We start from the raw sequence: 135,874 nt of genomic DNA, 5'->3' as shown, positions 1-135,874 counted from the left end.
TGCCAGGTCACACCAATGACCTCAGTAAATACCACCTGACCAGTCATGTTCCTGAGGCACTTTTAAAATAATTTAATTTAAATCTTTTAAAAAGCCATTCAAAAGATCATGGCAATAAATAATAATATTATTTATAAATATGATGTTACCGTAAGACATTGGGAAAGAGTAGAAAATTTTTTTCATATTAATAAATTTAAAAAACGATGTTACGGTCTGCCCCTGACTCCTCCCTTAGGGCCGTCTGTGTGTGTGTGTGTGTGTGTGTGTGTGTGTGTTTCAAGCTAGTCAGGTGCATGAATGTCTCTAAGTGTTCAGTGTTTAAATAAACATGTTGTGTTCACTCCTCTCTAATCCTGCCTCGCCCTCGCATCGTTACAAACTGTATGAACACAGTGTGCAGATTATACTCTGAACAACCGATATTCTAAATCAAATTAAAAATAGGCATCGATCCACCCAAGATATATAAATATCAAATATGTATTGAGTCAAATGTTGATTTCCTGATGTATCAGCTATAAATCTGAAGCAGCTTAGATCGTTATTCTGAATGTGCTAAAATAAGATTTGCCATGTGCGGAGCTGCTCAGCCACTGAACGCTCCTCGTGTGAGGACTTCCAGGTTCAAGGACTGTCTCCCAGGTCCACAGCTGTTCTACATTCTAGGTGACCGTGAGGCAAATTGTGGTGTTGGTTGGTGATTTCTGGGTCGTTGTCACACATGCCTGAGGAATATCAAGCCCAAAGACCCAATGTGAAATTTGTACACCAAAAATGTCAAATGTAAGATTTGAGGGAACATCTTTGAGGGATAGTCCTAGTGGATAATGTGTATCTCTGTTACATGTGATTTGCAGACTCTTTGTTAATTACGTTGTTGTGTGTATGCTGTTGAGTGCTTTGATTTGATTCAGTGTTTGTTCAGGCTGCTGGTCAGAGTTGTACACAGACACGGACATTGTGTTGAATATGAAACTAAAGGTCAGATTTGGTGTAGGTCTTTCTGGTACGATGGAGAACTGATGGGTGTGTGTGTGTGTGTGTGTGTGTGTGAGAGAGAGAGAGAGAGAGAGAGAGAGAGGCTTTACTGATGCTCACAGAAGAACATATTAATTTGTGTCTAACCTCAATTCATCCTTACATCACTATGTGTGTGAGTGTAACTGAACAGCAGGTTATGAAACGTTGGGGGTCATTTTGTTTTTTCCCTCCAGCAACAATGTAAAACCTTCCTCAGTCTAGCCATAGTTGTACACAATAACCCTTTAAGGGCCAAATATGGTCCTTGTAAATCCTCAGAAGGGTTTCGTGTATTCTATCACAGCTGCTATAGGTAAACCAAGATTACCTCAGAGAAAAGTGGGAGTTAGATATTGAGGACTGTGGTGTGAATGTGCTGAACTGCAGGGTTTGCCCTGTGCTTGGGTACAGAACACACACACACACACACACACACACACACACACACACACACACACACACACACACACACACACACACACACACACACACACACACAAAACACCTTCAAAGCAAATGGCAACCTTGTGAACAGAGCTTCACAGGCATTACGTTTACATGTTACAAACTGCCAAAGCACATAATACAAGAAAATGAAAGGGGGGGGGGGGGGGGTTGTATTGATTGTTTTCTTTATAAGTTAAAATTTTACATCTCTCTCTCTTTCTCGCTCTCTCTCTCTCTCTCCAGAATGCTTCTACTTCTTTCTGCTCTCTTTTCTTCTTCTTTTGACCTCTTTTTCTTATTTTTTTATTTTTCCTCTTTTTCTTTGTGTGTGGAGGGGGAGCAAGTAGGTGGTTCTGTGAAACATCTGTTTGCCTTAGGGTGGAGCTGTGTGTGTGTGTGTGTGTGTGTGTGTGCATTCTTGGGGGTGGGGTTGTGCATGTGTATTTGCAGGTGAGGTTGTGTATGCGTGTGCATTCGAGTGCTTGTGGCATAGTGTGTGTTCCAGATGAAACATTATCCCCTGGGCCTTCAGTATGTCTCATTTCTTCTCTGTGTTGTTCTGTTAGCCCTCTGCTAGCTGTCCTCTCACATATCAGAGACTGCTTATGCAGTTCTTTCCCAGGTGTGTGTGAGACTTATTGAGTGTCAGACAGAATGCCTCTTCTGAATGCTTCATTATCATTTAGAAGCATCTCGTTATTATGCAAATGAACATGCAAATGAGCACTGGTGAGAAGTAGTCTTATTGGACTGAAGACGCATGACCCACACCCTGCGAGACCCAGACGCAGTGCTGTGGAGGACCTGGTCTCCATGCCAACAGGTAGCCACATACTGAAGTATTCTGTGTTATATACACAACCAGTACCTGAAGATTCAGTTCCGTCCGTGTTTACAAGCACGAAAGATATGATCTGCATGTATGACAGCAAAAGAGTGAAACCAAAACACGTCTGATAGCCAATCAAGCTGCATGTCTGACACTTCCTGCACACGCACGCCCACACGCCCACATCTGTTCATTAATCCATATGAACTCATCCGTGTTTTTTATTCATATGTTTCCCATCTACGAGTGCAGACTCCCTTCTGTAATGTACAGCTGGCTCAACTGTGTGTGTGTGTATGTGTGTGTGTGTGTGTGTGTGTGGCATCTAAATGAATACGTCTCCCACATGGGAGAAGTTTCTCACTGCCAAGGCCTCTTGGTATAACAGCTAGATACTACATAAGAACCATCACACACACACAGACACACACACACACACACACACACACACACACACACACACAGAATTATGGCTGTGGGTACTTATTGTCCGGCTGTTAAGGGTCCCACCAAAGATCGTAAAACGTCAGCAGTGGGAGTAAAATCTGTGAGTGCAGAAACGCTCCACATGTCCATCGATCCGTCTTGCATCTGCGGGCTTGTGTGCCATGATGTACAGTATGACATGATGTACAGTATGACATGGATCCACCCCAAAACTGCGTGGGCATTTTGCCTTAAGATCAGAGAGGGAAAAGGTGTTTCCTGTTACGTGAACTCGTCCTAACCTTGTGTGAGGAAGGGCTTTGTATGTGTCTGGCAACCAGTCACTTCTATTTTTCTCTCTCACTTATAATGCATCAGCTCCAAAAAGCGTCCCGCCTCCTCCAGCCACCTGGGTGGAGCTGGTTTTGGCCACGCCCATAAATGGCTACACCACAGAAACAACAGACGAGCTAATCATTGCATTTAAGACAGGAGTTCACTCTCCTTCTCTCTCTCTCTCTCTCTCTCTCTCTCTCTCTCTCTCTCTCCTTCCTCCTTACTGGCTGGTAGGGCTGTGATCATCACATTAAAGAGTCAGGGATGACAAAGGCAAGCTCAAGGAACAGATGATGGGGGTAATGGGGAAAAAATTATAATCAGTGAAGTCTTTCTCAATGTTGGAGCATCGGTACTACGGAGAGCAGACAGGAAAAGAGGAATTTCCTGAACGCATGAATCAGGCAGAAGTGCTGAATCACCCTGAAACAAACGCTGAGTCATTAGTTTAATCGGATCAAAGGAGGGAAGTCATAAAATCTCAGCTAGAGGGAGCAATAAGTGGTGTAACTTTAGTTATGAGTCAGGGTCCTTGGTGCCAGACCACATCAATAACTCAGAAATCTCTCATTCTATCACTGTGTGTGTGTGTGTGTGTGTGGGGGGGGGGGGGGGGGTGTAAAGACAGGGAAAGGTGGATCATACATTTTCAGTGATTAGATGAGATAAAGCACAGACAGCCTACCTTTTTTGTGGAGTGTGTGTGTGTGCATGTGCACACACATGATTGTGTGGTCTCCTAATCACAGTCCTAGTAGGGCTGTAGGCTTTGACCCAGGTGTAGCTCACACAGAGGTGTGTTTTCTGCTCAGAAATGTAGCAGGACTATGTCACACTGAGCTCAAATCTCCTCCTTCATACCACAGCAGAAACAGCCCAGAATGAACCACGCCAAAAATAACACCAGTTACCCCAAAACTGTACCGGTCTCGGCTACTTTTATCTTCCAGTATGTGATATAATGGGAAAATAATGGGGAAACCTACTGGTATCAAATGCAGTGTGTAAAGGCTTTAAGATTGTCTTGAGGTCCTTTATGAGCTGTGCTTGTACCATTCACTCAGACAGCTGTCTCAGTTTTGAACACCATTTTGCTGTTATGCATTTGGTTACTGTAATACTGGCAAAATTACTGGTTGTGAGCTCAGGTCTAATCTGATTGTAAAGTGGCTGCATTTGTTAACCGTAAAAAAAAAAAAACCCTGTGTGTCAAGAATATTTAAAATATTTTTTCCTCCACTACATTCGCGTACAGCGCTCACATTGTGTTCATCCTATCACATACTAGAGACGGGTGAATTTCACCTTGGTGTATTACTGCACTGTATCGGTTTTCCTCTTGACCCTTTAGAAATAATGAATCTCACAAAGTTTCAAAACATCTACTTGTATATTAACAGCTATGGTCCTAATTTAATGTGCTTCACGTTTCATTTCTAATAGTGAAAATTGAAAAATAAATTAAATTAAAGAATTACATGATGAAAGTCTAAATACTAAGACCAAAACATATACTAAGTCTTTAAAATCTAAAGATTAAAATGTATATAAAAAATCTATATGAAAGTTTATAGGCATTTGAAATTCTCAGTAATAACTATGGCAGTAGTCAGAGACGTTTGTACTCTGTGTGATGACTTTCACTTATTGAAATCTGCCACCACTCTCTTCAGGGTGTGCGTCTCTCTGTCTGAAGGAGCTTTTGATGTTTTGATTCTCCCCCGCGTAAAGAACAGCCGGGAGAGAGCAGGCGTTCTCCATAGCTGAAGAAGCGGCTTAGATGTACCAATTACCATTGTATAGGAGGTTTCTCTCTCTCTCACTCTCTCTGTCGCTTTCTCTCCGTCTCTGTCTGCTTCATAGGTCTGGGGTAACCGTCAGTGTCAAAGAGAAGTGCACAGAAAGAAAGGGAGCACAGAAAGAGAGAGATACAGAGAGAGATGAGAGAGAGAGAGAGAGAGAGAGAGAGAGAGAGAGAGAGAGAGAGAGAGAGAGAGAGAGAGAGACGAGAGCACGCAGCTGCGGAATGGAATCTGATTTTGAAGGGATGAGGTGGTTCCTCTCCGGAAGATCGGTTTTGGGCCAGGGTTCAGAAGAACTCGGGGAAGATGCAGTTGATCTTGTCTGGAGTGGAGGCATCACCCGTTTGACACCAGCACACCCGCCACCTCGTGCGTGAGGCGTCCTGAGATTTGAGGTGATTTGTTAACTTGAAGCCAGAGCAGATCAAATCGTGACCTCAGAGCAGATTAGGGTTGTTAAAAGGGAATGATGAAGATGACACCGCGGTACACACACTCAAAGACATGTCAGCCAACCGGGAGAACACAGATATGGCACAAAGCCAATCAGACGCAGTTCTGACAGCCAATTGGTTAACAAGAGGAGATGGTGTTCTAGAATACCACTGGAGCTCGTTAGAGTAGCAGCAGGACCAATTACAGCCCGGAGCTTTTACACACACACACACACACACACACACACACTCATCTGACAGAACAAAGAGACCTCAACTACTGCTTAACAGGGCTGTCTAAAACTTTAACTCTAAGGCCGGATTTTAGCCTCCACTTTTGGCAAGATCTGTTCCTCTAGCCATCAGCTATGACCGGTTTCTCTGTGACTGTTGACTCATCTCCGAAACCACAGTTTGGCCTGTAAACTCTGAATATGCGTGAACTCTGTATTCCAGAGCTTTCATTACGATAAAAAAGATAATTCAGTTTAGAAATCTGTAGAATTTGCCCCCCGGCCGAGAAAGCATTCTGAACATTATACAACGCGGAGGAGAATCTGACTGATGGCTCACCTCAGCCAGGTGACAGGAGAGATTCTCACCCACGGTAACATGCCCACACTGAGTCTTACCTATGCAGAAAGTTCCAGAATGTCACCTCTGACATGCAGTAGCCTTAGGTGGGGAGAAACTAGTAGTAATAGCAGGAAGTCCTGACAGGAAATGTAGTTTGAATAGCCTACCTTTACCTTTTTAATGATGTTTTAATTATACAAGAGCTTCTATAGTCTATATTCTGTGTCTGGCATTAGTGTTTATCACACTAACCCATTTATAATGGTAGATATTTCCATGAATGGCAGTGTATGGATTTTCAGTCAAGGACAGCTCAAACATAGTCTGGGTGGCTAATCTAATCTCAAATTGGGCTTAGGTCTTACAGTTTTCCACCTACATTCCTGCCCTAATTGAAACATATAAACAGCTTTGCTGGATTTGACCCTTGTGAAATGCTGGCATTAACATGCGCGGCCCATGTAAACACATCAGGTTAGTGCACCACCGCCACCTGATTCTGGATAGTGTTTGTGCTGCTTGTGCGTATGTACGATCACTGGCGTATAGCAGCCCGTGTCACACACTGCTTGCTCACCCCCCAACACACCCAGAATACGCACCCACCAGCACTTCACTTTGTGGACGCGACTTCCCGGGCGGGGCTCGGCGGGGCCGTTGCCACGACAACGGCCTCCTGCTCCCCACGTGTGTGTAGAGATTAGTTTGTGTGAAGTCGGTAAATGGGCGACTTTTACTATACAGATGGGGCACGTAATCCTTTTGGCACTGGGACTGTAAAATGCTTTTTCATGGTTGATTTTGTGTGTGTGTGTGTGTGTGTGTGTGTGTGTGTGTGTGTGTGTGTGTGTAAAATATTTTTCAAGCTGGGTATGTGATTGCGTGTGACTGTCACAAAAACTTTCATGGCTCTGTGCACTCGCATGTATTTGTGTATGTGTGTGTGTGTGTGTGTGTGTGTGTGTGTGTGTGTGTGTGTGCATGCATTTGTAAGTCTGTGGACTACACTCTTTTGCATTTTCCCCACTAACACACCTGAGCGAGCTGATTACGTGACCCTCAAAGCCGTCGTAAGCTGAGTCAGGTGTGTGACAACTCAAGAACCACAAATCCTTGACGTGCATAGAGTTCCCAGAAACAGAGGTGAGATGTAGTGACTTAATTTCAGACACTGAACACTGAGTAAGCACTGAGGCTAGAGAATATTGAAGGGTCTGTTACCCTGTCATTTGGCTGGTTCTTCCTCCAGAGACCTCCTGGTCCATCAGAGAAAGAGAGACAGAGAGAGAGAGAAAGAGGGGTAGAGGTTGACGTCTGTTGGGTATAGTGTAATTAGAACCATTCTCAGGTCTTTAGTTTGCACCTGCACTTAGTAGTTTGGTGGTGAAGGGTAATGGTTTAAAATCTTCAGCCAGGGTTGTGCCCTCTCTCTCCAACACCCGTTTAATGACTCTTACTAACAACCTCACACACCCACACACACACACACACACACACACACACACACACACACACACACACACACACACACACACACACACACAAAACATTCAAACCCTATCCTATCATTTCCCAGGAACTATGTTTCAGATGCTAGCTTTGGCCACCGTGTCATTGGCTTTGACGTGGACTAAATCAGCGTTCTTAAGCTCGTCTTCAAGATCCACCAGATGGTTCATAATTTTTCTTGAACCCAACTCCCAGTACTGGGTACATCGCTGCTTCCTGGGATGGACCGTTCATAACGGCTCAGCTGAGAGACTCTGGTAGCTGGCTAAAGACGTCCATACAGGGCAACACTGGAGAATCTACAGAAGTTGATATTATTACATTTAAACATTTTAAACATCAAACTCCTGTACAGGCATGTCTCGAGGTTAGGGTAGCGTCTCTGGAGCTGTAGTGTCAAACATCAAAAACTGAATAAACAACCTAGGTGTGCTCTTTACCCTTCTGTTTCCTGAAGAGTCTGGGAAGGATAATGACACACTTTAGAGAAGAAAGCAGCATTTTACAGACACACTTTAACGGCTTGCTAAGACATCTGCTGGACTTCCCTGGGTGGAGACAAAATGTGCTTTTGTCAACTCAGTAGCTATTGTTTAGTTTGACAGTACATTAAAAAGTGAACTACTAGGGTTAAACATTATAATCGCAAACCTGATTGGCCCCACCCCCAGTCATTATTAGTACACCCAGACCACACTGCCTCACTGTCAGTGTTGGGTAAGTTACTTTAAAAAAGTAATTCGTTACAGTTACAAGTTACCTTGTTTAAAATGTAATTGTAGTGTAACTTTTCTGATTACTTTTGAAAAGTAATGTAACTAATTACTTTTGGATTACTTTAAGGTTTAAATGAGTATTGACCCATGATCAACATTTAATTTTTGAGAACTGACAGTGTGAACCTTAAAAGAGTACTAAGCTGAGAGGGAATTGTTGACAGGCAATCACAGGAGGTCCACAAGAGGAGATGCTTGCACCAGGCATGTAAGATTCTCAGACTCCTGTCATCGGGCCATACTCTTTTCTGCTCCTCCACCAGACTCTACCATTTTCAGTTTGCAGACTAACACAAGCAGGTTCAGAAACCACTTCTTTATCACAGCGGTCATCTTATTGAACTCTTCCCAAAGACCATTCTTTCCTTCCCCTCTATCCATACCTTACCATCCACACAACATCTGTACAGTGTTCCTCTTCAATTCACATCTGTATAGTCCTATCTACAGTGGTATAGGATAATCTGTATATTATCTAGGTATGCTGACGAACCAACGTTCGATGCGAAAAATTCTGGCTCAGTAATGTGTTCCAAACTACGTTGTACTTTTGTAAGGGTGTCATATAACATCACTCCTCACCGCCTAGCAGATGTATGTTTTTTCCTGAATAATACTGTGACTTTGTTAAGCACAACCCAGCCAATCATCAGGCACTATTTATAGTCAACTCTGAGGCGATTTCAGGTCGGGAGACCAGCGAGAAGATACTTTGTTGTTTTCAAGCGGTCTGTTTTCTTCATCAATGCTCCGGACACCATCAAAATATATGTGGACCTAAAAAATACAGCTTTTATCTCAATACTGACCAAATTTAATCGAAATCCGTGCAGGCGAAAGTATTTTACTAGACCGCGGAAAATAAGTAGTCATGATTGACATTGGTGTATCGAACGTCACGGTAGCTAGCAACTTTAGGCTAAAAGCGGCGTCTCGGTTTAACTCGTTCCCACAGTGTTTTCTTGAAATCGGTACTGATACCAGTGTTGTGTAGTTTAATCTCATTGTTTTCTGATATAACTTGTTGTTAAACACTAGAAGTCCCTGAAATTTCAACCACCCCCCTGAAGTCCCTAAAGAGGGTCCAAAGAACCTTAGTCCAAACTGACACCTCTGGTGGCTCCAATTAACATCCATTCATTTGCAAAAGTGCCCATTGCCTGAGGAATCAGCAGGGGGGAGAAGAGCTGAACTTGCCTCCAGTGTTATGTAAATGAGGCGTGTGTCAGGTATGGGTGGTTGCTGCTGAAAGCTTGCACCTCCTTGGCTGCCATATGAGACTGTGCAAGATCTCTTGCAAGAAGTCTCCTCATCTACAGAACCATATGTTTGAGATTTGATTTGTGAAAGGTTGAAATAATGTGAAATTGACACAAACATAATATTTGAATTATAATGGCATATAGGTGGCATATTGATTAGTCAAAATGGCTCTGATATTTTTAACCTTATTTTAAGTAGTTTTGTCTTTTGAAAAACTGCTAATAGGTAAAAATGTTTTTACATAAATGTATACAAAAAACCCTCAGCTACTTGAAATAGAATAATATTATTGAGCAATTTTAACTTATCAAGATCAAGATTTTGCAGTGTGTCTCTTCCAAATACAGCCATAACCAGCAAACAAAAATAGGAAATTTAGGAAATCTTACCAAAAGAGATATCACTACTACAGATTTTCACTACTCTCTGAAAACTAACAATGTGTTGTGTGTGACGTTTGTGACCCTAGGCTTGAAAATTGCTTCATATGGGCTTTTCAAACTTTTTTTTTGGCCCACCTCCACCCTTTCACCTTGGGAGGACAACTTTGTTTTCATGTAAGGATCAAAAGAAAACAATTCTGTATAATACAGTACAATAGTGATAAAAACAATTGGGGTTAGGTGAACCATACAGGACAGGAGACAAAAGAGGGGGGAGAGAAAGTAAAAAGGGAAAAGACAGAAGAGCAGAAAAAACAGCTCAAATGTTTCACCAACTGCTGCTACTAAATGAAGAGCAGAAAGTAAGACATACAGCACAAATGACTGATGTATGTGTGTGTGAGTGTGTGTGTTTATGTAAGTGCTACATAGGATAAATGTACAGAATGTACTTATTAGCAAGGCCCCAGAGGCCAGAGGCAGGCAGAGAAAGACCAGGGAACCCCACCCGCCCACGGCCCCTCCAGGATCATGTCCAAAGCTTGCTGTGTACTGGAAACCTTTGCTATCCTTGCTTCTCAGTCAACAGAGTAAGTGAAATGTGTGGTGACATGAATTTTCATCCACATGTAGGTGGCTACAGTCATCTTTCTCTTTATTATAAAACTGACACAGACTTTATTTGAACTATAATTCTAAAACATCTCAAGTCTGCCTCCTTTGTACTAATTTTGGATTTTTTTCTCACTGCAAAAGGTGACATGATTATTGGTCAAAATAGCTAAAGTTCAGATTTCTCTGAAAGGGTCTTTTCTTCTCCATCTTAGTCAATGGATCAACATAGCTCACACTATCACCCATCCCCCCATCTACCTAGAAGTGGCTGCATGACAAAGGATGGCCTCATGGCCTCATGATCCAAAATACCTCAGCACTGGCTTTTGGCAGGCTCAGGTAGAAATGTAGTAATGTTAGTAATGTTTTTCTTCTAAAAAGATAAGTGGGTTCAAAAAAACAATTTTTGAAAAAAATTACCAAATTAATTGTGTTGATCCACCTCAAAAAAGGTCATGCAAAAGTCTGTAAGCTGGTCCTGAGTGTGTCTGCCCATCCCCCAGCTGCATTGTTGTGCAGGGGACATGCATAAGGTGAGAGAGGCAGTCAGAGGGCCTGGCTGAGAGCAGCAGCTACAGAGGACATGATGTAAGTTTAGAAAAATACAATAAAGTTGAAATGTTCTCAACAGAGCACTCACATACAATTATCCACTCAGTCCGCCACTCCCTCATTTGGGGAGAAAGCTACACTATTGTGGCTATTCCCCACTTTAGACAATTTGGACAATTTTTAATCATGGAGGGGTCTGAAATTTTCGTCTTAGGTGCATGTCCTCACTGTATTGGAATATTTTATTGTCTGAGTGAAAGAGAAACAAAATGGGGTCACTAAAGTGGGAATAGCCACAATACTGTAGCTTTCTCCCCAAATGAGGGACTGGCAGACTGGGTAGATAGTTGTATGTGAATGCTCTGATGAGAACACTCATGAACAATTGTGCAAATGTGAGATGTGTCGACTGCTACAGATACACGTGTGGCAAATGTACCAGGGAGATACCCTGGCAGTGCCAGGCATGTTCTGACAGACTGCTGAAGTGCTAGTCACACAAGAAGGACATGCCACTCACACACACACACACACACACACACACACACACACACAAACACACACACAGCCCTGCACTGCAGCCTATTGTAAATATGTGTGGAATTGTTTTATTCCTTGTATTTTTTGTATAATTTTATGGCAATAATAAAAAGCATGGAACATAAAAAAGCATGGAAACATAACAGTTGTTCTTTTGTATGTTTCTCATGCTGAAATTTCAGTCCTCCTGACTTAGACACAATTGCTTCTGGTCATTACTCACATGTACCTGGCTATAAAATTTCTAATTTTCTATTTAAAATATAAAAAAATAATGTATTGTTTGTGCTTTGTTGCTCAGATAAAACTAAACTAAATACAATATATATAACCTTTATATTATAAAATACAATAAACTGAATAGAACTAACTAGAAACTAAATGGCTAAACTCAATGAAAAACAACATTTAGTTGTGAGCTGAAGCATGCCCCCTCCTGTGGTGCGCCAGTAATGGCCTTATTTACAGAACAAAAGTGCCTGCTTACAGCTGATAATAGGGTGTTAGCTAAAATCCTTCAGTTCTCTCGACCCTTCTCTGGGTTCCGATAGTAGAAGTGTTGAAAGACCCTTCTCTGGGACTTCTAGTGTTAAATGGTAATATAGTTAACATAACTTTGAATTAGATTATGATTATGATTAATTATTAATTATGATTCATTAGAATTAGATTATGTGAATTTCAGTCACACGACTTCTATTGTAATTAATGTATTATATTTTAATGTGATACATGATATTATAAATATCATAACTTTATCAATTCTCAACCAATTTTCAAAATCCAGGTATCATTTTAAAGGTCTATTTCAGCTCTGTCTAGATATGTGATTCTTTTTAAGCTTGGGGCTGTTTGAAAATTTTGTCATCATACCTATATTATCTGTATGATTCCATCTGTATTTATCACATGTGACGGGCGGGGGTGAGCAACCAAAAGGAAGCGATCACGCCAAGTCTCAGGGGAAAAGGATGGTTTAATAGAAAGTGTGCAAACCTAAAACCCGTGCAATATCTCCAAATTAAGGATATAATGACCAGCGGTCAACTGGTACAAAGACAAGACAAACGACCCTCAGGTGAGACGGATCACGGGCTCCGCCCACCTGAGGGACGCACATGACGTCACCAGACAACAACAACAGCCGCTGTGGACGGAGGCGGCCGGTAGGGGGCCGCCTCACCGTGACATCACATTTATTTATATCATATATTTTTATTTGCCCTGTGCATTGTACTGCCATAACTACATTACACACACATGCATTTCCCTAGGTAATTTATCTACTCTGCACATATCTATTAACCATCTTTACTTACACTAGCTGTAAATAACTACATTGTATCTCTAAATACTGCATTCTATACAATCTGCACGTGTTGCACTTGATTAGATACCAAACTGCATTTCATTACTTCATACAAATTTAATTCAAATGTATTGCTTGTCGGTAGGTCTAAGATAGGTCCAATGATACCAATTTGGTAGGCTAGGTCGTGTCATAGACATCGACAAACGTTTTACCAATACCAAACGTCATAAATATTAATTTGATACCATCTGTCATTGTCTATAATAGTCATGTATGATATCAACGAATACCTGTTTAGGACTTTAAACAGCTAATTTTGTTAGCCTGTAAATCAAGCTAGCATGCTAAAGGACGAACACATTCAAGTGAATGGTAGTAGTTAGCCCAGCAGGTAACTATGGAAACCACTGTGTGTGTGACGGTCAGCATACCCTGCTGTTAGCTCGCTTACAACCTCAATAGTGGTTGCCTTCTAGTGTTGCCACCTGTCCCGGTTTTCCCAGTTTTCCTTCTTTTTAATATTCGGTCCCGACAAAAAAATAATAATTTAATGTCCCGGTTTTCACTAAGTTAGTTCAAACGACTATTTAGACTGTTTCTGCACACTTTAAATCCGTCTGTTTTTCTCGCTGTGTCCATTTTACGTTCACCCCCCCCCCCCCCCCCCGTCAACAATTTACGTTTGCGTATGACAGTGTCCTTGTTTTTTGTCAGACCTAGGTGGCAACCCAAACCTTCTGATCGGAAATAAATCTCCAAACTCCGAAATTTACACAAAGTCTTGGCATAATCACAAATAGTTGCTGATGGTTGCACATGGTTCACATTTATTGACAACACGAAAACAAAACAAATGCTTCTTAAATGTCCAGTGAAGGCGTCTGTCAGTCCCACCAGGATTTCGCGGGCCTTTTTTGTGATTGTTGCGGGCTAAAATGTTTGATGTTGCGGGTGTTTTTCAAAAAAATTGCGATGGAAGTTGCGGTGTGTTTTTGCTTTTTTGTGAGTACATTACAATAGGGAGTAAATGTTGTATGGTTTCCTCTATTTAGTAGTCCATTTTAATTATCTATTTACCTATTTATTCAGGGTTGCCAACTTTTCAAGATTGCTTGAAGTGAGATTTGAACCTGGAGGGGGTGGCGAACATTAATTGTTGACGGGGGGGGCGGGGTTAGCGAACATAAGTTGTTACCGGGCAGCCTGTAAATTGGACACAAATTAAGTATTATATCGAGATCGATCGCCAGTGGTTGGCGCCAGAGCGAACTAGTAACTCATAGATATGGATCAGAGATAAATAAACTTTATCTCAGTTTAAAGTTTAAACTTATAAACTTTATCTCATACCCTCGCCACTTGCGTGCGCTGCAGTGACTTCGCGGGCTACCGTTGCATTGTGGGGAATGTAGTGTTTGTGCGTGCAAAACACCATCGGGCGGCTGTGGCCTGCGGGCCGGTTCTAATAGTAATTAAATATCATCCAGGGGGCCATAGATAATCAATTCGCGGGTCTGATCTGGACAGTTTATCCCCGCTTTCATGTAGTGTACCGGGATACTGCTTTTCCCGATCTTTTTGCCGTTATTTTCGTCGCTCATGCTGCTTTCAGTCTGCTCCTCTTGAACGTATATACGGAAGTAAGGCGGGAGTTTGTCGACGTCACATCAATACGACATCAGTGATTGGTCAAATTTGCGGGAAAGTTGCGGTGATTGGCTGAAGTTGCAACACCGCCCTGAATTCGCGGGGTTTGCTTGAAGTTGCGTTGAAGTTGCAAATCGCAACATCGCGACTTTCTGGAGGGTCTGGTCTGTCATTGCTGCTTGAGCTGAAACTGAACCGCGCGCTTGCTGTGTAGGAGGTGAGGTCTGTCTGTACTATTTTAAAATGGAGTGCGGTCTATTATGCTTTCATCCTCTTTCACCTTGATTGCAATAGAAAACATTACCAGTCTTATCTTTAACCTTTTATTAAAAGTAAATATAAATACAGAGCGCTCTGGAGAGAGTACACATAAAGCCTATCTACTCTACCCTGTAGCTTTGTGTGCAGGTCTCTACCTGAGACACCTTTCCTCCTGTACTATATAGAGTGGCCGGGGTGTAAGTCCTCCTCTCTCTTGGACATAGGAGTTGCACGTACATTCCATAGTTCAACCTACAGCTGTAATTTGATTAATACTTTAAGGCTAGTCAAATTATATAAGAATTATGATAAGCTGTTTTTATTAATACTGTAATGTAAATAAAATATGAAGGGATTTATATATAATTCTCAACAGGTCTATCGGCACTAGTATAAGATGGGGGTGGGGTCTGTCTGTACCATTTTAAAATGGGGGTGGGGTCTGTCTGTACTATTTTAAAATGGGGATGGGTCTGTCTGCACTAGTATAAGATGAGGTGGGGTCTGTCTGCACTAGTTTAAGATGGGGGTGGAGTCTGTCTGTACTAGTTTAAGATGAGGGTGGGTTATGTCTGCACTAGTTTAAGATGGGGGTGGGGTCTGTGTATACTAGTTTAAACTGGGGGTCGGGGTCTGTCTGTGCTAGGAATCTGTCTGTGCTAGGACAGGAGGTGGAGTCTGTCTGTGCTAGGACAGGAGGTGGAGTCTGTCTGTGCTAGGACAGACAGGAGGTGGAGTCTATCTGTGCTAGGACAGACAGGAGGTGGAGTCTATCTGTGCTAGGACAGGAGGCGGAGTTATATATAACAGTCCTGACAGCCCTCACTCACTGAGCCACCTGGTTGCTAAGCAACTGTGTCTCCAGTCTCCAGTGCCAAGGGCTCCCAATTCTTCTGTGAATCTGTAAGTGTGTGTGTGTATGTGTGTGTGTGTGTGTGTGTGTGTGTATGTGTGTGTGTGTGTGTGTGTGTCTGTGTGTGTGTGTGTGTGTAAGCAGACAGTGGGTGCATTATAGAAGATTTAGCAGTAGTGGCTGATGTCTTTGGCAGGTAGACAAGTGTAAATGAATTGCTGGTCATGCTGTGTGTGTGTGCATGTGTGTGTGTGTGATAGTAGGTAAGTGAGTTATTAAATAGCTGTTGGAAAGAGGACAGCCCTCACTGAACCTGCTGTGACATCATCAATTCATTACCTTTTCAGGGCACAAAAACAGGCACACACACACACACATCCACATCCCTGTTGCATATAAGTGAAGTCTTTGTTTATTTACCAGTGTCCAGACCTTAAGAAGAATGTAAGTGTATGTATTTCAATTGTCAGCTTGGTCTGTAAAATTCAATATTGGAAAAAATTGCTATTTATAACTTTAAAGTCAATGGTAAGCCTGCCTTTAATTTAGTCAAAACACACCACCTGCTGGAAATACATCTTCAGCTACTGCGAATACATTTTCATAACACTATTCAATATATAACACTTCACAATAGAATATTCATACACTATGTTGCCTAAAGAATTTGCTCACTCATACAAAGTATCAGCATCAGGTGTTCAAATCACTTCCATGGTAACAGGTGTATAAAATTGAGCACCTAGGCATGCAGAATGTTTTTACAAACATTTGTGAAAGAATGAGTCGCTCTCAGGAGCTCAGTGAATTCCAGTGTGGAACTGTGATAGGATGCCACCTGTGCAACAAATCCATTAGTGAAATTTCCTCGCTCCTAAATATTCCACAGTGAACTGTTAGCTGTATTATAAGAAAATGGAAGTGTTTGGGAATGACAGCAACTCAGCCATGAAGTGGTAGGACACGTAAACTGATGGAGCAGGTCAGTGGATGCTGAAGTCCATAGTGTGAAGAGGTCACTAACTTTCTGCAGAGTCACTACAGACATCCAAACTTCATGTGGCCTTCAGATCAGCTCAAGAACAGTGTGCAGAGAGCTTCATGGAATGAGTTTCTATGGTCGAGCAGCTGCATCCAAGCCATACATCACCAAGTGCAATGCAAAGCTTCAGATGCAGTGGTGTAAAGCACACCGCCACTGGACTCTAGAGCAGTGGAGATGCGTTCTCTGGAGTGACGAATCACGCTTCTCTGACGAATCTGGCAATCTGATGGACGAGTCTGGGTTTGGTGGTTGCCAGGAGAACGGTACTTGTCTGACTGCATAGTGCCAAGTGTAAAGTTTGGTGGAGGGGGGATTATGGTGTGGGGTTGTTTTTCAGGAGCTGGGCTTGACCCCTTAGTTCCAGTGAAAGGAACTCTGAATGCTTCAGTATACCAAGACATTTTGGATAATTCCATGTTCCTAACTTTGTGGGAACAGTTTGGAGCTGGCCCCTTCCTCTTCCAACATGACTCTACACCAATGCACAAAGCAAGATCCATAAAGACATGGATGGCAGAGTCTGGTGTGGATGAACTTGACTGGCCTGCACAGAGTCCTGACAGAACACCTTTAGGAGAGCAGACACTGAGAGCCAGGCCAACATCACTATGTGACCTCACAAATGCATTTCTGGAAGAATGGTCAAAAATCCCCGTAAACAAACTCCTAAACCTTGTGGACAGCCTTCCCAGAAGAGTTGAAGCTGTTCTAGCTGCAAAGGGTGGACCAACTTCATATTGAACCCTATGGATTAGGAATGGGATGTCACTTAAGCTCATATGTGAGTCAAAGAAGGTGAGCAAATATATAGTGTAGTTTGTAGATTCAATACATTTGTTTGTAGACTCAATACAACTGTGCCTCCACTGGTGAAATGTATTTCTATTGTTTTAGTGCAGGTGTTATTATGATAGTATGATAGTAATGATACACTCAAAAATGTATACATAAAAATGGAAACTTTAACAGAGTATATATAGTTTGATCCAGATTGATGCTGGAACCCTCTTGTACTCAAACCCTTATCTCAGGGGTGTCAAACTCATTTTCACCACGGGCCACATCTACCTACTCCTTAATGTTAAATACCTCTGAATTTATTACTTATTAAAGTTACAAATATTATATACTGTTATTATAACATAAATCCTTAAAATTGATTAGGTTATGAAACCCACATTACTATATCAATCAACGATCAAACTATCCAAGTGAATAAAGAAAGATTGATCAAATATATCACATTTACTTTGTTCAAAACTTGAAATATCAAACAACGCTACTTCTGAAAAAGGCTGATGTGCGGCGATTTCTTCAGCCAAAATTAAGCTATCTTTTACTGCCGCTTCGTTTGTGGTTGTGAACACATTCTGTTGTGATCGCACTTTGCTTTTTAATTCTTTGACAATTCGTCGTTTTTCTTGATGGCTAATTTGGGCATACTTAGCTCCGTGTTTGGTCGCAAAATGCCGACGTATATTGTACTCTTTGACAACCGCCACCGCTTCATACCCGTTTTTCTCTTGAAGCGCAAACATCGCTTTCCCAGTTTCCCATCTTTCTTGAAACACCTTCTATCTGCATCGATGTTTCTCTTCCTGGACATTTTGGAATAATTATTTGTATTTCTTAATTACACTTATTGGGAAAATCGCCTCGATATGGAAACACCTCAGTGTCGAGATGCCGTCACTTCGCGGGTTACATAATTGTGGGAAATGTAGTTTTTGCTCACTTTTACTTATTTTATTTTTTGACTATTTGGTTTTTTAAGCTCTCGCGGGCCACATAAAATGCTGCGGCGGGCCACATTTGGCCCGCGGGCCTTGAGTTTGACACATGTGCCTTATCTTATCCTTTTAACTGTCAGCTGCATGCCATAAACACACACACACACACACACGCACACATGTAATCTCTGCAGCCTCCAGTCAGCAATAATACAGTCAGCAACATTTTCTTCTGAGACTCAGAGGAGTTCTAGTGGACTTTGTGTCAGAGAGCCTGGATGTGTGTGTGTGTGTGTGTGCGTGTGTGTGTGTGTGTGTGTGTGTGTGTGCGTGTGCATGTGTGTGTGTGTGTGTTGAGCCGGCTGAAATCAGCCCCAACCAGGCAACATCATGAACAGTCCCAAAACCTCATTACCAATGTGGGAACACATTAGTTATGGGAGATGCTTCACATATCTTCCCCCCAGACTTCTGATGCCATAGAAGTCCATTTTGGTTTCTAATGGAGGACTAATCTTGAGTAAATGAAAGAAAAGACGACTTCTTTTAAATCTTAAATCTAAGAACAGATTGTTTATGATGAAACCGAATATGGATCACACTATTCAACCGTTTCACTGATTCTCTACATCTCCCTCACACACACACACACACGCTTGGCCCGCCCAGGCTGCCTGTCCTGGACTCAGCAAAGCCTGCAGCACCTGAAGCCTCTGGAGGAAACAGCAGTGATGACACGTGATGTCGCTTAGAACAGGAGGCAGATCATCCGCATTCAACCCCCCCATCCTGCGCCCAGATCCCCCAGTACCTGCACGCTAAAGAACTTTAACTGGAACCATAGGCTCTCCACAGCTCAAGCTCAAACAACACAGCCCTGCTGTGGGAGTGGCTCCACAGGGGAGCCGCCCACTTCACAAAACTCCACCTCCTTTTCACTCCCTCGGCCTCAATCACCAGCACTAACCTTCCACACCTGTTCCTCATCAAACACTCCCTTCCTAAGCCCACAGGTCCGTCCAGTCAGTGCTGTGCGTTCCTTGTGCCTTCCGGCCCTGCTGGACGTCTTCCGCCGCTCTACCATCGACTAGACAGAGTTGAGGTGACTTTGTGAGTTTGAGAGCACGTTATGGTCCTTGTTCTCCTTTAATCTATCATGGAAACGGACATTAAAGAGAACATGGCCCCATCCTCTGTGTCCACTGCTCGTGTCTCCCCGTTGCAATAATAAAGGGTGAGATCTGTTCCAGAAGGTTCTCCGAGTGGTCCTTTTCACTTCACATGTCCTTGTCTTGCTGGGACTCCTCTGGTGTTTTACCCTAACATCTGGATTTGGGGTGTTTGAGTTCTGGGTTCAGGTCCAGGCACTGAGCTTGACACACTGCTGAACTCTAGAGCACCGTTAGAAGCCACTATCTCGAGCTGGTCGTTTGGAGATTTAAAGTGGTGGTATCAGTATCTTGCTTGATAAGCTGGCAAAATAAAGTTTTGAGCGTTTGGCCTTGTTCACAGGCACAGAGAGAAGAACAGATTGGACCACCAAAACAAAGATTGTGTGTGTGTGTGTGTGTGTGTGTGTGTGTGTGTGTGAAACAGTATGTGTGTGTTGCATGAAAAGCCAGACCAATGTGAATTCCACAGAGTTAAAGATCAAACATCATACACAACTCAAAAGTCCATGATCAAAGCAATGGAGGACAGCCAACCTATAAATCCCCAGCCCTCAGATCACCTGCACGAAGCCTGTTAGTTCTGCTTACAAAAACATAAAGCACCTCTCCTGTTCTCTCTCTCCCTCTCTCTCTTTCTCTCTCTTTCTTCAGCCTGGAGTTCTTTTCAGCTGCCACTGTCTACTTTGAGAGCAGACATATACAGCAGAACGGGGAGTCCAAAGACATTAAAGCTCATCTCTTGTGCTCTCATTCTCTCTCCCCCCCCTCTCTCTCTCTCTCTAGCTATCTCTCTCTTGCTCTCAGAACCACTTCCTGAATATTTCTCATGTCTAAATCTACACATACACTCCATCACAGTAGCCTACCTGGATATTTTCTTAATTTATGTCTTAAAGATGTGAATCACAAGCACTTAAAGATACAAGGCAGTATGTGGCACGACCGTGCATGTTTGTGTGAGAGATCTTATGTACCAGGCTCTAAAATGTGCCATCAGTGTGTAAATAAAAGACTGTGTGTGTGTGTGTGTGTGTGTGTGTGTGTGTGTGTGTGTGTGTGTGTGTGTGTCTCGGCCGTACTGGTAGATCTAGGTCAGATGAGAAGTGAGCTGTATAAAGGTGGGTGTGTATAAGAGTGCAGATGATCCCACCCTAATCTGGAGGCTTTACAAAGCATTTAGAAGAAGCTCACAGAGATATGGATTTAACAGGTAGAGAGCAGCTCTCTCTCTCATATACACACACAACTGCCACCGTCTCTCTCTCTCACATACACACACAACTGCCACCGTCTCTCTCTCTCACATACACACACAACTGCCCCCCGTCTCTCTCTCACATACACACACAACTGCCCCCGTCTCTCTCTCTCATATACACACACAACTGCCCCCTGTCTCTCTCTCTCTCATATACACACACAACTGCCCCCCGTCTCTCTCTCTCATATACACACACAACTGCCCCCGTCTCTCTCTCTCATATACACACACAACTGCCCCCTGTCTCTCTCTCTCACATACACACACAACTGCCCCCCGTCTCTCTCTCTCATATACACACACAACTGCCCCTGTCTCTCTCTCTCATATGCACACACAACTGCCCCCCGTCTCTCTCTCTCATATACACACACAACTGCCCCTGTCTCTCTCTCTCATATGCACACACAACTGCCCGCCGTCTCTCTCTCTCATAAACACACACAACTGCCCCCCGTCTCTCTCTCTCATAAACACACACAACTGCCCCCCATCTCTCTCTCTCATAAACACACACAACTGCCCCCCGTCTCTCTCTCTCATAAACACACACAACTGCCCGCCGTCTCTCTCTCTCATAAACACACACAACTGCCCCCCGTCTCTCTCTCTCATAAACACACACAACTGCCCCCTCTCTCTCTCTCTCTCATAAACACACACAACTGCCCCCTGTCTCTCTCTCTCATAAACACACACAACTGCCCCGTCTCTCTCTCTCTCATATACACACACAACTGCCCTGTCTCTCTCATATACACACACAACTGCCCCCTGTCTCTCTCTCTCATAAACACACACAACTGCCCCCTGTCTCTCTCTCTCTCATATGCACACACAACTGCCCCCCGTCTCTCTCTCTCTCACATACACACTCAACTGCCCCGTGTCTCTCTCTCTCACATACACACTCAACTGCCCCCTGTCTCTCTCTCTCACATACACACTCAACTGCCCCCCCCCGTACAGTCCATGATCAAAGAACAGCCAACTCCATACATCCAGCATGCACACACACACACACACACACACACACACACACACACACACACACACACACACACCTCACACATACACACACACACACACACACACACACACGCACACACACACACACACACACACACACACACACACACACACACACACACACACACACACACACACACACACTTGCCTCCAACAGCAGAGATATTACTCTAAATCATTGTAACAACCAGACAGTATATTTTTTGTATATTTTTTGTATATTTTTGTCAATGAACAAAATGCAAAGTGAATGACCAAAAGAGAAATCTAAATCAAGACTATATTTGATTGACCACCTTCACCTTCAAAACAGCCTCAGTTATTTTAGGTAAACTTGCACAAAGGGATTTTGTAGGATTACAGACAGGTGTCTCATTACCAATTATACCAAATAGGTAATAACGTTGATTTCCATTAGATTGCAACACAGTCATTAACTGAGCTGTATAGGAAACTAAAATCTGGGGGAGGAACAAGCAAACTCTGCACCATACACGAGGTCATGGATGAGGTAGTTTCATGTCACAGGTAATATACAATGCAACAATGTACACAGCAACATGATCCAAGTTCAGCAAGTTCAAAGCGTTTCAAAGCAGACTGGGTTTCAAGATGTGCTGTACATGCTCTTTTGAAGCAACACAAAGGAACAGGTAATGGTGAGGACTGTAGATGCCGCAATGGGCTAGAGCACATATGTCAAAGTCAAGGCCCGCGGGCCGGATCTTGTCATAGAGAATTGATTATCTATGGTCCCCTGCATGATATTTAATTACTATTAGAACCGGCCCGCAGGCCACAGCCGCTCGTTGGTGTTTTGCATGCACAAACACTACATTCCCCACAATGCAACGGTAGCCCGCGAAGTCACTGCAGCGCGCACAAGCGGCGAGGGTCCATGCGGCGAAAATGACGTAATCGCAGTGGCTCCACCCATGCGCGAGGGCCTCACGCGGTGTCGATTTGCGAGCTCGTGCACCTCTCGAATTTTGTAACTGCGCGCGCGCCGCGCCTCAGCACAATGAACAAAGTCATGTTTGCAGGGTTCATACACCTTTAAAAGGTGGAATTAAAGCATTTGTACGTCACTTTAAAGGTCCAGTTCAATATTTCCCAGCACGATAAACTTAAATAAGTTAAACATTTATACATATACTCGAAATTATTCGCTTTTAATCACATTGTTTAATGGTTGTTTATTTTCAAAACGCCCAATCTGAACGTCTTCACGTTCTTCATGTTTCGTCCTGGAATTACAAGAGGCTCGTATTTGTTAACGTAAAGAGAACTGTTCAGTCAGACAGATATTTGTTGTGAAACGAAGTAGTTACAATTTCAAGCATTTAAAGTAACCTATTCAAACCTGAAACACAAAGCAACATTAAAATTCGTCATAAATGTTCATTAAAAGGCTTAGAATTCGCTTCAGATGCCGTTTACTGATTGTGATTCCCCGCTGTGCAAGGGAAGCTACAATGTCCTCATGACGCATAAGCAAATAAGACCTAATAAACGTATCTCTGTTCATTGTGGCATAAATCTAAACAATCAAAGTATATACAGTTTCAGGGAACTGTTACTGTCTCTCTCCTTGTATCTGCAATGTATGCGCTTAGGCCAGTAGGGTTTGCAAATGAATGAATGAAAACGTGAGTACGATTAAAACAAAACGTGCGCACGAATTGTTAATCGTGCGCACGAATTACTAAATCGTAAGCACGAGTTTAATTAAAACATGCGCACGATTAAAACAAAACGTGCGCTCGAATGGTAAAACGTTCCCACGTTTAATTTTTATTTTTTACCCATGTCCCCTCCTGGGCTCCGTAAAAAAGGATGGTTAAAAAAGAATTTCATTTGTTTTATGTGGTTGGAAAATAACTAACTACAAAGGATATTTTGAGAAAAAAAAACATGTCAAATGTTACATTTATGTTAATGTTACATTACATTGAGAAATGAAGATTAAAACTAAGCTATAGCTGTAGGAATAGATAGGAATTTGGGTTGTCTTAGCTGTATGCAATAATATAATTATTGCGCGTAGGCTAGGTTTGTTTGCTGATTTAAAAGCTGGAACTGGATTGCTGGATTGCATCCTTGGATTCTCTCCGGACGGAGATGGCGAGCCAATACCCAGAGCAGCCCTGAACATCCATTGAGGAGCATCACTCTTCTCATCTGCCTGAACATCCGCGCGGTAACGACACAAGACACTGAAGGAAAAAAGAACTGAACTTGAGAGACGAACCAATATTTTGACTTGACTAACGACAGACACTGAAACATTGAGCTCAATAGGACTGGGGTTTGATTTTTATATGCCGGCTTATTCATTGTTCTTGTTAAGCTGTGTTTCCTTATATTTTGATTGTCTTCAAAATAATAACTGTCTTTTGCTCAGTACCTGCCTCCAGCCAATTCATTCCGCACTCACTCCTGCCGAGCCTAGTTACTGGTCTAAAACATTGAGTTACTCTGCACTAATTATCAAGTCAGGGGTTCCAAACGCATTGCTTTAACGGATGAGCAGAACGTACTGCATTGAAATCTAGTGTATACTGCTTAAGTATGCCATTTAAGTTGGGCCATATACCAGAGTAGGAACCCGGAGAGTGATAAAGAGAAAGTATAATGGAGACAGCTCTATGATTGGATGGTTGTGGCAGTATAATGGAGAGAACAGCTCTATGATTGGATGGTTGTGGCAGTATAATGGAGACAGCTCTATGATTGGATGGTTGTGGCAGTATAATGGAGACAGCTCTATGATTGGATGGTTGTGGCAGTATAATGGAGAGAACAGCTCTATGATTGGATGGTTGTGGCAGTATAATGGAGAGAACAGCTCTATGATTGGATGGTTTTGGCAGTATAATGGAGAGAACAGCTCTATGATTGGATGGTGTTGGCAGTATAATGGAGAGAACAGCTCTATGATTGGATGGTTGTGGCAGTATAATGGAGAGAACAGCTCTATGATTGGATGGTTGTGGCAGTATAATGGAGAGAACAGCTCTATGATTGGATGGTTGTGGCAGTATAATGGAGAGAACAGCTCTATGATTGGATGGTTTTGGCAGTATCATGAAGAGAACAGCTCTATGATTGGATGGTTGTGGCAGTATAATGGAGAGAACAGCTCTATGATTGGATGGTTGTGGCAGTATAATGGAGAGAACAGCTCTATGATTGGATGGTTGTGGCAGTATAATGGAGAGAACAGCTCTATGATTGGATGGTTGTGGCAGTATAATGGAGAGAACAGCTCTATGATTGGATGGTGTTGGCAGTATAATGGCGACAGCTCTATGATTGGATGGTTGTGGCAGTATAATGGAGAGAACAGCTCTATGATTGGATGGTGTTGGCAGTATAATGGCGACAGCTCTATGATTGGATGGTTGTGGCAGTATAATGGAGAGAACAGCTCTATGATTGGATGGTGTTGGCAGTATAATGGCGACAGCTCTATGATTGGATGGTTGTGGCAGTATAATGGAGAGAACAGCTCTATGATTGGATGGTGTTGGCAGTATAATGGCGACAGCTCTATGATTGGATGGTTGTGGCAGTATAATGGAGAGAACAGCTCTATGATTGGATGGTGTTGGCAGTATCATGGAGAGAACAGCTCTATGATTGGATGGTTTTGGCAGTATAATGGAGAGAACAGCTCTATGATTGGATGGCGTTGGCAGTATAATGGAGAGAACAGCTCTATGATTGGATGGTTGTGGCAGTATAATGGAGAGAACAGCTCTATGATTGGATGGTGTTGGCAGTATAATGGAGAGAACAGCTCTATGATTGGATGGTGTTGGCAGTATAATGGAGAGAACAGCTCTATGATTGGATGGCGTTGGCAGTATAATGGAGAGAACAGCTCTATGATTGGATGGTTGTGGCAGTATCATGAAGAGAACAGCTCTATGATTGGATGGTTGTGGCAGTATAATGGAGAGAACAGCTCTATGATTGGATGGTTGTGGCAGTATAATGGAGAGAACAGCTCTATGATTGGATGGTTGTGGCAGTATCATGAAGAGAACAGCATGAGAACACCTGTTCCTATGACTTGACCAGACCTTGAAACCTCCCTATCTGGACCTGAGACTACTTTCAGTGGGGTCATTCCTGAACCTTTGCGAGGTGCCCCCACCAGGAACTCCACTGCAGATTATGCCTCTAGAAGCATCCCGACTGTTCCTGAACTTTTATGTGGGTTTCACCCAAAAACAATGTCCTTGCTCCTTGCCCCTGTTCCTGATTGTGTGTTGGTTTCCCGTGTCTGTGGTGTCTCCTTACCTGTACCAGTTCCTGTAGCCCTTGAAATTTATAAACATTTACATTTACATTTATGGCATTTAGCAGACGCTCTTATCCAGAGCGACTTACAAAGTACTTTGCATCTGATCACAGAATTCATCCTAGATAATAGTACAGATAGGCCAGAATTCAAGATACCCTTGAGTCAGACTAGTACTAAACTACAGGAATCAACGTCATTACCTAGTGTTTTATACAAATACAATGGTCAGTCAACACAAAATAGCTTTTTTTAACATAATAACAAATAAATTCAAAATGTTCAATGTAAATGTTTTAAATTAAATAAACTGCAAATATAAATGTATTAAAATGCAAATGAAAATATATAGCTGTTATAGTACAACTTCATTTGAAATTTTCTGGTCTTTAAGATGGCCAACGTTTTGTTTTAGCAAAAATAAAGTTGCATGCTTTTGATGATGGGCCAGTGTCTTGGATCAGGGTGTGCCACATTTGGACAAGGGTGTGGCACTATGGACATTCCTTGGGACATTTAATGCACAATGTTGTGTAACTCTTCAAAACTTACATGTACATGCTCAGTATTTTTTATTTTGTCCAACAAGACTCTATTGAATCAGAGATGATATAATAAAAAGTATTAGAAGCTCTCAAATGTAATCAAAATTATGGAAATATAAGCCTGAAGGTGAATCAATATGTTGGCCCAACTGTCTACTTCAGTTTGAGCCCTGAGTGATCATTTTCCTGTATGTACACCTTGAGATAACTAGTGTTAAAGTTAGGGTTGCCACCTAGGTCTGACAAAAATCAAGGACACTGTCATACTGACACAGGGTGGCGAGTGTAATCTTGTCGACGGGGGGGCGGGGGGTGACTGTAAGTTGTTGAGCGGGGGGGTGGCGAACGTAAAATGTTACCGAAGGGGTTTAAGATGGACACAGCGAGAAAAAATAACAGATTTATATAATATTTAGTTTGAATTCTCTTAGTATGAATTCTTACAAACACAAACAAGTCCTTCATAGACCTTCGTAGTCATTGTTTATGCTAACTTCTGGTTCAAAAATGTACCCAAACAACTCTACATAAACTTCAGCCAATGTAAGCCTTTTCTTTTCTATGATGTCCAAAAGTATACACAATCAAAATATCAACTAACAAAATAATACACGACTGCTTCAGTTTAGCCAAACTAAGAGAGCTTAGCTCATCTTAGCTTAGCCTAGCTTATGTTAGCATGTTTACAATCCAGTTGACTTGCAGTATTGCACAGGTCTTTCTCAAAGACAATCACCAATCACGGCAAGTGAGGTGTTAATCTTTTCAGCTTTGAGTGAACTATTGCTTAGAACAGCTATCAATCACATTGAAGGCGTCAGCTTGTTGCTTTTGGGACATATCAGGACATATGAGAATATGAGGTACAGAACAAAACTCTGGTTTCTTCATAAACATATAGCAAAATCAACTCTTTTGTCATTAGTACAAGTTCTGACATCTGCATAATATTTTTTTAAACCACTTCAAAAGTAAAACGGGTATTTTGGATAAGCTAAGCACATACATGAAACCCAGAAGCAGGACACAAGCTGAAGCAACTGAGACCAGTTCATGCAGCAGTGTCATGCCCTCAAAGACTAGCCCAATATCTTCAGGTGACTCCTGCAGTCATACCCTCCACCGCCAAATGACACACTGCAGTGGTGAGCTGCTCCAGGTCCCACTGAGCAGCATCTGCTCTAGACACCTACATAAGGGTACATGACCCATACAAAGTATCCCTGGAATTATATTTTGATGTCATGCCAAAAGGGATCAGACAATATGTATTTGATACATGTTCAGAAGTACAACAGGTCCAGGGATGTTCATTTAGTGTACATCAACAACGCAACATGAAGTTTCTCCTTGTCTCCTCCTCTTCCAGCGATGGTAACTAGGTAGCTAATAAGATGTTGCTACTTTTACAGTTACGGCTGAACAACATTTATTGTCTGCAGGTGCGCTCCTGGGCTAGAAATGCACCATGGCAATAATGGTCACATATTTTTTTTTATTCACACATTTTTTTTTTTTTGGCATTTTTGGTTTTTTTGCACCGTATTTTACGACATCCTGAGGTATAATGGCGTATTTTACGACATCCTGAGGTATAATGGCGTATTTTACGGCATAAAAACCTCCAAGTCACAGCTCTTTTGGCAGTTGTACGAATAAGTTTAGTTTGAGAATAATTTTGACTACTCTGGCTTTCCATACATGTCTGAATAAAGCCACATATCTGTTCATGTTCCTCTTTCCTGCTTTCTTTTCCTCTCCTTCTTTCTCTGATCTGTCTGAGGTCTACTCAAACATGCACCAAAGGCTGTGTGTGTGTGTGTGTGTGTGTGTGTGTGTGTGTGTGTGTGTGTAATTATTCTGGGTTACTAGGCTGCTGGTTGTGTTTTCAGAGCAGCTTTTGATCACACACACACAGATATCAAGGGATATCTTGAATGGGAGAAAAAAAAATTTCATTTACACAGAAAGTTAAATTCTGTACTGTGCATTTACTGATGACCTATTAATAGAAGTGCAGAGGTTTATTTGTGAGGGAATACCTAACACTCTGCTAGAAGGCTTCACAGCCACGAAACCGTTTATCTGGTAAGCCAAACAATCCCCTCCCACAACACACACGGTCTCCAGTGGCATATCAGAGATTACATGTGTTCACACAAGCACGCGTGTGTATGTACACAAACATGCATGCACACACATGCATACTAGCAGAGTCTCTGACCTGCCTCATTCTGGCCATCATGTAATTATAAGCAGAATCAGGTCTGCTACAACAGGAAATGCATATAGTGAATTCATAAGGATCTAGGGCAGGCACACACTGTTGGAATTGCCAAGGTAACACCCGAGACACCATAACTGGCTTTGAACGTCCCAACGGGGGACACCAGCAGCAACCCAGTAACAGATTCCTGCAAGAAGGAAATGTGTTTGTTTAATTTGTTAGCCAGCTCTGACATTGCAATGCATGGACCAGGAGATAGGGGGCATCCTTGCTGTCCACCTTGCACCTTGCAACCTTGCTGTTCCGATAAGACTGAGGTGCTGATTCTTGGGCCCAAAGCTGCTAGAAGCAATTGGACAAATATTCCCCTTACCCTAGATGGTTTTTCAGTAACACCTAAATCTACCGCAAAAAGCTAAGGTGTCACTATTGATTCGGATCTTTCATTTGACACACATATATGCAATGTCACTAAGGCTGCCTTTTTCCATTTATGTAATATCGCCAAGCTGAGACACTTACTTTCATTAGCTGATGCAGAGAAGCTAGTCCATGCTTTTGTCTCGTCAAGATTGGACTACTGTATTAGTCTTCTAATTGTATGCTCTAAACAGTCCATAAAGAAGCTACAACTTGTACAAAATGCTGCAGCTAGAGTTCTAACTAAGGCTAGAAAATTCAATCATATTAGTCCCACTCTCGCCGCATTACACTGGCTTCCGATTAACATCGCATTGAATTTAAAATTCTTGTTAACCTATAAGGCGTTAAATGGTCTTGCCCCACAATACCTGATTGAACTCATTGTGTACTACAACCCATCTCGCCCTTTGCACTCCCAAAATGCAGGATTTCTCCTAGTTCCAAAAATCTGTAAGATTACAGCTGGAGGCAGAGCTTTCTTCTTTAAAGCTCCTCAATTATGGAATAGCCTTCCAGCTCCAATCCGAGATTCTGACACTGTTTCAATCTTTAAATCTAGACTTAAGACTCACCTATTTAATCAAGCCTTCAGCTAATATTCCTTGTAAGGTGTGGGGCTCGGGGGCCACCAGACGTTGAGCTTTCTGGTAATCTGAGATGTTGATGCTGTCATCCAGCTGTGTCATGGCATCACTCTAGTTGTGACAATGACTTGGGTGTAAAGCAATGTCTCAGTGAGCCCTCATGACTGTGGTCACCTCTGAACCCCTCCGTTTAGTTATGCTGCTATAGATTAGCCTGCCGGAGCCACATGCTTTAAACATACATAGGTCACTGGCACGTGAGCTATGTATGTTTAAATCAATGGCTGTTTAAATTTACATTTACGGCATTTAGCAGACGCTCTTATCCAGAGCGACTTACAAATTGATGTCCACACACTCAACCTGTATTGTCTATCTTTTTGCAGGCTTCTACCTAAGATTATTGCATGCAAGCACCTACAAGCACCTGGGAGCTGGTCTGGCGGTGGATGTACTGATGCCGGGGTTGGATGTGTCATTGCCACAAGAGGACGTGCTGATGCTACTACCTGAGGCCCAACATCTACACCGAAGGGACTGGGAACTAGAACCATAACCATAACTGTAGAACCACCTTTTGTCCACAAATACGGACTTGTGCTAACAGGCTGCCCAATGGAGGATGGGTTCCCTTTTGTGTCTTGGTCCTTGCTCATTAGGGATCTGGAGCCATACGATTGTAAAGCTGCTTTGTGACATGTGTTGTATAAACCGCTATATAAATAAATTGGACTTTGACTTTGACTCCACACAAAAGGCAATGTGAGCATCAAAGTACCCCGTGCACCCAGTCTTCACAATGACCTCAAACTCCAGCGTACGTTCATAGCAGCCGTATCTGTTGTACCTGAGGACATCGTTCTGGACGAGCATTAAACTCTCAGATGAGCGATGATGACGAAGTGCTCCCAGCCATGGCCTCATTTCTTGGAGAAAACGGGACCTGTGGTCCTTAGGGACATTTTGAACACATGTAATTGTTAGTAATTGTCTAGCGCTTCAGACTGAAGAAACGCTTGCGCTCGTCTGCTTGGCTGTTACATGCACCTTTTACGCTCTCGCTAACTCACGTACACTCTGTGAGACTTTTGTTCATTTACCTGGAATTAATAGTAAGCACAAGTTACTGAATCGTTACAGAATCAATTAAAACTAGCAACAGTGGTAGCGTAATTGTGGGTGTGGTGTGTGTGTGTATGTGTGAGTGTGCAGTGTCTTTCTTAATTAGTTTTCAGTGCATTCTATAACTTTGAATGCACTAGAAGATAATGTGTGAATTCATCCTTCAGACACGGATGCACACACATGCATATCCGAACACACATGCACACATGGAGAGAGGGAGAGAGATAAAGAAAAGAGATATGGTAGAAAGAAAGAGAGAACAGAAAAGGGGTCTGGAAGAGGATTAAAGCAGTGAGAGACGTGGGTGGGGGGTATGGTAAAGGTGTGATAGAAAACAGATGTCCTCTCTCTCTCTCTTCTACAGAATGAGGATGGTGAGATGGAGGGAAACAGAGGACTGGTACATCATTTAGAGGTTCTGCGTACCCCCACCTAAAGAGCTTTTGCATGCCTCTGGATCTTCACCAAATATGGGCACAATGGCCCCGGGCACTGGAGGACATGTAAACTTTGGTTATTCTCTGAACTGGCACGGAGAGGCAACTCAGGGAAGCTGACTGTTGTAGCTTTTCCTAGTTTGAAAACCTCTTATGTCTACATCGAAATGTAGTTTGAATGCTGGACGTTTTCATGTGATATCTCTGTATACTTCGTTTAGCCGTAAAGAGAGAGAAACAGATACTTGAGATTTGAGTTAGAAGTTGTATTCAATAAAGAGAAAAAGCAGACTCAGGAGTTTGAGAGCAGCCACTGCCTCCTTCATCTCTTCATCCTGCTACCACAGGCAAACACCCCACCCCACACACCCTGGAGTGTGTAACTTGAGTTACACTTTAGCACTTTAGTCACAAAGCAGCTCTACATACTGTATGTCAGAGTCCAAGGTGAAGGTGACAAGGAAACCTTGATGAAACCAAGATCCAAAAAGGGAAGACCAGTCCTCCTCTGGTTGACAACAGACACCATGATAGCAACAATAGAAACAATAACTGGTAAAAAATAAAATGAGAAACACAATAAGTGTTGTCTGTCCTAGTCTGGGTTCATGTGAACCAGAACCAGAATCTGTCCAGGTTGATTAAAAAGATGGAGATGGAGAGGGTTGGCTACTGTAGGGGACATCAGGACATGGTGGGAGGTGCCACAGCAGAGGGTGGGTATGAGGGTGTAGTGGGAGGAGCCACAGCAGGGGTGGGGGGGGTGAGCATTAGGGCATGGTGGGAGGAGCCACAGTGGAGGGTGGGCATGAGGGTGTAATGGGAGGAGTCACAGCGGAGTGTGGGGGGTGAGCATCAGGGCATGATGGGAGGAGCCACAGTAGTGACAATATCACAGTGCACCAGTTCACCATAACTCAATGCTTTTACAACAGGCATGCAGACTGTTGTAAAAAGAATGAGTCGCTCTCAGGAGCTCAGTGAATTCCAGCGTGGAACTGTGATAGGATGCCACCTGTGCAACAAATCCAGTTGTGAAATTTCCTCGCTCCTAAATATTCCACAGTGAACTGTTAGCTGTATTATAAGAAAATGGAAGTATTTGGGAATGACAGCAACTCAGCCATAAAGTCATAGGACACATAAACTGACAGAGTTGGGTCAGTGGATGCTGAAGCGCATAGTGTGAAGAGGTCACCGACTACAGATCACTACAGACATCCAAACTTCATGTGGTCTTCAGATTAACTCAAGAACAGTGCGCAGAGAGCTTCATGGAATGGGTTTCTATGGTTGAGCAGCTGCTTCTAATATTCATATATCACTAAGTGCAATGAACAGCGTCAGATGCAGTGGTGTAAAGCACACCGCCACTGGACTCTAGAGCAGTGGACATGCGTTTTCTGGAGTGATGAATCTCACTTCTCCATCTGGCAATCTGATGGACGAGTCTGGGTTTGACGGTTGCCAGGAGAACGGTACTTGTCTGACTACATTGTGCCAAGTGTAAAGTTTGGTGGAGGGGGGATTATGGTGTGGGGTTGTTTTTCAGAATGGGCTTGGCCTCTTAGTTCCAGTGAAAGGAACTCTGAATGCTTCAGCATACCAAGACATTTTGGACAATTCAATGCTCCCAACTTTGTGGGAACAGTTTGGAGCTGGCCCCTTCCTCTTCCAACATGACTCTACACCAATGCACAAAGCAAGATCCATAAAGACATGGATGGCAGAGTCTGGTGTGGATGAACTTGACTGGCCTGCACAGAGTCCTGACCTCAACCCGACAGAACACCTTTGGGATGAATTCGAGTGGAGACTGAGAGTCTGGCCTTCTCATCCAACATCAATATGTGACCTCATAAATGCAATTCTGGAAGAATGGTAAAAAATAAACACATAAACCCCATAAACACAAACTAAACTTTGTGGACAGCCTTCCCAGAAGTCGTGAAGTTACTCTAGCTGCAAAGGATGGACTAACATCATATTGACCCCTATGGATTAGGAATAGGATGTCAATTAAGCTCATATGTGAGTCAAAGAAGGTGAGTGAATACTTTTGGTAGTATAGTGTATTAGTTGAAATACCTGACTATACAAATTGGTTTTCAGCCTAGCCATAAATATTGAGTCAGATTCTTGAACACAGACAAGGAGGTTGTCCCATGTCATGGGAGTTTTATAGGAAAAGGCTCATTAATTTGCCTTATTCGAGGTATTAATAAAGACTCTTTTTTATCTAAGCAGGCATGGCAGGTCATAATAGTGAATATTGTGCACCAGGCATTCACTAAGATACTGTGCTTTGTAGATCACTTTAAATATGAATTTTAACTGTAAAATAATACTGATTAGCTTGCAGTTTTCTCATTATGTCTGCATGGTGCCTAGAGTTGTGAATCTTGTGCTCAGAAAATGCAGAATCTGGTGAACGAATACCTAAATTGGTGAGTGAATCCCTAATTCACCCATTCTGTAAAGGCAAATGCATATAACTATCTCACAAGAGATGAGAGAATAGCAGGTCAATGGGAAATTACAGTAGATTTCTTCTCAGAAAGTCGCCATTTTGCATTATTGTATTTCGGTCAACTAGCACCTTTTCAGAAATATAATCTAGTATACTCAAGTACCCTCAAAGACATGTAATGTTTCATCTATTATTACGCTGTGGTAGAAGGGTTTTGGGGGTGTTACATCACAGGGCGGGAATGGGTGCAGCATGGGGAGAGTGCAGCAGGAGCTCCCTCGTGTGGTCATATTGCAAACTGCAAATCCGCAAATGCGTGCGTGGGCGGGCTCTGTGTGCATATTAACTAATAACAATGCGCCCGCAGGGAAGACGTCTAAATGTGTTGGGTATTAAATTATCTTTGATATCTGCAGGGGTCTGGCCTTATCTCCTATCATTTACTACAGGGTGTCACACACAGACAAGCTCACACACTAAATATTAACAAAATCATTTAATTAACACATGCAATCACTCAGTCCTGTGAACTGTTCATTATGATGACGTGCAGTAATGTTCTTTTCAGGGTAGTAATCAATGTTTACTGCACATTAAGATGGAAAGTTCTTGGACTTTGTTAAATTTCATCCAGGGGACAGAGCTCTACAATTTTTGTTTTTAGTTTTGTCTATAGTCTTGATATTTTATCATCAGAAGGCCACATTATATTATTATTATTATCATCATCATTATTAGGGTTCACACACGTAGTGTGGGAAACCTATTGTAATTATTATTTTTGTTGTTGTTGTTATATTTACATTATATATACATTACTCTCTTCTGATTGGCGCTGTGTAAGACGGCTGCCTCTCCAGTAGCTCCTACTTTTAGAATCATTTTTGTTTATTTTTTTGCACTTTTCTACCCTTTTGTTCTTCTTACGAAGACGAAGTGTGTTTCTACAAATATATCCTATGGCTATTTGTAAGTCTAAGATGCAACCAGGAGACAGTTCACTCACTTATTTGAGAGAAGATATACATGGATCAATAAAGATCGATCAATCGATCTATCTATCTATCTATCTATCTATCTATCTATCTATCTATCTATCTATCTATCTATCTATCTATCTATCTATCTATCTATCTATCATGATATCATGATAAACCATCATATCTAGTCATGTTGTCAGTGCAACTATAAGTCACAGTCATTGTAGACTGTATATTCTGATGGAAACTAGCTAAGCTTTTGATTTCAAGAATGCTGCACATTCTGTGGTATATCAAATACATGGTACACACATACACACAAAACTACAGACGGAACACAGTTACACATGACTGTATGTGGGAGACTGATATCAAGAAATTGGACTGGAATCAAATTTGTACAGCATTGTTTGACGGTATTGTTCGCACTGCAATTTGTTGACAAAAACACTGACTGAAATTCAGAAAAGACAGACAACTGACTGGAAAAACTGTAAAATTAGAAACTTATTCTACACATTCAAAACAACCTGAGCACATACAGCCTCCTCTTGCTGTGTGAAAATTGAACCTCTGCTACCACTATGAGCTAGTCTTGATATCCTATATGGTATAAGAATGCAAAAATGCAAAAAAAAAAGAATAACATGTCAGAAAGTATGTCAATGTGCAGCATTACAGCAGAGAGCACATTTCGGATTTACAGTACATACATGTTTTCTCTATGAAATGTTTGAACGATTGAAGACACAGTTGATCTTCCAATATTCGGCTGCACCCAGCAACCAGCTTCAGCCATTGTGAGACCATGACTTACATGTAAAACGTGGTCCACAATTGTTGCCCTTACTGTATTTCACTGTTTTGTCCCCTCAGCCTTACACCACACAGTCTTACCCATCTACACCACACAGTCTTACCCATCTACACCATATAGTCTTACCCCTCTACACAGTCTTACCCCTCTACACCAGTCTTACTTCTCCTATTGACTGTTCACCCTATACATGGCCTTGTCTTTCCATTATGAGACTTTGTGATACTGCCGTGTTTAGCGTCTATAAATGTTTGCCAATTACAGTAAAGGTTCATGAGACGCACCTCTGACCTGTGGTTGAGACCATTGGTTGATCTAAGCCTTCATCAATTCCCTTTCTTACTGTAAATGAATGTTCACTTGCAAACAATTTAATCAAATTAGGATAAATTACCAAAATGTAACAAAAAAAATTAACTAAATAAATGTAAAATGATGCCGTAGAGATTATGACAACATGTTCAGCACTTTTGCGTATAATGACCTAGGCGATGACCTAAAGACTAAATGTTTGGGAGGGTAAGACAATTCAACAGCCAATCCATACAACACATTTTGATAAACATGACATAAGCAACACATAATGTAAAAAACAACAGACAACTGCCCATGTCCATTTGCAATATGTACAAAAGCATTTGGAAAATGTTAAACACAAGGGGAAATTCAATTATGATTGTGCACAAGTGACAAGGAGATGTGGAGACTGAATGAACTGTTTTGAGAATTTCAATTCTGATCTGAGAAATGAACCAAACCGACTGAGAAAAACTGTAAAACTAACTGCTTATGATCGCTTTATCTTACACATGCTTGTGCTGAAATCGACTTGGCTGGCACATGTGAATTCTGTGAAGCTCCAGAGCTCCATCTAGTGGTAAGATGTGTGCTGCACATCAATAAGCTAAAAGGATTCTGCTGACTCTCTTAAAACTGTAAATATCATGATTTGCAACAGAGTGCATAACTGCTGATGTAAAGTGGGAATTGCCAGTTGGTTGTGAGAAACTTGGTGGATAAGACTTCTTAGTGAATCCAGTTAATAGCCAACACAGATATTACCGTAATTGTACTTATATGGCATAAATACACTATATTGCCAAAAGTATTCTCTCAACTTCCTTGACTCAAGTCAAGTCAAATTTATTTATATAGCATTTTTTACAACACATGTCACAAAGCAGCTTTCAAACGTATGGGTCCAGATCCCTAATGAGCAAGCCAGAGTTGACAGTGGCAAGGAAAAACTCCCTATGATGGTGGGGATTAAGAAGAAACATTGGGAGAACCAAGACTCAAAAGGGAACCCATCCTCCATTGGGCGGCCTGTTAGCAGAAGTCCGTATTTAGTCTAAATGTAGTTCTATAGTTATAGTTGTAATTCCAGGCCAAGTAGTCACAGTCTCTTCAGTGTATATGGTGAGCCTCAGGTAGGAATTGGCATCAGCACGTCCTCTTGTGGCAATGGCACATCCAACCCTGGCATCAGCAAATCCACTGGCAAGCCAGACCATCTCCCAGGTGCTTGTTTGGAATCCTCTTAGGTAGAAGTATGCAAAAAAGATGTAATATACATGTGTGTATACGAACATCATTGAGTATGTGAACATCAATTTTAAACCACCATTGATTTAAACATACATAGCTCATGTGCCAGTGATCAGCATGTGGCTCCAGCAGGCTAATCTATAGCAGCATAACTAAAGGGAGCCTAAATGGAAAAAGGCAGCCTTAATGACGTTGCATATATGTGTGTCAAATGAAAGATCCAAATCAATAGTGACACCTAAGCTTTTTGTGGTAGATTTAGGTGAAAAGCCATCTAAGGTAAGAGGAATATCAGACCAATTGTTTCTTGCAGCTTTGGGTCCAAGAATCAGCACCTCTTATCGGAATTTAATAGAAGAAAATTAGATGCCATCTAGTTTTTTATGTCCTGGACACAGTTCTCAATTTTGAGAGTAGTATTGAAAGTTGATATATACAACTGAGTGTCATCTGCATAGCAATGGAGGCTAGAGAATAAGGGAATAAAAGATGAGAATAATAATGATTATAATGATTATTCTCATAATAATGAGAATAATATGGGGCCCAGTGCAGATCCTTGTGGGATACCATATTTTACATTTGAATGCTCTGAGCATTTGTTTTTTACTAGTACAAATTGATAACGATCTGTTAGGTAGGACCTGAACCAGGAGAGTGCTTGACCTCTTATGCCAATGAGTGCCTCCAGCCTATTAAGTAGAATATTACGATCAATGGTGTCAAAAGCAGCACTGAGGTCTGGCACAGGAGTGGCCGCCCTGCGGCTTGCGAGCCGCATGCGGCTCTTCACCTGGTTTCATGCGGCTCCCCAGCCGGTCCACACTCTCACCTGCACTAACGGTCTGTGCCGTGGCCCGGTTACCTCATCAGCTCTGAGGGCGACACACTGCTACATCTTCGTAGTGCGCGGTGTGTTTATAAGCACGGACGTAGTTTTGGGGGGGGACGGGGGGGACATGTCCCCCCCACTTTTTCAAAAGCCGGTTTTGGTCCCCCCCAGTTTTTACAGTTAAAACCAAATATTTAAGTAGCGACGAAGTCATGTCCCCCCCACTTTTTAACGGTTAAAAAAACAATATCCAAATAGCGACAAATCTAGCACTAGGATCATGCAGCTCCGAGCTCCCCCCCCCCCCCCCCCCCCGCCGCTCAACAGTTCGCCACCCCAGGTTGTGTCCCCCCCACTTATGAAATCAAAACTACGTCCATGTTTATAAGCCTAGCGAGCCACTAATTTAAAACCGCATAGTGCATTTAAAACCGGCATAGTGGAAAACGGGAGACTAGCGGCATGAAGTATCTGTGCTATTGTGATTGTGCTTTGAGTCTCGTTGGTGAGACACTTCTGTCACACGTTTGGAATAAACCACATACGAGGTGCAGCAAAGGCACCGCACATGACTGAAGGAGCTTCAAAACTACTGACACCGTCTGTTCTCTTCCTAAACAGGGTATCTGCACATTTTTAAATCTCAAATTCAATGACTTAAGACCTTTTTAATACCTCTCACAAGAAAAAATAATACTATTACTGAGGATGTAGGTGTGTTCCACATCGATGACGGGGGGGGCGAACGAGAATTGTTGACGGGGGGAGAAGCCTCTCGCTGCAGCCTGCAGGAAGGCGGAGTTGGACATCCAACCCCGCCCACATCCAACTTCACCCTCTTCTCAAGTCCGAAGCCACGCCCATGTTACGTTCGAAACTCTGACTGTTTTTGCTCCCAGTAAACAGAACTGCAATAACTATTTACGTGTGTTTTATAAGTGTTTTAAGTGCATTTTAAGTGCATTTTCAAGTACTTTAGCCTAAATTCCAGTACTTTTCAAATCTGAAACACAATACAACATTAAAATTTGTCAGGTAAATTTTCCTTCCCCTGTGTTTGAGGGGTGTTTCTTTATACTACCACATATCGTTTCAGGAGGACACTGCAAAGAATGTGACGCGCACGAGGTGTGCGGAGTCGCGCACTACGGTCACTCACGAAAGTATAACTAGCTTTATAGGGGAGACACGGAAAGGCATCGCTAAAAAGGAGAGCTCTTATGTGATTTAGGAATGTGGATCTTGTGTTTAAAAATGTCTTTTATAGAATTATTTGTTCAATTAATTGGTTCCACGCAGACAGATATCTTCATAACTTATAATTAGTAGGCTTGAAAGTTACCGGATCGAGGCAGACAGTTCCCGGAACGCACCCTTCAAAATGAAAGAGTTCCCGGATCCTGTTCCGGCAGGATCCGGCTCAAATTAAGCCCTGATTACACCCCTTCTCCATTACCAACATTACCAACATACTCCTTCTCTATCACCAACATTATCAGTAAACAGTAAACATTACCATTTTAATTGTGTACTTATAGTAGCAGAGTTGCCAACTCTCACGCATTGAGCATGAGACACACGCATTTGACCGTCTTCACACGCTCTCACACCACACATCCGATTTGTCACGCCGAAAAAAATGTAGTTTATTTACCTCTGATCTACATCTATGATTCAATGAGTTACTAGTTCGGTCTGGCGCCAACCACCGGCGATCGATCTATCGCGATATAATACTTTATTTGTGTCCATTTTACATCCCCCTGTCAACATTTTACGTTCGCCACCCAATAAATAAAAATAATGAATAACATACGTGGAACGATACACAAAGTAAACGAGGTATGTGTAAATTAAGCGCAACTACGTGTCTCTTGAACACTTGTAAGTTATTATGCATATTTTCAAGTACCACACAGTTATTCTCAAATGAAGAAGTAGTGGGTTGGCGCACGACAGCGCATTAGAGGGTGGAGTTTGATGTGGGCGGGGTTGGATGTCCAACTCCGCCTTCCTGCAGGCTGCAGCGAGACATACTTGGACGGGGGGGGTTGGCGAACGAAATTTGTTGACTAGCACTAGGACCCTGGAGCGGTTATTTTCTGCATGGTCCTAGCGCTAGATTCGGCAAAGTTCACATCGCGCCAGAACAACTGAACAACACACACTTATAATAATTTAATGCCTCCCCTCATAAAATTCCAGACATTTTAAGACATTTTTAGGCCTTGAATATGGAAAACTAAATTTAAGACATTTTAAGACTTTTTAAGGACCCGCGGGTACCCTGCTAAAGGTGAGCGCAGGTCAGCGTCGTTGTAACGAGTGTTGATAATGGAGTTTATCCACTTTTTACCTAGAAAACAATAGTTGCGTACATAACAGAGCTCGCAGTGTGCTCCAAACGTGACAACGTCCTGAAGCATATTACACCTTATGTGTATACCCCCCCCAAAAAAAAAAAAATCACTCCAAGTGATCTTGGCAACCCTGGTCATGTTCAAGCGTGCCCATGTATGATGTGGCTCTTTGCCGTAACACAGTAAAAAAAGTGGCTCCTTGGTCTCTGACGGGTTGGCCACCCCTGGTCTAGCAGTATGAAAAAATAAATGTGTCCTTTATCAGAGGATATTAAGAGATCATTCAGTATTTTAGTAAGTGCCGTTTCAGTGCTGTGGTGGTGTCTAAATCCAGACTGAAATAACTCCAAGACATGTTCTGTCTGTAAGAAGGAAGAGAGTTGTGAAGAAACTACTTTCTCTAAAATTTTGGATATGAATGACAGATTAGAAATTGGCCTATAGTTGGACAGTCCCTGGGGGTTAAGACCAGGTTTTTTATTTAGCGGCTTGATGACTGCAAGTTTTAATGAACTGGGAATGTAGCCCAGGCTCAGAGAATAGTTTATTATAATAAGCAAAGGTTCTACATTGCTATGCAGTAATTCTTTAATTAGATGGGTTGGTACCAGTGTTAATTTCTTTGACGAATAATTTTTGTCATAGTTTTCGTCAACGAACCTTTTTTTCATGATGAAAACGAGACGATAATAAAAACTATACGAAGGGATAAAAACTATGACATAGGCCTACTATCATTTTCGGATTCTTTTTTTAATGAACGTTATCGTTTTTCACCACATCGTGGATCAGCCCTCAATTCTCTCCAGATTTTTATACATCACTCTTCGATTTTTTGCTAGTGGAAGTTTTTTTTATAGTGTAGGAGATGCGGAACCTGTCAGCAAAGCTATGTATGTTGGTCTGTCTGAAAAGTATGTCTGGCATTAAATTGACTGGTGCCCAGTTTTGTGGTGTTTCCTGGGCATAAGCCAGTTATGGACATCAAAGAGGAATTCCACAGCATCGTTGGTTTGTCTTTAATTCACACGGACAATAAAGAAATTAAGCAAAGGAGAAGCAATATATAACGAACTTCATTCCATTTACCTTTTAAGGATTTGCTAGAGTGATTGGCTGCATTGATGAAATCCACATATGCTACCTATTCCAGCACCATTAGAACATGAAGGCGATTACATAAACAGAAAATCCATCGATAGCATTATTGTACAGATACTAACCTTTATCTTTAATGGTAACAAAAATAACGTAGCTACTGTAACTGACCGCTCTCCCCATCAAGATCATGTGATGCTTCCCACCTCATCATAAATGTTGAAGCCAGATGGCCAGGATCCGTGCATTACTCCACACTGTAAAACAAATTTGAACAGGTTAGGCCTGCGGTAGTTTTGCTAGTTGTTCACATGCAGTGTAATAGTTAAATCATGCAAACCCTAGTGTAATTCTGATATGCCCACAGACGAGGAACCTTACATGCATGTGGGTGACAACAGAGATGGTGGAGTTGTCAGAGACTCCATCTGCAATCACTGCTTTCCACATTAAATCATGCACCACCACCCACCCCACCATCCACCCTGTAACCTTTTTAATATACATTACAGTCAAATTCACTGTTATGTTTCATTATTTCATTTTTCCTGTAAATAAATATATTTTATAATATATTTTAAGAATAAGATATAGTTATGTACAGCTGTCACGGTGACAGCTCCGAACCCTTCCCTGTGGGCGTCATGACGTCGTCTGCGTGCTGTTATGTCCATGTTTGTACTTCCGTGGGTGTGGGTTGTTTGTGAGCGTGTTCGTTTGTTACACCTGTGCCTTGTCTCGAGGTCACGTGGGTCTGTGTAACTCACCTATTTAATGTGCGTTCGCGCAGTGTCGTGTGCTCGTCTTTGTCTAAAGTTCATGCCTGTGCAAACATCGCGTCAGCGTGCTTGCACCGTATGTGCTGAGCTTTGTGTGTTTGTGTTTTGATTAAACGTTTAATGTCCACTGCAAGACGCGTGTCGTGCCTCCTGCTTCCTCCAGCACCACAGCGTCACAGAAAGACGAGCCTCTATAGATGCCCGGATACGCCAAGCGTGCAAAGGGGAAGAAAAACCGACATCGCCACGGTACTTCCCCAGTGCGGCGGCGCGATGTCCCCGTCACCGAGCAGACCATGGAGCAGGACCCGTTCTGCGCGTACATGCTCCGCGCGGCGCGGGACGCGGAGGATGCAGAGACGGCGGAACACTTCCGCCAGACCGCGGTACGCGTGTGGAGGGAGAGAAAGAACCCCGCGTCCGTGGAACTGCCACCCCGTGCAACGGGCAGCTGCGAAAGAGAGGAAGACAGCGCACTTCTCCCGGTCTTCCCCGAGGAGGAGGAGACCGGTGAGCCATTTCTGGTGGGTGCGGGCGCCTTGTCCCTCACCCCTCCCGAGGATGAGTTCGGGGAAACGGACTCTCCAGGCGAGGAGGAGGACGAGACCTACCCCCCGTCGGAGTGTTCAGAAGCCACCCTGGACTACGGCAAGGCGGAGGAAGACGACGAGACATACCCCCCATCGGTGTGTTCCGAGTCTACTCTAGACTACGGGGAGGGTGATGAGGACACCAGCTCTCTTCCCTCCAGCCACACATTCTCCGCAGAGCGACACGAAGCGGAGGTCGACGTCAGTCCTCCCCCTTCCGTATTCTCGGCTCCTACCGTATACTACGGAGAGGGGGAGGACGCCAGCCGCTCTCCGTCTGTGTGTTCATCACCCTTCGGGAGTGAGGACGAGAGCGAGGGGGTGGAGAGCGTCTCGGGACGTTCGGGGAGCACTGTGCACCTCAAGAAGGAGGTTCCCCGGTCATCCTCAGCGGCAAGCAGCATGGCCTGGTCCCGCTGCCCGACCACGGAGGAATCCATGTCGCTGGGTCGGAGCGTCTCCGAGAGCGAGGAGGAGATGGAGACGTCAGGGGGCGAGGCGAAGGCATCTCCAAGAGAGCAGGGGGGTCCTGGTGTAGCCAGCGCTCCAAGGTGGGTGCGTCACGTGCCCTTGGAGCCGCCGTGGACACGGAGTCGGAACCCGAGGACCGGAGGGACTCCGCAGCCTGTACCGACTGCGGCGTCTGCGCATCCAAGAGGGACTCCGCCGCCTGTTCCGCCTGCCGCGCCCGCCCAGCCTGCTTTCCCTGGAGGGATAGCGCCACCGTGTGCGCTTTGGCAGGCAGCCGGAGCGATGCCATGGCTGCCTGTCCCTATATGTTTGTCTATTCCCCTGTGTCTCCCTAATTTCCTTTTCCCGTTCGTTCCTCTTGTGTTTCATGTGCCAGTGTGTGTGTTTGTCAGCGTGCCATTGTTTAATGTTTTCTCCCCTGTCTTCCCAGGGAGGGTGTGCTAGAGCTGTTCGCGGCGGTTCCCGCCGTCGGGGGTGACGGCTCTCGGGGCTCGTGATCCCGGCGGCTCCGGACCTGCCCGTCGGTATTGGTTCGGGGCTTCCCAGCTGCGCGGGACGCTCCAGGAGTAGCGAGCCCCTGGCGGAGGGTTCTGTCACGGTGAGAGCTCCGGACCCTTCCCTGTGGGCGTGTCATGACGTCGTCTGCATGCTGTTATGTCCATGTTTGTACTTCCGTGGGTGTGGGTTGTTTGTGAGCGTGTTCGTTTGTTACACCTGTGCCTTGTCTCGAGGTCACGTGGGTCTGTGTAACTCACCTATTTAATGTGCGTTCGCGCAGTGTCGTGTGCTCGTCTTTGTCTAAAGTTCATGCCTGTGCAAACATCGCGTCAGCGTGCTTGCACCGTATGTGCTGAGCTTTGTGTGTTTGTGTTTTGATTAAACGTTTAATGTCCACTGCAAGACGCGTGTCGTGCCTCCTGCTTCCTCCAGCACCACAGCGTCACAACAGCCATACCACTTTGTACAATATTCCTATACTTCATTTTTATCTGATGCCATGTGTGTTTCTCACCACTCAGATTAGACCTGGAATTAGTAAGTGTTCAAAAAAATATATTTAAAAACTCAATACAGTATTATAAAGGTGGAGAAAAAATTAATATAATCGCACCCTTCTGCTACATATAAAAATATCATTTTCACTCACGCATTAACTCTGTTGGCAATTTTTTGACATGCTGACTGCCTTTCTCTAGCAGCTACCGCAGTATTACATTTACATTTAATAATATCTAAATGTTCTGCATACGCAGTCATTAATACTTCAAGCTACAGTGGTGTGAAATACGATGTTCGGCTGATTTTCGCGTTTAAGTCCATGATAAATCCTATTTATCTGCGTTCCATTAAGAATGCCTTTCATAGTTACGCGTGAACGCGCTTCTGTCTGGGTCAACCTACTCAGAGTTGAGCGACCCTGATTACTTTAACTCCGATCCGCCATTTTGGAACCGAAAACTCTGAGTATGTCAGATCGGGGTAAGACCACTCCGAGTTCAGGGTTAAGTTTAGAGTTTGTTAACCCCGCTTCTTGGAATACCCCCCAGACGGCTGTCAAGGTGCATTGGCATGTTCACAGGCTCTGAGATAGCACTACTAATTTTTCCCTAATTTTATATCAATCTTTTATGAAAGAATTTCATAAAATTGTTACTGCTACACTCTAGTGGGATTACTGAATTGATATGTTCATGACTCCTCATGAGGCTGGAAACAGTTTTAAATAGGAGTCCTGAATTGTTTTTATGTTTTTAAGTCCAATAAGTATGAGGATTTTGACATATGAAGGGCATCCTTATATTCAATAAGGCTGCTTTTCCATGATAGTCTATGCACTTCTAACTTTGAATTTTGCCATTTACACTCCAGGATCTGCGTGGCTCGTTTGAGACTACGCATGTGCTTATTGTACCATGGCACAATTTTTCTCTCCGTGGCTCTCTTATATCGTAGTGGTGCAACCTTGTCTAAAGCTGTACGAAGGGAAGTCTCAACATGCTCGGTGAAACGCTCTAGTCCTTCCAGAGCTACAGGTGGATCAATGTTTGTCAGACCCGGTAAAATATCAGTGAGCGCGGCTATGGTATTGGGTGTTATATGTCATTTAATTTGGTAGCGGGGCGGCAGATGAATACCGTTAGTCAAACACAATTTCTGTGGTCAGAAATGGTCTCACGCTGAGGGAGAATTGCTAAACTGGATATGTTAATACCAAATGATAAGACCAATTCTAAAGTATGACTACAATTATGCGTAGGACCCACCACATTCTGAGTGATACCCATTGAATCAAGAATTGCTTGAAAATGTATGCTAAAAGAGTCACATTGATTTTCGAAATGGATGTTAAAATCACCAACTATAATCCCCTTATCGGCTGATAGCACTACATGAGACAGGAAGTCTGAAAACTCCTGTAAGAACTCAGAGTATGAACCAGGGGGGTGGTAAATAGTAATTAACATAAACGACTGCGACGCTTTGTTGGTTGTTAAATTTGATATATTTGATACAGTGAGGATGAGATGTTCAAAAGAATTAAACTTGAAGCCGAATTTTTGAGAAATGCCTATATCGGAGTCATATATTGTGGCGACACCACCTCCTTGACCATTTGGAAGGGGGTTATGAACATATCTGTAGCCAGAGGGAGAAGCTTCGTTTAGGGCCATATAGTCGTCTAGTTGGGTCCAGGTTTCCGTCAAGCAAAGCATGCATAGATTATGAACGGTAATCATTTCATTAACAAGCAATGCTTTAGATCAGTGGTTTTCAACCTGTGGGCCGCAGACATACTGCAAGGGGGCCATAGGCCAAAATTCTTTTTTTTCTCCAATAAATAGATACTTCCAGAAAACGCGTTTAGTTTGAGTGCATTGTTTGGTTTGGCTAGTGGATTAACTAGCTAGTTAGTTAGCTACTTCAATCTGAGTGAAACTGTTGTCTTCTGTACACATCATGGATAAATGGTTAAAAACAGGGTCTTTGACAGCAAAAGACCCTGAAGCTGGACCATCTACAAGTGAAGCAGCCACTGTATCTCTTACTGAGAGAACCGAGAAAAGCAAGCATGAATCGAAAAGAAGAAAATACAGTAGTGAGTACCTAGCACTAGCCTTCACATGCACAGGAACAGAAAACGAGCCACTACCACTACTGTGCGTTGTGTGTTCGGAGGTCTTGGCAAATGAAGCGTTGAAGCCAACCAAGTTACAGCGACATTTGGAGACTAAACACAGCGAGTATGCATCTAAACCTGTGGAATTTTTTGAGAACAAACTTAAATAATACCAAAGCAGGAAAAAGACCCTTGAATTGGCTTGCTCTGGAACCGATAATGCTAAAGCTGTTGAGGCTTCCTACAGTGTTGCGCAGCTTATAGCAAAGTCTGGAAAGCCACATACGATTGGGGAAAGTTTGATTTTACCTGCTGCGAAAGAGATGGTTAGCGTGATGTTGGGAGAAAAACCCTGCAAGCAATTGAATCTCATATCACTTTCTGAGAACACAGTTGCAGCGGTGATAGTGGGAAAAATTCCTGAGCCTGAACTTTTTATGAGCGGGGGAGGAAATGGTACCATATTTAGAATATTTAATAATTAATCTTTAAATTAATTAAGAATAAATATGTCAGGTAATCATTATCGTGAAATAAAAAAACAAATTTCTATTAATATTCTGAGAAAATGCTGTAACCTAAAGATTGTTAACACAATTAGACACAATATGTTAAAAACAGGCATGATTAATTATTTATTCATTACTGTTAGTAAATTATAGGATACCAGACAACTCAAAGAAATTATGCAAATAAAGTTTAAAAGAATTACAAGTATTATGATTATAGTTAGTTTTAATATATAAAATATTTAATAAATATTTTGTGTTGGATTATTAGGACATACATTTTGTGCTTTTGTTCATGTATTACACCTTACGCCATAAGGCGGCCAAGATGAACCAGATCGTCTGACCACCTGTACCGGCTCAAAAAAAAAAACACTTTCTTATATTTCTGATAAAATTTTAACTTAATCAGAATAAAGATAAAATACTGAATTTATCCTCTGAAGCTCTTCCAATGTCTGAAATACAGGCGGTCCCCGGGTTACGATGTTGATCCGTCGTAAATCGATTTTTGGTGTAAATCGGAACATACGTACATACTGTACGTAAATAACGTACTATACGCAGTTATCCTATCCTAAAGCTAGCCTTTTGGCAAATACCTTTATCCATAGCTGCGTTTAACTAATCCTGACGCCGCGCACACCAAACACCAAGTTCCGTTTACGACGCAGAACCACTTGGGTCCAAACGAGGCTTTATACAGTAAATGGGAGATGTGTAGTAACCACGAAAAATCGTAACTCGGGAACCTCGTAACCCCTGGACCGCCTGTATGATGTTTATGCATTAATGTCTTCGACACGACCAATCAAGTTGAAAACATTAACTGACCAAAACAAACTGGACTTAAGGCTGGAGGGAGGTAGCTTTTTTAAGTAAAGTCCGAAAATCAGAAGGCGGAATGACCCGCAAGTCAATCAAATGACACCGCCGTCATCCATCCAGCACTGATGATCCAGTGAGAGGATCATATTTCAGCCTCAAAACAGACAGCACGCGCATGTGTGTGGTTTATTATTATGATTTGACGGATTTTTCCGTCAATATTTTTAATATAAAATATATATAAAATGTGTTTTTTTCTCGCGGACATGTCGGTACGCCGGAATTCCGGCGTGGCGCCTGAAAACTATCAGGCCTGCAGTTGAATGGCGAATAAATGAAATGCCACCAATACAGTCTCAGTTCTTCCAGGCATGGCGTTCACATACCAGACAACGTGCAAGGCCTTCGTGTCCCCGGACAGGAAGTGAATGCACCACGGTGTGCTCCCGTTTATCGCCCCCCTTTGGCGCCAAGCCTCACCTACAGTGGGCGTGATGGTATTGCACTGAAGGTCCACTTACGACCATGCCACATTAACAACAATGACTGAATAAAGGACATAAAACAATGGACAGCAACTCACTTTTTTCTTCTAAATTCCAATGAAACAGAGGTTCTACTGCATGAACCCAATGCTGCAAAAAGCATGGTCTGATCTCACAGTGTCCAACTCATTTCACATCATAACCCACGTGGTCGACTGTACTCTCCACATATAATTATTACAATTACAGCTATTTGTAAATCTTTGTCCTATGAAGCCTCTTACTTATCAAACAGCCTTACAGCATCAATTTGAGGCTCAGTTACAAACCCAATTATTCAATCTAGGCTTAAGACTTATTTACACAACTCTCATTTAGCCTTTTGTATGTAAAATACAGAGCCTGGAGGCCCAAGTCGTAGAGTGTTCAAGAAAACTGAGATGTTGATATTGTCTGCCAGTCACTATAAGGGTTCACTCAATTTTGTGATGATGATGAATATTTGTTTGGAATGACATACGATTGCTCTCACCCCCAGTCCGTCCATTTTTGGTAATACTGTCATTTTAAAAAACCATGTTCGAGCTACATGGTAATTGCAAGCTCATGTACTGTATTTGAACTGTTCATGTGGTTTTCACCTTACAATCCCAAACACCCTGGAGTAGATGAGAAAATACACAAGTAAGATTTGACTGATATTAGCTGGGATGCCCCATGGAGGATGGATTCCTTCTTGAGACTTGGTCCTCCCAAGGTTTCTTCCTAAATCCTGGGATATTTTCCTTGCCACTGTTGCCTCTGGCTTGCTCATTAAGCCCATGGACCCATATATTTACAACGCTACTTTATGATATGTTATGATAAGTATAAGATCAGACTCAGTATCATCAGATAGGGGGCAGTCATGCTCTGGTGGTTAGGGAACCGGTCTTGTGACCAGAGTGTCCTGGGTTGGTTTCCCAGGCCTGAGGTCATGACTGAGGTGCCCTTTAGCAAGGCACGTAACCCCAACTGCTCCAGAGCGGCGGGCTAGGGCTACCAACCGCTCTGGGCACGTGTTCAACAAAGCCCCCTAGTAATACTTTGTGTGTGTGTGTGTGTGTGTGTTCTAAGTGCACAGATGGTTAAATGGGGAGGACAAATTTCGATTGACGTGAAAATCACAATTGACAAAAATATGACACACATATTCATAATTAAAGCTCTCAGAGCAATCTGCGATTCATCTACGTATAATGCCATGCTGTGCCCCCCAGCACTGCTGCTCAGACCATTCTGAATACATACCATTGAACATGATTAATTTGCTTTGAAGTCTTTTATTATATGACATTAGTACATATTGTACAGTCACATGATGCATGACAATTGCATTGTTACGTTTTTGATTACACACTAGATCGAGCAACAGAGGAAGTATTGTTTAGAAATTTTACATCATATGATGTCAATTTTAGCAATTATACAGAATTTTGATCCTCTTGACATCAATGGTGGAGAGTTCCTCTCTCTGCCCTATCACCACTGAAGCATCAGGAATAGGAGTGATGGTGTACTGGCCGTTAACAGAGAAAGCAGTTCTTCCATAGTGCATCACGGAGGTGTAGTCATATGGTGTGTTGAGGTTGTTGGTGTTCGCCTTGTTAAAATTGTACTGCATTGATGGGTCAATGTTTTCCCAGTTGATCCTGACATACTTGTCACGGTCGCTCCTGGTATGCTCATGGTAGAAACCGAGCGCATGGTTCAACTCATGCTCAACGATACCATGGTACACACATCCGCTTGTGCTGAGAGAGATTACCTGAGAACCACCTGTTTTGCCAATAGCAGAGTAGCACCTGAAAGACAGAGAGAAGACTGTCGTGGTCACAGACATCAAGCAATTGGCAATGTGTACAAAATAGGAATAACAGAAGTAAAATAATTCAAATAGTTCCCTGCTCTCACCCATTTAGGTTCTGAATGCTGATGTAATCAGGTTCAACCGTTCTGCGAACAAAGCGAATGCAGGTTTTGCTGTGGAAGGATGCCATGGCACTGGTAATTACATTCAGGTCAGAAGAAGCTGAAAAAGAACCAAGCAAAAACATTAAGAAATAACATCAACATCAATGTAAAACCTGAACCTGAATCTGGAGGTTTTACTTACAGAAATCATTGCTCACGACATAAGGGACCTGCACTACTCCAGTTGAAGACTTCTGCCAAAAGCATTTGTTACTCGGGCAGACCAGAGCATTCCTGGTTCTTGGCAAATGTATGTCTCCCTCCACCAACTCTTCACTAGATCCTTCATACAATCATGGAACAAAAAGAAATTTGGGTTGCAAAAACCAAACAGGAACTTCAAACAAAATGTTAATATAAAAAGATAACAACCAGCAACTTGTCTGACCATTGTTGATGGTGATAATGCGTGAAATGATGTCCACATGCTGAGGTTCTGTGAGAGGGACAGCCTGGTAGAGACCCAGCAGCAGGGCTAGAATGTAGAGAGAGGCTCTGGGCTCCATGTTGCTTCAGTGTGAGGAGATGATCTGGATGCTTCTACACTCTGAATACTGTCCATCCTGGCCTTTTATACACATGGACACTTATATGACCACAATCCCATGAACAAACAAACACAGGTGTGACAGTTTGGGACTAATGTTAGGCATTAGTGTCCACTGTCTAAAGTATATCACCAAAGGGAGGACACTTGGAACTTCCCCATTAGTAAAATATCTCAATGAATTGCAGTCTGCGGCTGAGTTTGTTTGGCTAATCTCCACTAATGGATGATCTGTAGAGTTTGTTTATCACTGTGCATTGGACTGTTTTTGTTGTCATTTCAGTTTAATCACTATTGTAGGATCTGTTGGAAAGGATAGTTCAAGAATTGTGTCATAGAAGCAGTCAAGCTTTTCATGTTGGAGATTTTAAGAAAAACTATTGCAACTTAAAAATTTGCTGACATTTTTTGTCTTCACTTCAGGTACATATATAATGTTAATTAGGGGTGGGACGCGATTAAAAAAATTAATCGAATTAATTAGAAGCTTTGTAATTAATTAATCAAAATTAATTGCATTTTAATCGCATTTCAGTATTTAACATGAGAAATATTAATTTATGTTTGAATGATGAATGAATCAATGAACATAATCATAAACTTCAACATCTTGTTTATTTTTCCACCAGTCTACTACACAGACCAATATATGTGTAGTGTGCAGAAAACAGTTCAGAACATTGGAAATTCTGACCAAAAATGTTTTGCTCAGGATATTGGAAGAATTGAATAAATCAGAAGATGTTTTTTAATACCATTTTAGATGGTATATTTTTCTTTAATTTCCCAGGCCTCTGCCACAGGCATCTTCATAGTGCCTATAAGTGGTCTTCTGCATGCTCAAAGCAAATGACTGGATCTTCATCATCTATAGATTCATCATCTATAATATGAGCTGTCACACCAAGATCATTCTTGTTGCTAACAGAGGTCCAGTGATCCCCAGTCACAGCCACATTTGTGGCACTCTTCACAATAACCTGTTTTAATTCTTTCCTCATCATACAGCTGCTGGATTTTCTTCGACATTGTCTTTCTGGGGTGAGTTTCCCAAAACGTTCTTAGCGCTAAGTACTTCGTAACCTCGTTCTTACGTACGAGGTTAAGAAGTACTTGGCGCTAAGAACGTTTCGGGAAACTCACCCCTGGACGGTAGTTCGTAACTTGCATCAGTTGACGCAATTCGCAGCGCTTCTTGTAAGCATTTATCTTCGACCACAGGGAGCGGACAACACAAATAATGTGCGTCATGTATAAACGCGTGCGGAGTCGCGCGCTACGGCCACTCGCGAAAGTTTAATCCAGACTTAATGGTCCAATGAAGGTATTTTAAAAACCAGGACATTTCCTCACTTAAGAAAAAAAACCCGGGACGCCCGAGACAGGATGTGAATTACGGACGTTTGGTCACCCTATCGTACTAGGAATACATTTAGCAGCTAAGTTATCATTACTGACCTGCGCGTTAAGCTGGGCGTACACTGTGCGATTTTTGGCCCATTTTCAGCCAATTTTTCACTCGTTTCGGCTCAATCGCGTGTCGTGCATCGTATAGTTCACACAGGTAAACGAGGAGCGATTCACACCTCACGACCAACTCCCGATCAGAAATCGCAGCGTCGCAAGAACATCAAACATGTTTGAAATTCAAATCGCTCCTCGTGAGAGTATCGCACTGTTGAAGCAGCTCCACGAGCCGACTCTCCCTGCGACTTAGTCGTACAGTTTGAGCTGGAGCTGAGTACACGATTTAAAATATCGCACAGTGTATGCCCAGCTTTAGCCGCAACATGTTTTGCGCTGAGGTGGTAATGAAGGGTGGAAGTGCTCCTGTGATAAGCGAACTCCTTCCTACATAAAGTGTAAATAACACTATTTTTGTTTGTACTTCCATCTGGAAGTTTCATATTTTTTAATTTCCCATCCACAGGCGTAGCCTCTTCAGTCATCTCCATCATGATCTTATTGTGTGTCCATAATCTGTATGCCCGGAACTCGCGTACTGAGAAACATTCCATGGTGCAAAAGTGTCTCGTGCGTTAAATGCGTTAAAATGCGTAAATTTTTTTAGTGCGTTAACTTTCCTGTAATTAATTAATCGAAATTAACGCGTTAAAGTCCCACCACTAGTTATAATCTGTTTCAAAAAGCAAAATCAATTTCTGTCCATTTTTTCTTAGAATGATTTGTTGATAAGTAATGGTTCAAAATAAAAAGTAGGCATTTCCCTGGCTTGTCCAAGGATGCTACAAACATCCATATTTGCAAAATATGAAATTAAATCCAAAAGTATAAAATGCATATGTAGTGGCGATTTCTGTCTAACGCCAATGAGGATGGTGGTAAGTTGTTCCCGACACGCAGTCAAGTAAGCACTCACAGACAGAGAAATAAAAATAGGATAGGCATAGACAGACAGATATGTATAAAAATGCAAACATGTCAGGTAAGTATACCACTAATTTATGTGTATTATAAGTTACCATCAACATGATGTACAATTCACAAATATGGCTCCAACACACTGGCCCCTAATTGTCACTGTTACTGCAGGACAATTCTAAACCATAATGAAAGGGAGCCATACGTACTCAATAAAGGCTATACAATACAGGTGTTCCAAAACCTAATACACAATACATTAGCCCATACACAAAGGTAACCATAAAAAACCAAGAAACACCAAATGAAATGCTAGTCTTACATTTTGTTTCCATTCGGGTCCCCCCCCTTTTTTGTTTTTTATTTCAGTAAAGTTAAAAAAGGTAACTGATCAAGTCCAAGTCCAATGTACATGTAGCGCCACCTGTGAAAGTCCGTAGGTGTAAGTGTATGGGCTGGTGTGAGAGCACGCACAGGAATATTTAGATTTGTCAGTACTGCAAGTGTGCAATCAGAGCCTCTCTGAAGGTGCTTCATCACCTTCGAGAAGAAAGCAAAGCTTACTGATGGGTCTCTGCAGCACGTTGGTCTTTGTTTGCACCAATACGCTTCGCACAAGACCTTTGGCGCCAGGCAGGGTCTTAACCACCCTACCCAGGGGCCAAGAATTCCTAGGTGCTGCTGGGTCTACCAGCACCACAATGTCATTGATTTTGAAATTCATTTCAGTGTGGAGCCACTTCTGTCGTTCTTGCAGTAGTGGAAGGTATTCCATAGTCCACCTTTACCAGAACTGATCTGCCAGGTATTGGACATATTTCCACCATTTCCTGCTGTACACATCATTTTTACTAAAGAGACCAGGAGGTGGCAACGGTTCACTCTTCAACTGCAGTAGGTGGTTTGGTGTCAAGGGTGTGAGATCATTTGGGTCACTAGAGGTTGTAGTAAGCGGTCGGTCATTGAGAATGCATTCAGTCTCACAAAAGGCTGTTTGCAGCATTTCGTCGTCCAGTGTTTGTTATCGTACAATCGAGAGAAGTGTCTTCTTAACCAGGCGGATAAGTCTTTCCCATGCTCCTCCGAAATGAGCTGCATATGGTGGATTGAACAGCCACTTGACATGGTTTTTTAGCAGGAATTCCTGAATCTTTTCTTTATCCAGCTGATTCCGTGCCATTTCCAGTTCCTTCTGTGCAGAGGTGAAGTTGATGCCACAGTCTGTTCTGATGGTAAGCACCTGACCTCTCCGACACAGGAACCGCCGGACTGCATTCATGCAAGCACTGGTATCCAGACTCCATGCTACTTCTAGATGGATTGCCCGGCTTACCAGACAGGTGAAGAATACTCCCCAGCGCTTTACCCGTGAGCGACCACTCTTGGCCTCCACCGGACCAAAGAAGTCAATACCAACATGGGAAAATGGTGGCAAGTTGGGAGTAATCCGATCCTGTGGCAATTCCACCATTTTCTGCATTCCAGGTCTGGCCTGCATCCGTCTGCAAAACACACAAGATCTAACAATGTGTCTAGCACAAGAGTTAGCCGAAGGGAGCCAGAATTTTTGTCTAAGTTTTGATAGCATGTGATTTCTTCCTGAATGTCCATTTTGCTGATGAATATCCCTAAGGATCAACTTGGATATATGTGATGACTTGGGGAGTATGATTGGATTCTTTGTGTTTACAGATATCGGTGCTTTACCTATCCGTCCTCCAACCCTCATGATGCCATTGTCAATGAATGGATCCAGTCTGAATACAAGGCTATCAGATTTCACTGGTTTGTTCATTTTCATCAATTTCAATTCTGCATCCAGGTGGCAGTGCTGTTCATAACAAATTATTGCCTTTTCTGCTTCATCCAAATCATCCACAGTTAAGCATTTTTGCTCTTGCTCACCTTGGCATGTGGATGTCACTTTGTCTCTGTCCTTTCGACTTCGATGCAGAAGGATGCGTTTGAGCTTCAGCAACCAGGCAACAGCTCTAAGTAGTTTCCTCCAAGAGGAGAAGTACTGAATCAGGGATGAAGTTGCATTAATCTCCATCTTCACACAATTCACAGTAATGGCATGTTTTACCTCTACAGCACAGCTGGGTATGTAGCTCAGATCTTCTGGCATATCAGGCCAATCTGATTCCCCTCTTTTAAGCAAGGGAGGACCGTGGAGCCATCTGTTGGATGCCAAGAGTGGTTCAATATAGAGTCCACGTGAGGCATCATCTGCCGGATTGTCCTTCGAGCAGACATACCTCCACTGGTGTGCTTGCGAGAGGCTGTGGATTATTGCAATGCGGTTAGCAACATAGGTGCGGAACCTTTTGGTTTCGTTGTGAATGTATTTAAGCACAGTTGTAGCAAGGACCTCACAGCTGTTACTTACCCACTTGTTTAGGGTAAATCCTCCTTGGGCGCATGCTTCCCTAAGGTTGTGCGTAAGCTGGATAGCCTCCATCACAGATGCCACAGATCGAAGGCAGTCATCTACATAAAAACTATGTTTGATGGTGTCAAGAGTTGTTGCACTAAACTGCTCTGAGTTGTCAACTGCTGTTTTTTTTCAGGGCATAATTGGCGATGCTTGGAGATGACACAGCACCGAAAAGATGAACCTTCATCCTGTACGCTTCCAATGGCTTGCTTGTATCCCCCTGTGGCCACCAGAGGAATCGGAGGAAGTCACAGTGATGTTCATGAACACGTACTTGACAGTACATTGCCTCGATGTCGGCCATTACAGCAATCCTTTCTTCTCTAAATCTCAGAAGAACACCCAGCAGTGGATTCGCCAGGTCCGCACCCTGGAGAAGTTCTGTGTTCAGTGATTTGCCCTTATAAGATGCAGAGCAGTCGAATACAACTCTCAACTTGCCATTCTGCTTGTGGTAGACTGCGTGATGAGGTATATACCAGACCATTCCATCATTCCTTTGCAGCTGGCATGTAGGCACCTTTTCTGCATAGCCCTTGCTGAGCACATCTTCCATAAATGTGGTGTACTCACTAGCGAAAGCAGAATCTTTCTTAAATTTTCTAGCTAGACCCACTGTACGTTGTACTGCCATCTGCTGGTTGTCTGGCATATGTACAGCTTCATTGCGAAAAGGTAAAGATAAATGATAGCGACCATTTCTAAGCACGACTGACCTTGTCGTCACATCCATGAATTTTTTATCCTCAACGGACATCTCGGTTTCCTCTTCACATTCCTTTTCAGGGAAATCATGTTTGTATTGTCTAATAAGCGTCTCTCTTATGTTCTCCAATGTGATTCGGTTAACTGTTGCGGGTCCCTTGTCACCTCTTTCCATAGAGGCGCAGGAATTGAGTGGACCATTGACCACCCATCCAAGTAATGTCCTGACTGCATATGGTCCATCATTTTGGCTATTTAAAACATCCCATGGTTCCATCGCCTTCGGTACGTCCATGCCGATCAGTAGCTCTATATCAGCATCAATGCTGTCCAGGGTTATGCCACTGAGGTACGGCCATCTTTTGATGTCGTTTGCTGTAACCAAATGGTCCTTTGACACTGGGATTTTGGCTTGTGTGTATACAATGGGTAACTGAAGGAACACACTGCCATCAATGTTGCCAACTTTAAGACCTTTGAGCTCATAGCATCTTACCATTTGCTCCTGTCCCATCGTTTTCAGGGCCACCTCAGTCCTGCGTCCGCTGACGTTAAGCTGGTGCATGAGCTTGTCAGAGCAGAAAGTTGCTGAGCTGCCCGGGTCAAGGAATGCGTAGGTCATTATGGATCTGGAGCTTTTGGGTGACTCAATGATGACTGGCACAATGGCCAATGCACAGTGACTGGCCCCTGTAACATGACTAGCTGAGATGAGTGCGCTATTAACAGGCGCCTGAGTTTTGACAGTATACTCACAGGTAATGTTCAGTAAGGTATGATGTTTATGCTTGCACAGCTCACAAATGGCCCTATTGAGGCAGTTCCTGCTAAGATGTCCTTTTTTAGACACCCAAAACAGTAGCCATTTCTCTTCAGATATTCTACTTTCTCTTCATGTGCCTGTGATTTGAAATTTTCACAGTCAGTGATGTCGTGCCTATCTGAACAGCAACTGCATGTCATTGACGCTGGAACGTGCTTGTTGGTTTGCTGCGTCTTAGCTGTTTGTGCTGTTAACTGAGGGTTAGACAAGGTGACAGAGGTCATGAAGCTGCTTCCACTCTTTTGAGACTTTGCACTAGGCTTGGCTCTAGAGATGGGCTTGCTGATTGGGTTATCTCTGATGTCACCAAACACTGGATGGAGTAAGATGGTAGACTGGCATTCTATGAACTCCACAAGATGAACGAACTTAATCCGTGTGTTGTTTTGTTGGGATTTTTCATACACTGTGGTTCGCCAGCGTTCACAGAGTTTGTAGGGTAATTTGGAGATGAGCAGTTTAAGATTAGATGTTACATTCAGTTCATCCAAATGGTCCAGATTTTGCATGGCAGTAACACATTCTCTTAAATATAGTACATATTCAAGGAGAGCCTTTCCATCATCAACTTTCAGTGTTGCCCAATTAAAAGCCTTGTCTAAGTATGCATTTGCAATTTTCGTTTCATTTCCAAAATGAGTATCAAGAGCTCTTTTGCCTTGGCATAACCTTGGAGGGCATCCATATGCATGCACCTTTTGACGATATTCTTTGCTGGGCCATCAGTGAACTGCTCTAAAAAGTACAATCTGTCTTAATAATCAACAGTATTTTTTTCAATAGAATGCTCAAAGGCAAGCATAAACGGCTGGAATGACAAGGGATTACCACTAAAAGTAGGCACTTCTCTTTTTAGTAAAATGGAAAGATTTAGCTGTCTCACCATTATTTCTGTAAGGTCTCTCTGCCTGTTCAGCTCTGTGTCGGTGGCTGGAGTGGTGTTGATTCCGCCACATCGTTGCTGCTGGTTTGTGGTGGATGGCGCGATACCCCTGGAGCTGCTTTTTAGATGTCGCACTGCTCGCTGGAGTGGTGTTTTAGGAACAGCCGCCACAGGTGCAAAGTCGAGGGGAGAGAGGACAGGCTTACTCGACTCCTCCATACGGGAATCATAATACTCATTCATAGCGTTACCTGAAGTGCTGGCAGTGCTTTACTCCATGCCTCCAGAGCAGCCTTCTCGGCCAGTGCCATCTTCGCTGCAGACGAGGCCCTCGAAGACCTAGAAGTCCTGGAAACGTTAGAAACGCTGTCCTGTGGCTGTATGGTTGACTGCAGTTTGCTTTTTCAAGGAAATCCTCAATGTCCCGCAATTTTCCATTGAACCAGTCCGTGTCACTTTCGGTTTCATCCTCCAACAGTAATGATTGCACTTTGCCGTGTGATGTTTTAAACGACTGAATACTTAGCAACAGTGCCGTCACCTTTCCTTCAACTTGTTCCATTTCTCCGTTTTGAACCAACAAAGTCCGAATTTCATTGATTTGGTTCGTGCAGACACTTAACTTGCCACGGCGGGAGGCAATCTTGATCTTTACTAACTCAGCCGGGTCTTGTACCATCTCGCATTCCGACATTGTGATTTAAACGCAGTCCACAATCACTACAGTCTTTCAACTTTTAAAGTCCTTCGAGTATCGGTTTTCACACACCCTGCTTGCTTGCTTTCCTTCCTAATTTATGCTTCCATTTCATCCTTTTTTGCACATCCACAGGAAAACATCCAACGTATCCGAAGCAGGGTGAAGTAATCCAAGATATTTCAGAGCAATCCTTCTTACCGTCGGGTTAGAAAGTTTTCAGACTTTGTAGTGGCGATTTCTGTCTAACGCCAATGAGGATGGTGGTAAGGTGTTCCCGACACGCAGTCAAGTAAGGACTCACAGACAGAGAAATAAAAATAGGTAAATTTAATTCCTCAGTCCGGTTTTCTTTCTCTGTCTGTGAGTGCTTACTTGACTGCGTGTCAGGAACAACTTACCACCATCCTCATTGGCTGCATGCATAAGATTTTGAAGCACTTGTAAAAGTTTGTGATAAAGGCAGAGACCACATGAATCTCATGCAACAAACTGGTGCCTTGAGCAGAAGGCCAAAGAGCCAGCTCTCATGATGAGAACTTAGAGCACCCATTAAACCTTCTGGAGTGGCAGTCTCCATCACATCACCCTCTCCATCAGAGAGTGATGATCTCCACTGATGCTACCAGAACATTCCCCTGCACTTTACACTTTCCGTCTGTCCCACATCTCCACCTTACATCCAGGACCACATCCATGCACCTCAATAGGGTTTTTTTAATGGGTTTTGAACCATCCTGTCACAGTAGGGATGGGTTCTTAACCATGGAAACAGTCCCGTTGGTATCAAAGTACCATCCCACTTCTGACGAAATTTGTACCAAAGGCTGACGGCAGCAACCATAGATTGTCTTGGACCCAGGTCCTACTCTCAGCAAACACGTGCGTCACCACCAGACCAAAGAGTGACAAAAACCTCAGGGTGCAGACTATCTGGATTTGTAATCTTACTTGCCTCTGTGATCATGCTGCCCTGTTACAATTGTCAATTTATCTTTGTATGGAATGAATACTCTGAGCTGCCAGTTGTTAAATATGGTGTCCCACAAGGGTCAATACCATGCCCCATGTAATTCTCATTAGACTACTGTCAGGCACATTTATTTGCAAACATGATATGTGTTTCCATTGTGTAACGTATTGAACAGGCAGAGAGGGATCCAAATGCGGAAGAACACCGCTTTTATTGAAATGAGACGCTGGTACAAACAAAGGCAGGTGAATCACGAGTACTAGGATCAGTAGTAACAGCGTTTTCTTGGCGTGGTCAGGACGGTCCAGGGTCATACCGGGGGAGCAGAAGTCAGGAGGTACAGAGGGATTAGGCAGGAGACAAGGTCGGGGACGTAAGCGAGGGTCAGGACACAGGAGAGCAGACAGGATATAGAAAGGCTTGGTACGCGGCATGAGTCGGCAATACTTCGCAACTGAGATGTGCTGGTGAAGTGCTTAAGTAAGGCTGAAGGGGGCGTGGTAATGAGGGGCAGGTGAGGTTGATTAAGAAAGATCAGGTGGCATTCCTGACACATTGTTACGTCAATGATACTCAGTTGTATATATCTTCAAATCCTGATTATGCCTGTAATATTAACAACAATGACTGAATAAAGGACATAAACAATGGACAGCAACTCACTGTTTTCTTCTAAATTCCAATGAAACAGAGGTTCTACTGCATGAACCCAATGATGCAAAAAGCATGGTTTGGTCTCACAGTGTCCTCATTTCACATCATAACCCACGTGGTCGACTGTACTCTCCACATGGAGGGTTTTCATTAGACCATATAATTATTACAATTACAGCTATTTGTAAATCTTTGTCCTAGGAAGACTCTTACTCATCAAACAACCTTACAGCATCAATTTGAGGCTCAGTTACCAGCCCAATTTTTCAATCTAGGATTAAGACTTATTTACACTGCTCTTATTTAGCCTTTTATGAGTAAAATACAGAGCCTGGAGGCCCAAGTCGTAGTGTGTTCAAGAAAACTGAGATGTTGCCCTTGAGCAAGGCACGTAACCCCAACTGCTCCCTGGGCGGCGGGCTAGGGCTGCCCACCACTCTGGGCACGTGTGCAACAAAGCCTACTAGTAATCCCTTGTGTGTGTGTGTTCTAAGTGCACAGATGGGAAAATGCAGAGGACAAATTTCGATTGGGGTGAAAATCACATTTGACAAAAATATGGCACACATACTCATAATTAAAGCTCTCAGAGCAAAATGCGATTCATCCACGTATAATGCCATGCTGTGCCCCCCAGCACTGCTGCTCAGACCATTCTGAATACATACCATTGAACATGATTAATTTGCTTTGAAGTCTTTTATTATATGACATTAGTACATATTGTACAGTCACATGATGCATGACAATTGCATTGTTACATTTTTTATTACACACTACGTCGAGCAACAGAGGAAGTATTGTTTAGAAATTTTACATCATATGATGTCAATTTTAGCAATTATACAGAATTTTGATCCTCTTGACATCAATGGTGGAGAGTTCCTCTCTCTGTCCTATCACCACTGAAGCATCAGGAATAGGAGTGATGGTGTACTGGCCGTTAACAGAGAAAGCAGTTCTTCCATAGTGCATCACGGAGGTGTAGTCATATGGTGTGTTGAGGTTGTTGGTGTTCTCCTTGTTAAAATTGGACTGCATTGATGGGTCAATGTTTTGCCAGTTGATCCTGACATACTTGTCACGGTCGCTCCTGGTATGCTCATGGTAGAAACCGAGCGCGTGGTTCAACTCATGCTCAACGATACCATGGTACACACATCCGTCTTTGCTGAGAGAGATCACCTGAGAACCACCTGTTCTGCCAATAGAAGAGTAGCACCTGAAAGGCAGGGAGAAGGCTGTCCTGATCACAGACATCAAGCAATTGGCAATGTGTACAAAACAGGAATAACAGAAGTAAAATAATTCAAATAGTTTCCTGCTCTCACCCATTTAGATTCTGAATGCTGATGTAATCAGGTTCAAACGTTCTGCGAACAAAGCGAATGCAGGTTTTGCTGTGGAAGGATGCCATGGCACTGGTAATTACATTCAGGTCAGAAGAAGCTGAAAAAGAACCAAGCAAAAACATTAAGAAATAACATCAACATCAATGTAAAACCTGAACCTGAATCTGGAGGTTTTACTTACAGAAATCATTGCTCACGACATAAGGGACCTGCACTACTCCAGTTGAAGACTTTTGCCAAAAGCAGTTGTTACTCCGGCAGACCAGAGCATTCCTGGTACTTGGCACAAGTATGTCTCCCTCCACCAACTGTTCACTAGATCCTTCATGCAATCATGGACAAAAAAGGGATTTGGGTTGCAAAAACCAAATAACAGGAACTTCAAATGAAATGTTTTAGCATTGGCGTAGTAAAATGTTTAGTATTTATCAAATGTGTTTATACATCTTAAGAGAAAGCATGTTAAAATAAAAAGAAAACAACCAGCAACTTGTCTGACCATTGTTGATGGTGATAATGCGTGAAATGATGTCCACATGCTGAGGTTCTGTGAGAGGGAGAGCCTGGTAGAGACCCAGCAGCAGGGCTAGAATGTAGAGAGAGGCTCTGGGCTCCATGTTGCTTCAGTGTGAGGAGATGATCTGGATGCTTCTACACTCTAGCTCAATGTCTGAATACTGTCCATCCTGGCCTTTTATACACATGGACACTTATATGACCACAATCCCATGAACAAACAAACACAGGTGTGACAGTGTGGGACTAATGTTAGGCATTAGTGTCCACTGTCTAATGTATATCACCAAAGGGAGGACACTTGGAACTTCCCCATTAGTCAAATATCTCAATGAATTGCAGTGTGCGGCTGAGTTTGTTTGGCTAATCTCCACTAATGGATGATCTGTAGAGTTTGGTTATCACTGTGCATTAGACTGTTTTTGTTGTCATTTCAGTTTAATCACTATTGTAGGATCTGTTGGAAAGGATAGTTCAAGAATTGTGTCATAGAAGCAGTCGAACAGTCAAGCTTTTCATGTTGGAGATTTTAAGAAAAACTATTGCAACTGAAAATTTTGCTGACATTTTTTGTCTTCACTTCAGGTACACATATGTTATAATCTGTTTCAGAAAGCAAAATCAATTTCTGTCCATTTTTCTTTGAATGATTTGTTGATAAGTAATGGTTCAAAATCAAAAAGGAGTCATTTCCCTGGCTTGTCCAAAGATGCTACAAACATCCATATTTGCAAAATATGGAATTAAATCCAAAATCAAACTAAAATGCATAAGATTTTGAAGCGCTTGTAAAAGGTAGTGACAAAGGCAAAGACCACATGAATCTAACGCAACAAAACTGGTGCCTTGACCACAAAGCCAAAGAGCCAGCTCTCATGATGAGAACTTATAGCACCCATTAAACCTTCTGGAGTGGCAGTCTCCATCACATCACCCTCTCCATCAGAGAGTGATGATCTCCACTGATGCTACCAGAACGTTCCCCTGCACTTCACACTTTCCGTCTGTCCCACACCTCCACCTTACATCCAGGACCACATCCATGCACCTCAATAGGGTTTTTCAATGGATTTTGAACCATCCTGTCAAAGTAGGGATGGGTTCTTAACCATGGAAACAGTCCTGTTGGTATCAGAGTACCATCCCACTTCTGACAAAATTTGTACCAAAGGCTGAGGGCAGCAACCATATATGGTCTTGGACCCAAGTCCTACTCTCAGCAAACACGTGCGTCACCACCAGACCAAAGAGTGACAAAAACCTCAGGGTGCAGCCTGTCTGGATTTGTAATCTTACTTGCCTCTGTGATCATGCTGCCCTGTTACAATTGTCAATTTATCTTTGTATGGAATGAATACTCTGAGCTGCTAGTTGTAAAATATGGTGTCCCACAAGGGTCAATACCATGCCCCATGTAATTCTCATTAGACTACTGTCAGGCACATTTATTTGCAAACATGATATGTGTTTCTATTGTTACGTCGATGATACTCAGTTGTATATATCTTCAAATCCTGATTATGCCTGTAATATTAACAACAATGAGTGAATAAAGGACATAAACTGTCAGGAATGGCAATCACGCCCGTGACCGCCAGAGGGCGCCATCACCCGAATATTGATCTGCACACCTGAACCTGATCGGCTACTCATACACGCCCTACTTAAGGACTCTGCTCACACAGACCAGTGCGAAGTATTGCCTCCCCGTGTAGCATTACCAAGCCGTATTTACTATCCTGTCTGCATTCCTGGTTACCGATCCTAGCTCTGCCCTCTTGTCTTACGCCTGTTTGCCTAGCCCTTCTGTACCTCTGCCTGCTGCTATTGGACTGTCCTGGTTTTTTGACTCTCTGCCTGGTTTTTTGACTCTCCTTTTTGCCTTGCCCTTTTTGTACTGTTGCCTGCCTTCCTTACGGGGTCTGCTCAGTCCTTGTGTTTGATTAAAACTCCTGTTATTCCACCTGCGTATGGATCCCTCACTACCTTCGGGTACACCACCGTTACAGAATACTTCGCCGCCACCGGATCCAGCAGGACTGCCAGCGCTCCAAGCCGCGGTGATGAACCAGGGACGCATGCTGGGAAGCCACGAACAGCTACTCAACCAACTGGTATCCGCAGTTGATGGCTTGTCTCGCACGCTACAAGGTCTCTCCCTTACTACTGCCCAGTCAGCTGCGCCTCAGCCCTCGCCACCGCCTGTTCCCTCACCACCTGTTTCAGTCCCCAGTCTGGGGCACTCCGCCCCTGTGCGTCTAGTGATCCCCGATAAGTACGATGGGTCCCCAGGTCTCTGTCAGGGGTTTCTGTTACAATGCTCGTTGTATTTTAGTATGTTGCCTACAGCCTTTCCTTCTGAAGCCGCAAAGATCGCATTCGTCATGTCACTGCTTACTGGGAGAGCCCTCAAGTGGGCTACGGCAGTTGGGGGTACGGCCACTACAGGTCAGACTTATGCTGCATTCGAACTCAGGTTCAAAGAAGTCTTCGACCACTCAGAAACAGGTCGTGACCCAGGGGAACAACTCCTGCGCCTCCGCCAAGGTCGGTCGTCTGCTACAGAACACTCCCTGCAGTTCCGCACCCTCGCCGCAGCCAGGGGCTGGGACGAGAAAGCCCTACTTACCGTGTATCGCCAGAGTTTGTCTGACACGCTCCGAGCTGAACTAGCATGTAAGGACGACAACTTGTCGTTAGATGATTTGATACGCCTGTCTATCAGGCTAGATAATCTGATTCGGTCACGGAGGAGTTCTGCCGTAGCCACCACAGCCCCAGTATCCCCCTCGTCTACCCAGCCTGAACCCATGGAAGTGGGACGCGCTCGCCTGTCACAGACCGAAAGACAACGGCGCGTCCAGGACAGACTCTGCTTATACTGTGGCGAATCAGGTCATTTCAGAGCAAACTGCCCCGCGTTGAGTGGCGGAGCGACTGCTCGAAGGGTGAGTCCTGTTATCTCCTTACCCTACGACATACGTAAGATGACTCTGCCTGTAGAAGTAATGTGGGGTGTTTCTGCGCCTGTGGTTGCAGCCCTGGTAGATTCGGGAGCAGCGGGAAATTTTATCGACCATCAGTTCGCGACCCATCTGTCTGTTCCCCTGATTCCGTGTACTACTCCTCTCCATATCAAAGGGATCGACGGCAAACCTGTCGGATCGGGTGCAGTCACCGAACGCACCATTCCAGTCAGCGTGCGAGTGGGTCTGTTACACACTGAGACGGTGTCATTTCACGTCATACACTCCCCAGAACATCCCGTAGTGTTGGGGTTTCCCTGGTTAGCTCAACATAACCCCACCATTTCATGGTCGTCAGGAGAACTGGTTAAATGGAGCAAGAAGTGTCACGAGTGTTGCCTACATACAGCAGTCAGAACGACTAACATTGAAAGCCCTGTCGTCCAGACTACAGTTAGTCTCCCTCCTGAGTATGCTGACTTCTCCGACGTCTTTAGCAAAACTAACGCTGCTACTCTGCCCCCACATCGTCCCTCTGATTGTGCTATTGAGTTGATGCCCGGTGCGATTCCCCCCAGAGGGCGGGCGTACCCGTTATCGATCCCTGAGACAAAAGCCATGAAGGAATACGTGGAAGAGGCGTTACAACTGGGCTACATTCGCCCCTCTGTGTCACCTGCAGCGGCTGGTTTCTTTTTTGTGGAGAAGAAGGACGGTGGGTTACGCCCCTGTATAGACTATCGCGGTCTAAACGCCGTGACGGTAAAAAACTCATATCCTCTCCCCTTGGTGCCTGCTGCAGTGGAGCAGTTACGTCGGGCCACTGTGTTTACTAAGCTCGATTTGCGCAGCGCATACAATCTTGTACGTGTAAAGGAGGGAGACGAATGGAAAACAGCGTTTATCACTTCAAACGGACACTACGAATACCTAGTTATGCCATACGGTTTGGCCAACGCCCCCTCAGTGTTCCAAGCTTTCATGAATGACGTTTTCAGAGAATTGCTTAATCGCTGTGTTATAGTTTATATTGATGACATCCTGATTTATTCAGAAACCCCAGAGGACCACGTCGTGCATGTCAGAGAAGCGTTGCAGCTCCTTAGAGAAAATCACTTGTACGCCAAACTGGAGAAATGTGCCTTTCATACTACGGGTGTGCACTTTTTGGGCTATCACATTAGTCGTCAGGGGGTGGCTATGGACACCGGCAAGGTGGGAGCTGTGCGTGATTGGCCGCGACCCCGGTCGGTTAAAGAACTCCAGAGGTTTTTGGGTTTTGCCAATTTTTATAGGCGTTTTATTCGCAATTACAGTCTGGTTGCTGCGCCCCTCACGTCTTTGCTAAGGGGGTCTCCGAAAAAGCTGCCGTGGACTCAGGCAGCGGAGGGCGCCTTCTCGCAGTTGAAGCGGAGGTTCAGTTCTGCTCCGATTCTGAAGCACCCTGACCCCGCGCTCCCTTTCGTAGTGGAGGTGGATGCTTCGGACACCGGCATAGGGGCCATTCTGTCGCAACGTCATGGGTCGCCCCCGAAGCTCCACCCCTGTGCCTTCTTCTCACGTAAGCTCTCTTCGGCGGAGCGGAATTACGATGTGGGCAACAAGGAGTTGTTGGCGGTGAAGGCTGCGTTGGAGGAGTGGCGACATTGGTTGGAGGGGGCGTCGCACCCTTTTTTGATCCTGACCGACCACAAGAACCTCGAGTACATCAAGGCGGCGAAGCGGCTGAACGCGCGACAGGCGAGGTGGGCTCTCTTTTTCACTCGCTTTAACTATGTCATCACTTTCAGGCCAGGATCGAAGAACACCAAGGCAGACGCGCTCTCCCGGCTCTATGAGGGAAGCGACACGTCGGAGCCTCCCAAGGCGATCATCCCGGCCTCCATGGTGGTTGCTCCCGTTCAGTGGGACCTGGATACACAGATCCGGACTGCTCACCGTGACGAACCTGCTCCTGCCGAGTGTCCCCGGGGTAAGACCTATGTGCCTACTACACACCGTCAGGAGTTGATGCAGTGGGTACACACAGCCCCGACCTCTGGGCATCCGGGTATCCTGCGGACCGTGGAGCTGCTTCAGAGAAAGTACTGGTGGCCTGAGCTCCAGAAGGATGTGAAGGACTTCGTAAACCGATGCGACATTTGTGCTCGTTGTAAGACCCCCCGACGCCTGCCAGCAGGGCTACTGGTGCCTCTACCTATCCCTCAGCGGCCCTGGTCGCATCTCTCTGTTGATTTTGTGACTGATCTCCCCAGGTCCCAAGGAAACACCTGCATCCTGGTGGTGATAGATCGGTTTTCAAAGGGTTGCCGACTGATCGCTCTGCCTAAGCTGCCTACTGCCATGGAGACGGCTGAGGCTATCTTCTCCCATGTATTCCGGCTTTATGGGCTTCCTGAGGACATAGTGTCAGACCGGGGACCCCAGTTCACGTCTCGGGTATGGCAGGCGTTCTGTAAACTGTTGAATATCTCAGTGAGCCTGACGTCGGGGTATCATCCCCAGAGCAACGGGCAGGCGGAGCGTCTGAACCAGGAGATTGGCCGCTTCCTCAGGTCCTACTGCAGCGACAGGCAGGGGGAGTGGAGTCGTTTCCTGCCCTGGGCAGAGTATGCCCAGAACTCTCTCACCCACTCATCCACCGGTCTAACCCCTTTCCAGTGTGTCCTAGGTTTCCAGCCTCCCATGTTCCCATGGTCGGGGGAACCTTCAGATCTCCCTGCAGTGTCTGACTGGTTTCGTCACAGCAAACGGACCTGGGAGGCGGCCCATGTGAGACTCCGAATGGCTATCCGCCACCAGAAGATCCAGGCCGACCACCACAGACGGGCGGCTCCCGTGTACTCACCTGGCCAGATGGTGTGGCTTTCCACCAAGGACCTCCGTCTGAAGACACCATGCCGGAAGTTGAACCCCCGCTACGTGGGGCCTTTCGAGGTCCTGGCTCAGGTTAACCCCGTTTCCTACAAGCTTAAACTTCCTCCTACTTACCGTATCTCGTCCACCTTTCATGTCTCGTTGCTTAAGCCTGCACAGCCCTCCAGTCTGTCTCCTGACCTGCAGTCGTCCCCGCCACCTCCGCTGGACATCGACGGTGGCCCGGCCTACTGGGTGAACGAGCTCCTGGACTCCCGCAGACGGGGGCGTGTGTTGCAGTACTTGGTGGACTGGGAAGGGTACGGACCTGAGGAGCGCAGCTGGGTCGACGCCCACAAGGTCCTGGATCCCTCCATACTCCGTGACTTCCACGCTGCCCACCCGGATCACCCTGCGCCGCGGCCCCGGGGCCGTCCCCGTCGTCGTGTCTCTCGGGTGGCTGGAGCCACCCGTTCAGGGGGGGCTGATGTCAGGAATGGCAATCACGCCCGTGACCGCCAGAGGGCGCCATCACCCGAATATTGATCTGCACACCTGAACCTGATCGGCTACTCATACACGCCCTACTTAAGGACTCTGCTCACACAGACCAGTGCGAAGTATTGCCTCCCCGTGTAGCATTACCAAGCCGTATTTACTATCCTGTCTGCATTCCTGGTTACCGATCCTAGCTCTGCCCTCTTGTCTTACGCCTGTTTGCCTAGCCCTTCTGTACCTCTGCCTGCTGCTATTGGACTGTCCTGGTTTTTTGACTCTCTGCCTGGTTTTTTGACTCTCCTTTTTGCCTTGCCCTTTTTGTACTGTTGCCTGCCTTCCTTACGGGGTCTGCTCAGTCCTTGTGTTTGATTAAAACTCCTGTTATTCCACCTGCGTATGGATCCCTCACTACCTTCGGGTACGCCACCGTTACATAAACAATGGACAGCAACTCACTGTTTTCTTCTAAATTCCAATGAAACAGAGGTTCTACTGCATGAACCCAATGATGCAAAAAGCATGGTCTGGTCTCACAGTGTCCTCATTTCACATCATAACCCACGTGGTCGACTGCACTCTCCACATGGAGGGTTTTCATTAGACCATATAATTATTACAATTACAGCTATTTGTAAATCTTTGTCCTATGAAGACTCTTACTTATCAAACAACCTTACAGCATCAATTTGAGGCTCAGTTACAAGCCCAATTTTTCAATCTAGGTTTAAGACTTATTTACACAGCTCTCATTTAGCCTTTTGTGTGTAAAATACAGAGCCTGGAGGCCCAAGTCATAGTGTGTTCAAGAAAACTGAGATGTTGCCCTTGAGCAAGGCACGTAACCCCAACTGCTCCCCGGGCGGCGAGCTAGGGCTGCCCACTGCTCTGGGCACGTGTGCAACAAAGCCTCCTAGTAATCCCTTGTGTGTGTGTGTTCTAACTGCACAGATGGATAAATGCAGAGGACAAATTTCGATTGGGGTAAAAATCACATTTGACAAAAATATGGCACACATACTCATAATTAAAGCTCTCAGAGCAAGATGCGATTCATCCACGTATAATGCCATGCTGTGCCCCCCAGCACTGCTGCTCAGACCATTCTGAATACATACCATTGAACATGATTAATTTGCTTTGAAGTATTTTATTATATGACATTAGTACATATTGTACAGTCACATGATGCATGACAATTGCATTGTTACATTTTTGATTACACACTAGGTCGAGCAACAGAGGAAGTATTGTTTAGAAATTTTACATCATATAATGTCAATTTTAGCAATTATACAGAATTTTGATCCTCTTGACATCAATGGTAGAGAGTTCCTCTCTCTGCCCTATCACCACTGAAGCATCAGGAATAGGAGTGATGGTGTACTGGCCGTTAACAGAGAAAGCAGTTCTTCCATAGTGCATCACGGAGGTGTAGTCATATGGTGTGTTGAGGTTGTTGGTGTTCTCCTTGTTAAAATTGGACTGCATTGATGGGTCAATGTTTTGCCAGTTGATCCTGACATACTTGTCACGGTCACTCCTGGTATGCTCATGGTAGAAACCGAGCGCGTGGTTCAACTCATGCTCAACGATACCATGGTACACACATCCGTCTTTGCTGAGAGAGATCACCTGAGAACCACCTGTTCTGCCAATAGAAGAGTAGCACCTGAAAGACAGGGAGAAGGCTGTCCTGGTCACAGACATCAAGCAATTGGCAATGTGTACAAAACAGGAATAACAGAAGTAAAATAATTCAAATAGTTTCCTGCTCTCACCCATTTAGGTTCTGAATGCTGATGTAATCAGGTTCAAATGTTCTGCGAACAAAGCGAATGCAGGTTTTGCTGTGGAAGGATGCCATGGCACTGGTAATTACATTCAGGTCAGAAGAAGCTGAAAAAGAACCAAGCAAAAACATTAAGAAATAACATCAACATCAATGTAAACCTGAACCTGAATCTGGAGGTTTTACTTACAGAAATCTTTACTCACGACATAAGGGACCTGCACTACTCCAGTTGAAGACTTTTGCCAAAAGCAGTTGTTACTCCGGCAGACCAGAGCATTCCTGGTACTTGGCACAAGTATGTCTCCCTCCACCAACTGTTCACTAGATCCTTCATGCAATCATGGACAAAAAAGGAATTTGGGTTGCAAAAACCAAATAACAGGAACTTCAAATGAAATGTTTTAGCATTGCCATAGTAAAATGTTTAGTATTTATCAATATGTTTATACATCTTAAGAGGAAGCATGTTAAAATAAAAAGAAAACAACCAGCAACTTGTCTGACCATTGTTGATGGTGATAATGTGTGAAATTATGTCCACATGCTGATGTTCTGTGAGAGGGAGAGCCTGGTAGAGACCCAGCAGCAGGGCTAGAATGTAGAGAGAGGCTCTGGGCTCCATGTTGCTTCAGTGTGAGGAGATGATCTGGATGCTTCTACACTCTAGCTCAATGTCTGAATACTGTCCATCCTGGCCTTTTATACACATGGACACTTATATGACCACAATCCCATGAACAAACAAACACAGGTGTGACAGTGTGGGACTAATGTTAGGCATTAGTGTCCACTGTCTAATGTATATCACCAAAGGGAGGACACTTGGAACTTCCCCATTAGTCAAATATCTCAATGAATTGCAGTGTGCGGCTGAGTTTGTTTGGCTAATCTCCACTAATGGATGATCTGTAGAGTTTGGTTATCAATGTGCATTGGACTGTTTTTGTTGTCATTTCAGTTTAATCACTATTGTAGGATCTGTTGGAAAGGATAGTTCAAGAATTGTGTCATAGAAGCAGTCGAACAGTCAAGCTTTTCATGTTCGAGATTTTAAGAAAAACTATTGCAACTAAAAATTTTGCTGACATTTTTTGTCTTCACTTCAGGTACACATATTATGTTATAATTTGTTTCAGAAAGCAAAATAAATTTCTGTCCATTTTTCTTTGAATGATTTGTTGATATGTAATGGTTCAAAATCAAAAAGGAGTCATTTCCCTGGCTTGTCCAAAGATGCTACAAACATCCATATTTGCAAAATATGAAATTAAATCCAAAATCAAAACTAAAATGCATAAGATTTTGAAGCGCTTGTAAAAGGTTGTGACAAAGGCAAAGACCACATGAATCTAACGCAACAAAACTGGTGCCTTGACCACAAAGCCAAAGAGCCAGCTCTCATGATGAGAACTTAGAGCACCCATTAAACCTTCTGGACTGGTAGTCTCCATCACATCACCCTCTCCATCAGAGAGTGATGATCTCCACTGATGCTATCAGATCGTTCCCCTGCACTTCACACTTTCAGTCTGTCCTACACCTCCACCTTACATCCAGGACCACATCCATGCACCTCAATAGGGTTTTTCAATGGATTTTGAACCATCCTGTCACAGTAGGGATGGGTTCTTAACCATGGAAACAGTCCTGTTGGTATCAAAGTACCATCCCACTTCTGACAAAATTTGTACCAAAGGCTGAGGGCAGCAACCATATATGGTCTTGGACCCAAGTCCTACTCTCAGCAAACACGTGCGTCACCACCAGACCAAAGAGTGACAAAAAGGGTGCAGCCTGTCTGGATTTGTAATCTTACTTGCCTCGGTGGTCATGCCCTGTTACAATTTTCAGTTTATCTTTGTATGTAATGAATGCTCTGAGCTGCCAGTCATAAAATATGGTGTCCCACAAGGGTCAATACCATGGCCAATGTAATTCTCATTAGACTACTGTCAGGCACATTTATTTGCAAACATGATATGTGTTTCCATTGTTATGTCAATGATACTGAGTTGTATATATCTTCAAATCCTGATTATGCCTGTAATATTAACAACAATGAGTGAATAAAGGACATAAACAATGGACAGCAACTCACTGTTTTCTTCTAAATTCCAATGAAACAGAGGTTCTACTGCATGAACCCAATGATGCAAAAAGCATGGTCTGATCTCACAGTGTCCTCATTTCACATCATAACCCACGTGGTCGACTGTACTCTCCACATGGAGGGTTTTCATTAGACCATATAATTATTACAATTACAGCTATTTGTAAATCTTTGTCCTATGAAGACTCTTACTTATCAAACAACCTTACAGCATCAATTTGAGGCTCAGTTACCAGCCCAATTTTTCAATCTAGGATTAAGACTTATTTACACTGCTCTTATTTAGCCTTTTATGAGTAAAATACAGAGCCTGGAGGCCCAAGTCGTAGTGTGTTCAAGAAAACTGAGATGTTGCCCTTGAGCAAGGCACGTAACCCCAACTGCTCCCTGGGCGGCGGGCTAGGGCTGCCCACTGCTCTGGGCACGTGTGCAACAAAGCCTACTAGTAATCCCTTGTGTGTGTGTGTGTTCTAAGTGCACAGATGGGAAAATGCAGAGGACAAATTTCGATTGGGGTGAAAATCACATTTGACAAAAATATGGCACACATACTCATAATTAAAGCTCTCAGAGCAAAATGTGATTCATCCACGTATAATGCCATGCTGTGCCCCCCAGCACTGCTGCTCAGACCATTCTGAATACATACCATTGAACATGATTAATTTGCTTTGAAGTCTTTTATTATATGACATTAGTACATATTGTACAGTCACATGATGCATGACAATTGCATTGTTACATTTTTTATTACACACTAGATCGAGCAACAGAGGAAGTATTGTTTAGAAATTTTACATCATATAAGGTCAATTTTAGCAATTATACAGAATTTTGATCCTCTTGACATCAATGGTAGAGAGTTCCTCTCTCTGCCCTATCACCACTGAAGCATCAGGTATAGGAGTGATGGTGTACTGGCCGTTAACAGAGAAAGCAGTTCTTCCATAGTGCATCACGGAGGTGTAGTCATATGGTGTGTTGAGGTTGTTGGTGTTCGCCTTGTTAAAATTGTACTGCATTGATGGGTCAATGTTTTCCCAGTTGATCCTGACATACTTGTCACGGTCGCTCCTGGTATGCTCATGGTAGAAACCGAGCGCATGGTTCAACTCATGCTCAACGATACCATGGTACACACATCCGCTTGTGCTGAGAGAGATTACCTGAGAACCACCTGTTTTGCCAATAGCAGAGTAGCACCTGAAAGACAGAGAGAAGACTGTCGTGGTCACAGACATCAAGCAATTGGCAATGTGTACAAAACAGGAATAACAGAAGTAAAATAATTCAAATAGTTCCCTGCTCTCACCCATTTAGGTTCTGAATGCTGATGTAATCAGGTTCAACCGTTCTGCGAACAAAGCGAATGCAGGTTTTGCTGTGGAAGGATGCCATGGCACTGGTAATTACATTCAGGTCAGAAGAAGCTGAAAAAGAACCAAGCAAAAACATTAAGAAATAACATCAACATCAATGTAAAACCTGAACCTGAATCTGGAGGTTTTACTTACAGAAATCATTGCTCACGACATAAGGGACCTGCACTACTCCAGTTGAAGACTTCTGCCAAAAGCATTTGTTACTCGGGCAGACCAGAGCATTCCTGGTTCTTGGCAAATGTATGTCTCCCTCCACCAACTCTTCACTAGATCCTTCATACAATCATGGAACAAAAAGAAATTTGGGTTGCAAAAACCAAACAGGAACTTCAAACAAAATGTTAATATAAAAAGATAACAACCAGCAACTTGTCTGACCATTGTTGATGGTGATAATGCGTGAAATGATGTCCACATGTTGAGGTTCTGTGAGAGGGACAGCCTGGTAGAGACCCAGCAGCAGGGCTAGAATGTAGAGAGAGGCTCTGGGCTCCATGTTGCTTCAGTGTGAGGAGATGATCTGGATGCTTCTACACTCTGAATACTGTCCATCCTGGTTTTTTATACACATGGACACTTATATGACCACAATCCCATGAACAAACAAACACAGGTGTGACAGTTTGGGACTAATGTTAGGCATTAGTGTCCACTGTCTAAAGTATATCACCAAAGGGAGGACACTTGGAACTTCCCCATTAGTCAAATATCTCAATGAATTGCAGTCTGCGGCTGAGTTTGTTTGGCTAATCTCCACTAATGGATGATCTGTAGAGTTTGTTTATCACTGTGCATTGGACTGTTTTTGTTGTCATTTCAGTTTAATCACTATTGTAGGATCTGTTGGAAAGGATAGTTCAAGAATTGTGTCATAGAAGCAGTCAAGCTTTTCATGTTGGAGATTTTAAGAAAAACTATTGCAACTTAAAAATTTGCTGACATTTTTTGTCTTCACTTCAGGTACATATATAATGTTATAATTAGGGGTGGGACGCGATTAAAAAAATTAATCGAATTAATTGGAAGCTTTGTAATTAATTAATCGAAATTAATTGCATTTTAATCGCATTTCAGTATTTAACATGAGAAATATTAATTTAAGTTTGAATGATGAATGAATCAATGAACATAATCATAAACTTCAACATCTTGTTTATTTTTCCACCAGTCTACTACACAGACCAATATATGTGTAGTGTGCAGAAAACAGTTCAGAACATTGGAAATTCTGACCAAAAATGTTTTGCTCAGGATATTCGAAGAATTGAATAAATCAGAAGATGTTTTTTAATACCATTTTAGATGGTATATTTTTCTTTAATTTCCCAGGCCTCTGCCACAGGCATTTTCATAGTGCCTATAAGTGGTCTTCTGCATGCTCAAAGCAAATGACTGGATCTTCATCATCTATAGATTCATCATCTATAATATGAGCTGTCACACCAAGATCATTCTTGTTGCTAACAGAGGTCCAGTGATCCCCAGTCAGAGCCACATTTGTGGCACTCTTCACAATAACCTGTTTTAATTCTTTCCTCATCATACAGCTGCTGGATTTTCTTCGACATTGTCTTTCTGGGGTGAGTTTCCCAAAACGTTCTTAGCGCTAAGTACTTCGTAACCTTGTTCTTACGTACGAGGTTAAGAAGTACTTGGCGCTAAGAACGTTTTGGGAAACTCACCCCTGGACGGTAGTTCGTAACTTGCATCAGTTGACGCAATTCGCAGCGCTTCTTGTAAGCATTTATCTTCGACCACAGGGAGCGGACAACACAAATAATGTGACGCGTCATGTATAAACGCGTGCGGAGTTGCGCGCTACGGCCACTCGCGAAAGTTTAATCCAGACTTAATGGTCCAATGAAGGTACTTTAAAAACCAGGACATTTCCTCACTTTAAAAAAAAACCCGGGACGCCCGGGACAGGATGTGAATTACGGACGTTTGGTCACCCTATCGTACTAGGAATACATTTAGCAGCTAAGTTATCATTACTGACCTGCGCGTTAAGCTGGGCGTACACTGTGCGATTTTTGGCCCATTTTCAGCCAATTTTTCACTCGTTTCGGCTCAATCGCGTGTCGTGCATCATATAGTTCACACAGGTAAACGAGGAGCGATTCACACCTCACGACCAACTCCCAATCAGAAATCGCAGCGTCGCAAGAACATCAAACATGTTTGAAATTCAAATCGCTCCTCGTGAGAGTATCGCACTGTTGAAGCAGCTCCACGAGCCGACTCTCCCTGCGATTTAGTCGTACAGTTTGAGCTGGAGCTGAGTACACGATTTAAAATATCGCACAGTGTATGCCCAGCTTTAGCCGCAACATGTTTTGCGTTGAGGTGGTAATGAAGGGTGGAAGTGCTCCTGTGATAAGCGAACTCCTTCCTACATAAAGTGTAAATAACACTATTTTTGTTTGTACTTCCATCTGGAAGTTTCATATTTTTTAATTTCCCATCCACAGGCGTAGCCTCTTCAGTCATCTCCATCATGATCTTATTGTGTGTCCATAATCTGTATGCCCGGAACTCGCGTACTGAGAAACATTCCATGGTGCAAAAGTGTCTCGTGCGTTAAATGCGTTAAAATGCGTAAATTTTTTTAGTGCGTTAACTTTCCTGTAATTAATTAATCGAAAATACCGCGTTAAAGTCCCACCACTAGTTATAATCTGTTTCAAAAAGCAAAATCAATTTCTGTCCATTTTTTCTTAGAATGATTTGTTGATAAGTAATGGTTCAAAATAAAAAGTAGGCATTTCCCTGGCTTGTCCAAGGATGCTACAAACATCCATATTTGCAAAATATGAAATTAAATTAAATTAAATTAATTGGCAAAAGTATAAAATGCATATGTAGTGGCGATTTCTGTCTAACGCCAATGAGGATGGTGGTAAGTTGTTCCCGACACGCAGTCAAGTAAGCACTCACAGACAGAGAAATAAAAATAGGATAGGCATAGACAGACAGATATGTATAAAAATGCAAACATGTCAGGTAAGTATACCACTAATTTATGTGTATTATAAGTTACCATCAACATGATGTACAATTCACAAATATGGCTCCAACACACTGGCCCCTAATTGTCACTGTTACTGCAGGACAATTCTAAACCATAATGAAAGGGAGCCATACGTACTCAATAAAGGCTATACAATACAGGTGTTCCAAAACCTAATACACAATACATTAGCCCATACACAAAGGTAACCATAAAAAACCAAGAAACACCAAATGAAATGCTAGTCTTACATTTTGTTTCCATTCGGGTCCCCCCCCCCCTTTTTTGTTTTTTATTTCAGTAAAGTTAAAAAAGGTAACTGATCAAGTCCAAGTCCAATGTACATGTAGCGCCACCTGTGAAAGTCCGTAGGTGTAAGTGTATGGGCTGGTGTGAGAGCACGCACAGGAATATTTAGATTTGTCAGTACTGCAAGTGTGCAATCAGAGCCTCTCTGAAGGTGCTTCATCACCTTCGAGAAGAAAGCAAAGCTTACTGATGGGTCTCTGCAGCACGTTGGTCTTTGTTTGCACCAATACGCTTCGCACAAGACCTTTGGGGCCAGGCAGGGTCTTAACCACCCTACCCAGGGGCCAAGAATTCCTAGGTGCTGCTGGGTCTACCAGCACCACAATGTCATTGATTTTGAAATTCATTTCAGTGTGGAGCCACTTCTGTCGTTCTTGCAGTAGTGGAAGGTATTCCATAGTCCACCTTTACCAGAACTGATCTGCCAGGTATTGGACATATTTCCACCATTTCCTGCTGTACACATCATTTTTACTAAAGAGACCAGGAGGTGGCAACGGTTCACTCTTCAACTGCAGTAGGTGGTTTGGTGTCAAGGGTGTGAGATCATTTGGGTCACTAGAGGTTGTAGTAAGCGGTCGGTCATTGAGAATGCATTCCTTTTCACAAAAGGCTGTTTGCATCATTTCGCCGGCCAGTGTTTGTTATCGTACAATCGAGAGAAGTGTCTTCTTAACCAGGCGGATAAGTCTTTCCCATGCTCCTCCGAAGTGAGCTGCATATGGTGGATTGAACAGCCACTTGACATGGTTTTTTAGCAGGAATTCCTGAATCTTTTCTTTATCCAGCTGATTCCGTGCCATTTCCAGTTCCTTCTGTGCGGAGGTGAAGTTGGTGCCACAGTCTGTTCTGATGGTAAGCACCTGACCTCTCCGACACAGGAACCGCCGGACTGCATTCATGCAAGCACTGGTATCCAGACTCCATGCTACTTCTAGATGGATTGCCCGGCTTACCAGACAGGTGAAGAATACTCCCCAGCGCTTTACCCGTGAGTGACCACTCTTGGCCTCCACCGGACCAAAGAAGTCAATACCAACATGGGAAAATGGTGGCAAGTTGGGAGTAATCCGATCCTGTGGCAATTCCACCATTTTCTGCATTCCAGGTCTGGCCTGCATCCGTCTGCAAAACACACAAGATCTAACAATGTGTCTAGCACAAGAGTTAGCCAAAGGGAGCCAGAATTTTTGTCTAAGTTTTGATAGCATTTGATTTCTTCCTGAATGTCCATTTTGCTGATGAATATCCCTCAGGATCAACTTGGATATATGTGATGACTTGGGGAGTATGATTGGATTCTTTGTGTTTACGGATATCGGTGCTTTACCTATCCGTCCTCCAACCCTCATGATGCCATTGTCAATGCATGGATCCAGTCTGAATACAAGGCTATCAGATTTCACTGGTTTGTTCATTTTCATCAATTTCAATTCTGCATCCAGGTGGCAGTGCTGTTCATAACAAATGATTGCCTTTTCTGCTTCATCCAAATCATCCACAGTTAAGCATTTTTGCTCTTGCTCACCTTGGCATGTGGATGTCACTTTGTCTCTGTCCTTTCGACTTCGATGCAGAAGGATGCGTTTGAGCTTCAGCAACCAGGCAACAGCTCTAAGTAGTTTCCTCCAAGAGGAGAAGTACTGAATCAGGGATGAAGTTGCATTAATCTCCATCTTCACACAATTGACAGTAATGGCATGTTTTACCTCTACAGCACAGCTGGGTATGTAGCTCAGATCTTCTGGCATATCAGGCCAATCTGATTCCCCTCTTGAAAGCAAGCGAGGACCGTGGAGCCATCTGTTGGACACCAAGAGTGGTTCAATATAGAGTCCACGTGAGGCATCATCTGCCGGATTGTCCTTCGAGCAGACATACCTCCACTGGTGTGCTTGCGAGAGGCTGTGGATTATTGCAATGCGGTTAGCAACATAGGTGCGGAACCTTTTGGTTTCGTTGTGAATGTATTTCAGCACAGTTGTGCTGTCTGCCCAGAAAGTGGAATTCTGAAGATCTATATGTAGCTCTTTCTGGAGCATTTTGTCGACTTTCACAGCCAGTGTGGCAGCAGCAAGCTCCAACCTGGGAATAGTCATCTGCTTCAGAGGTGCTACTCTTGATTTCGCCATTATAAAGACAATGTGAATGTCTCCACTGCTGTTCTTAAGACTAAGGTAGGTCACCGTTCCATAACCGGATTCACTGGCATCACAGAAATGATGCAGCCGAACAGTCTTCACCGGGACGAAACCCTCAGGTTTTATGCACCTGTCCACTTCAAATCTGTCCAGCTGTTTCAGTTCTGTCATCCATCTTTGCCATGGCTTGTAGAGTTCTTTTGGAATGTGTTCATCCCATCCACGATTATCAATGCACAGTTTTTGCAGGAATTGCTTGGCCTTGAGAATGAAAGGGCATAGGAAACCCAATGGGTCATAGATGGAACTCACGACTGAAAGGATGGCTTGCCTAGTGAGTGATGTGCTCTTGTCGGCAACCTTGAAGGTGAGTATGTCTTTCTGGATATTCCACTGGATTCCCAAGGCCCTCTCAAGGGGTGGTTTTTCTCTGTCCAGGTCAAGTTGTTTCACAAGCGTGGCTCTGTGACTTTCAGGTATTGTAGCAAGGACCTCACAGCTGTTACTTACCCACTTGTTTAGGGTAAATCCTCCTTGGGCGCATGCTTCCCTAAGGTTGTGCGTAAGCTGGATAGCCTCCGTCACAGATGCCACAGATCGAAGGCAGTCATCTACATAAAAACTGTTTGATGGTGTCAAGAGTTGTTGCACTAAACTGCTCTGAGTTGTCAACTGCTGTTTTTTTTCAGGGCATAATTGGCGATGCTTGGAGATGACACAGTACCGAAAAGATGAACCTTCATCCTGTACGCTTCCAATGGCTTGCTTGTATCCCCCTGTGGCCACCAGAGGAATCGGAGGAAGTCACGGTGATGTTCATGAACACGTACTTGATAGTACATTGCCTCGATGTCGGCCATTACAGCAATCCTTTCTTCTCTAAATCTCAGAAGAACACCCAGCAGTGGATTCGCCAGGTCCGCACCCTGGAGAAGTTCTGTGTTCAGTGATTTGCCTTTATAAGATGCAGAGCAGTAGAATACAACTCTCAACTTGCCATTCTGCTTGTGGTAGACTGCGTGATGAGGTATATACCAGACCATTCCATCATTCCTTTGCAGCTGGCACGTAGGCACCTTTTCTGCATAGCCCTTGCTGAGCACATCTTCCATAAATGTGGTGTACTCACTAGCGAAAGCAGAATCTTTCTTAAATTTTCTAGCTAGACCCACTGTACGTTGTACTGCCATCTGCTGGTTGTCTGGCATATTTACAGCTTCATTGCGAAAAGGTAAAGATAAATGATAGCGACCATTTCTAAGCACGACTGACCTTGTCGTCACATCCATGAATTTTTTATCCTCAACGGACATCTCGGTTTCCTCTTCACATTCCTTTTCAGGGAAATCATGGTTGTATTGTCTAATAAGCGTCTCTCTTATGTTCTCCAATGTGATTCGGTTAACTGTTGCGGGTCCCTTGTCACCTCTTTCCATAGCCAAGCAGGAATTGAGTGGACCATTGACCACCCATCCAAGTAATGTCCTGACTGCATATGGTCCATCATTTTGGCTATTTAAGACATCCCATGGTTCCATCGCCTTCGGTACGTCCATGCCGATCAGTAGCTCTATATCAGCATCAATGCTGTCCAGGGTTATGCCACTGAGGTACGGCCATCTTTTGATGTCGTTTGCTGTAACCAAATGGTCCTTTGACACTGGGATTTTGGCTTGTGTGTATACAATGGGTAACTGAAGGAACACACTGCCATCAATGTTGCCACCTTTAAGACCTTTGAGCTCATAGCATCTCACCATTTGCTCCTGTCCCATCGTTTTCAGGGCCACCTCAGTCCTGCGTCCGCTGACGTTAAGCTGATGCATGAGCTTGTCAGAGCAGAAAGTTGCTGAGCTGCCCGGGTCAAGGAATGCGTAGGTCATTATGGATCTGGAGCTTTTGGGTGACTCAATGATGACTGGCACAATGGCCAATGCACAGTGACTGGCCCCTGTAACATGACTAGCTGAGATGAGTGCGCTATTAACAGGCGCCTGAGTTTTGACAGTATACTCACAGGTAATGTTCAGTAAGGTATGATGTTTACGCTTGCACAGCTCACAAATGGCCCTATTGAGGCAGTTCCTGCTAAGATGTCCTTTTTTAGACACCCAAAACAGTAGCCATTTCTCTTCAGATATTCTACTTTCTCTTCATGTGCCTGTGATTTGAAATTTTCACAGTCAGTGATGTCGTGCCTATCTGAACAGCAACTGCATGTCATTGACGCTGGAACGTGCTTGTTGGTTTGCTGCGTCTTAGCTGTCTGTGCTGTTAACTGAGGGTTAGACAAGGTGACAGAGGTCATGAAGCTGCTTCCACTCTTTTGAGACTTTGCACTAGGCTTGGCTCTAGAGATGGGCTTGCTGATTGGGTTATCTCTGATGTCACCAAACACTGGATGGAGTAAGATGGTAGACTGGCGTTCTATGAACTCCACAAGATGAACGAACTTAATCCGTGTGTTGTTTTGTTGGGATTTTTCATACACTGTGGTTCGCCAGCGTTCACAGAGTTTGTAGGGTAATTTGGAGATGAGCAGTTTAAGATTAGATGTTACATTCAGTTCATCCAAATGGTCCAGATTTTGCATGGCAGTAAGACATTCTCTTAAATATAGTGCATATTCAAGGAGAGCCTTTCCATCATCAACTTTCAGTGTTGCCCAATTAAAAGCCTTGTCTAAGTATGCATTTGCAATTTTCGTTTCATTTCCAAAATGAGTTTTCAAGAGCTCTTTTGCCTTGGCATAAACTTGGAGGGCATCCATATGCATGCAAATTTTGACGATATTCTTTGCTGGGCCATCAGTGAACTGCTTTAAAAAGTACAATCTGTCTTTATAATCATCAGTATTTTTTTCAATAGAATGCTCAAAGGCAAGCATAAATGGCTGGAATGACAAGGGATTACCACTAAAAGTAGGCACTTCTCTTTTTGGTAAAATGGAAAGATTTAGCTGTCTCACCATTATTTCTGTAAGGTCTCTCTGCCTGTTCAGCTCTGTGTCGGTGGCTGGAGTGGTGTTGATTCCGCCACATCGTTGCTGCTGATTTGTGGTGGACGGCGCGATACCCCTGGAGCTGCTTTTTAGATGTCGCACTGCTCGCTGAAGTGGTGTTTTAGGAACAGCCGCCACAGGTGCAAAGTCGAGGCGAGAGAGGACAGGCTTACTCGACTCCTCCATACGGGAGTCATAATACTCATTCATAGCGTTACCTTGCTCTTCAGCGTCGCTCAATGCTTTGAGTTTGGCATTTGCCTCGTCTAATTGAGCTTGTAGTTCCAGATTCTCGCGTTTGGATTTTAATGCCATTTCTTCCATGTCGCGCTTTAATCTCAGTGACATTTCCTCCATCTCACGCTTTATCTTGAGCTCTGCCTCCTCCATTTGCAGCGCCTGAAGTGCTGGCAGTGCTTTACTCCGTGCCTCCAGAGCAGCCTTCTCAGCCAGTGCCATCTTCACTGCAGACGAGGCCCTCGAAGACCTAGAAGTCCTGGAAACGTTAGAAACGCTGTCCTGTGGCTGTATGGTTGACTGCAGTTTGTTTTGTTCCATTCTCCAAACGTTCACTTTTTCAAGGAAATCCTCAATGTCCTGCAATTTTCCATTGAACCAGTCCGTGTCACTTTCGGTTTCATCCTCCAACAGTAATGATTGCACTTTGCCGTGTGATGTTTTAAACGACTGAATACTTAGCAACAGTGCCGTCACCTTTCCTTCAACTTGTTCCATTTCTCCGTTTTGAACCAACAAAGTCCGAATTTCATTGATTTGTTTCGTGCAGACACTTAACTTGCCACGGCGGGAGGCAATCTTGATCTTTACTAACTCAGCCGGGTCTTGTACCATCTCGCATTCCGACATTGTGATTTAAACGCAGTCCACAATCACTACAGTCTTTCAACTTTTAAAGTCCTTCGAGTATCGGTTTTCACACACCCTGCTTGCTTGCTTTCCTTCCTAATTTACGCTTCCATTTCATCCTTTTTTGAGCATCCACAGGAAAACATCCAACGTATCCGAAGCAGGGTGAAGTAATCCAAGATATTTCAGAGCAATCCTTCTTAAAGTCGGGTTAGAAAGTTTTCAGACTTTGTAGTGGCGATTTCTCTCTAACGCCAATGAGGATGGTGGTAAGGTGTTCCCGACACGCAGTCAAGTAAGCACTCACAGACAGAGAAATAAAAATAGGTAAATTTAATTCCTCAGTCCGGTTTTCTTTCTCTGTCTGTGAGTGCTTACTTGACTGCATATCAGGAACAACTTACCACCATCCTCATTGGCTGCATGCATAAGATTTTGAAGCGCTTGTAAAAGTTTGTGATAAAGACAGAGACCACATGAATCTCATGCAACAAACTGGTGCCTTGAGCAGAAGGCCAAAGAGCCGCAGTCTCCATGGCAGTCTCCATCACATCACCCTCTCCATCAGAGAGTGATGATCTCCACTGATGCTACCAGAACGTTCCCCTGCACTTTACACTTTCCGTCTGTCCCACATCTCCACCTTACATCCAGGACCACATCCATGCACCTCAATAGGGTTTTTTTAATGGGTTTTGAACCATCCTGTCACAGTAGGGATGGGTTCTTAACCATGGAAACAGTCCCGATGGTATCAAAGTACCATCCCACTTCTGACGAAATTTGTACCAAAGGCTGACGGCAGCAACCATAGATTGTCTTGGACCCAGGTCCTACTCTCAGCAAACACGTGCGTCACCACCAGACCAAAGAGTGACAAAAACCTCAGGGTGCAGCCTGTCTGGATTTGTAATCTTACTTGCCTCTGTGATCATGCTGCCCTGTTACAATTGTCAATTTATCTTTGTATGGAATGAATACTCTGAGCTGCCAGTTGTAAAATATGGTGTCCCACAAGGGTCAATACCATGCCCCATGTAATTCTCATTAGACTACTGTCAGGCACATTTATTTGCAAACATGATATGTGTTTCCATTGTGTAACGTATTGAACAGGCAGAGAGGGATCCAAATGCGGAAGAACACCGCTTTTATTGAAATGAGACGCTGGTACAAACACAGGCAGGTGAATCACGAGTACTAGGATCAGTAGTAACAGCGTTTTCTTGGCGTGGTCAGGACGGTCCAGGGTCATACCGGGGGAGCAGAAGTCAGGAGGTACAGAGGGATTAGGCAGGAGACAAGGTCGGGGACGTAAGCGAGGGTCAGGACACAGGAGAGCAGACAGGATATAGAAAGGCTTGGTACGCGGCATGAGTCGGCAATACTTCGCAACTGAGATGTGCTGGTGAAGTGCTTAAGTAAGGCTGAAGGGGGCGTGGTAATGAGGGGCAGGTGAGGTTGATTAAGAAAGATCAGGTGGCATTCCTGACACATTGTTACGTCAATGATACTCAGTTGTATATATCTTCAAATCCTGATTATGCCTGTAATATTAACAACAATGACTGAATAAAGGACATAAACAATGGACAGCAACTCACTGTTTTCTTCTAAATTCCAATGAAACAGAGGTTCTACTGCATGAACCCAATGATGCAAAAAGCATGGTCTGATCTCACAGTGTCCTCATTTCACATCATAACCCACGTGGTCGACTGTACTCTCCACATGGAGGGTTTTCATTAGACCATATAATTATTACAATTACAGCTATTTGTAAATCTTTGTCCTATGAAGACTCTTACTCATCAAACAACCTTACAGCATCAATTTGAGGCTCAGTTACAAGCCCAATTTTTCAATCTAGGTTTAAGACTTATTTACACAGCTCTCATTTAGCCTTTTGTGTGTAAAATACAGAGCCTGGAGGCCCAAGTCATAGTGTGTTCAAGAAAACTGAGATGTTGCCCTTGAGCAAGGCACGTAACCCCAACTGCTCCCCGGGCGGCGAGCTAGGGCTGCCCACCGCTCTGGGCACGTGTGCAACAAAGCCTCCTAGTAATCCCTTGTGTGTGTGTGTTCTAACTGCACAGATGGATAAATGCAGAGGACAAATTTCGATTGGGGTAAAAATCACATTTGACAAAAATATGGCACACATACTCATAATTAAAGCTCTCAGAGCAAGATGCGATTCATCCACGTATAATGCCATGCTGTGCCCCCCAGCACTGCTGCTCAGACCATTCTGAATACATACCATTGAACATGATTAATTTGCTTTGAAGTATTTTATTATATGACATTAGTACATATTGTACAGTCACATGATGCATGACAATTGCATTGTTACATTTTTGATTACACACTAGGTCGAGCAACAGAGGAAGTATTGTTTAGAAATTTTACATCATATAATGTCAATTTTAGCAATTATACAGAATTTTGATCCTCTTGACATCAATGGTAGAGAGTTCCTCTCTCTGCCCTATCACCACTGAAGCATCAGGAATAGGAGTGATGGTGTACTGGCCGTTAACAGAGAAAGCAGTTCTTCCATAGTGCATCACGGAGGTGTAGTCATATGGTGTGTTGAGGTTGTTGGTGTTCTCCTTGTTAAAATTGGACTGCATTGATGGGTCAATGTTTTGCCAGTTGATCCTGACATACTTGTCACGGTCACTCCTGGTATGCTCATGGTAGAAACCGAGCGCGTGGTTCAACTCATGCTCAACGATACCATGGTACACACATCCGTCTTTGCTGAGAGAGATCACCTGAGAACCACCTGTTCTGCCAATAGAAGAGTAGCACCTAAAAGACAGGGAGAAGGCTGTCCTGGTCACAGACATCAAGCAATTGGCAATGTGTACAAAACAGGAATAACAGAAGTAAAATAATTCAAATAGTTCCCTGCTCTCAGCCATTTAGGTTCTGAATGCTGATGTAATCAGGTTCAAACGTTCTGCGAACAAAGCGAATGCAGGTTTTGCTGTGGAAGGATGCCATGGCACTGGTAATTACATTCAGGTCAGAAGAAGCTGAAAAAGAACCAAGCAAAAACATTAAGAAATAACATCAACATCAATGTAAACCTGAACCTGAATCTGGAGGTTTTACTTACAGAAATCTTTACTCACGACATAAGGGACCTGCACTACTCCAGTTGAAGACTTGTGCCAAAAGCAGTTGTTACTCCGGCAGACCAGAGCATTCCTGGTACTTGGCACAAGTATGTCTCCCTCCACCAACTGTTCACTAGATCCTTCATGCAATCATGGACAAAAAAGGGATTTGGGTTGCAAAAACCAAATAACAGGAACTTCAAATGAAATGTTTTAGCATTGCCATAGTAAAATGTTTAGTATTTATCAAATGTGTTTATACATCTTAAGAGAAAGCATGTTAAAATAAAAAGAAAACAACCATATGGAGTGATTTTTGTTTCAATAGTTCCACAAAAGCAAAAGTATGAATGCAGTTATGAAAAGTTATGAATGCAAAACAGAAAAAAATATATCAAAAGTATATATTTTTAATATAATTGGTTATTTGAAACTTATTTTCGTTTGCATTTTGACAAGTTTTTGGTTCCATTGTTTTTGTTTTTTTGGATTTTCCCAGTAAGGTCTTTTGCTTCTGGAATCTCTCTTTGCTTCTGCTTCGTTTTTTGCTTCTGACTTTTGGAACACATTTCACGTGTGGGAGGGGCTTAGATGAAGGCGTTCCTCTGCAATCTCCATTGGTCACTGATTCCGGACTGACACAGAGCTCTGGGACCAAGCCACGCCCACCCCACCAGCTTCCCAGCGGTTTCAAACATGGCGGAACGCGGTGGTTCTGTTTCACAGTAGCATGTAAACTAAGTTTTACCATAAAAGTTTATAATTAATTGGTAAATGGTCTGTAGATATTGCAAATGTACACTGTATAATAACTACATTAAGCATGGCAGTTAATATTTAGCACACTTCACCAGCGCAAGCTTTTTAAAATTGTAGTGAACTGGATGCAGGCATGAAAATCTGTCACCTTGCGGCGAAATTCGCCGTTTTGAAGTTTTCATATTTTGCGGTAAAACAAACTCTTATGAAAAATAGGTAGATAGTAAAATAAGAAACAAGATTTTTTGTAGTTCTAAATGATGAACCCTGGTATTTTTACACTCATTTTTGCCGCTGATGTTATTTATTGGTTCATTAAGATGTAATGGTTTTGACGCGTTTACGGATCTGGCTCCATATATTGACAAGACAGGTCAATATTTTTCAGCGCGACATTACCGTGAGAGAAGTCAACAGGGAAGAGCGTGTTTAAAGCTAGCCTTTAAATTATTTTTAATTTAATCGCTGCTGTTTTGCTACATTCACAATAGTAGCGACTAGTTACTCGCTCCTCCAGTAACGTTCGCTAGCGTCCCGCGGGTCTAAAGTGAGAAGGAAACTAATCCGCACTCTGCGTTTCAATGGACTACTCTTCTTACTCGCACCCCTCCAAGTTAAAATCTTTTTGTTTTTATCTCTGAGTCGGACAGTGTCTGAATGTCATGTCTGACATGTATTATGTTTAGTATCTCTATGTTCAATGGTTCAATGAATATTGTTCACTTCTTAATAAAATATGGACAGCACAAGATGCATGTGATGTGTGTTTGTGTGTGGTACCTGCAGAACACTGAAAAACTGTGAGTGAACAAAGCTGGTTGTATATAGGGTGGCCACTTTTCAGTATTGCTTTAATTTTGGTATTTGGCTTTAATTTTGGTATTTTTTACTATTATGAATTTTACTATATTTGGCATCACCTCTCGTACACCAGCTGCCCCCCACCCCCGTCCGTCGCCATACCAGATATTGCAAATACTCATATTTCTTCCACACATCAATGTTCTCTCCATCCAGTTCACTAAAATTTTAAAAAGCTCGTGCTGGTGAGCATGCTTAATGTAGTTATTATACAGTGTACATTTGCAATATCTACAGAACATTTAGCAATTAATTATAAACTTTAATGGTAAAACTCAGTTTACATGCTGCTGTGAAACAGAACCACCGCGTTCTGCCATGTTTGAAAACGCTGGGAAGCTGGTGGGGTGGGCGTGGCTTGGTCCCAGAGGCGGTCTCAGAGCTCTGTGTCAGTCCGGAATCAGTGACCAATGGAGATTGCAGAGGAACGCCTTCATCTAAGACCCTCCCACACGTGAAATGTGTTCCAAAAGTCAGAAGCAAAAAACGAAGCAGAAGCAAAGAGAGATTCCAGAAGCAAAAGACCTTACTGGGAAAATCCAAAAAAACAAAAACAATGGAACCAAAAACTTGTCAAAATGCAAACGAAAATAAGTTTCAAATAACCAATTATATTAAAAATATATACTTTTGATATATATTTTTCTGTTTTGCATTCATAACATATACTTTCTGCTCTTGGATTTACTTTTGCTTTTGTGGAACTATTGAAACAAAAATCACTCCATACAACCAGCAACTTGTCTGACCATTGTTGATGGTGATAATGCGTGAAATGATGTCCACATGCTGATGTTCTGTGAGAGGGAGAGCCTGGTAGAGACCCAGCAGCAGGGCTAGAATGTAGAGAGAGGCTCTGGGCTCCATGTTGCTTCAGTGTGAGGAGATGATCTGGATGCTTCTACACTCTAGCTCAATGTCTGAATACTGTCCATCCTGGCCTTTTATACACATGGACACTTATATGACCACAATCCCATGAACAAACAAACACAGGTGTGACAGTGTGGGACTAATGTTAGGCATTAGTGTCCACTGTCTAATGTATATCACCAAAGGGAGGACACTTGGAACTTCCCCATTAGTCAAATATCTCAATGAATTGCAGTGTGCGGCTGAGTTTGTTTGGCTAATCTCCACTAATGGATGATCTGTAGAGTTTGGTTATCACTGTGCATTAGACTGTTTTTGTTGTCATTTCAGTTTAATCACTATTGTAGGATCTGTTGGAAAGGATAGTTCAAGAATTGTGTCATAGAAGCAGTCGAACAGTCAAGCTTTTCATGTTGGAGATTTTAAGAAAAACTATTGCAACTGAAAATTTTGCTGACATTTTTTGTCTTCACTTCAGGTACACATATGTTATAATCTGTTTCAGAAAGCAAAATCAATTTCTGTCCATTTTTCTTTGAATGATTTGTTGATAAGTAATGGTTCAAAATCAAAAAGGAGTCATTTCCCTGGCTTGTCCAAAGATGCTACAAACATCCATATTTGCAAAATATGGAATTAAATCCAAAATCAAACTAAAATGCATAAGATTTTGAAGCGCTTGTAAAAGGTTGTGACAAAGGCAAAGACCACATGAATCTAACGCAACAAAACTGGTGCCTTGACCACAAAGCCAAAGAGCCAGCTCTCATTATGAGAACTTATAGCACCCATTAAACCTTCTGGAGTGGCAGTCTCCATCACATCACCCTCTCCATCAGAGAGTGATGATCTCCACTGATGCTACCAGAACGTTCCCCTGCACTTCACACTTTCCGTCTGTCCCACACCTCCACCTTACATCCAGGACCACATCCATGCACCTCAATAGGGTTTTTCAATGGATTTTGAACCATCCTGTCAAAGTAGGGATGGGTTCTTAACCATGGAAACAGTCCTGTTGGTATCAAAGTACCATCCCACTTCTGACAAAATTTGTACCAAAGGCTGAGGGCAGCAACCATATATGGTCTTGGACCCAAGTCCTACTCTCAGCAAACACGTGCGTCACCACCAGACCAAAGAGTGACAAAAACCTCAGGGTGCAGCCTGTCTGGATTTGTAATCTTACTTGCCTCTGTGATCATGCTGCCCTGTTACAATTGTCAATTTATCTTTGTATGGAATGAATACTCTGAGCTGCTAGTTGTAAAATATGGTGTCCCACAAGGGTCAATACCATGCCCCATGTAATTCTCATTAGACTACTGTCAGGCACATTTATTTGCAAACATGATATGTGTTTCTATTGTTACGTCGATGATACTCAGTTGTATATATCTTCAAATCCTGATTATGCCTGTAATATTAACAACAATGAGTGAATAAAGGACATAAACAATGGACAGCAACTCACTGTTTTCTTCTAAATTCCAATGAAACAGAGGTTCTACTGCATGAACCCAATGATGCAAAAAGCATGGTCTGGTCTCACAGTGTCCTCATTTCACATCATAACCCACGTGGTCGACTGTACTCTCCACATGGAGGGTTTTCATTAGACCATATAATTATTACAATTACAGCTATTTGTAAATCTTTGTCCTATGAAGACTCTTACTCATCAAACAACCTTACAGCATCAATTTGAGGCTCAGTTACAAGCCCAATTTTTCAATCTAGGTTTAAGACTTATTTACACAGCTCTCATTTAGCCTTTTGTGTGTAAAATACAGAGCCTGGAGGCCCAAGTCAGAGTGTGTTCAAGAAAACTGAGATGTTGCCCTTGAGCAAGGCACGTAACCCCAACTGCTCCCCGGGCGGCGAGCTAGGGCTGCCCACCGCTCTGGGCACGTGTGCAACAAAGCCTCCTAGTAATCCCTTGTGTGTGTGTGTTCTAACTGCACAGATGGATAAATGCAGAGGACAAATTTCGATTGGGGTAAAAATCACATTTGACAAAAATATGGCACACATACTCATAATTAAAGCTCTCAGAGCAAGATGCGATTCATCCACGTATAATGCCATGCTGTGCCCCCCAGCACTGCTGCTCAGACCATTCTGAATACATACCATTGAACATGATTAATTTGCTTTGAAGTATTTTATTATATGACATTAGTACATATTGTACAGTCACATGATGCATGACAATTGCATTGTTACATTTTTGATTACACACTAGATCGAGCAACAGAGGAAGTATTGTTTAGAAATTTTACATCATATAATGTCAATTTTAGCAATTATACAGAATTTTGATCCTCTTGACATCAATGGTAGAGAGTTCCTCTCTCTGCCCTATCACCACTGAAGCATCAGGAATAGGAGTGATGGTGTACTGGCCGTTAACAGAGAAAGCAGTTCTTCCATAGTGCATCACGGAGGTGTAGTCATATGGTGTGTTGAGGTTGTTGGTGTTCTCCTTGTTAAAATTGGACTGCATTGATGGGTCAATGTTTTGCCAGTTGATCCTGACATACTTGTCACGGTCACTCCTGGTATGCTCATGGTAGAAACCGAGCGCGTGGTTCAACTCATGCTCAACGATACCATGGTACACACATCCGTCTTTGCTGAGAGAGATCACCTGAGAACCACCTGTTCTGCCAATAGAAGAGTAGCACCTGAAAGACAGGGAGAAGGCTGTCCTGGTCACAGACATCAAGCAATTGGCAATGTGTACAAAACAGGAATAACAGAAGTAAAATAATTCAAATAGTTCCCTGCTCTCACCCATTTAGGTTCTGAATGCTGATGTAATCAGGTTCAAACGTTCTGCGAACAAAGCGAATGCAGGTTTTGCTGTGGAAGGATGCCATGGCACTGGTAATTACATTCAGGTCAGAAGAAGCTGAAAAAGAACCAAGCAAAAACATTAAGAAATAACATCAACATCAATGTAAACCTGAACCTGAATCTGGAGGTTTTACTTACAGAAATCTTTACTCACGACATAAGGGACCTGCACTACTCCAGTTGAAGACTTGTGCCAAAAGCAGTTGTTACTCCGGCAGACCAGAGCATTCCTGGTACTTGGCACAAGTATGTCTCCCTCCACCAACTGTTCACTAGATCCTTCATGCAATCATGGACAAAAAAGGGATTTGGGTTGCAAAAACCAAATAACAGGAACTTCAAATGAAATGTTTTAGCATTGCCATAGTAAAATGTTTAGTATTTATCAAATGTGTTTATACATCTTAAGAGAAAGCATGTTAAAATAAAAAGAAAACAACCATATGGAGTGATTTTTGTTTCAATAGTTCCACAAAAGCAAAAGTATGAATGCAGTTATGAAAAGTTATGAATGCAAAACAGAAAAAAATATATCAAAAGTATATATTTTTAATATAATTGGTTATTTGAAACTTATTTTCGTTTGCATTTTGACAAGTTTTTGGTTCCATTGTTTTTGTTTTTTTGGATTTTCCCAGTAAGGTCTTTTGCTTCTGGAATCTCTCTTTGCTTCTGCTTCGTTTTTTGCTTCTGACTTTTGGAACACATTTCACGTGTGGGAGGGGCTTAGATGAAGGCGTTCCTCTGCAATCTCCATTGGTCACTGATTCCGGACTGACACAGAGCTCTGGGACCAAGCCACGCCCACCCCACCAGCTTCCCAGCGGTTTCAAACATGGCGGAACGCGGTGGTTCTGTTTCACAGTAGCATGTAAACTAAGTTTTACCATAAAAGTTTATAATTAATTGGTAAATGGTCTGTAGATATTGCAAATGTACACTGTATAATAACTACATTAAGCATGGCAGTTAATATTTAGCACACTTCACCAGCGCGAGCTTTTTAAAATTGTAGTGAACTGGATGCAGGCATGAAAATCTGTCACCTTGCGGCGAAATTCGCCGTTTTGAAGTTTTCATATTTTGCGGTAAAACAAACTCTTATGAAAAATAGGTAGATAGTAAAATAAGAAACAAGATTTTTTGTAGTTCTAAATGATGAACCCTGGTATTTTTACACTCATTTTTGCCGCTGATGTTATTTATTGGTTCATTAAGATGTAATGGTTTTGACGCGTTTACGGATCTGGCTCCATATATTGACAAGACAGGTCAATATTTTTCAGCGCGACATTACCGTGAGAGAAGTCAACAGGGAAGAGCGTGTTTAAAGCTAGCCTTTAAATTATTTTTAATTTAATCGCTGCTGTTTTGCTACATTCACAATAGTAGCGACTAGTTACTCGCTCCTCCAGTAACGTTCGCTAGCGTCCCGCGGGTCTAAAGTGAGAAGGAAACTAATCCGCACTCTGCGTTTCAATGGACTACTCTTCTTACTCGCACCCCTCCAAGTTAAAATCTTTTTGTTTTTATCTCTGAGTCGGACAGTGTCTGAATGTCATGTCTGACATGTATTATGTTTAGTATCTCTATGTTCAATGGTTCAATGAATATTGTTCACTTCTTAATAAAATATGGACAGCACAAGATGCATGTGATGTGTGTTTGTGTGTGGTACCTGCAGAACACTGAAAAACTGTGAGTGAACAAAGCTGGTTGTATATAGGGTGGCCACTTTTCAGTATTGCTTTAATTTTGGTATTTGGCTTTAATTTTGGTATTTTTTACTATTATGAATTTTACTATATTTGGCATCACCTCTCGTACACCAGCTGCCCCCCACCCCCGTCCGTCGCCATACCAGATATTGCAAATACTCATATTTCTTCCACACATCAATGTTCTCTCCATCCAGTTCACTAAAATTTTAAAAAGCTCGTGCTGGTGAGCATGCTTAATGTAGTTATTATACAGTGTACATTTGCAATATCTACAGAACATTTAGCAATTAATTATAAACTTTAATGGTAAAACTCAGTTTACATGCTGCTGTGAAACAGAACCACCGCGTTCTGCCATGTTTGAAAACGCTGGGAAGCTGGTGGGGTGGGCGTGGCTTGGTCCCAGAGGCGGTCTCAGAGCTCTGTGTCAGTCCGGAATCAGTGACCAATGGAGATTGCAGAGGAACGCCTTCATCTAAGACCCTCCCACACGTGAAATGTGTTCCAAAAGTCAGAAGCAAAAAACGAAGCAGAAGCAAAGAGAGATTCCAGAAGCAAAAGACCTTACTGGGAAAATCCAAAAAAACAAAAACAATGGAACCAAAAACTTGTCAAAATGCAAACGAAAATAAGTTTCAAATAACCAATTATATTAAAAATATATACTTTTGATATATATTTTTCTGTTTTGCATTCATAACATATACTTTCTGCTCTTGGATTTACTTTTGCTTTTGTGGAACTATTGAAACAAAAATCACTCCATACAACCAGCAACTTGTCTGACCATTGTTGATGGTGATAATGCGTGAAATGATGTCCACATGCTGATGTTCTGTGAGAGGGAGAGCCTGGTAGAGACCCAGCAGCAGGGCTAGAATGTAGAGAGAGGCTCTGGGCTCCATGTTGCTTCAGTGTGAGGAGATGATCTGGATGCTTCTACACTCTAGCTCAATGTCTGAATACTGTCCATCCTGGCCTTTTATACACATGGACACTTATATGACCACAATCCCATGAACAAACAAACACAGGTGTGACAGTGTGGGACTAATGTTAGGCATTAGTGTCCACTGTCTAATGTATATCACCAAAGGGAGGACACTTGGAACTTCCCCATTAGTCAAATATCTCAATGAATTGCAGTGTGCGGCTGAGTTTGTTTGGCTAATCTCCACTAATGGATGATCTGTAGAGTTTGGTTATCACTGTGCATTAGACTGTTTTTGTTGTCATTTCAGTTTAATCACTATTGTAGGATCTGTTGGAAAGGATAGTTCAAGAATTGTGTCATAGAAGCAGTCGAACAGTCAAGCTTTTCATGTTGGAGATTTTAAGAAAAACTATTGCAACTGAAAATTTTGCTGACATTTTTTGTCTTCACTTCAGGTACACATATGTTATAATCTGTTTCAGAAAGCAAAATCAATTTCTGTCCATTTTTCTTTGAATGATTTGTTGATAAGTAATGGTTCAAAATCAAAAAGGAGTCATTTCCCTGGCTTGTCCAAAGATGCTACAAACATCCATATTTGCAAAATATGGAATTAAATCCAAAATCAAACTAAAATGCATAAGATTTTGAAGCGCTTGTAAAAGGTTGTGACAAAGGCAAAGACCACATGAATCTAACGCAACAAAACTGGTGCCTTGACCACAAAGCCAAAGAGCCAGCTCTCATTATGAGAACTTATAGCACCCATTAAACCTTCTGGAGTGGCAGTCTCCATCACATCACCCTCTCCATCAGAGAGTGATGATCTCCACTGATGCTACCAGAACGTTCCCCTGCACTTCACACTTTCCGTCTGTCCCACACCTCCACCTTACATCCAGGACCACATCCATGCACCTCAATAGGGTTTTTCAATGGATTTTGAACCATCCTGTCAAAGTAGGGATGGGTTCTTAACCATGGAAACAGTCCTGTTGGTATCAAAGTACCATCCCACTTCTGACAAAATTTGTACCAAAGGCTGAGGGCAGCAACCATATATGGTCTTGGACCCAAGTCCTACTCTCAGCAAACACGTGCGTCACCACCAGACCAAAGAGTGACAAAAACCTCAGGGTGCAGCCTGTCTGGATTTGTAATCTTACTTGCCTCTGTGATCATGCTGCCCTGTTACAATTGTCAATTTATCTTTGTATGGAATGAATACTCTGAGCTGCTAGTTGTAAAATATGGTGTCCCACAAGGGTCAATACCATGCCCCATGTAATTCTCATTAGACTACTGTCAGGCACATTTATTTGCAAACATGATATGTGTTTCTATTGTTACGTCGATGATACTCAGTTGTATATATCTTCAAATCCTGATTATGCCTGTAATATTAACAACAATGAGTGAATAAAGGACATAAACAATGGACAGCAACTCACTGTTTTCTTCTAAATTCCAATGAAACAGAGGTTCTACTGCATGAACCCAATGATGCAAAAAGCATGGTCTGGTCTCACAGTGTCCTCATTTCACATCATAACCCACGTGGTCGACTGTACTCTCCACATGGAGGGTTTTCATTAGACCATATAATTATTACAATTACAGCTATTTGTAAATCTTTGTCCTATGAAGACTCTTACTCATCAAACAACCTTACAGCATCAATTTGAGGCTCAGTTACAAGCCCAATTTTTCAATCTAGGTTTAAGACTTATTTACACAGCTCTCATTTAGCCTTTTGTGTGTAAAATACAGAGCCTGGAGGCCCAAGTCAGAGTGTGTTCAAGAAAACTGAGATGTTGCCCTTGAGCAAGGCACGTAACCCCAACTGCTCCCCGGGCGGCGAGCTAGGGCTGCCCACTGCTCTGGGCACGTGTGCAACAAAGCCTCCTAGTAATCCCTTGTGTGTGTGTGTTCTAACTGCACAGATGGATAAATGCAGAGGACAAATTTCGATTGGGGTAAAAATCACATTTGACAAAAATATGGCACACATACTCATAATTAAAGCTCTCAGAGCAAGATGCGATTCATCCACGTATAATGCCATGCTGTGCCCCCCAGCACTGCTGCTCAGACCATTCTGAATACATACCATTGAACATGATTAATTTGCTTTGAAGTATTTTATTATATGACATTAGTACATATTGTACAGTCACATGATGCATGACAATTGCATTGTTACATTTTTGATTACACACTAGGTCGAGCAACAGAGGAAGTATTGTTTAGAAATTTTACATCATATAATGTCAATTTTAGCAATTATACAGAATTTTGATCCTCTTGACATCAATGGTAGAGAGTTCCTCTCTCTGCCCTATCACCACTGAAGCATCAGGAATAGGAGTGATGGTGTACTGGCCGTTAACAGAGAAAGCAGTTCTTCCATAGTGCATCACGGAGGTGTAGTCATATGGTGTGTTGAGGTTGTTGGTGTTCTCCTTGTTAAAATTGGACTGCATTGATGGGTCAATGTTTTGCCAGTTGATCCTGACATACTTGTCACGGTCACTCCTGGTATGCTCATGGTAGAAACCGAGCGCGTGGTTCAACTCATGCTCAACGATACCATGGTACACACATCCGTCTTTGCTGAGAGAGATCACCTGAGAACCACCTGTTCTGCCAATAGAAGAGTAGCACCTGAAAGACAGGGAGAAGGCTGTCCTGGTCACAGACATCAAGCAATTGGCAATGTGTACAAAACAGGAATAACAGAAGTAAAATAATTCAAATAGTTCCCTGCTCTCACCCATTTAGGTTCTGAATGCTGATGTAATCAGGTTCAAACGTTCTGCGAACAAAGCGAATGCAGGTTTTGCTGTGGAAGGATGCCATGGCACTGGTAATTACATTCAGGTCAGAAGAAGCTGAAAAAGAACCAAGCAAAAACATTAAGAAATAACATCAACATCAATGTAAAACCTGAACCTGAATCTGGAGGTTTTACTTACAGAAATCATTGCTCACGACATAAGGGACCTGCACTACTCCAGTTGAAGACTTTTGCCAAAAGCAGTTGTTACTCCGGCAGACCAGAGCATTCCTGGTACTTGGCACAAGTATGTCTCCCTCCATCAACTGTTCACTAGATCCTTCATGCAATCATGGACAAAAAAGGAATTTGGGTTGCAAAAACCAAATAACAGGAACTTCAAATGAAATGTTTTAGCATTGTCATAGTAAAATGTTTAGTATTTATCAATATGTTTATACATCTTAAGAGGAAGCATGTTAAAATAAAAAGAAAACAACCAGCAACTTGTCTTACCATTGTTGATGGTGATAATGCGTGAAATGATGTCCACATGCTGAGGTTCTGTGAGAGGGAGAGCCTGGTAGAGACCCAGCAGCAGGGCTAGAATGTAGAGAGAGGCTCTGGGCTCCATGTTGCTTCAGTGTGAGGAGATGATCTGGATGCTTCTACACTCTAGCTCAATGTCTGAATACTGTCCATCCTGGCCTTTTATACACATGGACACTTATATGACCACAATCCCATGAACAAACAAACACAGGTGTGACAGTGTGGGACTAATGTTAGGCATTAGTGTCCACTGTCTAATGTATATCACCAAAGGGAGGACACTTGGAACTTCCCCATTAGTCAAATATCTCAATGAATTGCAGTGTGCGGCTGAGTTTGTTTGGCTAATCTCCACTAATGGATGATCTGTAGAGTTTGGTTATCACTGTGCATTAGACTGTTTTTGTTGTCATTTCAGTTTAATCACTATTGTAGGATCTGTTGGAAAGGATAGTTCAAGAATTGTGTCATAGAAGCAGTCGAACAGTCAAGCTTTTCATGTTCGAGATTTTAAGAAAAACTATTGCAACTAAAAATTTTGCTGACATTTTTTGTCTTCACTTCAGGTACACATATTATGTTATAATCTGTTTCAGAAAGCAAAATAAATTTCTGTCCATTTTTCTTTGAATGATTTGTTGATAAGTAATGGTTCAAAATCAAAAAGGAGTCATTTCCCTGGCTTGTCCAAAGATGCTACAAACATCTATATTTGCAAAATATGAAATTAAATCCAAAATCAAAACTAAAATGCATAAGATTTTGAAGCACTTGTAAAAGGTTGTGACAAAGGCAAAGACCACATGAATCTAACGCAACAAAACTGGTGCCTTGACCACAAAGCCAAAGAGCCAGCTCTCATGATGAGAACTTATAGCACCCATTAAACCTTCTGGAGTGGCAGTCTCCATCACATCACCCTCTCCATCAGAGAGTGATGATCTCCACTGATGCTACCAGAACGTTCCCCTGCACTTCACACTTTCCGTCTGTCCCACACCTCCACCTTACATCCAGGACCACATCCATGCACCTCAATAGTGTTTTTCAATGGATTTTGAACCATCCTGTCAAAGTAGGGATGGGTTCTTAACCATGGAAACAGTCCTGTTGGTATCAGAGTACCATCCCACTTCTGACAAAATTTGTACCAAAGGCTGAGGGCAGCAACCATATATGGTCTTGGACCCAAGTCCTACTCTCAGCAAACACGTGCGTCACCACCAGACCAAAGAGTGACAAAAACCTCAGGGTGCAGCCTGTCTGGATTTGTAATCTTACGTGCCTCTGTGATCATGCTGCCCTGTTACAATTGTCAATTTATCTTTGTATGGAATGAATACTCTGAGCTGCCAGTTGTAAAATATGGTGTCCCACACAGTGATGGCTAAGTTACCTTGAGAAAGTAATCCGATTACTGATTACTGATTACTCCTTTTAAAAGTAACTTAGTTACGTTACATATTACTTGATTTTAAAAGTAACTACGTTAGATTACAAGTTACTTTAGTAGTTACATTCAGCAGCAAAATAAATTTTTCCAATACTCACTTTATTGGAAGTGCATTTTTAACAGTAACAATGTATTGAAGCAGGTTCGGTAACCGAGGCAGAAACTGCTTAATCCAAAAATCCCGAGGAGGGAAACTTTATTGATAACGCAACCCTGGTGCGAGCAGGCTCCGCCCCCCAGTGTCACTTAAAGGGCAAGACTCGCCGCGAGGAGCAGGAGTCGCTACAGTATATCCTGACATTACGTTTGTGTAGCTGCGCGGTATTATTTGTAAATTTATTTGTAAACGTAATACAAGCGAACTGGGGTGGATTTCCCGAAACGTTCGTAGCGCCAAGTACTTCGTAACCTCGTATGAAGCTACGAACGTTTCGGGAAACCCACCCCAGTTCAGTCAGACAGCTATTTGTTGTGAAACGAAATACCATTACAATTTCAAGCATTTTAAAGTAGGCTACGTTAGTCAAAATTCCAGCACTTTTCAAACGTGAAACACAAAGCAACATTAAAATTGGTCAGGTAAATGTTCCTTTCCCTGTTTTTGAGGGGTGTTTCTTTATACTACCACACATCGTTACGGGAGGACGCTGCAAAAAAATGACTTGTAAAACGTGCTCGCGCTCTCACAGGGTCGCGCGCAGCGTGCGGAGTCGAGCGCTACGGTCAGACGCAAAAGTAGAACTGAGCCAAGAAGAAAGCAAAAATATATATTTTACTAGGGAAAATATAAATAGTAACGCACAGTTATTTGGATAAGTAACTTTAATCTGATTACTGGACTGGAAATAGTAGCGCGTTATATTACTCGTTACCGAAAAAAGTGGTAAGATTAGAGTAACGCACTGACATCACTGGTCCCACAAGGGTCAATACCATGCCCCATGTAATTCTCATTAGACTACTGTCAGGCACATTTATTTGCAAACATGATATGTGTTTCTATTGTTACGTCGATGATACTCAGTTGTATATATCTTCAAATCCTGATTATGCCTGTAATATTAACAACAATGAGTGAATAAAGGACATAAACAATGGACAGCAACTCACTGTTTTCTTCTAAATTCCAATGAAACAGAGGTTCTACTGCATGAACCCAATGATGCAAAAAGCATGGTCTGGTCTCACAGTGTCCTCATTTCACATCATAACCCACGTGGTCGACTGTACTCTCCACATGGAGGGTTTTCATTAGACCATATAATTATTACAATTACAGCTATTTGTAAATCTTTGTCCTATGAAGACTCTTACTCATCAAACAACCTTACAGCATCAATTTGAGGCTCAGTTACAAGCCCAATTTTTCAATCTAGGATTAAGACTTATTTACACAGCTCTCATTTAGCCTTTTATGAGTAAAGTACAGAGCCTGGAGGCCCAAGTCGTAGTGTGTTCAAGAAAACTGAGATGTTGCCCTTGAGCAAGGCACGTAACCCCAACTGCTCCAGGGCGACGGGCTAGGGCTGCCCACCACTCTGGGCATGTGTTCAACAAAGCCACCTAGTAATCCCTTGTGTGTGTGTGTTCTAAGTGCACAGATGGGTAAATGCGGAGGACAAATTTCGATTGGGGTGAAAATCACAATTGACAAAAATATGGCACACATACTCATAATTAAAGCTCTCAGAGCAAGATGCGATTCATCCACGTATAATGCCATGCTGTGCCCCCCAGCACTGCTGCTCAGACCATTCTGAATACATACCATTGAACATGATTAATTTGCTTTGAAGTCTTTTATTATATGACATTAGTACATATTGTACAGTCACATGATGCAGGACAATTGCACTGTAACATTTTTGATTACACACTAGGTCGAGCAACAGAGGAAGTATTGTTTAGAAATTTTACATCATATAAGGTCAATTTTAGCAATTATACAGAATTTTGATCCTCTTGACATCAATGGTAGAGAGTTCCTCTCTCTGCCCTATCACCACTGAAGCATCAGGTATAGGAGTGATGGTGTACTGGCCGTTAACAGAGAAAGCAGTTCTTCCATAGTGCATCACGGAGGTGTAGTCATATGGTGTGTTGAGGTTGTTGGTGTTCGCCTTGTTAAAATTGTACTGCATTGATGGGTCAATGTTTTCCCAGTTGATCCTGACATACTTGTCACGGTCGCTCCTGGTATGCTCATGGTAGAAACCGAGCGCATGGTTCAACTCATGCTCAACGATACCATGGTACACACATCCGCTTGTGCTGAGAGAGATCACCTGAGAACCACCTGTTTTGCCAATAGCAGAGTAGCACCTGAAAGACAGAGAGAAGACTGTCGTGGTCACAGACATCAAGCAATTGGCAATGTGTACAAAACAGGAATAACAGAAGTAAAATAATTCAAATAGTTTCCTGCTCTCACCCATTTAGGTTCTGAATGCTGATGTAATCAGGTTCAACCGTTCTGCGAACAAAGCGAATGCAGGTTTTGCTGTGGAAGGATGCCATGGCACTGGTAATTACATTCAGGTCAGAAGAAGCTGAAAAAGAACCAAGCAAAAACATTAAGAAATAACATCAACATCAATGTAAAACCTGAACCTGAATCTGGAGGTTTTACTTACAGAAATCATTGCTCACGACATAAGGGACCTGCACTACTCCAGTTGAAGACTTCTGCCAAAAGCATTTGTTACTCGGGCAGACCAGAGCATTCCTGGTTCTTGGCAAATGTATGTCTCCCTCCACCAACTCTTCACTAGATCCTTCATACAATCATGGAACAAAAAGAAATTTGGGTTGCAAAAACCAAACAGGAACTTCAAACAAAATGTTAATATAAAAAGATAACAACCAGCAACTTGTCTGACCATTGTTGATGGTGATAATGCGTGAAATGATGTCCACATGCTGAGGTTCTGTGAGAGGGACAGCCTGGTAGAGACCCAGCAGCAGGGCTAGAATGTAGAGAGAGGCTCTGGGCTCCATGTTGCTTCAGTGTGAGGAGATGATCTGGATGCTTCTACACTCTGAATACTGTCCATCCTGGCCTTTTATACACATGGACACTTATATGACCACAATCCCATGAACAAACAAACACAGGTGTGACAGTTTGGGACTAAATGTTAGGCATTAGTGTCCACTGTCTAAAGTATATCACCAAAGGGAGGACACTTGGAACTTCCCCATTAGTCAAATATCTCAATGAATTGCAGTCTGCGGCTGAGTTTGTTTGGCTAATCTCCACTAATGGATGATCTGTAGAGTTTGTTTATCACTGTGCATTGGACTGTTTTTGTTGTCATTTCAGTTAAATCACTATTGTAGGATCTGTTGGAAAGGATAGTTCAAGAATTGTGTCATAGAAGCAGTCAAGCTTTTCATGTTGGAGATTTTAAGAAAAACTATTGCAACTTAAAAATTTGCTGACATTTTTTGTCTTCACTTCAGGTACATATATAATGTTATAATTAGGGGTGGGACGCGATTAAAAAAATTAATCGAATTAATTGGAAGCTTTGTAATTAATTAATCGAAATTAATTGCATTTTAATCGCATTTCAGTATTTAACATGAGAAATATTAATTTAAGTTTGAATGATGAATGAATCAATGAACATAATCATAAACTTCAACATCTTGTTTATTTTTCCACCAGTCTACTACACAGACCAATATATGTGTAGTGTGCAGAAAACAGTTCAGAACATTGGAAATTCTGACCAAAAATGTTTTGCTCAGGATATTGGAAGAATTGAATAAATCAGAAGATGTTTTTTAATACCATTTTAGATGGTATATTTTTCTTTAATTTCCCAGGCCTCTGCCACAGGCATCTTCATAGTGCCTATAAGTGGTCTTCTGCATGCTCAAAGCAAATGACTGGATCTTCATCATCTATAGATTCATCATCTATAATATGAGCTGTCACACCAAGATCATTCTTGTTGCTAACAGAGGTCCAGTGATCCCCAGTCAGAGCCACATTTGTGGCACTCTTCACAATAACCTGTTTTAATTCTTTCCTCATCATACAGCTGCTGGATTTTCTTCGACATTGTCTTTCTGGGGTGAGTTTCCCAAAACGTTCTTAGCGCTAAGTACTTCGTAACCTCGTTCTTACGTACGAGGTTAAGAAGTACTTGGCGCTAAGAACGTTTTGGGAAACTCACCCCTGGACGGTAGTTCGTAACTTGCATCAGTTGACGCAATTCGCAGCGCTTCTTGTAAGCATTTATCTTCGACCACAGGGAGCGGACAACACAAATAATGTGACGCGTCATGTATAAACGCTTGCGGAGTCGCGCGCTACGGCCACTCGCGAAAGTTTAATCCAGACTTAATGGTCCAATGAAGGTACATTAAAACCAGGACATTTCGTCACTTTAAAAAAAAACCCGGGACGCCCGGGACAGGATGTGAATTACGGACGTTTGGTCACCCTATCGTACTAGGAATACATTTAGCTGACCTGCTGACCTAGTTATCATTACTGACCTGCGCGTTAAGCTGGGCGTACACTGTGCGATTTTTGGCCCATTTTCAGCCAATTTTTCACTCGTTTCGGCTCAATCTCGTGTCGTGCATCGTATAGTTCACACAGGTAAACGAGGAGCGATTCACACCTCACGACCAACTCCCGATCAGAAATCGCAGCGTCGCAAGAACATCAAACATGTTTGAAATTCAAATCGCTCCTCGTGAGAGTATCGCACTGTTGAAGCAGCTCCACGAGCCGACTCTCCCTGCGACTTAGTCGTACAGTTTGAGCTGGAGCTGAGTACACGATTTAAAATATCGCACAGTGTATGCCCAGCTTTAGCCGCAACATGTTTTGCGTTGAGGTGGTAATGAAGGGTGAAAGTGCTCCTGTGATAAGCGAACTCCTTCCTACATAAAGTGTAAATAACACTATTTTTGTTTGTACTTCCATCTGGAAGTTTCATATTTTTTAATTTCCCATCCACAGGCGTAGCCTCTTCAGTCATCTCCATCATGATCTTATTGTGTGTCCATAATCTGTATGCCCGGAACTCGCGTACTGAGAAACATTCCATGGTGCAAAAGTGTCTCGTGCGTTAAATGCGTTAAAATGCGTAAATTTTTTTAGTGCGTTAACTTTCCTGTAATTAATTAATCGAAATTACCGCGTTAAAGTCCCACCACTAGTTATAATCTGTTTCAAAAAGCAAAATCAATTTCTGTCCATTTTTTCTTAGAATGATTTGTTGATAAGTAATGGTTCAAAATAAAAAGTAGGCATTTCCCTGGCTTGTCCAAGGATGCTACAAACATCCATATTTGCAAAATATGAAATTAAATCCAAAAGTATAAAATGCATATGTAGTGGCGATTTCTGTCTAACGCCAATGAGGATGGTGGTAAGTTGTTCCCGACACGCAGTCAAGTAAGCACTCACAGACAGAGAAATAAAAATAGGATAGGCATAGACAGACAGATATGTATAAAAATGCAAACATGTCAGGTAAGTATACCACTAATTTATGTGTATTATAAGTTACCATCAACATGATGTACAATTCACAAATATGGCTCCAACACACTGGCCCCTAATTGTCACTGTTACTGCAGGACAATTCTAAACCATAATGAAGGGGAGCCATACGTACTCAATAAAGGCTATACAATACAGGTGTTCCAAAACCTAATACACAATACATTAGCCCATACACAAAGGTAACCATAAAAAACCAAGAAACACCAAATGAAATGCTAGTCTTACATTTTGTTTCCATACGGGTCCCCCCCCCCCCCCCTTTTTTGTTTTTTATTTCAGTAAAGTTAAAAAAGGTAACTGATCAAGTCCAATGTACATGTAGCGCCACCTGTGAAAGTCCGTAGGTGTAAGTGTATGGGCTGGTGTGAGAGCACGCACAGGAATATTTAGATTTGTCAGTACTGCAAGTGTGCAAACAGAGCCTCTCTGAAGGTGCTTCATCACCTTCGAGAAGAAAGCAAAGCTTACTGATGGGTCTCTGCAGCACGTTGGTCTTTGTTTGCACCAATACGCTTCGCACAAGACCTTTGGCGCCAGGCAGGGTCTTAACCACCCTACCCAGGGGCCAAGAATTCCTAGGTGCTGCTGGGTCTACCAGCACCACAATGTCATTGATTTTGAAATTCATTTCAGTGTGGAGCCACTTCTGTCGTTCTTGCAGTAGTGGAAGGTATTCCATAGTCCACCTTTACCAGAACTGATCTGCCAGGTATTGGACATATTTCCACCATTTCCTGCTGTACACATCATTTTTACTAAAGAGACCAGGAGGTGGCAACGGTTCACTCTTCAACTGCAGTAGGTGGTTTGGTGTCAAGGGTGTGAGATCATTTGGGTCACTAGAGGTTGTAGTAAGCGGTCGGTCATTGAGAATGCATTCCTTTTCACAAAAGGCTGTTTGCATCATTTCGCCGGCCAGTGTTTGTTATCGTACAATCGAGAGAAGTGTCTTCTTAACCAGGCGGATAAGTCTTTCCCATGCTCCTCCGAAGTGAGCTGCATATGGTGGATTGAACAGCCACTTGACATGGTTTTTTAGCAGGAATTCCTGAATCTTTTCTTTATCCAGCTGATTCCGTGCCATTTCCAGTTCCTTCTGTGCGGAGGTGAAGTTGGTGCCACAGTCTGTTCTGATGGTAAGCACCTGACCTCTCCGACACAGGAACCGCCGGACTGCATTCATGCAAGCACTGGTATCCAGACTCCATGCTACTTCTAGATGGATTGCCCGGCTTACCAGACAGGTGAAGAATACTCCCCAGCGCTTTACCCGTGAGTGACCACTCTTGGCCTCCACCGGACCAAAGAAGTCAATACCAACATGGGAAAATGGTGGCAAGTTGGGAGTAATCCGATCCTGTGGCAATTCCACCATTTTCTGCATTCCAGGTCTGGCCTGCATCCGTCTGCAAAACACACAAGATCTAACAATGTGTCTAGCACAAGAGTTAGCCAAAGGGAGCCAGAATTTTTGTCTAAGTTTTGATAGCATTTGATTTCTTCCTGAATGTCCATTTTGCTGATGAATATCCCTCAGGATCAACTTGGATATATGTGATGACTTGGGGAGTATGATTGGATTCTTTGTGTTTACGGATATCGGTGCTTTACCTATCCGTCCTCCAACCCTCATGATGCCATTGTCAATGCATGGATCCAGTCTGAATACAAGGCTATCAGATTTCACTGGTTTGTTCATTTTCATCAATTTCAATTCTGCATCCAGGTGGCAGTGCTGTTCATAACAAATGATTGCCTTTTCTGCTTCATCCAAATCATCCACAGTTAAGCATTTTTGCTCTTGCTCACCTTGGCATGTGGATGTCACTTTGTCTCTGTCCTTTCGACTTCGATGCAGAAGGATGCGTTTGAGCTTCAGCAACCAGGCAACAGCTCTAAGTAGTTTCCTCCAAGAGGAGAAGTACTGAATCAGGGATGAAGTTGCATTAATCTCCATCTTCACACAATTGACAGTAATGGCATGTTTTACCTCTACAGCACAGCTGGGTATGTAGCTCAGATCTTCTGGCATATCAGGCCAATCTGATTCCCCTCTTGAAAGCAAGCGAGGACCGTGGAGCCATCTGTTGGACACCAAGAGTGGTTCAATATAGAGTCCACGTGAGGCATCATCTGCCGGATTGTCCTTCGAGCAGACATACCTCCACTGGTGTGCTTGCGAGAGGCTGTGGATTATTGCAATGCGGTTAGCAACATAGGTGCGGAACCTTTTGGTTTCGTTGTGAATGTATTTCAGCACAGTTGTGCTGTCTGCCCAGAAAGTGGAATTCTGAAGATCTATATGTAGCTCTTTCTGGAGCATTTTGTCGACTTTCACAGCCAGTGTGGCAGCAGCAAGCTCCAACCTGGGAATAGTCATCTGCTTCAGAGGTGCTACTCTTGATTTCGCCATTATAAAGACAATGTGAATGTCTCCACTGCTGTTCTTAAGACTAAGGTAGGTCACCGTTCCATAACCGGATTCACTGGCATCACAGAAATGATGCAGCCGAACAGTCTTCACCGGGACGAAACCCTCAGGTTTTATGCACCTGTCCACTTCAAATCTGTCCAGCTGTTTCAGTTCTGTCATCCATCTTTGCCATGGCTTGTAGAGTTCTTTTGGAATGTGTTCATCCCATCCACGATTATCAATGCACAGTTTTTGCAGGAATTGCTTGGCCTTGAGAATGAAAGGGCATAGGAAACCCAATGGGTCATAGATGGAACTCACGACTGAAAGGATGGCTTGCCTAGTGAGTGATGTGCTCTTGTCGGCAACCTTGAAGGTGAGTATGTCTTTCTGGATATTCCACTGGATTCCCAAGGCCCTCTCAAGGGGTGGTTTTTCTCTGTCCAGGTCAAGTTGTTTCACAAGCGTGGCTCTGTGACTTTCAGGTATTGTAGCAAGGACCTCACAGCTGTTACTTACCCACTTGTTTAGGGTAAATCCTCCTTGGGCGCATGCTTCCCTAAGGTTGTGCGTAAGCTGGATAGCCTCCGTCACAGATGCCACAGATCGAAGGCAGTCATCTACATAAAAACTGTTTGATGGTGTCAAGAGTTGTTGCACTAAACTGCTCTGAGTTGTCAACTGCTGTTTTTTTTCAGGGCATAATTGGCGATGCTTGGAGATGACACAGTACCGAAAAGATGAACCTTCATCCTGTACGCTTCCAATGGCTTGCTTGTATCCCCCTGTGGCCACCAGAGGAATCGGAGGAAGTCACGGTGATGTTCATGAACACGTACTTGATAGTACATTGCCTCGATGTCGGCCATTACAGCAATCCTTTCTTCTCTAAATCTCAGAAGAACACCCAGCAGTGGATTCGCCAGGTCCGCACCCTGGAGAAGTTCTGTGTTCAGTGATTTGCCTTTATAAGATGCAGAGCAGTCGAATACAACTCTCAACTTGCCATTCTGCTTGTGGTAGACTGCGTGATGAGGTATATACCAGACCATTCCATCATTCCTTTGCAGCTGGCACGTAGGCACCTTTTCTGCATAGCCCTTGCTGAGCACATCTTCCATAAATGTGGTGTACTCACTAGCGAAAGCAGAATCTTTCTTAAATTTTCTAGCTAGACCCACTGTACGTTGTACTGCCATCTGCTGGTTGTCTGGCATATTTACAGCTTCATTGCGAAAAGGTAAAGATAAATGATAGCGACCATTTCTAAGCACGACTGACCTTGTCGTCACATCCATGAATTTTTTATCCTCAACGGACATCTCGGTTTCCTCTTCACATTCCTTTTCAGGGAAATCATGGTTGTATTGTCTAATAAGCGTCTCTCTTATGTTCTCCAATGTGATTCGGTTAACTGTTGCGGGTCCCTTGTCACCTCTTTCCATAGCCAAGCAGGAATTGAGTGGACCATTGACCACCCATCCAAGTAATGTCCTGACTGCATATGGTCCATCATTTTGGCTATTTAAGACATCCCATGGTTCCATCGCCTTCGGTACGTCCATGCCGATCAGTAGCTCTATATCAGCATCAATGCTGTCCAGGGTTATGCCACTGAGGTACGGCCATCTTTTGATGTCGTTTGCTGTAACCAAATGGTCCTTTGACACTGGGATTTTGGCTTGTGTGTATACAATGGGTAACTGAAGGAACACACTGCCATCAATGTTGCCACCTTTAAGACCTTTGAGCTCATAGCATCTCACCATTTGCTCCTGTCCCATCGTTTTCAGGGCCACCTCAGTCCTGCGTCCGCTGACGTTAAGCTGATGCATGAGCTTGTCAGAGCAGAAAGTTGCTGAGCTGCCCGGGTCAAGGAATGCGTAGGTCATTATGGATCTGGAGCTTTTGGGTGACTCAATGATGACTGGCACAATGGCCAATGCACAGTGACTGGCCCCTGTAACATGACTAGCTGAGATGAGTGCGCTATTAACAGGCGCCTGAGTTTTGACAGTATACTCACAGGTAATGTTCAGTAAGGTATGATGTTTACGCTTGCACAGCTCACAAATGGCCCTATTGAGGCAGTTCCTGCTAAGATGTCCTTTTTTAGACACCCAAAACAGTAGCCATTTCTCTTCAGATATTCTACTTTCTCTTCATGTGCCTGTGATTTGAAATTTTCACAGTCAGTGATGTCGTGCCTATCTGAACAGCAACTGCATGTCATTGACGCTGGAACGTGCTTGTTGGCAGAGGTGGGGACTCGAGTCACATGACTTGGACTCGAGTCAGACTCGAGTCATTAATATTAAGACTTTTGACTTGACTTGAAAAAATATTCAGAGACTTAGACTTGACTTGGACTTTTACACCAATAACTTGGGACTTGGATTGGACTTGAACCTGTTTATTTGCAAAGACTTGATTTTTTTTAACCCCAAATCTAAATTTTAAAACGCATATTAATATTTATAAAGTGCGCCCCATTAATTTCATTTCCGTCCTTCTGACGCAGACCAGTCCTCTGCTTTTCCACACTCTGTACGTGTGTGTGTGTGCATGAGCTGCAGCACAACCAATCAAATGGGGGGTTGGCGAACGTAAATTTTTACCAGGCGGGGTGTAAAATGGACACAAATTAAGTATTATATCGCGATCGATCGATCGCCAGTGGTTGGTGCCAGAGCGAACTAGTAACTCATTGAATCATAGATGTGGATCAGAGGTAAATAAACTAGATTTTTTTCCGGCGTGAGAAATCGGATGTGTGGCGTGAGAGCGTGTGAAGACGGTCAAATGCGTGTGTCTCACGCTCAATGCGTGAGAGTTGGCAACCCTGGGTTCTGTATCTGAACTCGGGGAAGAGAGCCTCTCTCTGTCACCATCATAATATCCAGTTCTATCTCAGCATGGATTGTGTATTTGAAGACATCTACGTTGAGAAAAAAAATATATTGACAAAAGTGGAGCGAGTTTTCAGCTATGGGGACATCATTCATCGTGCACAAATGACATACAGACTTTTGGCCAGCAAATGCAATGCAGAATAGTTTACTGAAATGTCTAAAGTTGCAGATTCCTGTTAATTGTTCAGTTCTTATATTTGTTTGTCTTGTGTCACTCACACATGGACACACGTGTTCTCCAAGAAACCAGATAAGAGAAGAGAGGGAAAATGCTGTTATGGTTCTTTGTATTGTACTGTGAAAATATCAGCACTTTTTATTTGAATATGGAGTTCTACTTATGACTTTTTCACAGAATATTTATTTCTGGAAAATTGTAGTTTAAAGTATGAATATGTTTGCAGCTAAGTTTAACAAATTGAACTGTGCAATAAAGAGGTGTAATTTAAATTTTTTTTATACTTCGTGTTTTCAGTTGCACATGTTTTGTCAAGATTTGAGGAGAATACAGATTTAAAAAACGCATGTCTATTATTTACATTTAAAATGTACCTGCAACATTGGTAACAAAAAATAAAATAAAGACTCGAAAGGACTTGAAATTCCAAGTTTCAGACTTGGGACTTGACTTGACTATTGCCTGTCTTGACTCGAGACTTGACTTGACTTGAGTGTCTTTGCTTGAGACTTGACTCGGGACTTGAGGTACAAAGACTTGGACTTACTTGAGACTTGCAAAACACTGACTTGGTCCCACCTCTGCTTGTTGGTTTGCTGCGTCTTAGCTGTCTGTGCTGTTAACTGAGGGTTAGACAAGGTGACAGAGGTCATGAAGCTGCTTCCACTCTTTTGAGACTTTGCACTAGGCTTGGCTCTAGAGATGGGCTTGCTGATTGGGTTATCTCTGATGTCACCAAACACTGGATGGAGTAAGATGGTAGACTGGCGTTCTATGAACTCCACAAGATGAACGAACTTAATCCGTGTGTTGTTTTGTTGGGATTTTTCATACACTGTGGTTCGCCAGCGTTCACAGAGTTTGTAGGGTAATTTGGAGATGAGCAGTTTAAGATTAGATGTTACATTCAGTTCATCCAAATGGTCCAGATTTTGCATGGCAGTAAGACATTCTCTTAAATATAGTGCATATTCAAGGAGAGCCTTTCCATCATCAACTTTCAGTGTTGCCCAATTAAAAGCCTTGTCTAAGTATGCATTTGCAATTTTCGTTTCATTTCCAAAATGAGTTTTCAAGAGCTCTTTTGCCTTGGCATAACCTTGGAGGGCATCCATATGCATGCAACTTTTGACGATATTCTTTGCTGGGCCATCAGTGAACTGCTCTAAAAAGTACAATCTGTCTTTATAATCATCAGTATTTTTTTCAATAGAATGCTCAAAGGCAAGCATAAATGGCTGGAATGACAAGGGATTACCACTAAAAGTAGGCACTTCTCTTTTTGGTAAAATGGAAAGATTTAGCTGTCTCACCATTATTTCTGTAAGGTCTCTCTGCCTGTTCAGCTCTGTGTCGGTGGCTGGAGTGGTGTTGATTCCGCCACATCGTTGCTGCTGGTTTGTGGTGGACGGCGCGATACCCCTGGAGCTGCTTTTTAGATGTTGCACTGCTCGCTGAAGTGGTGTTTTAGGAACAGCCGCCACAGGTGCAAAGTCGAGGCGAGAGAGGACAGGCTTACTCGACTCCTCCATACGGGAGTCATAATACTCATTCATAGCGTTACCTTGCTCTTCAGCGTCGCTTAATGCTTTGAGTTTGGCATTTGCCTCGTCTAATTGAGCTTGTAGTTCCAGATTCTCGCGTTTGGATTTTAATGCCATTTCTTCCATGTCGCGCTTTAATCTCAGTGACATTTCCTCCATCTCACGCTTTATCTTGAGCTCTGCCTCCTCCATTTGCAGCGCCTGAAGTGCTGGCAGTGCTTTACTCCGTGCCTCCAGAGCAGCCTTCTCAGCCAGTGCCATCTTCACTGCAGACGAGGCCCTCGAAGACCTAGAAGTCCTGGAAACGTTAGAAACGCTGTCCTGTGGCTGTATGGTTGACTGCAGTTTGTTTTGTTCCATTCTCCAAACGTTCACTTTTTCAAGGAAATCCTCAATGTCCTGCAATTTTCCATTGAACCAGTCCGTGTCACTTTCGGTTTCATCCTCCAACAGTAATGATTGCACTTTGCCGTGTGATGTTTTAAATGACTGAATACTTAGCAACAGTGCCGTCACCTTTCCTTCAACTTGTTCCATTTCTCCGTTTTGAACCAACAAAGTCCGAATTTCATTGATTTGTTTCGTGCAGACACTTAACTTGCCACGGCGGGAGGCAATCTTGATCTTTACTAACTCAGCCGGGTCTTGTACCATCTCGCATTCCGACATTGTGATTTAAACGCAGTCCACAATCACTACAGTCTTTCAACTTTTAAAGTCCTTCGAGTATCGGTTTTCACACACCCTGCTTGCTTGCTTTCCTTCCTAATTTACGCTTCCATTTCATCCTTTTTTGCGCATCCACAGGAAAACATCCAACGTATCCGAAGCAGGGTGAAGTAATCCAAGATATTTCAGAGCAATCCTTCTTACCGTCGGGTTAGAAAGTTTTCAGACTTTGTAGTGGCTTGTAGTGATTTCTGTCTAACGCCAATGAGGATGGTGGTAAGGTGTTCCCGACACGCAGTCAAGTAAGCACTCACAGACAGAGAAATAAAAATAGGTAAATTTAATTCCTCAGTCCGGTTTTCTTTCTCTGTCTGTGAGTGCTTACTTGACTGCGTGTCAGGAACAACTTACCACCATCCTCATTGGATGCATGCATAAGATTTTGAAGCGCTTGTAAAAGTTTGTGATAAAGACAGAGACCACATGAATCTCATGCAACAAACTGGTGCCTTGAGCAGAAGGCCAAAGAGCCAGCTCTCATGATGAGAACTTAGAGCACCCATTAAACCTTCTGGAGTGGCAGTCTCCATCACATCACCCTCTCCATCAGAGAGTGATGATCTCCACTGATGCTACCAGAACGTTCCCCTGCACTTTACACTTTCCGTCTGTCCCACATCTCCACCTTACATCCAGGACCACATCCATGCACCTCAATAGGGTTTTTTTAATGGGTTTTGAACCATCCTGTCACAGTAGGGATGGGTTCTTAACCATGGAAACAGTCCCGTTGGTATCAAAGTACCATCCCACTTCTGACGAAATTTGTACCAAAGGCTGACGGCAGCAACCATAGATTGTCTTGGACCCAGGTCCTACTCTCAGCAAACACGTGCGTCACCACCAGACCAAAGAGTGACAAAAACCTCAGGGTGCAGACTATCTGGATTTGTAATCTTACTTGCCTCTGTGATCATGCTGCCCTGTTACAATTGTCAATTTATCTTTGTATGGAATGAATACTCTGAGCTGCCAGTTGTTAAATATGGTGTCCCACAAGGGTCAATACCATGCCCCATGTAATTCTCATTAGACTACTGTCAGGCACATTTATTTGCAAACATGATATGTGTTTCCATTGTGTAACGTATTGAACAGGCAGAGAGGGATCCAAATGCGGAAGAACACCGCTTTTATTGAAATGAGACGCTGGTACAAACAAAGGCAGGTGAATCACGAGTACTAGGATCAGTAGTAACAGCGTTTTCTTGGCGTGGTCAGGACGGTCCAGGGTCATACCGGGGGAGCAGAAGTCAGGAGGTACAGAGGGATTGGGCAGGAGACAAGGTCGGGGACGTAAGCGAGGGTCAGGACACAGGAGAGCAGACAGGATATAGAAAGGCTTGGTACGCGGCATGAGTCGGCAATACTTCGCAACTGAGATGTGCTGGTGAAGTGCTTAAGTAAGGCTGAAGGGGGCGTGGTAATGAGGGGCAGGTGAGGTTGATTAAGAAAGATCAGGTGGCATTCCTGACACATTGTTACGTCAATGATACTCAGTTGTATATATCTTCAAATCCTGATTATGCCTGTAATATTAACAACAATGACTGAATAAAGGACATAAACAATGGACAGCAACTCACTGTTTTCTTCTAAATTCCAATGAAACAGAGGTTCTACTGCATGAACCCAATGATGCAAAAAGCATGGTTTGGTCTCACAGTGTCCTCATTTCACATCATAACCCACGTGGTCGACTGTACTCTCCACATGGAGGGTTTTCATTAGACCATATAATTATTACAATTACAGCTATTTGTAAATCTTTGTCCTATGAAGACTCTTACTCATCAAACAACCTTACAGCATCAATTTGAGGCTCAGTTACAAGCCCAATTTTTCAATCTAGGTTTAAGACTTATTTACACTGCTCTTATTTAGCCTTTTATGAGTAAAATACAGAGCCTGGAGGCCCAAGTCGTAGTGTGTTCAAGAAAACTGAGATGTTGCCCTTGAGCAAGGCACGTAACCCCAACTGCTCCCTGGGCGGCGGGCTAGGGCTGCCCACCACTCTGGGCACGTGTGCAACAAAGCCTACTAGTAATCCCTTGTGTGTGTGTGTTCTAAGTGCACAGATGGGAAAATGCAGAGGACAAATTTCGATTGGGGTGAAAATCACATTTGACAAAAATATGGCACACATACTCATAATTAAAGCTCTCAGAGCAAAATGCGATTCATCCACGTATAATGCCATGCTGTGCCCCCCAGCACTGCTGCTCAGACCATTCTGAATACATACCATTGAACATGATTAATTTGCTTTGAAGTCTTTTATTATATGACATTAGTACATATTGTACAGTCACATGATGCATGACAATTGCATTGTTACATTTTTTATTACACACTACGTCGAGCAACAGAGGAAGTATTGTTTAGAAATTTTACATCATATGATGTCAATTTTAGCAATTATACAGAATTTTGATCCTCTTGACATCAATGGTGGAGAGTTCCTCTCTCTGTCCAATCACCACTGAAGCATCAGGAATAGGAGTGATGGTGTACTGGCCGTTAACAGAGAAAGCAGTTCTTCCATAGTGCATCACGGAGGTGTAGTCATATGGTGTGTTGAGGTTGTTGGTGTTCTCCTTGTTAAAATTGGACTGCATTGATGGGTCAATGTTTTGCCAGTTGATCCTGACATACTTGTCACGGTCGCTCCTGGTATGCTCATGGTAGAAACCGAGCGCGTGGTTCAACTCATGCTCAACGATACCATGGTACACACATCCGTCTTTGCTGAGAGAGATCACCTGAGAACCACCTGTTCTGCCAATAGAAGAGTAGCACCTGAAAGGCAGGGAGAAGGCTGTCCTGATCACAGACATCAAGCAATTGGCAATGTGTACAAAACAGGAATAACAGAAGTAAAATAATTCAAATAGTTTCCTGCTCTCACCCATTTAGATTCTGAATGCTGATGTAATCAGGTTCAAACGTTCTGCGAACAAAGCGAATGCAGGTTTTGCTGTGGAAGGATGCCATGGCACTGGTAATTACATTCAGGTCAGAAGAAGCTGAAAAAGAACCAAGCAAAAACATTAAGAAATAACATCAACATCAATGTAAAACCTGAACCTGAATCTGGAGGTTTTACTTACAGAAATCATTGCTCACGACATAAGGGACCTGCACTACTCCAGTTGAAGACTTTTGCCAAAAGCAGTTGTTACTCCGGCAGACCAGAGCATTCCTGGTACTTGGCACAAGTATGTCTCCCTCCACCAACTGTTCACTAGATCCTTCATGCAATCATGGACAAAAAAGGGATTTGGGTTGCAAAAACCAAATAACAGGAACTTCAAATGAAATGTTTTAGCATTGCCATAGTAAAATGTTTAGTATTTATCAAATGTGTTTATACATCTTAAGAGAAAGCATGTTAAAATAAAAAGAAAACAACCAGCAACTTGTCTGACCATTGTTGATGGTGATAATGCGTGAAATGATGTCCACATGCTGAGGTTCTGTGAGAGGGAGAGCCTGGTAGAGACCCAGCAGCAGGGCTAGAATGTAGAGAGAGGCTCTGGGCTCCATGTTGCTTCAGTGTGAGGAGATGATCTGGATGCTTCTACACTCTAGCTCAATGTCTGAATACTGTCCATCCTGGCCTTTTATACACATGGACACTTATATGACCACAATCCCATGAACAAACAAACACAGGTGTGACAGTGTGGGACTAATGTTAGGCATTAGTGTCCACTGTCTAATGTATATCACCAAAGGGAGGACACTTGGAACTTCCCCATTTGTCAAATATCTCAATGAATTGCAGTGTGCGGCTGAGTTTGTTTGGCTAATCTCCACTAATGGATGATCTGTAGAGTTTGGTTATCACTGTGCATTAGACTGTTTTTGTTGTCATTTCAGTTTAATCACTATTGTAGGATCTGTTGGAAAGGATAGTTCAAGAATTGTGTCATAGAAGCAGTCAAGCTTTTCATGTTGGAGATTTTAAGAAAAACTATTGCAACTTAAAAATTTGCTGACATTTTTTGTCTTCACTTCAGGTACATATATAATGTTATAATTAGGGGTGGGACGCGATTAAAAAAATTAATCGAATTAATTGGAAGCTTTGTAATTAATTAATCGAAATTAATTGCATTTTAATCGCATTTCAGTATTTAACATGAGAAATATTAATTTAAGTTTGAATGATGAATGAATCAATGAACATAATCATAAACTTCAACATCTTGTTTATTTTTCCACCAGTCTACTACACAGACCAATATATGTGTAGTGTGCAGAAAACAGTTCAGAACATTGGAAATTCTGACCAAAAATGTTTTGCTCAGGATATTGGAAGAATTGAATAAATCAGAAGATGTTTTTTAATACCATTTTAGATGGTATATTTTTCTTTAATTTCCCAGGCCTCTGCCACAGGCATTTTCATAGTGCCTATAAGTGGTCTTCTGCATGCTCAAAGCAAATGACTGGATCTTCATCATCTATAGATTCATCATCTATAATATGAGCTGTCACACCAATATCATTCTTGTTGCTAACAGAGGTCCAGTGATCCCCAGTCAGAGCCACATTTGTGGCACTCTTCACAATAACCTGTTTTAACTCTTTCCTCATCATACAGCTGCTGGATTTTCTTCGACATTGTCTTTCTGGGGTGAGTTTCCCAAAACGTTCTTAGCGCTAAGTACTTCGTAACCTCGTTCTTACGTACGAGGTTAAGAAGTACTTGGCGCTAAGAACGTTTTGGGAAACTCACCCCTGGACGGTAGTTCGTAACTTGCATCAGTTGACGCAATTCGCAGCGCTTCTTGTAAGCATTTATCTTCGACCACAGGGAGCGGACAACACAAATAATGTGACGCGTCATGTATAAACGCGTGCGGAGTTGCGCGCTACGGCCACTCGCGAAAGTTTAATCCAGACTTAATGGTCCAATGAAGGTACTTTAAAAACCAGGACATTTCCTCACTTTAAAAAAAAACCCGGGACGCCCGGGACAGGATGTGAATTACGGACGTTTGGTCACCCTATCGTACTAGGAATACATTTAGCAGCTAAGTTATCATTACTGACCTGCGCGTTAAGCTGGGCGTACACTGTGCGATTTTTGGCCCATTTTCAGCCAATTTTTCACTCGTTTCGGCTCAATCGCGTGTCGTGCATCATATAGTTCACACAGGTAAACGAGGAGCGATTCACACCTCACGACCAACTCCCAATCAGAAATCGCAGCGTCGCAAGAACATCAAACATGTTTGAAATTCAAATCGCTCCTCGTGAGAGTATCGCACTGTTGAAGCAGCTCCACGAGCCGACTCTCCCTGCGATTTAGTCGTACAGTTTGAGCTGGAGCTGAGTACACGATTTAAAATATCGCACAGTGTATGCCCAGCTTTAGCCGCAACATGTTTTGCGTTGAGGTGGTAATGAAGGGTGGAAGTGCTCCTGTGATAAGCGAACTCCTTCCTACATAAAGTGTAAATAACACTATTTTTGTTTGTACTTCCATCTGGAAGTTTCATATTTTTTAATTTCCCATCCACAGGCGTAGCCTCTTCAGTCATCTCCATCATGATCTTATTGTGTGTCCATAATCTGTATGCCCGGAACTCGCGTACTGAGAAACATTCCATGGTGCAAAAGTGTCTCGTGCGTTAAATGCGTAAATTTTTTTAGTGCGTTAACTTTCCTGTAATTAATTAATCGAAAATACCGCGTTAAAGTCCCACCACTAGTTATAATCTGTTTCAAAAAGCAAAATCAATTTCTGTCCATTTTTTCTTAGAATGATTTGTTGATAAGTAATGGTTCAAAATAAAAAGTAGGCATTTCCCTGGCTTGTCCAAGGATGCTACAAACATCCATATTTGCAAAATATGAAATTAAATTAAATTAAATTAATTGGCAAAAGTATAAAATGCATATGTAGTGGCGATTTCTGTCTAACGCCAATGAGGATGGTGGTAAGTTGTTCCCGACACGCAGTCAAGTAAGCACTCACAGACAGAGAAATAAAAATAGGATAGGCATAGACAGACAGATATGTATAAAAATGCAAACATGTCAGGTAAGTATACCACTAATTTATGTGTATTATAAGTTACCATCAACATGATGTACAATTCACAAATATGGCTCCAACACACTGGCCCCTAATTGTCACTGTTACTGCAGGACAATTCTAAACCATAATGAAAGGGAGCCATACGTACTCAATAAAGGCTATACAATACAGGTGTTCCAAAACCTAATACACAATACATTAGCCCATGCACAAAGGTAACCATAAAAAACCAAGAAACACCAAATGAAATGCTAGTCTTACATTTTGTTTCCATTCGGGTCCCCCCCCCCTTTTTTGTTTTTTATTTCAGTAAAGTTAAAAAAGGTAACTGATCAAGTCCAAGTCCAATGTACATGTAGCGCCACCTGTGAAAGTCCGTAGGTGTAAGTGTATGGGCTGGTGTGAGAGCACGCACAGGAATATTTAGATTTGTCAGTACTGCAAGTGTGCAATCAGAGCCTCTCTGAAGGTGCTTCATCACCTTCGAGAAGAAAGCAAAGCTTACTGATGGGTCTCTGCAGCACGTTGGTCTTTGTTTGCACCAATACGCTTCGCACAAGACCTTTGGGGCCAGGCAGGTTCTTAACCACCCTACCCAGGGGCCAAGAATTCCTAGGTGCTGCTGGGTCTACCAGCACCACAATGTCATTGATTTTGAAATTCATTTCAGTGTGGAGCCACTTCTGTCGTTCTTGCAGTAGTGGAAGGTATTCCATAGTCCACCTTTACCAGAACTGATCTGCCAGGTATTGGACATATTTCCACCATTTCCTGCTGTACACATCATTTTTACTAAAAAGACCAGGAGGTGGCAACGGTTCACTCTTCAACTGCAGTAGGTGGTTTGGTGTCAAGGGTGTGAGATCATTTGGGTCACTAGAGGTTGTAGTAAGCGGTCGGTCATTGAGAATGCATTCAGTCTCACAAAAGGCTGTTTGCAGCATTTCGTCGTCCAGTGTTTGTTATCGTACAATTGAGAGAAGTGTCTTCTTAACCAGGCGGATAAGTCTTTCCCATGCTCCTCCGAAATGAGCTGCATATGGTGGATTGAACAGCCACTTGACATGGTTTTTTAGCAGGAATTCCTGAATCTTTTCTTTATCCAGCTGATTCCGTGCCATTTCCAGTTCCTTCTGTGCGGAGGTGAAGTTGGTGCCACAGTCTGTTCTGATGGTAAGCACCTGACCTCTCCGACACAGGAACCGCCGGACTGCATTCATGCAAGCACTGGTATCCAGACTCCATGCTACTTCTAGATGGATTGCCCGGCTTACCAGACAGGTGAAGAATACTCCCCAGCGCTTTACCCGTGAGTGACCACTCTTGGCCTCCACCGGACCAAAGAAGTCAATACCAACATGGGAAAATGGTGGCAAGTTGGGAGTAATCCGATCCTGTGGCAATTCCACCATTTTCTGCATTCCAGGTCTGGCCTGCATCCGTCTGCAAAACACACAAGATCTAACAATGTGTCTAGCACAAGAGTTAGCCGAAGGGAGCCAGAATTTTTGTCTAAGTTTTGATAGCATGTGATTTCTTCCTGAATGTCCATTTTGCTGATGAATATCCCTCAGGATCAACTTGGATATATGTGATGACTTGGGGAGTATGATTGGATTCTTTGTGTTTACGGATATCGGTGCTTTACCTATCCGTCCTCCAACCCTCATGATGCCATTGTCAATGCATGGATCCAGTCTGAATACAAGGCTATCAGATTTCACTGGTTTGTTCATTTTCATCAATTTCAATTCTGCATCCAGGTAGCAGTGCTGTTCATAACAAATGATTGCCTTTTCTGCTTCATCCAAATCATCCACAGTTAAGCATTTTTGCTCTAGCTCACCTTGGCATGTGGATGTCACTTTGTCTCTGTCCTTTCGACTTCGATGCAGAAGGATGCGTTTGAGCTTCAGCAACCAGGCAACAGCTCTAAGTAGTTTCCTCCAAGAGGAGAAGTACTGAATCAGGGATGAAGTTGCATTAATCTCCATCTTCACACAATTCACAGTAATGGCATGTTTTACCTCTACATCACAGCTGGGTATGTAGCTCAGATCTTCTGGCATATCAGGCCAATCTGATTCCCCTCTTGAAAGCAAGGGAGGACCGTGGAGCCATCTGTTGGACGCCAAGAGTGGTTCAATATAGAGTCCACGTGAGGCATCATCTGCCGGATTGTCCTTCGAGCAGACATACCTCCACTGGTGTGCTTGCGAGAGGCTGTAGATTATTGCAATGCTGTTAGCAACATAGGTGCGGAACCTTTTGGTTTCGTTGTGAATGTATTTCAGCACAGTTGTGCTGTCTGTCCAGAAAGTGGAATTCTGAAGATCTATGTGTAGCTCTTTCTGGGGCATTTTGTCGACTTTCACAGCCAGTGTGGCAGCAGCAAGCTCCAACCTGGGAATAGTCATCTGCTTCAGAGGTGCTACTCTTGATTTCGCCATTATAAAGACAATGTGAATGTCTCCACTGCTGTTCTTAAGACTAAGGTAGGTCACCGTTCCATAACCGGATTCACTGGCATCACAGAAATGATGCAGCCGAACAGTCTTCACCGGGCCGAAACCCTCAGGTTTTATGCACCTGTCCACTTCAAATCTGTCCAGCTGTTTCAGTTCTGTCATCCATCTTTGCCATGGCTTGTAGAGTTCTTTTGGAATGTGTTCATCCCATCCACGATTATCAATGCACAGTTTTTGCAGGAATTGCTTGGCCTTGAGAATGAAAGGGCATAGGAAACCCAATGGGAATGGGATGGAACTCACGACTGAAAGGATGGCTTGCCTAGTGAGTGATGTGCTCTTGTTGGCAACCTTGAAGGTGAGTATGTTTTTCTGGATATTCCACTGGATTCCCAAGGCCCTCTCAAGGGGTGGTTTTTCTCTGTCCAGGTCAAGTTGTTTCACAAGCGTGGCTCTGTGACTTTCAGGTATTGTAGCAAGGACCTCACAGCTGTTACTTACCCACTTGTTTAGGGTAAATCCTCCTTGGGCGCATGCTTCCCTAAGGTTGTGCGTAAGCTGGATAGCCTCCATCACAGATGCCACAGATCGAAGGCAGTCATCTACATAAAAACTATGTTTGATGGTGTCAAGAGTTGTTGCACTAAACTGCTCTGAGTTGTCAACTGCTGTTTTTTTTCAGGGCATAATTGGCGATGCTTGGAGATGACACAGCACCGAAAAGATGAACCTTCATCCTGTACGCTTCCAATGGCTTGCTTGTATCCCCCTGTGGCCACCAGAGGAATCGGAGGAAGTCACAGTGATGTTCATGAACACGTACTTGACAGTACATTGCCTCGATGTCGGCCATTACAGCAATCCTTTCTTCTCTAAATCTCAGAAGAACACCCAGCAGGTCCGCACCCTGGAGAAGTTCTGTGTTCAGTGATTTGCCCTTATAAGATGCAGAGCAGTCGAATACAACTCTCAACTTGCCATTCTGCTTGTGGTAGACTGCGTGATGAGGTATATACCAGACCATTCCATCATTACTTTGCAGCTGGCATGTAGGCACCTTTTCTGCATAGCCCTTGCTGAGCACATCTTCCATAAATGTGGTGTACTCACTAGCGAAAGCAGAATCTTTCTTAAATTTTCTAGCTAGACCCACTGTACGTTGTACTGCCATCTGCTGGTTGTCTGGCATATTTACAGCTTCATTGCGAAAAGGTAAAGATAAATGATAGCGACCATTTCTAAGCACGACTGACCTTGTCGTCACATCCATGAATTTTTTATCCTCAACGGACATCTCGGTTTCCTCTTCACATTCCTTTTCAGGGAAATCATGTTTGTATTGTCTAATAAGCGTCTCTCTTATGTTCTCCAATGTGATTCGGTTAACTGTTGCGGGTCCCTTGTCACCTCTTTCCATAGCAGAGCAGGAATTGAGTGGACCATTGACCACCCATCCAAGTAATGTCCTGACTGCATATGGTCCATCACTTTGGCTATTTAAAACATCCCATGGTTCCATCGCCTTCGGTACGTCCATGCCGATCAGTAGCTCTATATCAGCATCAATGCTGTCCAGGGTTATGCCACTGAGGTACGGCCATCTTTTGATGTCGTTTGCTGTAACCAAATGGTCCTTTGACACTGGGATTTTGGCTTGTGTGTATACAATGGGTAACTGAAGGAACACACTGCCATCAATGTTGCCAACTTTAAGACCTTTGAGCTCATAGCATCTCACCATTTGCTCCTGTCCCATCGTTTTCAGGGCCACCTCAGTCCTGCGTCCGCTGACATTAAGCTGGTGCATGAGCTTGTCAGAGCAGAAAGTTGCTGAGCTGCCCGGGTCAAGGAATGCGTAGGTCATTATGGATCTGGAGCTTTTGGGTGACTCAATGATGACTGGCACAATGGCCAATGCACAGTGACTGGCCCCTGTAACATGACTAGCTGAGATGAGTGCGCTATTAACAGGCGCCTGAGTTTTGACAGTATACTCACAGGTAATGTTCAGTAAGGTATGATGTTTATGCTTGCACAGCTCACAAATGGCCCTATTGAGGCAGTTCCTGCTAAGATGTCCTTTTTTAGACACCCAAAACAGTAGCCATTTCTCTTCAGATATTCTACTTTCTCTTCATGTGCCTGTGATTTGAAATTTTCACAGTCAGTGATGTCGTGCCTATCTGAACAGCAACTGCATGTCATTGACGCTGGAACGTACTTGTTGGTTTGCTGCGTCTTAGCTGTCTGTGCTGTTAACTGAGGGTTAGACAAGGTGACAGAGGTCATGAAGCTGCTTCCACTCTTTTGAGACTTTGCACTAGGCTTGGCTCTAGAGATGGGCTTGCTGATTGGGTTATCTCTGATGTCACCAAACACTGGATGGAGTAAGATGGTAGACTGGCGTTCTATGAACTCCACAAGATGAACGAACTTAATCCGTGTGTTGTTTTGTTGGGATTTTTCATACACTGTGGTTCGCCAGCGTTCACAGAGTTTGTAGGGTAATTTGGAGATGAGCAGTTTAAGATTAGATGTTACATTCAGTTCATCCAAATGGTCCAGATTTTGCATGGCAGTAAGACATTCTCTTAAATATAGTACATATTCAAGGAGAGCCTTTCCATCATCAACTTTCAGTGTTGCCCAATTAAAAGCCTTGTCTAAGTATGCATTTGCAATTTTCGTTTCATTTCCAAAATGAGTTTTCAAGAGCTCTTTTGCCTTGGCATAACCTTGGAGGGCATCCATATGCATGCAACTTTTGACGATATTCTTTGCTGGGCCATCAGTGAACTGCTCTAAAAAGTACAATCTGTCTTAATAATCAACAGTATTTTTTTCAATAGAATGCTCAAAGGCAAGCATAAATGGCTGGAATGACAAGGGATTACCACTAAAAGTAGGCACTTCTCTTTTTAGTAAAATGGAAAGATTTAGCTGTCTCACCATTATTTCTGTAAGGTCTCTCTGCCTGTTCAGCTCTGTGTCGGTGGCTGGAGTGGTGTTGATTCCGCCACATCGTTGCTGCTGGTTTGTGGTGGATGGCGCGATACCCCTGGAGCTGCTTTTTAGATGTCGCACTTGTAACCCAGGTGGGAAAAGAGACAAATAATTAAACAGATCAATAGATTTATATACATTATATAATAAGAATTCATATATAATAATTTGTATAAATAATTCTATTTCATTTATTCACGTCGGCAGAGTTTATTTATAATTATACATCAATCTGATCACGAGGTGTGGTTAGCCAATCAGCTTAGAGATGTGGAGCAGGTGAGCTGTTTCCGCGCTTTTTCTCATCCTTTTTCCGGTTCTAGTGCGGTGGTGGAAGAAGCTGCGTTTCTAATACGTTGGTAAAGATAAAAAATATATATATTACTCTGAACTAGAAGGAAGTGGAAACCTTGCATACCGGGGGAGCAGAAGTCAGGAGGTACAGAGGGATTAGGCAGGAGACAAGGTCGGGGACGTAAGCGAGGGTCAGGACACAGGAGAGCAGACAGGATATAGAAAGGCTTGGTACGCGGCATGAGTCGGCAATACTTCGCAACTGAGATGTGCTGGTGAAGTGCTTAAGTAAGGCTGAAGGGGGCGTGGTAATGAGGGGCAGGTGAGGTTGATTAAGAAAGATCAGGTGGCATTCCTGACTAGGGTTGCAGCGGTAACCGGTTTCACGGTATACCACGGTATTAAAATGCACGGTTATCATACCGTGTGCGTTTGCTTATTACCGGTAAAAAGCAAGCCAGCGGAGAAACTGACCCGTGCATGCGCAACTCCGCTCCGGTTCAGCTACTAAGCACACAGCAGTGAGAATGGCAGAAAGTGCATTAGACTTAACAAATTTTTTAACAAAAAAAAAGCTTAACTAAAATCAGCGGCGAAAATGACGTAATCGCGGTGGCTCCGCTGGTGAGCGCGGGTCTCGCGCGCTGTCGATTCGCGAGGTCGTGCACGTCTCGAATTTTGTAACTTTGCGCGCGTCGCGCCTCAGCGCAATGAACAAAGTCATGTTTGCAGGGTTCATACACCTTTATAAGGTGGAATTAAAGCACTTGTACGTAACTTTAAAGGTCCGTTTCAATATTTCCCAGCACCTTAAACTTAATTAAGTTAAATATTTATACATATACTCAAAATAATTCGCTTTTTATTAAATTATTTAATGGTTGTTTATTTTCAAAACGCCCAGTCTTAACGTCTTCACGTTCTCTCGTGTTTCGTCCTGGAATTACAAGAGGCTCGTATTTGTTAACGTAATACAAAAGAACTGTGCCGAGTCGCGCGCTACGGTCACTAGTGAAAGTGTAAATCCATAGATTTTTAAGGTCCTTGCTTTCACTGGATGTGAAAGATGCCATTAATTTACATGCGTTCATTTTCAAAATTTTACGTGCCTGTTTTTCATATGTTAAAACCAGACTCGGTGTGAAAGCCTTAAAATAGAAATCTCTATTGTGAGGGTCATGTCAGAAATAAATCCTCTCTTTCTGCAGTATCTGGTTATATTCTAACTTGGCAGTACAACGGACGTTTACAACAGTTGTTGATCAGACACTGACCCAGGTTGAGTTTATCAGATATTAAATAATTTAAACTTAAATAATTGTACTGAAATCCATGATTTAGGTTTATCTAATTTTGCAGTATTTATTTAAACATGTGTACAGCTTATTTTTTTAAAGGAGACATTTTGTATACAATAGTTCCAGGTTTCTACAATAAATAGTTAATTGAACAAAAAAAACTTGTAATTTCTTTAAGGGTCAGTGTATCTTTTAATAATATACAAACTAACTGTGATACCGTGATAACCGTGATACCGCGGTATTTTCTGAGACGGTTATCATACCGTGAAAATCTCATACCGTTGCAACCCTATTCCTGACACATTGTTACGTCAATGATACTCAGTTGTATATATCTTCAAATCCTGATTATGCCTGTAATATTAACAACAATGAGTGAATAAAGGACATAAACAATGGACAGCAACTCACTGTTTTCTTCTAAATTCCAATGAAACAGAGGTTCTACTGCATGAACCCAATGATGCAAAAAGCATGGTTTGGTCTCACAGTGTCCTCATTTCACATCATAACCCACGTGGTCGACTGTACTCTCCACATGGAGGGTTTTCATTAGACCATATAATTATTACAATTACAGCTATTTGTAAATCTTTGTCCTATGAAGACTCTTACTCATCAAACAACCTTACAGCATCAATTTGAGGCTCAGTTACAAGCCCAATTTTTCAATCTAGGTTTAAGACTTATTTACACTGCTCTTATTTAGCCTTTTATGAGTAAAATACAGAGCCTGGAGGCCCAAGTCGTAGTGTGTTCAAGAAAACTGAGATGTTGCCCTTGAGCAAGGCACGTAACCCCAACTGCTCCCTGGGCGGCGGGCTAGGGCTGCCCACCACTCTGGGCACGTGTGCAACAAAGCCTACTAGTAATCCCTTGTGTGTGTGTGTTCTAAGTGCACAGATGGGAAAATGCAGAGGACAAATTTCGATTGGGGTGAAAATCACATTTGACAAAAATATGGCACACATACTCATAATTAAAGCTCTCAGAGCAAAATGCGATTCATCCACGTATAATGCCATGCTGTGCCCCCCAGCACTGCTGCTCAGACCATTCTGAATACATACCATTGAACATGATTAATTTGCTTTGAAGTCTTTTATTATATGACATTAGTACATATTGTACAGTCACATGATGCATGACAATTGCATTGTTACATTTTTTATTACACACTACGTCGAGCAACAGAGGAAGTATTGTTTAGAAATTTTACATCATATGATGTCAATTTTAGCAATTATACAGAATTTTGATCCTCTTGACATCAATGGTGGAGAGTTCCTCTCTCTGTCCAATCACCACTGAAGCATCAGGAATAGGAGTGATGGTGTACTGGCCGTTAACAGAGAAAGCAGTTCTTCCATAGTGCATCACGGAGGTGTAGTCATATGGTGTGTTGAGGTTGTTGGTGTTCTCCTTGTTAAAATTGGACTGCATTGATGGGTCAATGTTTTGCCAGTTGATCCTGACATACTTGTCACGGTCGCTCCTGGTATGCTCATGGTAGAAACCGAGCGCGTGGTTCAACTCATGCTCAACGATACCATGGTACACACATCCGTCTTTGCTGAGAGAGATCACCTGAGAACCACCTGTTCTGCCAATAGAAGAGTAGCACCTGAAAGGCAGGGAGAAGGCTGTCCTGATCACAGACATCAAGCAATTGGCAATGTGTACAAAACAGGAATAACAGAAGTAAAATAATTCAAATAGTTTCCTGCTCTCACCCATTTAGATTCTGAATGCTGATGTAATCAGGTTCAAACGTTCTGCGAACAAAGCGAATGCAGGTTTTGCTGTGGAAGGATGCCATGGCACTGGTAATTACATTCAGGTCAGAAGAAGCTGAAAAAGAACCAAGCAAAAACATTAAGAAATAACATCAACATCAATGTAAAACCTGAACCTGAATCTGGAGGTTTTACTTACAGAAATCATTGCTCACGACATAAGGGACCTGCACTACTCCAGTTGAAGACTTTTGCCAAAAGCAGTTGTTACTCCGGCAGACCAGAGCATTCCTGGTACTTGGCACAAGTATGTCTCCCTCCACCAACTGTTCACTAGATCCTTCATGCAATCATGGACAAAAAAGGGATTTGGGTTGCAAAAACCAAATAACAGGAACTTCAAATGAAATGTTTTAGCATTGCCATAGTAAAATGTTTAGTATTTATCAAATGTGTTTATACATCTTAAGAGAAAGCATGTTAAAATAAAAAGAAAACAACCAGCAACTTGTCTGACCATTGTTGATGGTGATAATGCGTGAAATGATGTCCACATGCTGAGGTTCTGTGAGAGGGAGAGCCTGGTAGAGACCCAGCAGCAGGGCTAGAATGTAGAGAGAGGCTCTGGGCTCCATGTTGCTTCAGTGTGAGGAGATGATCTGGATGCTTCTACACTCTAGCTCAATGTCTGAATACTGTCCATCCTGGCCTTTTATACACATGGACACTTATATGACCACAATCCCATGAACAAACAAACACAGGTGTGACAGTGTGGGACTAATGTTAGGCATTAGTGTCCACTGTCTAATGTATATCACCAAAGGGAGGACACTTGGAACTTCCCCATTTGTCAAATATCTCAATGAATTGCAGTGTGCGGCTGAGTTTGTTTGGCTAATCTCCACTAATGGATGATCTGTAGAGTTTGGTTATCACTGTGCATTAGACTGTTTTTGTTGTCATTTCAGTTTAATCACTATTGTAGGATCTGTTGGAAAGGATAGTTCAAGAATTGTGTCATAGAAGCAGTCAAGCTTTTCATGTTGGAGATTTTAAGAAAAACTATTGCAACTTAAAAATTTGCTGACATTTTTTGTCTTCACTTCAGGTACATATATAATGTTATAATTAGGGGTGGGACGCGATTAAAAAAATTAATCGAATTAATTGGAAGCTTTGTAATTAATTAATCGAAATTAATTGCATTTTAATCGCATTTCAGTATTTAACATGAGAAATATTAATTTAAGTTTGAATGATGAATGAATCAATGAACATAATCATAAACTTCAACATCTTGTTTATTTTTCCACCAGTCTACTACACAGACCAATATATGTGTAGTGTGCAGAAAACAGTTCAGAACATTGGAAATTCTGACCAAAAATGTTTTGCTCAGGATATTGGAAGAATTGAATAAATCAGAAGATGTTTTTTAATACCATTTTAGATGGTATATTTTTCTTTAATTTCCCAGGCCTCTGCCACAGGCATTTTCATAGTGCCTATAAGTGGTCTTCTGCATGCTCAAAGCAAATGACTGGATCTTCATCATCTATAGATTCATCATCTATAATATGAGCTGTCACACCAATATCATTCTTGTTGCTAACAGAGGTCCAGTGATCCCCAGTCAGAGCCACATTTGTGGCACTCTTCACAATAACCTGTTTTAACTCTTTCCTCATCATACAGCTGCTGGATTTTCTTCGACATTGTCTTTCTGGGGTGAGGTTCCCAAAACGTTCTTAGCGCTAAGTACTTCGTAACCTCGTTCTTACGTACGAGGTTAAGAAGTACTTGGCGCTAAGAACGTTTTGGGAAACTCACCCCTGGACGGTAGTTCGTAACTTGCATCAGTTGACGCAATTCGCAGCGCTTCTTGTAAGCATTTATCTTCGACCACAGGGAGCGGACAACACAAATAATGTGACGCGTCATGTATAAACGCGTGCGGAGTTGCGCGCTACGGCCACTCGCGAAAGTTTAATCCAGACTTAATGGTCCAATGAAGGTACTTTAAAAACCAGGACATTTCCTCACTTTAAAAAAAAACCCGGGACGCCCGGGACAGGATGTGAATTACGGACGTTTGGTCACCCTATCGTACTAGGAATACATTTAGCAGCTAAGTTATCATTACTGACCTGCGCGTTAAGCTGGGCGTACACTGTGCGATTTTTGGCCCATTTTCAGCCAATTTTTCACTCGTTTCGGCTCAATCGCGTGTCGTGCATCATATAGTTCACACAGGTAAACGAGGAGCGATTCACACCTCACGACCAACTCCCAATCAGAAATCGCAGCGTCGCAAGAACATCAAACATGTTTGAAATTCAAATCGCTCCTCGTGAGAGTATCGCACTGTTGAAGCAGCTCCACGAGCCGACTCTCCCTGCGATTTAGTCGTACAGTTTGAGCTGGAGCTGAGTACACGATTTAAAATATCGCACAGTGTATGCCCAGCTTTAGCCGCAACATGTTTTGCGTTGAGGTGGTAATGAAGGGTGGAAGTGCTCCTGTGATAAGCGAACTCCTTCCTACATAAAGTGTAAATAACACTATTTTTGTTTGTACTTCCATCTGGAAGTTTCATATTTTTTAATTTCCCATCCACAGGCGTAGCCTCTTCAGTCATCTCCATCATGATCTTATTGTGTGTCCATAATCTGTATGCCCGGAACTCGCGTACTGAGAAACATTCCATGGTGCAAAAGTGTCTCGTGCGTTAAATGCGTAAATTTTTTTAGTGCGTTAACTTTCCTGTAATTAATTAATCGAAAATACCGCGTTAAAGTCCCACCACTAGTTATAATCTGTTTCAAAAAGCAAAATCAATTTCTGTCCATTTTTTCTTAGAATGATTTGTTGATAAGTAATGGTTCAAAATAAAAAGTAGGCATTTCCCTGGCTTGTCCAAGGATGCTACAAACATCCATATTTGCAAAATATGAAATTAAATTAAATTAAATTAATTGGCAAAAGTATAAAATGCATATGTAGTGGCGATTTCTGTCTAACGCCAATGAGGATGGTGGTAAGTTGTTCCCGACACGCAGTCAAGTAAGCACTCACAGACAGAGAAATAAAAATAGGATAGGCATAGACAGACAGATATGTATAAAAATGCAAACATGTCAGGTAAGTATACCACTAATTTATGTGTATTATAAGTTACCATCAACATGATGTACAATTCACAAATATGGCTCCAACACACTGGCCCCTAATTGTCACTGTTACTGCAGGACAATTCTAAACCATAATGAAAGGGAGCCATACGTACTCAATAAAGGCTATACAATACAGGTGTTCCAAAACCTAATACACAATACATTAGCCCATGCACAAAGGTAACCATAAAAAACCAAGAAACACCAAATGAAATGCTAGTCTTACATTTTGTTTCCATTCGGGTCCCCCCCCCCCTTTTTTGTTTTTTATTTCAGTAAAGTTATAAAAGGTAACTGATCAAGTCCAAGTCCAATGTACATGTAGCGCCACCTGTGAAAGTCCGTAGGTGTAAGTGTATGGGCTGGTGTGAGAGCACGCACAGGAATATTTAGATTTGTCAGTACTGCAAGTGTGCAATCAGAGCCTCTCTGAAGGTGCTTCATCACCTTCGAGAAGAAAGCAAAGCTTACTGATGGGTCTCTGCAGCACGTTGGTCTTTGTTTGCACCAATACGCTTCGCACAAGACCTTTGGCGCCAGGCAGGGTCTTAACCACCCTACCCAGGGGCCAAGAATTCCTAGGTGCTGCTGGGTCTACCAGCACCACAATGTCATTGATTTTGAAATTCATTTCAGTGTGGAGCCACTTCTGTCGTTCTTGCAGTAGTGGAAGGTATTCCATAGTCCACCTTTACCAGAACTGATCTGCCAGGTATTGGACATATTTCCACCATTTCCTGCTGTACACATCATTTTTACTAAAGAGACCAGGAGGTGGCAACGGTTCACTCTTCAACTGCAGTAGGTGGTTTGGTGTCAAGGGTGTGAGATCATTTGGGTCACTAGAGGTTGTAGTAAGCGGTCGGTCATTGAGAATGCATTCAGTCTCACAAAAGGCTGTTTGCAGCATTTCGTCGTCCAGTGTTTGTTATCGTACAATCGAGAGAAGTGTCTTCTTAACCAGGCGGATAAGTCTTTCCCATGCTCCTCCGAAATGAGCTGCATATGGTGGATTGAACAGCCACTTGACATGGTTTTTTAGCAGGAATTCCTGAATCTTTTCTTTATCCAGCTGATTCCGTGCCATTTCCAGTTCCTTCTGTGCGGAGGTGAAGTTGGTGCCACAGTCTGTTCTGATGGTAAGCACCTGACCTCTCCGACACAGGAACCGCCGGACTGCATTCATGCAAGCACTGGTATCCAGACTCCATGCTACTTCTAGATGGATTGCCCGGCTTACCAGACAGGTGAAGAATACTCCCCAGCGCTTTACCCGTGAGTGACCACTCTTGGCCTCCACCGGACTAAAGAAGTCAATACCAACATGGGAAAATGGTGGCAAGTTGGGAGTAATCCGATCCTGTGGCAATTCCACCATTTTCTGCATTCCAGGTCTGGCCTGCATCCGTCTGCAAAACACACAAGATCTAACAATGTGTCTAGCACAAGAGTTAGCCGAAGGGAGCCAGAATTTTTGTCTAAGTTTTGATAGCATGTGATTTCTTCCTGAATGTCCATTTTGCTGATGAATATCCCTCAGGATCAACTTGGATATATGTGATGACTTGGGGAGTATGATTGGATTCTTTGTGTTTACGGATATCGGTGCTTTACCTATCCGTCCTCCAACCCTCATGATGCCATTGTCAATGCATGGATCCAGTCTGAATACAAGGCTATCAGATTTCACTGGTTTGTTCATTTTCATCAATTTCAATTCTGCATCCAGGTAGCAGTGCTGTTCATAACAAATGATTGCCTTTTCTGCTTCATCCAAATCATCCACAGTTAAGCATTTTTGCTCTAGCTCACCTTGGCATGTGGATGTCACTTTGTCTCTGTCCTTTCGACTTCGATGCAGAAGGATGCGTTTGAGCTTCAGCAACCAGGCAACAGCTCTAAGTAGTTTCCTCCAAGAGGAGAAGTACTGAATCAGGGATGAAGTTGCATTAATCTCCATCTTCACACAATTCACAGTAATGGCATGTTTTACCTCTACATCACAGCTGGGTATGTAGCTCAGATCTTCTGGCATATCAGGCCAATCTGATTCCCCTCTTGAAAGCAAGGGAGGACCGTGGAGCCATCTGTTGGACGCCAAGAGTGGTTCAATATAGAGTCCACGTGAGGCATCATCTGCCGGATTGTCCTTCGAGCAGACATACCTCCACTGGTGTGCTTGCGAGAGGCTGTAGATTATTGCAATGCTGTTAGCAACATAGGTGCGGAACCTTTTGGTTTCGTTGTGAATGTATTTCAGCACAGTTGTGCTGTCTGTCCAGAAAGTGGAATTCTGAAGATCTATGTGTAGCTCTTTCTGGGGCATTTTGTCGACTTTCACAGCCAGTGTGGCAGCAGCAAGCTCCAACCTGGGAATAGTCATCTGCTTCAGAGGTGCTACTCTTGATTTCGCCATTATAAAGACAATGTGAATGTCTCCACTGCTGTTCTTAAGACTAAGGTAGGTCACCGTTCCATAACCGGATTCACTGGCATCACAGAAATGATGCAGCCGAACAGTCTTCACCGGGCCGAAACCCTCAGGTTTTATGCACCTGTCCACTTCAAATCTGTCCAGCTGTTTCAGTTCTGTCATCCATCTTTGCCATGGCTTGTAGAGTTCTTTTGGAATGTGTTCATCCCATCCACGATTATCAATGCACAGTTTTTGCAGGAATTGCTTGGCCTTGAGAATGAAAGGGCATAGGAAACCCAATGGGTCATAGATGGAACTCACGACTGAAAGGATGGCTTGCCTAGTGAGTGATGTGCTCTTGTTGGCAACCTTGAAGGTGAGTATGTTTTTCTGGATATTCCACTGGATTCCCAAGGCCCTCTCAAGGGGTGGTTTTTCTCTGTCCAGGTCAAGTTGTTTCACAAGCGTGGCTCTGTGACTTTCAGGTATTGTAGCAAGGACCTCACAGCTGTTACTTACCCACTTGTTTAGGGTAAATCCTCCTTGGGCGCATGCTTCCCTAAGGTTGTGCGTAAGCTGGATAGCCTCCATCACAGATGCCACAGATCGAAGGCAGTCATCTACATAAAAACTATGTTTGATGGTGTCAAGAGTTGTTGCACTAAACTGCTCTGAGTTGTCAACTGCTGTTTTTTTTCAGGGCATAATTGGCGATGCTTGGAGATGACACAGCACCGAAAAGATGAACCTTCATCCTGTACGCTTCCAATGGCTTGCTTGTATCCCCCTGTGGCCACCAGAGGAATCGGAGGAAGTCACAGTGATGTTCATGAACACGTACTTGACAGTACATTGCCTCGATGTCGGCCATTACAGCAATCCTTTCTTCTCTAAATCTCAGAAGAACACCCAGCAGGTCCGCACCCTGGAGAAGTTCTGTGTTCAGTGATTTGCCCTTATAAGATGCAGAGCAGTCGAATACAACTCTCAACTTGCCATTCTGCTTGTGGTAGACTGCGTGATGAGGTATATACCAGACCATTCCATCATTACTTTGCAGCTGGCATGTAGGCACCTTTTCTGCATAGCCCTTGCTGAGCACATCTTCCATAAATGTGGTGTACTCACTAGCGAAAGCAGAATCTTTCTTAAATTTTCTAGCTAGACCCACTGTACGTTGTACTGCCATCTGCTGGTTGTCTGGCATATTTACAGCTTCATTGCGAAAAGGTAAAGATAAATGATAGCGACCATTTCTAAGCACGACTGACCTTGTCGTCACATCCATGAATTTTTTATCCTCAACGGACATCTCGGTTTCCTCTTCACATTCCTTTTCAGGGAAATCATGTTTGTATTGTCTAATAAGCGTCTCTCTTATGTTCTCCAATGTGATTCGGTTAACTGTTGCGGGTCCCTTGTCACCTCTTTCCATAGCAGAGCAGGAATTGAGTGGACCATTGACCACCCATCCAAGTAATGTCCTGACTGCATATGGTCCATCACTTTGGCTATTTAAAACATCCCATGGTTCCATCGCCTTCGGTACGTCCATGCCGATCAGTAGCTCTATATCAGCATCAATGCTGTCCAGGGTTATGCCACTGAGGTACGGCCATCTTTTGATGTCGTTTGCTGTAACCAAATGGTCCTTTGACACTGGGATTTTGGCTTGTGTGTATACAATGGGTAACTGAAGGAACACACTGCCATCAATGTTGCCAACTTTAAGACCTTTGAGCTCATAGCATCTCACCATTTGCTCCTGTCCCATCGTTTTCAGGGCCACCTCAGTCCTGCGTCCGCTGACATTAAGCTGGTGCATGAGCTTGTCAGAGCAGAAAGTTGCTGAGCTGCCCGGGTCAAGGAATGCGTAGGTCATTATGGATCTGGAGCTTTTGGGTGACTCAATGATGACTGGCACAATGGCCAATGCACAGTGACTGGCCCCTGTAACATGACTAGCTGAGATGAGTGCGCTATTAACAGGCGCCTGAGTTTTGACAGTATACTCACAGGTAATGTTCAGTAAGGTATGATGTTTATGCTTGCACAGCTCACAAATGGCCCTATTGAGGCAGTTCCTGCTAAGATGTCCTTTTTTAGACACCCAAAACAGTAGCCATTTCTCTTCAGATATTCTACTTTCTCTTCATGTGCCTGTGATTTGAAATTTTCACAGTCAGTGATGTCGTGCCTATCTGAACAGCAACTGCATGTCATTGACGCTGGAACGTACTTGTTGGTTTGCTGCGTCTTAGCTGTCTGTGCTGTTAACTGAGGGTTAGACAAGGTGACAGAGGTCATGAAGCTGCTTCCACTCTTTTGAGACTTTGCACTAGGCTTGGCTCTAGAGATGGGCTTGCTGATTGGGTTATCTCTGATGTCACCAAACACTGGATGGAGTAAGATGGTAGACTGGCGTTCTATGAACTCCAAAAGATGAACGAACTTAATCCGTGTGTTGTTTTGTTGGGATTTTTCATACACTGTGGTTCGCCAGCGTTCACAGAGTTTGTAGGGTAATTTGGAGATGAGCAGTTTAAGATTAGATGTTACATTCAGTTCATCCAAATGGTCCAGATTTTGCATGGCAGTAAGACATTCTCTTAAATATAGTACATATTCAAGGAGAGCCTTTCCATCATCAACTTTCAGTGTTGCCCAATTAAAAGCCTTGTCTAAGTATGCATTTGCAATTTTCGTTTCATTTCCAAAATGAGTTTTCAAGAGCTCTTTTGCCTTGGCATAACCTTGGAGGGCATCCATATGCATGCAACTTTTGACGATATTCTTTGCTGGGCCATCAGTGAACTGCTCTAAAAAGTACAATCTGTCTTAATAATCAACAGTATTTTTTTCAATAGAATGCTCAAAGGCAAGCATAAATGGCTGGAATGACAAGGGATTACCACTAAAAGTAGGCACTTCTCTTT

At 42.9% G+C, this 135,874-nt stretch overlaps 9 protein-coding genes and 1 pseudogene across 9 annotated transcripts; all 10 read right to left on the bottom strand.

Moving 5' to 3' along the window:
- Positions 1-49,812: 49,812 nt before the first annotated feature.
- On the bottom strand, positions 49,813-50,875 carry LOC143526396 (hatching enzyme 1.2-like). Its single transcript, XM_077020918.1, has 4 exons — positions 50,758-50,875; positions 50,512-50,652; positions 50,310-50,427; positions 49,813-50,200 (listed from the first exon to the last, which is right to left on the bottom strand). The coding sequence occupies exons 1-4, from the start codon at positions 50,873-50,875 to the stop codon at positions 49,813-49,815; spliced, it is 765 nt and encodes a 254-aa protein (XP_076877033.1).
- Positions 50,876-61,304: 10,429 nt separating this feature from the next.
- On the bottom strand, positions 61,305-62,686 carry LOC143519156 (hatching enzyme 1.2-like). Its single transcript, XM_077012334.1, has 4 exons — positions 62,322-62,686; positions 62,004-62,144; positions 61,802-61,919; positions 61,305-61,692 (listed from the first exon to the last, which is right to left on the bottom strand). Exons 1-4 carry the CDS (start codon positions 62,437-62,439, stop codon positions 61,305-61,307), a joined length of 765 nt encoding a protein of 254 aa, XP_076868449.1. The 5' UTR covers positions 62,440-62,686.
- A 7,253-nt stretch (positions 62,687-69,939) lies between these two features.
- Positions 69,940-71,072, bottom strand: LOC143526380 (hatching enzyme 1.2-like). Its single transcript, XM_077020917.1, has 4 exons — positions 70,955-71,072; positions 70,638-70,778; positions 70,437-70,554; positions 69,940-70,327 (listed from the first exon to the last, which is right to left on the bottom strand). Exons 1-4 carry the CDS (start codon positions 71,070-71,072, stop codon positions 69,940-69,942), a joined length of 765 nt encoding a protein of 254 aa, XP_076877032.1.
- A 2,303-nt stretch (positions 71,073-73,375) lies between these two features.
- LOC143526364 (hatching enzyme 1.2-like) lies at positions 73,376-74,438 on the bottom strand. Its single transcript, XM_077020916.1, has 4 exons — positions 74,321-74,438; positions 74,075-74,215; positions 73,873-73,990; positions 73,376-73,763 (listed from the first exon to the last, which is right to left on the bottom strand). Exons 1-4 carry the CDS (start codon positions 74,436-74,438, stop codon positions 73,376-73,378), a joined length of 765 nt encoding a protein of 254 aa, XP_076877031.1.
- Positions 74,439-85,699: 11,261 nt separating this feature from the next.
- Positions 85,700-88,885, bottom strand: LOC143526348 (hatching enzyme 1.2-like; annotated as a pseudogene).
- A 2,305-nt stretch (positions 88,886-91,190) lies between these two features.
- Positions 91,191-94,623, bottom strand: LOC143526332 (hatching enzyme 1.2-like). The gene is made up of 4 exons (XM_077020915.1): positions 94,259-94,623; positions 91,889-92,029; positions 91,688-91,805; positions 91,191-91,578 (listed from the first exon to the last, which is right to left on the bottom strand). The coding sequence occupies exons 1-4, from the start codon at positions 94,374-94,376 to the stop codon at positions 91,191-91,193; spliced, it is 765 nt and encodes a 254-aa protein (XP_076877030.1). The 5' UTR covers positions 94,377-94,623.
- Positions 94,624-96,681: 2,058 nt separating this feature from the next.
- Positions 96,682-99,342, bottom strand: LOC143519089 (hatching enzyme 1.2-like). Its single transcript, XM_077012210.1, has 5 exons — positions 99,285-99,342; positions 97,698-97,889; positions 97,381-97,521; positions 97,179-97,296; positions 96,682-97,069 (listed from the first exon to the last, which is right to left on the bottom strand). The coding sequence occupies exons 2-5, from the start codon at positions 97,813-97,815 to the stop codon at positions 96,682-96,684; spliced, it is 765 nt and encodes a 254-aa protein (XP_076868325.1). The 5' UTR covers positions 97,816-97,889; positions 99,285-99,342.
- Positions 99,343-101,120: 1,778 nt separating this feature from the next.
- LOC143526316 (hatching enzyme 1.2-like) lies at positions 101,121-102,183 on the bottom strand. Its single transcript, XM_077020913.1, has 4 exons — positions 102,066-102,183; positions 101,820-101,960; positions 101,618-101,735; positions 101,121-101,508 (listed from the first exon to the last, which is right to left on the bottom strand). Exons 1-4 carry the CDS (start codon positions 102,181-102,183, stop codon positions 101,121-101,123), a joined length of 765 nt encoding a protein of 254 aa, XP_076877028.1.
- Positions 102,184-114,903: 12,720 nt separating this feature from the next.
- On the bottom strand, positions 114,904-116,142 carry LOC143526300 (hatching enzyme 1.2-like). Its single transcript, XM_077020912.1, has 4 exons — positions 115,921-116,142; positions 115,603-115,743; positions 115,401-115,518; positions 114,904-115,291 (listed from the first exon to the last, which is right to left on the bottom strand). The coding sequence occupies exons 1-4, from the start codon at positions 116,036-116,038 to the stop codon at positions 114,904-114,906; spliced, it is 765 nt and encodes a 254-aa protein (XP_076877027.1). The 5' UTR covers positions 116,039-116,142.
- A 10,704-nt stretch (positions 116,143-126,846) lies between these two features.
- LOC143526284 (hatching enzyme 1.2-like) lies at positions 126,847-128,085 on the bottom strand. The gene is made up of 4 exons (XM_077020911.1): positions 127,864-128,085; positions 127,546-127,686; positions 127,344-127,461; positions 126,847-127,234 (listed from the first exon to the last, which is right to left on the bottom strand). The coding sequence occupies exons 1-4, from the start codon at positions 127,979-127,981 to the stop codon at positions 126,847-126,849; spliced, it is 765 nt and encodes a 254-aa protein (XP_076877026.1). The 5' UTR covers positions 127,982-128,085.
- Positions 128,086-135,874: the final 7,789 nt, after the last annotated feature.

The sequence above is a fragment of the Brachyhypopomus gauderio genome, chromosome 1 (assembly GCF_052324685.1).
Source record: "Brachyhypopomus gauderio isolate BG-103 chromosome 1, BGAUD_0.2, whole genome shotgun sequence".
Classification (NCBI taxonomy): domain Eukaryota; kingdom Metazoa; phylum Chordata; class Actinopteri; order Gymnotiformes; family Hypopomidae; genus Brachyhypopomus; species Brachyhypopomus gauderio.
This window is presented reverse-complemented; position numbering and strand designations above follow the sequence as displayed.

Bases quoted from the DNA above. Each gene is read 5' to 3' on its own strand.
- LOC143526396 (XM_077020918.1), bottom strand. From the start codon at position 50,875: ATGGAGCCCAGAGCCTCTCTCTACATTCTAGCCCTGCTGCTGGGTCTC. The intron at 50,653-50,757 runs GTCAGACAAGTT...GATTGTATGAAG, and splicing joins CATTATCACCATCAACAATG to GATCTAGTGAAGAGTTGGTG. The intron at 50,428-50,511 runs GTAAGTAAAACC...GTTCTTTTTCAG, and splicing joins TGTCGTGAGCAATGATTTCT to CTTCTTCTGACCTGAATGTA.
- LOC143519156 (XM_077012334.1), bottom strand. From the start codon at position 62,439: ATGGAGCCCAGAGCCTCTCTCTACATTCTAGCCCTGCTGCTGGGTCTC. The intron at 62,145-62,321 runs GTCAGACAAGTT...GATTGCATGAAG, and splicing joins CATTATCACCATCAACAATG to GATCTAGTGAACAGTTGGTG. The intron at 61,693-61,801 runs GTGAGAGCAGGA...CCTGCCTTTCAG, and splicing joins AGCATTCAGAATCTAAATGG to GTGCTACTCTTCTATTGGCA.
- LOC143526380 (XM_077020917.1), bottom strand. From the start codon at position 71,072: ATGGAGCCCAGAGCCTCTCTCTACATTCTAGCCCTGCTGCTGGGTCTC. The intron at 70,779-70,954 runs GTCAGACAAGTT...GATTGCATGAAG, and splicing joins CATTATCACCATCAACAATG to GATCTAGTGAACAGTTGGTG. The intron at 70,555-70,637 runs GTAAGTAAAACC...GTTCTTTTTCAG, and splicing joins TGTCGTGAGTAAAGATTTCT to CTTCTTCTGACCTGAATGTA.
- LOC143526364 (XM_077020916.1), bottom strand. From the start codon at position 74,438: ATGGAGCCCAGAGCCTCTCTCTACATTCTAGCCCTGCTGCTGGGTCTC. The intron at 74,216-74,320 runs GTCAGACAAGTT...GATTGTATGAAG, and splicing joins CATTATCACCATCAACAATG to GATCTAGTGAAGAGTTGGTG. The intron at 73,991-74,074 runs GTAAGTAAAACC...GTTCTTTTTCAG, and splicing joins TGTCGTGAGCAATGATTTCT to CTTCTTCTGACCTGAATGTA.
- LOC143526332 (XM_077020915.1), bottom strand. From the start codon at position 94,376: ATGGAGCCCAGAGCCTCTCTCTACATTCTAGCCCTGCTGCTGGGTCTC. The intron at 92,030-94,258 runs GTCAGACAAGTT...GATTGCATGAAG, and splicing joins CATTATCACCATCAACAATG to GATCTAGTGAACAGTTGGTG. The intron at 91,806-91,888 runs GTAAGTAAAACC...GTTCTTTTTCAG, and splicing joins TGTCGTGAGTAAAGATTTCT to CTTCTTCTGACCTGAATGTA.
- LOC143519089 (XM_077012210.1), bottom strand. From the start codon at position 97,815: ATGGAGCCCAGAGCCTCTCTCTACATTCTAGCCCTGCTGCTGGGTCTC. The intron at 97,522-97,697 runs GTAAGACAAGTT...GATTGCATGAAG, and splicing joins CATTATCACCATCAACAATG to GATCTAGTGAACAGTTGATG. The intron at 97,070-97,178 runs GTGAGAGCAGGG...CCTGTCTTTCAG, and splicing joins AGCATTCAGAACCTAAATGG to GTGCTACTCTTCTATTGGCA.
- LOC143526316 (XM_077020913.1), bottom strand. From the start codon at position 102,183: ATGGAGCCCAGAGCCTCTCTCTACATTCTAGCCCTGCTGCTGGGTCTC. The intron at 101,961-102,065 runs GTCAGACAAGTT...GATTGTATGAAG, and splicing joins CATTATCACCATCAACAATG to GATCTAGTGAAGAGTTGGTG. The intron at 101,736-101,819 runs GTAAGTAAAACC...GTTCTTTTTCAG, and splicing joins TGTCGTGAGCAATGATTTCT to CTTCTTCTGACCTGAATGTA.
- LOC143526300 (XM_077020912.1), bottom strand. From the start codon at position 116,038: ATGGAGCCCAGAGCCTCTCTCTACATTCTAGCCCTGCTGCTGGGTCTC. The intron at 115,744-115,920 runs GTCAGACAAGTT...GATTGCATGAAG, and splicing joins CATTATCACCATCAACAATG to GATCTAGTGAACAGTTGGTG. The intron at 115,292-115,400 runs GTGAGAGCAGGA...CCTGCCTTTCAG, and splicing joins AGCATTCAGAATCTAAATGG to GTGCTACTCTTCTATTGGCA.
- LOC143526284 (XM_077020911.1), bottom strand. From the start codon at position 127,981: ATGGAGCCCAGAGCCTCTCTCTACATTCTAGCCCTGCTGCTGGGTCTC. The intron at 127,687-127,863 runs GTCAGACAAGTT...GATTGCATGAAG, and splicing joins CATTATCACCATCAACAATG to GATCTAGTGAACAGTTGGTG. The intron at 127,235-127,343 runs GTGAGAGCAGGA...CCTGCCTTTCAG, and splicing joins AGCATTCAGAATCTAAATGG to GTGCTACTCTTCTATTGGCA.